Genomic DNA, 144,179 nt, shown 5'->3' with positions numbered 1-144,179 from the left:
AGGGAAAAAAAAAAAGATCTATAAGTGAAATATTAGCTCTTAAATTCATTCACAAACTACATTAGTTTTCAGCTACTCTATTTGCCCACCAAAGCCACCGATGCAGTGTTAGTGAACTGCAGTTACGATTAATGCAGACTCATTACTGCTGGAAAAGCAATGAGATGCTAAAATTTCCACACCACATGACTACTCATTTACCATTGAGGGGTCTGTGGGTGAAGAAAGCCCCTCATCAGCATCCTCCTTGATAACATCCTAGCAACAACAAAATATTATGGTTTGGGTAAAATGATCAAGGGCTAAACAAAAAATATGAAGTAAATAATGAATGAGAATGATCTCATAATATACATAACTTGACATAAACGTATTTGCTTTCTGTTAGTGATTAAAGAAAAGATTCAATGTATCAATATCCTAGAATTAAACCACTAACAAGTAAGGCTTTTACTGCCTGTTTTGTGGGGTTTTTTTAAGCTTTCTTTAGTTCTTAACTCCATTTGAACAGCCATCTGTCAGTAAAATAAATATTCTTAATAGAAATCGTATTATTCTATAGGAAGCCAGAAAAGTCTGTTTGTTCTTCCTTTCCAAAGGGTAAATAAAGTTGAACTACATATACAAAACCAAGCTGTAACTAATGCACGCTTCAGACAAAATGTATTTTGTTTTACTTGAATATTTAGAACATTGCTTTTAAGTTATTTATTTGGCCTTTACAACATGAAGAGACGTAATTTTATTTTCTCCAGATGTCATAGGACTTGTATTATTATAAAATTCCAATATAAATTTATCACTGGCATTTTCTTTTAACATTGTACTGTATCGATCTACTGCAGCACAGTTGGCACATTCACTGAAATGCTTTCCTGCCAACATTACAGGTTAAACTCCTCCAATCTTGATACCTGCATGTTAGAATTTGTTTTCAACTCTGAGTAGCTTCCAAAGTAAAAACAAAATACATTTTACATTACATATCAATAACACTTTTGCTTAAACTATTTGTAAAATACAGCTTTTACTTGTCTAATACTGCATCATCATTAACAATTTTCATTTACATTATTCACTATACTTATTGTCTAGGTTAGTATGTGAATTAACCTTCAAAATACTTACTAGGCCATTGCTCTGATCTCTGGACAAACTCGTTTTTAGTGGACGTGAGATGAGATGAGAACTGCCAGGGTAATACCTTGGCATGTAAATACATGGGGCAAAGAATGGCTATGGAAAAAAAAATAAACGTAACAAAAAGAAGGGACAAACAATTACACAAATCAAAATGTAATAACAAAAGAAAACTTATTTCAACAAAACATATTCCGCAGTTCAGTTTAATAAAGTGAAAAGAGCAATTATTAACAGTGTTCTTTACTTCTTGCATTTAGCAGAATTCAATCAAAAGCTCTGGAGCGAGTTCTTCAAAACCCCTCAGCAACTGACCCTCCCTCCCCCCACTGCTCACCCCAAAGCCAGCAGGTGCCTCAACACGGCTTGCAAGAGGACCAGAGTGAGGTGCTCACAGTAGTTACACACTAACAGCTGTTTGGAAAATGTGGTAACGTGTCACATTTCTAATGTTTTTCATTCATCTCCAAGCTGCTCAACTCATAAACAGATTTTCAGTAAAATGCAAAATGCTTCACAGTACCCAGAACAGTTGTTCAAAAATAAAAGTGATATTAATAAGTGATTGTTAATAAAGTCATTTCTAAGAGATACAGCGATCTCAAAATCACAAATTACTCCGTTTTGAACAAAGTACTCCATATGTTCCAGTTCTTCAAGTGCTAAAATCAGCTGCACAAACACATTTCCTGAAATCCACATGGTACCACTGGCACGTGACTGAAATGTGTGCACGTGTGTACGTTTGAGAAACACAAACCTTACAACTACTAACGTATTTAAGAAGGGCTTTTCCAATACTGTTAAATCTTGGTTTTGAACTAACTATGAACTTCAATTAGGTTTTGAAGCAAAGACCTTCGTTCCCTTGCAGATTCCCTTTTAAGGCAATGTAATTGCCTTAAAAAACCAACAGTCTTCAGACTTCACAAAAAAGAGAAGTGCAGAACTCTTTTCATTCAATTCTTAGTACTCTCCGAAAGCAAAGAAAAAGAGGAAAACCAACAAAAAGCAAACAATCCAAAACCACACTGGTGTTTTTATACATAACATTTAAAAATTATACTACCCTGCTATGTATCAAACAAAACTTACTACTTGGTTGATGTTTCTGCACATGACAAGACTTTAAGTAGTCCACTGCACCAAATTTAGTGTAGACTAGATGATGGTATAACTCGATGGCCAGTGTATGAGGGGAATAAAACTTGTGGAAGTATTCCACTTTGGATTTAGCAATAAGGACAAAAAGAAATCAAAACAAACCAAGAAAGTGTTCTGCATTTGGAAACAGCAGTAAATGGATGAAGAGATGGAAACTTGATTCACGTGTACATCAAACACGATGGCATATGCAGCAACTCCGAGTAACTACGAAGAAATACATCTGATTCTCTGCCCTTAGCTGCAACAGGCAGTCTTTGCACACACTTTCAGGCTATCACCATATGGTTCACATGCTCTTTCAACGTATGAAGATGCACGGCATGCACTGTTATCATTACTCAATGGGAGTCGTTTGTTCCTGCGGTTTTCAACTTGAGTTGGCCAAACAGGCAGGAGGACCAAAGCCTAGGCTTTGTCTCGTACCTACTGGTTAGTACAGGACAATTCAGAACATTCACTGCCTTGAGGCACAAGCTCTATGGTATCTCGTGGAAACAAAACTCCTCTCAAAAAGAGTTTATGTTATTTCTCGAATCATTAAATGCTTCCGTTTTCCACTAGCAACTTAAAGCACATGGAAAACCCACAAGCATGAGATGCTTAATTATGATACCACGTTCACATGCCTAGCTCTCGCTGCAGACTACCCTCTGAAACAAAGTGAGCACCTGTTTTTCAGTTGCGAGTCATCAAACTACAAAGCAATGAGAAAATTTGTCCAATAAGGCAATTATACCACAATTTGTTCACAATTTCTAATTATGCCTCATGCCCGCTTCAGCTACTCCACTGCTTTCCACCTGTGGAATTAATTCTCCAATATCAAGTTTAAACTCTGCAGTTTCAACTCTCGAAGTATAAAAAGACAGGTATAGTGAAAACGTGAGATCAATATAAATACATACTGGGCATTAACCAGCACAGAGCTGTTCTCCAAGTTCGCAGATAGCCTTTAAGTCATAAGCACAGCTCAGGAATCAAAGAATGTGCTGCTACACCGGTGTAAATAAAATCAAATCCTTACATGCCATAATTTCTAGTTCCCACTCAGTTAACTTAGACATGCCTACTGCTCTGATCTCCTCCATTAGAAACATGAGCTTAACAATGGTTTGTGACAGCAGCGACTTAGGGAAGCTGAACTTGACACCAAGTTGTCACCAGGGAACCAGACAGGGGGAAATTGTTAGCCTTCTATCACTGTCCAAAACTGAGAGCGAAAGTGCCAAGTTAAAGAGCTGCTGAATTGGACCATAGCACAGCAATGCACAGGGAGAATGGGGCCTTAAACCAAAAATGAAGAGATTACGTGACTGGAAGCTCAAGAGCATAACACAGGAACATCTGAAGAACAAAGCAGAAACATAGAGAACATAAGCGTAGTATTTTCTGAAGACAAGCAACGTGAGCTTTCCACAAGAGCTCAAAGGTTTGTTTTGCTTTGTCTTTTTTTCCTTAAGAACAAATGATCACCTATAAACAACAGGACAGATCAGAAAAAGGCAATGTATCCATCCAAGGAACTTAAGAACACTTTGCCATAACATTCAGACATCTCCAGAGCAGCATTTGACCCCACTGTGCTGTATCATCCAAAGACCTCCCTCAGATAATTTGTTGTTCAGGAGAGCCTAATCATCTGTCTTTTATTAAATACTGTTCTTCCAGAAGTGAAAAGTGATTGAAAATGCTTTCAGAAAACCTCTCTACTATCGTAGGGTTCTCAGTATTTATCTCAGTATGCAGTGCTTTATACCTTAGGAAAGCAGTATAAAAGTCCTTAGAGGAAGGCCAAAATAAAAGCACTTGAGTTTTAAAAAGGAAAAAAATCATGTCTGAAAGTCCAGGTATGCACTTAAAAATGAGCAAATGAAATACTTGTAAAGACAGCTCATGACTCACCAATAATTGCTTTTTTTTAATTGATTATTAGAACCACAAAAAACAGCGAAGTTTCAACTGCAAGTTTACCACATACTTAAAACCTTATCATGTGCAGGAACAGACAAAAAACAGGGCTTCCAATTAAACACTCACTTGAATTAAGTGAGTCAGTATCAGCAGGAAGATTAATAAGATAAGAATTTATCAGTGTTGGGCAAAGAGCACATCATTTCAAGTTATTTTAAACAGAACAGTATATATGCTCAATATAGTGTCAATATAAGAATAATTTTAGAACAGATAAAAGGCTCTGTGCTAAATATACTCTCTTCTGCCTTGGTTAATGAATATTAAGGAATAACTCAATTTTTTTCCCCCAGCTTATTAGATTGAGCCTTAACCTACTATCATACCTCACTACTTAAAACTGCATACAGGAGCAATCTATGACTTATATCCGCCTTCCGAATATTTTTTCTCCCTGATAACATTGCAGGAAAAAAAGGAAAAAAGGTTTAAAAAAAATACTGAATATATCTCACAAAAATACAAAGTTAGAATTTCCTTGTGGAGGGCACTCCAATTTTAAATAACTACAAACTAAATCCCTCTCTGTAGATCAATACTGTGAATGTCGTTGTAAAATGCATCTAAAAAGGCATTCTTTAAATGGCTGTCTCACCTAATAAGCCTATTTATACCTTCATAACTTGGAATAATGTTAAAAAAAACAGTTTATCTTGCATTGCTTGGATTCAATCCCGTTATATAGTAAAGCTCTGCAAATTATATGTGAGCCATGTCTAAGACTAAGACCTCCAAAGTTGCTGCATTTTTTTTTTATTTTATATTTTTAAGTTTCTGTAGTTTACCCAATTTACCAAGGGAAAAAAAAAAAACAGGACCTTCTCTAATGACTGTAAGCAAGTATGTGAAGAAGTGTGCAGAATTTACCATTTAAAAAGCAGTATGTGTATTTACATGTAAAGTGTGTGTGCAATACCCTACAACTATGCAGCACATCTGTGTGTTTGACCTTGTTTGACCTTTCTTCCCTTTGTCATACTCGAATGCAGTTTACCTCATTTCCCTACAAGACTATATGAGCAAACATTACTGTGAAATGTACTGACTTTTGGACAAAGCTCCATTTGTAAATATTATCTGCATGGGTCTTTTAAACATTTCACAGACGTCACACGCAATACTACCCAGGTTAAATGAGAAGAATGTGAATTGGTTCTTGATTATTTACCCGATTGTAGAACGGATGCTGAGGTCCTGTCATACCACTATAGTAACTGCTGTGAGGTTGGGGTGATAGAACTCCACTGTTGAAAGGTCCATTGAAAGAGGTTGTAGAAGAGCAGGCTGATGAAGGCTGACTGAACAGAGACGCTGCTCTGGCAGGTGCCTCATGTAAAGGCAATGTGGGATAAGGAAGTCCTCCTATATTCATTTGATCTCTTGCAGCACGAACATCTGAAGAACAAAGGTAAAAGGAGAATGAGATTGAGCCTGAGATACTCGAACAAGTTTTGGTTTGTTTGCCCACTGTGTCCAGTTCTGGGCCCTTCAGTGCCAAAGAGATGCAGACATACTGGAAAGAGCTCACCAGAGGGCTCAGACAGAAGATCCTCCTGTGAGGAGAGGCTGAGAGAGTTGGGGCTGCTGAGGCTGGAGAACAAGAGGCTCAGAAGTATGTTCAGAAACACCTGGATGGAGGGTGCAGAGAGGATGGAACCAGGCTCTTTTCAGTGGTGCTCAGTGACAGGACAAGAGGCAATGGGCACTTACTAAAACACAAGGGGTTCACAACCCACTAAGGATACTGTCAGACCAGAAACTCATAAGGATCCCATTTTAAATCTAAAGATCAGGTTTTCTGCAAAGTTTTAGCATCTTTACACAAGGACAAATATCAGGATGCCTTGGCCTTACTCCAGATCAAACAGCAACCTCTGTCATATTAGAGGTCACATCAGTCCACTTCAGCAGTTGTCAGAATATTTATTGTCAAGCACATACCTGAAACTGAGTTCACTTTTTGAGACTACAAGCTAGTAATAACAACAAACAACAGCTACCCTATTAGCAATTTAAATATCAACCTAACACAGACTAAAAAAAATGACTGGCATGTACCAACAGCACAGGTGTCTAGCAGGGGACGCATCAGATTGGAGACATTACATTCTGTTTCCCTGGCTTCACTTCTAAAGGACCTGATGCTACCTGAAATTGTTAAAAACTACTTGAAGTAAATTTGCATCTCTACAAATAAAATATCACTGCGATACATGTACTGTTTTCTCACAACTGCTAAAGCTATTTCTGAATCAACCATTAACAATATTTCGTCCATTCTGAAGAACTGCTTTAAGACTAGTATGATTTGTCCTGTATAGAAAGCTACAAAGTAGAACTGAACAACTTGCTACTGCAGTCAGGTCAGATGACGTGAAAGTTTGAACTGATGAACAACTCAGGATCCTGTGCAATATGCAAAGCAGCTCTACCTCAATTATCTTTTTTTATTTATTTGAAAACATGCTTACCTGCAATGATTTCCCGTAGTTTGGGATCTAAGTTGACAGTACATGGCAAAAATGTTCTTACATCACGTGCTACAAGAACAGGTGTTCGAGAAGATAAAAATACTTCAAAGTTCCGTATATCTCCATCAATTTCAAGCAGTGGTTCAACATCTTTAGTTGTAGGAATATTCTTTGAAATTCTGGAGAGAGAATAACGGATAAACAAACCATAATAATTAGAGTATGGTTATTCACTGAAATCAGATCAGGAATTTATAGCTCTAGCTTCAAATCCAAAGTAATGGCAAGTTAACATGTCAACATTAACCTGAAGTATTCATTCAAATTCTAATACAGAAATTAGAAATTACACAGTTAAAGTTCCAACTTTCAAACTAATATTTCTTCCAACAGGAACAGTCAGATTTCTTAGTCACTGATCAGAACCCAACCATGTGAGATTTCATGGTAAACAAGCATCTGCTCCCAACTAACTCACCTTCTAAAACAAGATGCCACAAGTACACCAACAGAGAAAAACAAATAAACAAAGATCAACAAAACAGTGAGACAAGGTCAATGCCGATGCACTGTGACTACTGGAAGCAATGGTGTCTTTTTGGGTTTTTTTTCTGTGTATGTGTTTTGTGGAAGGTTTTTCTGTATGCTCTCACATAAAGGAGTTTCATGGAGGAATGAGGAGTACTAAATGTTTGCCTTAATGTAAAAAAAAGAAAATACTTCAAACAAAATCTGGTTGGATCTGAAATATATTTTTAATATAGCTAACGAACTACATCTACAATTAGCTGAACTATCTTATTTCACAACTTGTTAGCTTTTAAAAACAAGGACTTTCTTTGGTCTTTATTTTAGGTCCCCTACTACTTCAGGTACAATGGATTGTTCCAGAAATAACAACGGCATATTTACACAGAATATTTAGGATTCACTATTAACAGACATAAAGGAACTCAGGATCAGTGCTAGACACCTGATGTAAGTGCAACTCTTTTACATCAAAGAAGCATTTCAACTGTGTGCAAATCTCTCACTTCGATCTGTTAGTGCTGTCTTGTGCTATACTAAAATTAAGACATTCCTGTTAATTTTACCAAATATTAGAGAAAATAGCTAAATGGATCATGTACCTAACAAATGGATGCTTCTATACTATGCTTTTATAAGCAGTGTCTACAAATAACTCCTTGTTCTTCACATCAAGAGTGAATGGTCAGAAGCCAGAAAAATTTAAGACTAAAGGCACTATCAAAAAACCTGTCCAGTCAGCAAAATCTGCTTATGTCAACTTTGCAAGTCTGGCTATTATGTTAGTTTTATATGAGGCAAGGTAGAAAACCCTATGTGTAAATGTACATGTTTTTAAATGAAATACCATAAATTTAATTAACATACATTTCAGTTATGCATATTTATTTTCAGTATTCCAGACAAGAGTTTAAAACAAGCAAAACAAAGATTAAGTCAGTACCGGTCAGGGACCAAGGAGTTAAAGAGTGGCCTATTTCAACACTTGAATCTACAAAATAAAATGCTGAAAGAGAATGTGACATAGATTTAAATCAAATACACAGCTGATGAATCACATGAAACAAATTAGCTGAATTTTAATGCCAGCTCTACTTAAGTATGAATGTGAACAGTGTTCTGAATATGACCAACAAAGCTTCTGTTCAGAAGCCAGTAGCCCACTGCTGGTGTACAGATTGAAGTCTCTATTCTGACCTCCTGAGCTCAATGCCTTAAACTACGCCTTTGAAAGAAATTTTATACAAATGATAATCTGCTGGCTAAGAGCCACAGGAATGGTATGTGTCTGTACTTCTTAGATTAAAAAAAATATATAAGGTTATATGTAAAGCACTTCAGGAGTTACTTTTTCCAGAATATAAGTACACAGATCTAACAATTAAGCCCTGTGAACACTCTATTCTCATTGCCAGGCTAGATACTACTGAGGGAGAAAAATTGCCCTATCAATCACAAACATCAAAAAAACTGTCAGCATTGCTGAGTGTTTCTGTGAAAAACTACCTCAATATATATATATATATATATATATATATATATATATAAAAGGGCCTAAAACAGAATATTACATTGACAAAAGCTTAAAAATTCATTCTACTATGCCTCCAATGGCCTTACCACCAGCAGCCATAATTAAGAGCTGCCTTGGATTAAGTTGTGTTTCAGTGATGTCCAATAATGATTTCCTCAAGAAAATAGTTAAAATACATACTGATAAATCATTTGAACGTTCCGCTCAAAAGACCCTGAATTTGCTACAAATCTTTTCATTTTTGTTCACTTTTACATTTCCACGACTGATTGGGAAATAACCACCGTGGTCCAGCAGCAATGAGTGTTGCCAGCGCAGGCTAAAGGCAGATGCTAGGCCATCAGGCTCTATGTGGCACAGCATGCTTGCCACCACCTTCTGCAGGAGAGGTCACCACCAGATGCTCCTTCACCACCAAGGCAGGTGGTGGTCAAAAGGAAGAGGCTTTGCACAGCTCCACCCATGCAGAAGGCTGTGTTGTCCCACACTCCCTGTTCGGTCGGGTCAGGGCCCTGAGGACACCAGCAGGCCCTACGTCCATCACCTCTGAGCTGCAGGCCAGCCCTCGCACAGCGCAGCAGAGCAACCTGGGGTTAGACCGCCATGAGAAGCATCACTGGTTGCTACTATTGCTTGACTCGAGAACTGCATTCAAGTGCAGGCCTTTGCCCTTGCTTCTTGCCAAAGCTCCATCTATGCACATTGCTGGCCTTGGTCTCAATCCACTGACTTCTTCCTGCCACAATCCGTGGCTAGAGAAACTCATGGGGATCAGAGGAATGTTTTCTGGCGTGGCCAAAGGCAACGCTCCTCCCATTTGAGTACCACAAGACTGCAGCCCCCGCCTGTGAGGACAAGGCCCTGCCCTGCAGGCACTCACTCCACCCAGCTGCTCCCCAGCAGGCAGACAGCCTTCTCTGCACAGCTCGGAGCTGGAAGGTCAGGTCATCCCCACTGCCCTTTCCAGGCCTCTTCCCCTGACCGCAAAAGCAAAGAATTTCAACAAGCTCATCTTCAAACACGTAAAACAACCTTCCTCAGCTGCAGCAAGTAACTAGGCAAGTAGGAGTCAATTAACTTACTCCATAAAAAGCAACTGACCTAATTAATTAGAATTATTAAGAAATAATTAGAGCAACAGAAGGCATAAGCAAGAAGGCATGTCATATTTTACTTATAATGTGCCTTTTAAGTTTTTCTTTTGATATAGTTTAAGTCAAAACTTAAAATAGTAACTTAAAATGATGAAATAATTTTCTCTTTCAAAATGATGCAAAACCATTCTTCCTGTAGGTCTTATGCTAAGGAGAAGAAAAACCTTGAAAATGTGGATCATTCTGAAATGCAAGAAAAAATTTATGCTTAGTAAGCTGGTCATTAGATATCTATTCTCTAATATCTAATAAACTAATACCACCGATTTAATATTTTGCAGTTGTGTATCCTGTTCTTCTTGCACCTGGTCAAAATAGCAATAGTGTCTGCAGGCACAAGGGTGTATTTCTTCCACATTAGACGTTCACATACAAAACAGTCCACAAAATTTATAGTACTATCAATCTATCAACAATAGCACTTGAAATACTCTTCAAGCTGCAACAGGTAGCTTGGACATTAAAAAGAACATTTGCTCATATACAAACTTGTATAAAGACAGAAATAAAAAGTCAACACGCACAATGATAAAACAGAGGAAATCAATGTTTACTTTAATAAAGACAAGAAAGGAAAGCTATGGCTTGACATCGCTACCTAGAAAGAAACTTATAACCCCCTCGCTGCATATTAAGCAGTACAGAGACTTCACTGAACAGATGCAATAGCTATTTAAAAACTCCTATTACCATAGGTATTCAGGAAAGCTTTCTTTGCAAAACTAACGATTCTAGCCAAGTAGTAATGCCAGATAAGTAATGCCAGATAAAGCACTTCTGAGTCTTCTGGTTTTGACCACTTCAGAAAGAAAAAGCATTTTCTTAGAAGATGGACAGTTACTAAACTTCTAATCTCCCATGCCCAGTATCATGATCTACCACTGAGTCATATTACAAAGGTCAGATTTTAATTTAACTTTTCAGAATACATCCCATGTCAACATCCTTTTTAATTAAAAAGTGTTAATAGAGTTTAAGATGCCTGGATTCATTTACAACTTCACAGTGCTATTTGAATTAGAGAAGGCAAAAAAGGATTTTTTTAAAGATATTACACAGATAGAAAAGCAGCAAAATGGAGTAGTGAAGGATTTAAGACTGCTCAAAAACTGCTGCTGCAAACAAAAAAAGTAATTGTGCCTTACTAATGAGACATCCAACAGGATCACTCACACAAGTAAAATACGAGAATACTGTATTAATCTGTTTTCAGTATTTTTGACCACCAAATGTCATTTACAAAGCTTCTGTAAGGCTTTGTGTAGGGATTCTTTCATTCAATACCTTTACCTGCAGGATTTTAGATTTCCAGCAAACATTGGCAGTTTCTGTAGGATTTGAAATCACAAAGATATGAACCACTGGTATTGTGTAGCCAAAATAGGCATTTCCAGACCATCACCTTATACCACAGTGGTTTTTCTATTTTTGAATAAATATCCCACCTTTGACAAAAGCATTCATTCAAGTACAAAAAGACATTACCTCCAATTTTATTTCCTAACTTTACTGACTCCCCCCAGAATACAAAGGCCTCAGGAATTGACTCGTGAGTAAAAATATTTCATTTCCAGAAATTTGTGTTTACTGTGTTGCTGAAATTAAGACTTCTGTGTTCTATCCAAAGTTAATATCAACTAGAGGAGTTTGGAGTGACTTGAATTACACAAGTGTTTGGTTTGTTTTTTTTTTTATTGGGATATCAGTAATGCACATTAACTATAACTTCTTATATGCTTATCTAGAACGTAATCCAGAAATGTGACTTACCAGTCTACATTAGCAAGGTAACTAAAAAGAAAGGCAAAAAAAAAAAAAAATACTCAGAACTTCCTTTCTGTAGTGTTCTGATCAGCTTTTGCAGTCCTTTTCTGCTCGCCCCAGTATTTTTTCAACAGAACTCTCCTCTTATTTGTCCTTTGGTAATTTCTGTCCTTCTCCTTTATGCCTTGTCTCATGTACTACACAGTTTGGGAAATCACAGAACCATAGAATGGTCTGGGTTGGCAGAGACCTCTGAGATTCTCTGGATCCAAATCCCCTGCTATAAGCAGGGACACCTTCCACTAGACCAGGTTGCTCAAAGCCCCATCCAGCCTGGCCTTCCACACCTTCAAGAGGCATCCACATCCTCTCCAGGCAAAGAATTTCTTCCTGTCATCTAGTTTAATCTACCCTCTTCCAGTTTAAAGCCATTTCCCCTCATCCTGTTTCTATATGCCCTTACAAGAAGTCTCTACCAGCCTTCCTGCAGGCCCCTTTCATATACTGGAAGACCCCTATAAGGCCTCACCAGAACCTTCTCTTCTCGAGGCTGAAAGCCCCAATATTCTCATCCTGTCCTTGCAGGCCAGGTTCTCCAGCCCTCTGATCATCTTTCTGGCCCTCCTCTGGACCCGCTCTGTAGTTCAACATCAACTGGCATTCTAGCCATTAATACTGGGACATAATTAGTGTAAGAAACCCAACTTTCTGTGTCCTTCATTGTAAATAAGAGACAATAAAAGGAAATTGAAAAAAAAAAAAAAAAAAAAAAAAAAAAAGGTGCACATTAAGTATTAAGAAGCAACGTCTCACTGTGAGGCCTACAAGAATATTGAATTGCCTTCTTAAAATAAGTGATTGAATTGAACGTGGCCTGGGCAAAAGATTTTTGCAGAGAGCATTCTGACCAGAAGGGATGAACGTGGCACTTTTAATTTCTGTAATCACTAAAAAGCCACACTGCTTAAATTAATACATCAATAGATTTCATACAAGTTGCAAATCCCTCAAAAGTTAATTTCACTCTTTTTATTGAAAGGTATTTAAACAGTGTCAAAACTGGAATTAACATAATAACCTTCCAGAAAAGTTACATTTCAAACAATCTTGCTCATTTTAAATTGCTAGAAATTTGCAGAAAAGTATATAACATGCTTTTTAACAAAATAATTTAATAGGTACTTGTCTAAAACACTGTAATGGAAAAGTAGACAGATAATGCTTATCTTCAGTCTTTATTTTACTCCTTTTCTTCTTACTTATGTATATTAACAAAAAAACCCTCAAATGATTTAGACAAAAGCTTTTAGCTCAACACATAATTGCAACAAAATTACAATAATTGTACCAATTAAAATAATCCTGAATGAACAGTTTGTCATCTTAATGTTCCAATGGTTTACAGAAGGATCTACTTAATTAGCTGAAATTGCTTTCCAATGTTAGTATCAAATGTCATTTGTTAAAAGTTGAACGATTTCGAAAATAATTTAACAAAGCAATTTTACAAAACACCAAGAACCAACATTTTCTTTTCAGCTGAATAAAGCAAGCAGATGTGTCATCAAATTGCTATAAAAATAAATGAGCCTTTATATGGGGAAAAAATAAATTTTACTACTAGTGCTACGGAATACTTTTTCTGACTTTTTTTTTATGAAATCAATTTTTTTAATAAAATAATTTCATATCATTTGTATCTTAGTGGTATTTTTAGTATGCTGTAAATACTGCTTCTAAATTGAAGCAGTAAACAATGAAGTACAAATATTCAACTGCAGGCATTTTTGTGACTTCCTAGTTTGGTTCACATGGGCTTATCACACAAAAGATCTGAACTTATCAGTAAAATATTGCATCAAACGAATCCACACCACTTAACTCCAAATCCACAATAATCAAATGCTGTTCCACTTATTACTACATTAATCTTTACCAGCTGAACCTAAAGAAAAAAAGGAAAACCAGAGGACGAGTTGCCTGATAGAGATTAAGTATTCCTCCAGTTAGTTAGAGAGAAATATTTCTATCGTTACTTCCCATAAGTAGTAACTTCTGGGACTTGAAGAAAACACAACAAGCAAAATCATACACCCATACTGAGACTGGAAAGACAGTATCTAGAACTGAACAAGTCAAGGAATACCAATACTTTCCATGATTTATGAATTAGTCAGAGCAGATGTCTTCTACAAATTACTCCTTAGAACACTGTAACAGTTACAAATGCATTAACAAAACCTAATAAAAGAACTATAGCTAGCTTATATCCTTCAGCTCTACCCACAAAAAGAATCTGGAATAAAAGAAAGCTACTATGTTATTCTTCAAAGCTTGATTATGTTCTGCTTTGACACGTGGATTTGCCATCCAACACAGCTAGGTACACATAGATACCTGGATGTTAAATTCAGCCAAAGTGATTTATGGATATTATGTTGTTGTGTTTAAAACAATGGCTACTTACAACTCTGAGGAAAGCACAACCATTTTCTCATCCTGGAAGATCTCTTTTTTTTTTTTTTTTTTTCTTAATCAAAGACTTAAGATTCTTGATTTTCATAGTTTTCTTTAGTTTCTAAGCAGCATGTTTTCAAGGAAATTAAGTAAAGGGTGGAGCTCCTAAGCTGAACAGATGGCTTGTGAGTGTTCCTTCCATCTTGAGCCAAGCTATCATGTTCTAATATTTTGAATGAATGTGTAAGAATAGGCATGTCACAGAAATCCAGGGACCAGCAACAATTTGCCAGTATCCTCACAAAGCTTTCTCAGTACCTCAGTTTGAGCAAAGCTTGGGGAAAAAAGAAGTGACAGTTAAGACTGTCCCTCATGACATCACACATGACAAGCAGAGCAACACCAAAGTAGCCAGGAGGAAATGCTTGAATAGAAGGCTGTGTGACTACTTAAGTTCTATGTCATTAAACAAAATGTAAAGTCAATTCTGGGGACAAGAACTCTCTTCTCTCAAGCATTAACAAAGTGAGTCATGGTCTCCTTCAGGACAATCTCCTTAGATACACCAGCTGTACTTCTCATTACGTGTTTCACCACGTAATGGCTAGAATTATATTCAGTTAGATAAGTAACCTAGATCCTAACTGCACAAGAGAGCAGAAAACACCATGTATCTATCAAATTATAGTTACAGGGTAAATACTCTATCCACAGTTGCATCCAGTCATGACCATGAACAAGTTCTTACAGAGCAGCATTAACTTCACACACAGAACATCATATAAAACAGTCATCGCCACCCTCTCTCTTCCACATGTTTTTTTTTTTTTAATTGAAGTAACCTTAGCTGCTGTGATTTGTGCTGAATCTGATCTTTTCCTCCTTTTGTAAACACATTCAAACCACATTTATTTGTGCACTTTTTTTTTTTTTTTTTTTAAAAAGAGCTTCAATTACTGACTCTCAATGATCCTGAATAAGCTTCAGGTGCAAGGAAGAACACAAGACTCAGTTTAGGCCTCTGCCTACAGGAACTTCAGGGGTAAAAATTCAGACACCTGAAGTTCTAGTGTTTACAAGGTTGCTTAGTCATTTTTCTGAATCCTTCTCTTGAACTCAAGAGGCTAACAAATGCCTGAAGTTCCACTTTCATCTCTGTAAATCTTAACACACGGAACAGACTTTAACCCGTAAAGGCAGTCCAGCTACTAGAGCCATAACAAGCGACACACTGGTAAAGCCACCATACCTAGAAGAGAACTGGTTAGCTCACAGCTGCAGCGTCTCTCATTGACACCTCCAGAGCTCACAGGGACAAAGGCCTACTAGCAAGATTGATTCAAAATCGCTCCAGGGACTTCTAAGAGCAGCTTCCAATAGACAAAGCATTACAGATGCAGCTCCTTCTATGGTAAGGATACAAACAAGAAAACACGTTCAGCAGGTTGATCTCATTTAGTGAATAAACTTAATGAAGAAAAGGAATGAGAACATATTGCCCTTGTACAACTGGCTTTAACATCAATATTTTTAACTGAGAAGGTGTTAATATCTAATCACTGTTTTACTGCCTTAAACGTTAGAAAGTATAAGAAAAAAAAATGAAGCAAGATGGTTAAGACTCAGATCCTCAAACTGAAATGCTTAACCAATATCTTTGGGGGAAAAACGATTCAAATGTCTCAGTCTTGAGGAAAACCTGAGAATCTGAAACAAAGGAGAAAGCATTCTTTCCAAAGGAAACCAAAATTCTTCACAGCATGAGAAAAAGGAAAAAGATGTGTGCTGATATTCATAGAAAAATTCTGAAGTGAAACTAGGGCTCTTCTCGTCCTCTAAGCTCTTGTCGACGTTGGTACATCCATTCTGAAATACACTGACTAGAATCTCAGTGTTCAGAATGTAGATGGCACCACAGATATGTTTAATACAATAATTTCTTTCATCTCTTTGATGATAAATCCTAAAGACAGAATTTCCTTTTCTGACTGCTGTAGAGCACTGAATGTATTTTTTCATCTGTCAGCAATGAATTTGTGAATGTTCTTTGTAGGTGCAGATCCACAGACCACAACTACATTAGTAGCCTCACAGATGAGATCATTTTCCCCAGTAGGTTAAGACAGACATATCCACAATGACTTGCATCTGCAATTTGCTCACTGTTACTTCTGCAACCCTCTGTGAAACAGTTGTCCCAATTAAATCTCCGTATTGCATCTTTTCCCTCAGTCAGAGAGGGAGTTTCTCATGGGACTCTTACTCCTCCTTTTCGCTTCCTTCTTCTGCTTTCCTCAAACAATCTTGCCTGCAATTACCCTAAGTTTTAATACATGTGAATGTTCTCAGGATCTTGCTTAAAACTTCTGAAACTTCAAGACATTACATCACATTCTTCACATGTTCATTGACTCTGTTGAAAATTCATACTCTTGAAAAATATCTTCTCTCTTCAAAAGCCACTCTGCTTTTCCCAATATATCCTTTATTTAGATCTGGCACTGATATTCATTCTAGTGTCACGGATATTTTATGTAGTCTTCACAACAGCACATTCCCATTGCTGGCTAGTTTACAAGTGTGAAAAGTATCAGTTGCAAATGTTCAGTTAAAACTTGCTTTAATCTGGCAACTTAATACTGTGGCAACTTCATTTACAGAACGCTCAAGGATTTTGCTCCCCTTCAGGGTTACAAACATTTGCTTTCTACAATTTCTACAAGCCATTTTGGCATTACACAGAACTGACATTAGGGAGATTCTACAGTAACACAGAAGAGAACTCAGCACAACATAAATAGAGACAAATACTAAGTGTATGCTACAATAATGAATGCAAAAAGAACATGATAAAATGAATGAAACCAGAGCTGGACAAAAGACACGGTTAATGATCAGAGATCAACGTGAACACCAAGGGGAAAGGAGGACACAATAGATGAGAAATCAGAATAGGGAGCTTAACCCTGCAAGGAGAAAGGCTGCATGAAAAACCTGTTGGCAAAAGAACACTTGGAAAGGCAACAGCCAAGCTCTAAAGAGTAAACACTGGTGCTACTAAGTATACCAACCAGAAGGCTGAACAAAGAGATCCACACCAGCAAAGAGAAATGCTGGCAAATAAGAGGACACAAGAGAGATGAAACGGCATGTTAAAGAAAGTACGAAGATTAAAGACATTTTTTCCAGAATCTGGAGACAAAGAGTGAACAATGCAGACTTAATATTTGTTTTCAAAATTTGACATAATTGAAAAGCATGGGCTTATTTCCATCTACTAAAGAAAGAACTATAACACAGAATGTCTACCTGTTACTAAGAGATAAGCAAGCAGCATCAGTTCACAAAGTCTGCCCACAGAGACATTGCAAAGTGATGCTCATTTTCATTTTTTTTTCTTTTTTAAGAAGATCCTAGGAAAACTATGCTTGTGCAATATCTGATGTTTTACCATCTCTGAGAAGTATGGGACAGTAAGGACACATTACTCCCAACAGAACGATACTAATTAGTAGTATCAGTCTACATCAGTCTACATAGTACCTACAGAAAACACACTAGCAAATTTATTCTCTAGCCATCATTCATGAAAAGAATGTATTAGTTTATCTGGAAGCGAAGAGCTATAGGTATATTTACTCAAAAATCAATTTGATATCTTCTCCCCCAGAAACACTGCAGTTCCGGGCTCCCGCACTGCTCTGAGTACTCAGCACTCGCAGGTATTAGCCTGCAATGTGCTGCCAGCAGCCAGCAGAGGCACAGCACTACCCAAGTGAAAGGTACAGGAGGTGAAGCTAAAGTGGTCACTAAGGAACTGATGAATAGTTCTAGAACAGCTTTCAGTTGTCTTAGTTCAGTGTTCTTTAACTGTAACAGACAGCACTGCGATGTGACAGCAGACGGCTCTCCCTTTACTACATTATCTGCAAACTGCATAGGCAGGCTACTTTATTCTTCCATTTCTTGACGCTCAACTACTTGATTCTTTTCATTTCAGCCATACCTTCTGCATTGCTTATTCTTTGAATCAACACTGAAAAACAAAGCACCTGGTGGAAAAGATCCCTGATGCTGTACCTGAGCGCAGAGCTCCATGAGCCAGGCACAGCACCGCGCGAGTGCCACCTGCCGGCACCAACTGCTGGCGGGGAACAGCTGGGAGCTGCCTGCCTCCAGAAACAGCCGTGCAACAGCTGTACAATGGGTTTGTCACCTCTCGTCATACCCTCCGTGCACACCTGAAGTACCTGTTGCAGCTCTGTGAACTTCAGTTGAGGGTACCTATAACAGACCTACCCGATGGGTCAATCACTGTAAAGGAGACCAAATGCTGGACAGGACTGTGCCATCCAAGCCCTCACATGGGGGGAAGCAATCACAAGTTGAAAACTCCACATATAAAAAGCAATCTCTGAAACTGCCATCTTCAAAGGAGGTGTCCAAGCAGCCATCTCTCCTCACGCACTTACAGCTCAGAAATGCATCAAAACCAAAGAAAATGAGCACTGCCACAGTAAAAAAGCATTTTGATGCAAACTATCCGATGCTAGGAAAATTATATTCTGGTTCCTGTTCTAAAGCACCAAAACATTTTCAAATAACTCTTTCCAGAATAAAAGCCAGGGAAGAAGTAACAAGCACTCAGTACAGGAGTAGAAGTTATATAAGTACAGAAATCTGGTATCTATTCATGGCACTCCAAATGGGAAAGCTGTTCCATCAACTAGAAAACCTAAGAAAACAGAGATTGAAGTTCTAAAAGAGGAGCTAAATTAAATACTCTATTTTGAATTGATACAGGAGTAGATATTCAAGCCACATTACTTCAAACAGTTGTAGCTGAAGAGCAGTAATACACTGCTAAATGCTGAAAGGATTATTTTGAATAAAACAGAAGTTTCAGAGCTTCAGGTAATCCAAGAGGAGAGTTCACAGACCTTTTCATGCTCAGCACACGGTGAACACAATTGCCCAAATCATCAGACAGATCTCAGCTTTGTCACTATATCACGAGAGCTGTAAATCTAGTTTCTTACACAGGTTCAACAGAAGAGTGCAAGAGGTGCATCAACTCTCTTCCTAAGCATGGAGTGAGGGTGCCATTATGGCAGGTTTTGTTTAATTAGGCAAGAGATGGCACAGGGTTCTTCACTGTTGCTTCACGTTACAGACCCTTTAAACACCATAAACTTATAAATCAGTTTATTAATGCCTATATTACGAAACTGCAAACTACTCAAGTGGCAATACTACTTCCAGATGCGCTTCGCATTGCAAGAGGCAAAATTGCATGGTAGGTTTCATGCATCTTCTCCACGCTGAACTAATAAACCCTGACACTGGCAACCATTCAAGTGTCTGTGCTAACAACTAATAATCCAGAACCAGAATAAGCCTTCTGCATTCAGTCGTGCCTGTTCTTTCCTTCCCCTCAAGTTGGTTTATTACAGATTTCATGTTACACTGGAATCACTAGTAAATGTTTTTTTTTGAGAACAATTCAGGTCTCTAATATTCCCTTCAGCTCCTCAGAAACATCAAACAGGTTGGTATTTCTTGAAGACAGCACTGGACTTTGCTCATTCCTAAGTGATTTAGTACTGCTGATGCTAATTAATCAAAGGGTACTAATGAGAACCTCAAACTAACTTCAGGTATATGTTTGTAGCTATTAATGCAAAGACTTCATATAGGCTTTCTAGGAAAATAACATACCTCCTAAGAGATTAATAATATCCCAACATCCTAATGGATGCCTCGCTACAAGAGAACTCAATATGAAGATTAAGATCTCTTAAGCAAGAGAGTTAAGCAAGCATGTGCAAGTCATCAACAGGGTGATGAAATAATCTGGAATTTGAATTAATGAAAAGGATGTGCTAACATATTTATTTCAGAGTAAGAATCTCCCATGTTTACTCTTTACCAGTACAAATGGGATTGCATGAAACAGACTAAATAATGTGCGACTAAAAAAGTTGTTCCGAAAATGTCAGCAAAAGCCCAACAACAATTACTTGACAATATCCTCTGCTGTTAAGCAATGAATTACAGAATATCTTAAGCTGGAAGAAAGAAGACAAAGGACCACCCAAAATCTAAATGTACATCCAAAAATCCTACATACAAGTGTGTTCTAAGAGCTCTGGCAGCTTTGGGCTGTGCCCACTGCCCTGCAGAGCCTGTTCCATGCCCACCATCCTCTGGTGAAGCACCTATTCCTAATGCCCAGCCTGACCTTCCCTTGATGCAGGTGACAAGGAATGAAAAAAAGCTGAAGAATCTGTATCCATAAAAAAAAGTTTTGCTTAGATACAGTGTCAAAATCTTTCAGAAATAGTAGCACAGACTGTATTTCTTTCTCAGGACACAATCATCCAACAGTTTGGCCCTAATATGGCTTAATTTAAATCTGTTTCATAACTTTAAAAAGAAAGACAGCTGAGGTTTTCCCTCAGTAGCATTAAAGAAAAATGTCTGATATGAGACATTATCTGTACTTCTGTGGATTTTTCTCATACCAACTGGTCTGGAATTGAAAATCTGTGTTAAAAATAAAGAGACTGCAGTATTTGTCATACTCAATCAGAAAATGACAATTCTACCATCCTACTGCCACCAGGTCGCTCCTCACTATCCACATTTCCTTTCACACAAGCAGCGCAGATCCAGACAGGCACGTTCACTGGAAACACCTCTTGCTCTCAGAAGCAATATGTAGATATCACTTACAGACAGCAACTTGCATCAGTGACCAAGAAAGAGCTCACATTCCACCTTCACACTCTAACTTCTGTAAAAAGAATACTACATCCTTGAGCACATCATTAACAGAGCACCAAAACTGCAGAGATCTTTTTGAGTAAAGGCAGTCTGTAGAAACCAGAATCTGCGCTGAAGTCTAACTAGACAAACTTAGCTTGACCACTGTAGAGATTAAAGTTAGATCAAGAAATAAACATACAGTTACCTGTAAAAGAATTCCAGTATACTACCCTTTGGTTTTAACACAAAGAATACGTGGTGCATTAAATGGTGATGAAAGTCATTTTACAAGTAGCTAGAAGTTAACAGAAGAGAGTTAGAACGTAGGAGTTCTCGATTACAACTGCGTCGCTGTCTGAAAGCCACAATACCCCAATAATCATTTGTAATGATTATTTGAATCATTCAAACTACATACCATCCACCTACCTCTCATAGATGGTTTTTAAAGTCAGTTGATCTGGAACACCTTCAGTCTCTTCAAGATGCAGTATGAGCCATGACGTTCTATATGGCCACTGCTCTGTGAGATTGATCCAACTAGCAAGCCTATCCCAATTGAAGGTGATTTGATTTGCTCTCAATAAACGACCTAATAAAACAGAAAAAAAGAAACACAGGTGTTTGTATGTTGGCTGGTTTTTCTTTTTTTTTTACCCCTTTCCAAAGATACCTTCCTCAACCTCTCCCTTCCCTCTAAAGTAACAGTTATGTATGTCCTTATGTCCCTCATCCTGATCTAAGTACTTTCCGGTATTATAACTTTTAGCTTGGAGCTGAAGTTGATGTTCTCATTCTGTTACAGGTAAACTTCAACAAAACTAAATACAGAAGTTCACAAAACTCATGCTAACGTGGTGAAAGATCTTTTGTGTACTGGGATACAAAACACAGTCAGAAGAAATAACCAGAACTGCCATCTTTATCAGTCAAAGACGTGAATTTCAAAGCTGTGAATAAAAAATGGCTTTCAGTTAATAAGACAAGGTATGAATTACAAATAAAGCTCATTTTAGAAGACAGAAAAAGGATGAGTGAACCAAGTTAGTAAGTTTTAGCAACTTTTCCTTACAGAACTGCATTCCTATTGGTGAGATGACATTTGATGTACAGCTTGAAGGCTCTGCTCTTGGAGTGCTTCATGACATCGTTAATAATCACAAGTTATTGCACAAAGTTTTCTTCCAGGGTATCTTCTGCTTGTTTTTACAGTATTTTATTACTACAAGTATCTAAGTTTGTGATTTTGTTGTACTTCCACATTTGTACTAAAATTTGCCAACGATAACAACAGTGTGAGGCGACGGTGCATTTACTTAGAATTTTAGCTCTGTTTTCACACATAAATCATCTCTAGATGTAAAGACCAACAGGAAAAATAAGAGAGACTCTTCTATTAATTAGATCAGTGCAAGATTTTTTTACTTCAGCATTAAATGCTACCCTAGAAAGACAGGTCACTGAACATAATACATTATTGTTAGTATTGCTGGTAGGATAGAAGAGTATCAGTCTTCCTAGCAGTCAAATTTCATTACAGAATCACAGAATTGTAGGGGTTGGAAGGGACCTCCAGAGATCATCGAGTTCAACCCCCTGCCAAAGCAGGTTCCCTACAGCAGGTCGCACAGGTAGGCATCCAGGCAGGTCTTGAACGTGTCCAGAGAAGGAGACTCCACCACCTCCCTGGGCAGCCTGTTCCAGTGCTCCGTCACCTCACTGTAAAGAAGTTCTTGCGCATGTTTGTGCGGAACTTCCTATGCTGCAGAGGCATGCTAAGCTTAGAAATCCTATTTTCATACTTAACTCAGAACTTGTAATAATCTGATTAATACTGGGACTGTTAAAACACAAGAACAGTGCCCTTTTCCTTCAAAACACACTACTATTCACTTAGTTATCTATCTGTACAGCACACTACCATTCATCATTTGGTGAGCTCCCTTAACACATATTTCCCATAATAACTGTGATGTCAAATAGTGTTAAAATATTTTTAATATTTAAGACAATACATCTGATAGATCCACGAATCCCTGAAGTTTTCCAGTTAGTCCTATACAGGTAATACTATTTATTCCACTTGTTTCTGCTGAATAAAGGTCATTCTCTACAGGGGTCCACTTCCTACTCAAACGTTCAGAACACAAAGACTGGAACAGGTAAAACAACAGAATCCTTCCAAAAAAAAAGCTGGCATTTGCCTTCATGCCACAGGAAAACAAGTGCAACACTTACCCGTCACTGAAACTATGTTCAGTAATCTTCTCATGGTCTGAGGACTGATATCACTGAACCAATCCTCTGTAACCAGAAGCTTGGTCAAATCAAAGGACATCTGGCGAGTAATGGTGCGCTGCATCTGGCGCCTTCGGTAAGTATCCTGATGGTGACACAGAAGAGCAGGAAGTACTGATAGGTAACAAAGTAATTTAGGTATTTGAAACTGAAATAATTTTACTTCAATATCAAGTTAAAAACTCTGTGAGTAAATACAACTGTGAGGCTGAAATACCATAAAAATATTTAGCTGAATTTAACTGACTTAGGTACATAACATCTGATGTAACACATGAATAGTATGCTGTATCTTTCAGCATTCATAGAAAGCTTCAACATTCCACCAGTTTCTGAATATAAAGCTTTGTGGAAAAGAACACTTCAGTGAACAAGCACAGCTTTTCTTCTTTGATTAAAAAAAAAAATCAGTCTAATGATTTAGGAATATAGTTCTCCTATATAGATCATACATTCTAATTTCCAAGGAATAGTTTGACAAGTCTTCAAAGTTGATGCCATTAAATACATGAAATAAAATGAGAAAAGAATAAGAAAGAAAAACCCTATCACCAGTATTGGACCATTTAGTATAACATCTCTCACCCGCCTATTGAGAGCTGTTTTGCTGCCAAGCTTGGTCATCTCCCCAAGGCTGTTCTGAGAAACTCTTCTGTCAATCTCTTCATGCAATCCTGCCAGGTAAAAAAAAAAAACAAACCAAAAACAAAACAACAAAAGGCATTTTCTTTTGTTATTCACTCGTATGCATGTGACTGCATTATAAAATAACATTAATAATCTACAAATTATTTAACTAGCTCATTCCAGGAAACAGATTTTACCACCGTTTTTGTAACCTCAGCATTATTCTCCTGCATAACTTTACCTGCATTATCTGTGTAAGGAACATCCCCATTGGTTGTCGAAGCTACCATCAGTTTTTTTGCATTACTAAGCCCTCGGCTATTCAGAAAAACAGGCAGATGGACTATATTGCGCATGTAATCGTGTCCATTTATGTTTGAGTCACGTAGAACACTGTTGAGATTCTGGTTAATAGCTTTTATAATTATGTGTGGGTCACTCGCAAAGATAGCAATAAATGGGCCTTTTGAAAACAAGACTCGCACCTGTAAGAAAGGAGACAGTAAGCCCAGTATTAAGTGTCAGTCATCTGAACATGTGATTCAACATTTTATACTCTGTCCTAGATAGAGAACCAGGGACAGACAAAGATGTCAGTTTCTTCGACATGACATATCTATGGACACACCATCCATAAGCATACTTGACACATTAGCAGAAGCACTTAAAACAGAAGTCATTAGCAATAAAATATTATGCAGCAATGTCACAGTCCCTGAAATATTTACCCTGTAAGTATTTATCATCTGAAGCACTTCAGAAAGAACCAAAAACTCTTCAAACAACGTAAGTTTGTTTCAAAAAGATCTCAGTTTTCTAATAATTAGCACCCGCTGATTTCAAAACATTTGCACTTACAAACATGTGCAGTGCCACTAAGATGCAGCTTTCAACTTCTGAAAGCTGCTCCTCTTAGTGTCACAGCTATGCTTCTGCACACAAACGTTTAAAAATAACTACAGCACAACAGAGACTCTGTATACAGGCTTTCACTCTAAAGAAAATGATAAAATAAAAAAATAAGTGGAAATAAGTGGATGAATCTGAATCATCTATGAGATGATTCATATCTATTCTATCATCTAAGAGAGAATCCAGAGCTCATCTCTGTATAATGATCCAACTCACAGTATCAAGCATTTGTAAAACTTTGTCCTGTTCACAAGCATCCAATCCATCAATAATTACAACAAGTCTGGTCTGATTCTGAGTGAAGCTGTCAATGGTTTTTGCCATTTTGGCCATCAGCTCCACTTCACATTTCAAAACCTAAGGAAAAAAAAAAAAAAAAAGGAAAAGCAGAGAAGGAAAAGACATTATTATAACACTTAAGTCTCAAAAAAATGCACCTGATTTCTTTGACAGATTGTTACTTATCCCAAAAATACTTCAGTAAGTTTACAAAAATGAATGCTTATAAAAACTGGAATTCCTCCCAGAAGTGCAAGAGTCCTAGAAATCTCTCTTCCAAAACATTCATTCTTCCAGTCACACTGAAATATACAGCAGCACAGCCTGCTCTGCTTTAAAGTAACAAATTACCCTTAGCCTTGGTTGCTCACCTTTAGAATGTTTAAGAAGTTATTCTTTCTAGTCTCACCATCACCAAAGTAAGTTGGGGGGGGTTGGGTTCACGTCTTTTAAAGGCTAATTCACACAAACACTTACCTTCATGAATCCCTCACTTTTCAGCTTGTGAAGCTTGGAGGCAGCATGGTGAAGACGTTTCCTTTGAGAATTCAAAACTGAATCCATCACTTGCCACCACGTGCGACAATTCAAGATAAAGGCCAAACCAACAACACACGTGACTGAGATAAGAATAGCATTCACTGTCATGTTGGTTGGCTCCACATTAAAAATCGCCAGCAGGGCAACCGCAGAAACAACACAAGACAATATGAACAGGAAAATCACAAAGGATGGGAGACAGCACGTTTTCTTCCATTTCTTTTTACCTAGAAAACAAGTATTTGCTGTTACAATGAACATAAGATGTCATTACAGGTAAATTCATAATATATTAACCTGCACACCTCTTACAATAATTTGCACCAAAGGTTAGTGCACTTTTACAATTCAGTTACAAAAGTAAAAAAAAAAAAAATCACCTAAATTTGCTAAAAATCTTGGAAATCATAAAGCAGAGAAGTTTTAACCTTCAGTTTGTTTCAAGAAATCCATACTGGATTGAAACAACCTTCATTAAGCAGCTTTCACACCAGTAGTATCAGCCCTTTTATGACATCCCTCAGTTAAGTTTATTTCTACAAGTTGAAGGCAAATGGTGAAGTAACTACCTGGTTTTGAACAGAAATCCAATCTTTAGGTAACCCAATAACATTTCCATCGGAGAAATGACTCAAACATGGAAGCCACAATTTGAGATTGAAGCTCTAGGCTCACCCTTTTCTGCATGCTAACACATACACAGAGTACATAAAGAGCAGATGATCACAAGAGCTCAGAGAAGGCTGACTTATCCAGGGTTGATAAGGAAGGGACAAGAGAACACAGCAGTTGTCAGATCAGCAGACCTAGCAATTTAAGGAACAGGCTTTTTGTTGTTTTAACCAAAACAGCACCTTCTGCCTTTGGGAACTGTATGAGCAGAGAAATTCAACACTTGTCCATGTCAAAGAACAGAATACAGTAATAGTCTAACAGAAAACGATGAAAGAAAAAAAATATATCAATATTTGAACTTCAGTGAAAAAAAGCTATTCTGAAAGAATTTCAGACCACATACAACACTCTAGACCAGGGTTTAAGCTGGAAAGGTCTTTCCCATTACTGACATAAGATGACAGGTTTGTGATGCAGTACAAAGCAACAGAAATGCACAATGACAGGACTGAAGGGCAAGAAGCAAAGAATAACGGCTCAGATAAAGATGTGTAGAAGTGAATATAAGTAGGGATGTAAGTCTCCTCTAAATAGAAAGAGACAGGAATGGATTACAGGGGGACTTACAAATCAACAAAGAAATGGCAACTGAATGTGTCTGCGAGTGTAGAGACATAACAGACGTTAAAGATAAGGAAAAGAAAACCATATGGAATGTCTGTGAACATCTAGAGACTTGGAGAGGTTTTGTAAGATCAAATACAGAATTAGAAAGAGCACAAGAAGGCAGCAGAGCCAAAGAACACAAGACTAAGGTAGGACAGGTGAAGGGGAATGGGCAATTACTGCAGCTTATCACAAGAACCAGCACTAAATCAAACCTTGCTTTCAGTGAAATTACAGCACCATAAAAGCTGAAGTTAAGGAGAGCTTCAATGAAGGAGACAAACTAGAGAATGTCTAATACAGAAATAAGGGAGAAAAAAAAATCCATGCAACAGTTTGATAAAGGACATACAGTGAATTTATGAAAGAATAATGAAGAGCAAGTTGTGTTTGGCACACAGGATGTGTCTTCCACCCTGAAGAATATAGAAGAAATATTTCATTTAAGGACAAGATTCCTGTGAGAGGAATCTGTGAGATTCCTCTGTGTGATAAATTCAAGCCTAAATGAGGAGAAACTGAACTCTAAGCAGCAATAAGTTTTCTATGAACTGAAAATTCCCCTTTACCTCTCAGCATCATACGCTGTTCTGCATATTTTTTTTTCAGCAATCTGCAGATGGGACAGAAAAAGTTTCTCCCACTTGGATCAAGTAAGAATACTTCATTTCATCTTACCATATTTGTTAATAAAATCAAGTTAAACAAAGAACACAGAGCATTTTTCTCCCCAAGACAACGAAGAGAATTTCTCCTTCCGCATGATTACAGCAGTTTCTAAAAAGAGCTTCTCCTATGAGGAACAGAACCCCTAATAACAGTGCACTGAAATGGTATAATCAGAAATGCCACTCAGGTAATAAAAACCTTGCGTATCTTCTGTCTTGAAAACTCGAAATAGCCTTGTTGCTAAGAAACCAAATTCTCTTTCACATGCATCAGAGAGGGTAGCAATCATCTCAGCCAATGATGTTTCTCCACCTACACTGGACAGTCTATTGTAGTCCGTGAACAAAAATCTGAAAGAAAAAAAAACATACATGTTATATACTTTGGAAAGCTTGAAATAGTTTTAGATCACCAAGGCAAAAACCTTCCTGCATATCAGTAGCTGAAAGATTTCTTTTATTTGGTTTTTCCTTCCAAGCGGGAAAACATTTAAAATACTTTTTTTTTTTTAAATCTCTAACATAAAATTACACACTTATTTGTCCCATTATCAACTTCTATTTTGGCCCACTTCCTACTCTAAAACTTATTAGATAAAAACGAAGACAGCAAAAATGGTAGCTCAGACAGCAGTAAAAACAAAAATATCTTCACAACCCCAGAGAATAATGTCAACAAGTACTTCTGAAGTCACATTCTGACATTTATCAAATATTCATGGCAGATCAAAAAACATACAGAAGAACATCACATAAAAGCACCACTGGGCTAAATTAACAGCTTCTAAATGACAGCAGTATACAAAACCACAAAACACAGTTTAACTTTTGTGGCTTACAATAAGCTACAAGCTTTGAGCAGCTTGATGCTCTACTTGCAAGAAAACGAAAAAGGTCTTAAAAAGATATCCTAGCAACAATAATCAGTGAAATAAGCATCAAGCATAACTCCCTGGTATAGCCCACTACTAACTTCTTACTTTCTCTGTCACAAATTAATTAAACAAACAAACAACAACACAACCACACATCACCACCAAAAAGCAGCACCTTCCACTGACATTGGCACAGAGTAGCAATAGTAATTTGACAGAGTAGTTTCTTGATCTTTACACCCTCAAGAATTTACTTGCATCAGCCTTCATGGCTGCTCTCCCAACAGGAATCATAACAGCTTTACACAGGACAAAATGCACACATTAATACACACAGTCTGGAAGCATCAGAGCGAATCTGAATTTTCATTCCAGACTAAGCAAGTGAAATAACCAACCTCACAGGTAAAGCTTTAGTGGTTTGCTCTGGTAACTCTGGTGGGTTGACAAACATGAGTTTCAGAAGCAACTCTAAGTATCCAATGTGCCTTGCCAGTCTTGTACTCAGTACCCAGGCCCAGTTCCAGCTCTCACCTTCTCTTCGACCACCGAAATAAATTACAGCTAGAAGAAGGAAAAAAGTCTGTTTTAGTGGAAATTCACAACTGGAAGGAATCATGAAGTTCACATACAGATAGAGAGTGAAGTTCAATGAATTTCAACAATTACGGCCAGAAATGAGAAAGGTAATAGCAACGTAGTGAAGGTAATATGCATGGTTTTTGTCTGTTTTCAAGAACATCTTCTCACAAAGTGCAACACAAGAAAAGGGTCAAAGGAGGTCTTACTTCCCACAAAATCAGGTTTTCCTCTAAAAGTTTATCTACAAAACAGAAACTAATGCTAAAAATAGATATTTAGCAAAAGCCATCAGAAAATACATAAAAACAGACTTACTAAAGAAAATGTAGAGCACTGCTAATAAGCTGAGTGACACTGCTATTCCAAGCTTTGCATCCACTGTGAAAGCAAGCAATAAACCCAAACCTCCACAGAGCAAAAGTGTGAGAAACACAATCAGCCAGGAGAACTGAAACAGAGGTTCAATCTGCTGCCCAGCAAAAGTCTTCATTTCATCTGAAAAACAAAGACCAGTAAACATGTTAAACCATTCTAGACCAAAAGGCACAGAAATCATTATACAGACCCTCATTTATTGAAGATATTTTTTCCTACACTAACTTCTCCCTAATATTGACCAAAACCAATGGAAACTTAACTCATAGTTATAATGGTTATATAGTTATAACTCCTCTTCAAAGAGGAGTGCAAGAAGTTTTCATCCACACAATGAAAAGATGAATAACAAGCAGGAAAGAAATGCTGAAAAGCGTTCTGAATACACAGGAGTTAATGAACACCACACTCAAAAATGAAAAATGCACACTGCTTTTTATTTATGGTGTGGTACACAGATCAGATACAGCACTAGATGAACCAATGGCTGCTGCAAAAGCTATCAACACCAATTTGATGATTTCCACAGGTGTATCTGAACCCACAAGAAAAGGCTACATCAAATTTTACCTTCTAGTTTCTTGAGCAGGAAAGATTTTCCACTTCCCCACTGAGCATATAAGCCCACACAAATAGGTGGCTGCATGGTTGGTTCACTCAGAATATCTGCTAAAGCACTGCTATACAGATCATAACCCAGCATGTCACCATCAGATTCCGTGGGAGACAAATGTCCTGTAAAATAAATACTGTGTTACAGAGCTTTGTTTTAAGAAATCCTATCAGTATGACAATTTTGATACATAAATTTATGACAGGTTTACCTATGTTTGTGTGCATAACCCTCTCATATAAATTATTAGTGTTATTAACACAGCAGTATTGGTGTTACACTCTTGTTGGAACGAACGCTGATCACCTATGTATTATACAATTATCAAAACTATTAGAGCTTACTACAAATTCTCCAACAAAATGACAGCAAATGAAAGAAAATTCCTATGTAACCAAGCCTTCAGTAAAAGTGATTAAGAGAAATGGTGTAGTATGCGATGCCACAGTGCAAAGATTAAAAATAGAAGGTGCGTTTGACCACTTTTAGGCCAATACTTCTACTCACTAGCTCCAAATATCTGTGTTAAAATACTCTTCTGGTGGCTGCAGTCAATGTTGTAAGGTGTTTCCCCGGCTTTGTTGGGTCTATAAAGCAATCTACCGTCTTTTGGATTTCGCAAGAGCAATTCAGCAAGTTTACGGCTTCTTCCACGAATAGCAATATGAAGTGGGGTGTCTCCTTTCTGCAAGTCAGGAAAAAAAGCCAGTAATACCTAACATGAATTCGTAAGATGAAAAGGCAACGTCACACAATCAGAGAATCATTTAGGTTGGAAAAGATCTTCAGGATTATTACTTTTGACCACCAACCTGACCTACTAAGTCCCATCACACAGAAAATACGTTCCACATCCCTCCAAACGCATTATGTACTTGCAGTACACCTTAAGGAACTCTTTACAGCATTAAACCTTACAGTCAGCTTTTTTCCCCCCTTGAAGAAGTATTCTAAAGTTAAAAACAAAACAAGTGCAAAGGTAAAGGCCTCATAACGCATTAAGGCATTATCTTCTTTCAACGGTCATGGAAACCACAGTCTCTACTTAGAAAACTAGTCTGCTAGCAAATTCAGAGACCTGTATGGAATAGGAGAATGATTTCAATGTCTGCACAGATCTCTCAAAAAAACTGTAAAGTTTCCTTATTACACCAAATCCAAAATACCTCTTCTGTGCCTGAGATATAAGACTAAGTTCTAAGAGGTGCCAACAGTATCAAATAAATACCCCAGTACTGAAGAGGTTTACCAAAGTAGATAACACGAGAGGTCAGTAACAAATCATTGTTATCCATCTTTGGCATTGCTTAGTTTAGTGGCTGATAATCAAAATTAAAAAATGACTGGCTGGCAATTAACATAACCAGATCTATACTCTTTTTTGAGCATATTAAGGATCAGTATTTCTCTGTGAAATTCTTATTCCTGACACAGAATCTCCATCCACGTGACTGCAATAAAACCTATTTCTGTTTTAGCCTGAGCAGTTCACATTAGAATTTGGTTGCAAAACAAAAACGATTAAATATACTGAGTAAATGAACACATAAATATTCTTTACCTTGTCTACAGCAGAGACCTTAGCTCCTTTGTCCAGAAGAAGCTCCACTATTTCAATATTTCTCATTTTGGTTGCCTTGATAAGTGGCGTTTCTCCATCCTGAAAGTAAAAGCAAAGCCCAATTTAAAAACGAAACAAACACACACTAAACCTTCCTTGTATACTCAATAACAAACAAAAAGCAGCAACAGTGCAACAAATCAAATCCTACAATGTGATAATTTTCCAAATGTTATTTTGCAGGTAACAACCCTTCAGCATGCCTGTGCTCAATAAAGAATCACAGACACTACTAGAGATTGATTGAACAGCAGCAAAAAACCACATGTGCAGAATGCATTTCTGCTAAGCATCAAATAGAGAAAGAGTGGACAGAGATACAATGAAAGATATTTGAGAGGAGAGGCAAATCACTTCTGTATGTAACATTTCCCTATTTTTTTTTTAATAATATTTTTTTCATTCACTGGATGATGAACTCAACCAAGCTTAGTAATACCAGAAGGCTCTTCTCAGACTTCCCAGTACCAGCTTGCTGCTGGTAGTGTCAGCTGTGCTGAGGTAAAGTATGGGCAGATACTCATAGTTCCAGTTAGCAAGTGATCAAGTGGACATTAACATCACTGAAAAGAAATTGTGTATTTCAGAAAGAAGGAAAAAATAAGTTATTTATTTTAAACAGCACCCAAGATACTCATACTTCATAATACCAAAAATCATAAGTTTTTGTGATCTTAACATCATGTGGGAATTGAGAGAAGATGTTAAACAAAGCAAACCGTGCTCTCAAAACTCTCATGCTTACCTTTGTATACGTTTCAGTATCAGGGTTGCACTGCAAGATGTCCCTCACCATTGTAGCATTTCCTTTCTCAACTGCCCAATATAAAGCAGTTTTATTATCCTAAAAAAAAAAAAAAAAAAAGCAGCACTTTAATACTATAGGATTAATTTCAAAACCAACATAAAATGCAATCACTATACTGAAAACAGCACATAAATCAGCAAATTTTAGTATAGTTCAGGGCAAATGGAAATGCTACCAGCTCTAATTGGTACCAGCAGTACCTGGTGGGGAAATCTGGCTAAAGAATACAAAATCTATTTTAAAAACCAGAAGAGAATATCTTGAGAGCTCTAGCAACCTGAGAGAGCCAATCTGCCGTGAAACATCTTCCAAAACACATCTCCAAAAACTATACATGGGTTTTCAGTTGTAACTCAAATACATAGGTTTTCTAACAAAATAAAACAACTTTTTTTTTTCTTCCTCTGTTATGTAGTATTTATGTTTCTCTGTTTTTTGTTTGCTTAGGGGTTCTCGTTTTAATGGAGCCTTTAAAAAGGAAAAGTTCAGAAAGATCTTCTTTATGGCATAGCCAATAAAACCACTGTACTGGTGGACTGGTTGGTTGTTACAACAAAAGAACAATATTCACATTGGAAAGCTATAAACAGACTTGAAGGTCAACACAAAGCATCAGTATGCAGATCAGCCACGCAACACACTAAAGCAGGAGGAAAGGCTGACAGCTGCAAATCTCCTTACATTATGTTTTCTTTCCCCTCTCCCCAGTAATACATACTAACCCAGGAAACCTCTGACTGCACCTTTTTGTAGCCTGTAGTGGCAACTGCCCTGCAACTAGTTTCTTTTTGAGGCATATTTGCGTAGAGGCATTTTCAAGAAAGGTCTCTAAACACAAACTTGCTTCTAAGCAGCCATTACAGCTCCAACCGTACTTTCATTTGCAGCTCTTCCTCTCTCACTTCTGGGCTTCACAGCAAACTGACTTTAAAGCCTTTCTCACCAGTTTAACAAACCTGCTCACTGAGATTTCTTTCCTCTCAGGTCACCTCTTCCTCAGCCATGAGCTTCCAACAGGACACCAGAGTGAGGAAGCTGATTCCTTGCTAACATCAGCTGCAAAGCCAGACTCTGGTCTACTGGATGCTCACAGCTAAGCCTTTCACCTGAGCTCCTCTTCATTTCCCAAGCACTAGTTCACAAAACCCTAAAGTCACTTTCTATCTGCTCAGGGTCTCCCCTGAGCTCCCAGTATCCGTGGAGATGGAGCACAAAGAACACGTGAGCTAGGAGGCCAGGCAGAGCTCAGCAATGCTTCCAGAACACCACAGAAGAAAGCAAGTTGAACATAGAATAAAAGTGCTGAGCTCAGCTAAGAGAGCTTTTGGAAGAGTACAAACAGAACCCTACACAAAGGACAAAAACGGAAAGGAAGGGCAAGCAGAAAATAGAGAATCCACTGCCAATAACTGCTTGTTGCAGCAAGGAAGTTTGCTAAAGAGGGAACCAATCAAATACAGGGACATATACCCCTGTTGGCAGTATAAAAAGTACCAAATAATAGAATATTAAGTGTATTAAAATACTTCACACTATTTTAGATCTGTTTAAGCCTTTATTTCATCATCAGTGCTGGTGGAGTAAGTTCTGTTTACACCCTTTGCATTTCAACCATTATGAACAGCAGCTAAAAGTTTCTGCTTAGCATACCATTACAGTTACATACACTCAGTCTTTAAGACTGCACTGCAACACGACATTTTGAACATTTGATGGGAAGCTGAGCTCCCTATAGAGCAGAATTTGAAAAGCTTTTTAAAGCCCTGTTTTTAGACACACAGTGTAATTGTTTGATATCCACATTCACAACCTATTTAAGGAGGAAGTGACATGTACACTGTTGTACTTACCTGACCTCTGATGTCTATATCAGCATACTTATGGAGCAGGGCCCTGACAATTTCAACATGACCTCCTCTAACAGCCCCAATCAGCACCGTGTCTCCGCTCTGGAAAAATTGTGAAGGAATAGTGAAGGTGAATTAACTCTGTTCAGCAAAAAAAGAAAGCCAACATGAAAAATAATGGCAGCCTCCAAAGAGACATTGTGCTTGTGCACTCTTTAAAAGAAAGATGAAAAAAAAAACAAATTAAAAACCTGAACAGCCAAAACAAAACTTTCAATCTCTGATTGAAAATAACAGATATACAGCTGTACATATATTTTGTTTTTTGCAAAGAGATTAAGTATAACAGACTCATGGGCAAAACAAACATCCAAGGAATGCATATCCATCTTAAACAACTAAAGCCTGAACTACTAATGGGGAGGAAGAAGATCAGCTGTTCTCTATGTTCATAAGACAACTAAAACTCACGATAATCACAGAATCATAGAATGGTTTGGGTTGGAAAGGACCTTTAAAATCGTCCAGTTCCAACCCCCTGCTATAGGTGGGGACACCTCCCACCAGACCAGGGTGCTCACAGCCCCATCCAGCCTGGCCTCGAATGCTTCTAGGGGAGGGGACATCCACAATCTCACTGGGCAACCTGTTCCAGTGTCTCAGCACCCTCACAGTAAAGAATTGATTCCTAATATCTAGTCTAAATCTCCCTTCTTCCACTTTAAAACCACTTCCCCTTGTCCCATCACTACCTGCCCTTACACAGAGTTGCTCCCCATAAGTAATAACCTCTTTAAAGTCAGTCTGGAATGTTGGCTGCCTTCTTTGGACATTCAAAAACGACAAAGGATTTTCAAGATTTCTCTGGAGTGAGTGAGTGAGTGTGTATGCACAGACTTGACTGCTACCCAGTTTACACTCTGTCATAAGAGAGAAAAGAAGCCCAAAGGCTGGTTTCAGCTCTAATTAATTGAAAGGTTATTTTGCTGTGGTAAATTGAGTTACAAAAGTGTAAAACAGTTACAGTTTTGCTTAAGGCTTCCCATTTTAACACACTTAAGAATCCATCATCATTTCAGAAAATGAAATCCTGAAATGACTTCTTTAATAATTATTTTATCACAGAACAAGAAAAATAAATGAAAGTACAGCTAAATCACAGACGTGGAAATCAGTTATAAACCCGAGCAGTAGCAGGTCCTCTATCAACTGCAGTCATTATGCATCTGGCTAGCAAACAAGAGATTTTCCTTTTTCAAAACCTACTCTACAGTTTGAAACTAGAACTACTTGTTGTCTGATGTATTTTGGAATGCATCTGCACTGTAAGTTGTCATTTATTCTTCCCAAAAGCACAGAAGAATACACAGCTGCAGCATTTTGTTAAAGAAAAGGTGGAAAGGGAGATTCTAAATATATTTTCTTAAACGTTTAAAGTTTTGCCTTGGTATGTAGTCTGGATCAAAGTCTTTGTCCAGTGCAGCACTGCAGCTCAGCACAAAATCATCTACTATATGCATAAAGCTGAGACATGAAATATGGGAAAATGCATCCAAAACTCCTTTTAAAATTACACAACAAATACAAGGATGTTTTTCTCATCTCTCTGCAGCCCTCAAGGAATTCACTTTTGGACTGAAACACAATTTAGGATAATAACACCTTAAAACCATGTCACCACCCTGAAATAAAATCATAATCTTGACAGAGGCACCTAAATTTAGGTATCTAAGCCTCTATTATGCCCTTGGCTGCAGTGCTGCCTCTGCCACTTCAGAAAACAATGAAGTCAAGGCAGCACTGCTAACAGTCCAAAGCACATCTATGTAAGCATCTGAAAAAAGGCCTGAGTGGCCAGTGTAATTCTCACTCTAGCTGCTCAGAGGTACACAGTGCATCTACACATCACATCTACGTGTCTTAGTGGAATTCTTCCTCTTGTATATGGAATTTTCCTAATAAAATGTTTTTTAAATGTTAAAGATGAGGGGTGGCATTGAAAGAAGTATATTATTATTTCCAGTATCCGTTTACTATTTTAATAGCATGATCATGAATATTAATATACGAAAAACCACCCCAAAGCGGCACACTAGCACTAAAATTTTGGAGTTGTTTCATTTTAAAAAGTGATTTTACTTCCTCTCTCTTACAGCAGCCACTTCAAATAGCTGCAGCACTGCAATACACGGAAAGACCTCTGGGTGGCAGAAGCATTAAACAACGTACCCACACATTTGCACTCCATACACTGGTATTTAAACGGTAAGAAAGTTTACTCACTCTGTCAGGAATATTCACGTAAGTTCCAGCATCGAGAAGATCCTGCACGATCTCCGTATGCCCTTCCTTTGATGCAATCATCAAAGCTGTATTTCCATCTTTATCAGTTAAGTTCACGTTTGGGTTCCTTTTCAGGATTTCTTTCACTGAGTCGGTGTAGCCACCCTTAACTGCCACAATAAGTGCAGTCATTGAATTCTGTCAACAAACAAATAAAGAGATTTTGTTTCACAGTCAATATAGACCTCATCGCTGCATCAGCTTAAATAACAGAAGAATACCCGATGATGCATCTTTTTTAGGGATCCAAATGTTTCCTTAGCTTTACATCCTGATGTTCATATACCATGCTTATGCTTTGCACTAAAAAATAAAAAGCTAAAATGGAAAGAGGAAGAAGAAAAGAGATACTAACACTACAACAAGAAAACGTTTTAAATGTAAATGGAAAAGTTCACTTTAATTGAACTCCTGAATGTCACAGGCACTGTGCAATCATCTTCCTGCCACATGAGAATTTAGTATTATCACAATCACCAAGGTTGACACAGACCTCCAGGATCATGCAGTCCAACTGTTCACCCACCACCAATATTTCCCACTAAACCATGTCCCCCAGTACAACATCTAAACGTTCCCTGAACATCTCCTGGGACGGTGACTCCACCACCCCCCTGGGCAGCACATTTCAGTGCCTGACCACTCTCTTCTGGTGAAAAAGTTTTTCCTAGCATCCAACCTGAATCTCCCCTAGTGCAACCTGAGGCCATTCCCTCTCACCCCATTGCTACTTACACAGTAGAAGAGACCAGTCTCCACCTCTTCACAACCTCCCTTTAGGTAGCTGTAGAGAGCTGTAAGGTCTCCCCTGAGCCTCCTCTCCTCCAGACTGAACAATCCCAGCTCCCTCAGCCGCTCCTCATAAGCCCTGTGCTCCAGACCCCTCACCAGTTTCATTGCCCTTCTCTGGACACGTTCCAGGGCCTCAATGTCTTTCTTGCAGTGAGGGTCCCAAAACTGAACACAGCACTCGAGGTGCGGCCTCACCAGTGCTGAGTACGGGGATGATCACCTCCTGCTCCTGCAGGCAATGCTACTTCTGACACAAGCCAGGATGTCACTGGTCTTCTCGGCCATCTGGGCACACTGCTGCCTCATGTTCAGCTGAATGCTGACCAACTGCCCCAGGTCCATTTCCACCTCAGTATTCCAGGCACTCTACTCTTAGCTTTGTAGTGTTGCCTGGGGTTGTTGTAGCCAAAGTGCAGGACCCAGCACTTGGTCCTGGTTGAAATCCATCTCATTTTATCTACTATCAAGGTGTCAACACTATTCAGAAAGAGTTGGGTTTTCTTGTTTGTGCTTTTTATACGAACTTCAGAAATAATCATACAAATAACAAAAGCTGTCCTACATAATTTTCCATTCAGTTTTATTTAGTTTGAACCAGTATTTTCAATTACTTGTTATTTAAATTGCTAAATAATGAAATCTGCTTTAATTAGAAATAAAACAACACACAACTGAAACTTAAAAAAAGAAACCAGCCAACCCTAACTTCAGAAAAGTTGTAACTGTCACTAGCATTTTCAAAAGGCATGCTGAGTTAAATCTATTTGTATTTGCAAATATCTGAACATATGTTAATAGCACAGATGTACATGCCTCCACCTTTCACTGGAAAACAAGCAGTTACTTACAGCTCCTTCTTGATCAACATCAGCTCCCATTTGCAGCAAGTATTTCACACAATCCAAATGGCCTTTCCTAGCTGCCCACACCAATGGGGTGGTTCCGTACTGCAGAAGTATTGCAAAACATTTTGTCATATTTAGTATCTTCTACATTTTAGTACTCATCCTATGCTTAAGTCGTTTGCTATTACAAAGACAAAACTTCATTATAAAAAATTGATACATGAATCTGAAAAGCCACTAACACTTTTTTTCCTAAAGATTCTAGCAATAAAAGCTATTAGTCTATGCAACTAGTGGCTTAAAGAACAGAAATACCTTCCACTGAAACAAGTGTTCACAGCCATCCTAGGGAAAAACTTCCAGCATTTATAATGACTTACTCAATTACACTAATTCTAAGCTTATAAGCAAAATATAATGTCAAACATTAAACTACTTGACACATTTATTTATAGATAGATAGACATTTCAACTACTGCAATCATTTTCAGATATTACAGGCAAAGAACACAATTCATTTTTACAAGAAATGTACCAATCCTTAATGAAATGAAATCTCACAAAAACATAACTTACTTTGTCAGAGCAGTTCACTTTAGCTCCGTGCTGCAGTAAGAGATGGACTATATCCGAGTGGCCCCGTCCTGCTGCCCAAATAATTGGATAAACACTGTATTGCTTGGAAGAAAAAGAATACAGGATGAACCACAAGGATGAATACTGCTTTTAATTTTTCAAACACATTATTGATGTACTGATCACAGTACTCCAGGAGGTGATGAACTCGCAGGAGAAGGAATACACAGAATAAATCTAATAACATATAATGTTTCCTAGCACATTGTGTAGATGATGGCTAAAAAGAGGCTGCTGTTTTGAAACAATTTTCTAACTCCTTAAACAAGGCTTAAAAATTCACATTCACGTTTGTAATGGAAGAGGAAAATCAAATCAGTTATGCTTTATTCCCTAAGTAATCAACACTGCAGATCAACTGTGCCATGCAGAAGCTCCATACTCAAAGAAGAATCAGAATGGGACACAGTCAGAAAGGGAAGTGGCTGATGGTTTTCCCTTTAGCAGTCATTACTGCATCAGCCACCAACTTGCTTATGTTGTCATTCAAATGTCAAGAAACCACCTGTCAAGATGCATGTGATATATATATTTCTTTAATAAGAATGCTTATAAGTTGAAATAAATTTCAAAATCCTAACTACGTAATTCTGCCTCACAATTATGGCACATCATTCTACAATCTAGTTCAATTGGTAACTTATGGAACAATTAAAACAAATTGTTTCTAACCTAACAGATCAGTTACTCCATTAATGTACACAGATGCAGAAAAATGACAATGGTTAGGCAAGCAAGATTACATACACTATTGATTTCCTCTATTATCTCCTCTCCTGCTGATCTGAACCTTACTAAGAGGTACTCAATTACTTTAATTAAAAAAACAGTGGCTGCCATACAAAATCAAAACAATTACTTCCATTAATAAAGTACAATGATTAATGTTATACTGTAGAAGATGCTAATCAAGGGAAGATTAGGATTCCAGATGTCAAACATCTTGCTGGGGAACAGAAAATAGATGGTTCTTAAGGCAAACACTTACCATGCCAGTGATGTTTGGATTTGCTCCCTTCTCGAGCAGCAGCTTTGCTACTTCAGTACGGCCTTTATATGAAGCCCACATCAGAGCAGTCCATCCTCCCTGGCAAGCACAATTCAAGCAGACACCATCACTGAAAAATACTCTCTAGAAAGCTAATTGTAGACTGTTACTTAACTTGCCATTCTTCAAGTCTGAAATGTAACAAGGACTGACTCCACAACCTTATAATCCTACTTATGTTACAAATGCATGTGTGCTAACACTGATTTCCCACTGTGTGCAAAGCCTGGCAGAGTACTGCACCTCAAACATTCCTGATTTTCTGTGAACACATCACTCAAACTTCAATTGCATACAAACCAACGATTGGACAGATCAAAAAGAACAAATTACTTTAAAACAAAAGGCCAGAATTCAAATCAGTCAACTTGAAGGACTTATTTTTGATTTGTCTAACAGACACCTACATGTTCTACTCAAAGTAACTGCGTAATGACTCCCTCCTTCCTGACAGATGCCACGTGTCCTTGTAAGGGAGCAGTTAAGAGCAATTAGCTTTAAACCTTACAGATGCGGTCATTTCAGTTTGTAAACACGGAAACAAAGAGGTTTCATCATCTTAGGCATGTGTTAGGTCAGGTAACCAAAGCTAACTTTAAAGCAATGCCTCTGTTAATTGCAAGCACAATTTTTGTTACTCTCTAGTAGATATTTTCCGAGGTCAAGGTCCCTCTCAGACTGACACAGGCCTAGAAACACAGTGCTTGCCAAGCAGGCGTGACCACCATTGCAATATTAGGAAAAAGCACGACATGGCAGCATGCCTCACTCTTCAGAGTGAAATCGCAATTAAGGGAAGCACTTCAAGTCTCTTAGTGGTTTCCCAATTTAAGCAGAACAAAACTGGTTTTCTGAGGGGTATCCAGCTTTCACTTCTGCCAAGAGAGACATTTGTAGCCCTGCAAACTAGCAACCAAGCACTCTAACCTTCATCAAACATGCAAGCTATTTCTCCAATTCTTCAGGTGGACTGGACTTCACTTTTCCACATTAAAAATTCAGCAAAATAAATGAAATCAAGTGCCAGCATACTGAGGACAAGGACTGCTGGATGGGCCATCACAGCTGCACTGATCAAAAGCAGATACAAAGAGGCAGCTTCTGAAAAGGAATCACAGAATGGCCTGGGTTGAAAAGGACCACAATCATCATCCAGTTCCAACCCCCTGCTATGTGCAGGGTTGCCAGCCACCAGACCAGGCTGCCCAGAGCCACATCCAGCCTGGCCTTGAATGCCTCCAGGGATGGGGCATCCACAACCTCCTTGGGCAACCTGTTCCAGTGCATCACCACCCTCTGTGTGAAAAACTTCCTCCTAATATCTAATCTAAAGGAGTAACATTTTACAAAAATATTAACCAAGGAATGGTAAGAGAGACACACAAGAAAACCACTGTGATAACAGCATTTAAATATTTTCCATTATAGCAGCATTGATACAGTACATAGAAGAAGAATAAGAGATCAATGCTTTTAATAAATTGAACATTTCTAACTTCCTAAATTGTTTCTGTCACTAAAATACAAAAATCTTTCAGTCTCACAACAGGACAACACATACCAAATCCCTATGCTCCAAATTGACACCGTAACTGAGAAGTTCTGCTATGATGGCTTCATGTCCTTCTTTAGCTGCCGAAATCAGAGCTGTCCAGTTATCCTAAAAAGGGAAAAATAACAAGCAATATTCAGTATTACAATACTGGCTTAATACTACAAGATTGTAACAACCACTGCATTGTTTTTCAAGTGTAAATTTGCATGACAGAAAACGCACAACTTCTTTATAGTTATCTTTTAAAATAACACATAAAAACTGTAAGTACCCTGACAGTTATACAACTGGCATTACAGACTGCAAATCATCTCCGCCCCTCTCCTATCAGCCTCCACTCCTCAGTTCACTACAGATTAATTTCTTAACACTTTCACAGGAGAAGCAAAACCTAAGAAGTGAATAATGCAAAGTCACTTAGAACTGCTGGCCAGGAGCAGACAGTGACTAGCAGCACAGAAAATGGGGTGGCCCGTTTCCACATACAATGAATGCCAGCACCCAAGGAGCTAACGTACTGGGAGTCTCGACCAGTGCCCTGCCTCTTTTGTCTGTGATTTTGCTTCAGGGGGATCCAACTTCATTCTGCTGCTACTTCAGGTGGCTGCAGGCCCTCTTTTCTACTTGTCTCTGTTCTGGCTTTCATGTGCAATAATCCTTTAACCTAAATTCTCCCTCAGTATTTACTGAGAAACACAAAAACCAAACAAAAAACAAGCCTAACAGACCACATCACTAATGCCACAAGAAAAATCACTTGGATATCAACTCTTTTGATGCAGTATTGCTCTATTTCACCTGTCCTCTCATTTCAATGACAGCCAACACTACATTACATACAGCCAACATTGTAATTCCTTTTTACAGTACCATTTCCCTACAAAAATAAATAAATAAATAAATAAAAAATCAGCAGCAGCATTCAGCATTCTTCTCTGTCTGTGGTTAGGTACTGCAACACACAGTGCTAATACTTACTGCATCCTCCAAGTTGCAATTAGCTCCTTTCTTGAGAAGCTCCTGGACAATTTCTAAATTGCCTTGCTCAGCAGCCAACATGAGTGGAGTCTGGCCATTCTGCAATTAAAACGACACGTAAAAAGCGATGCATTGAGAAGTGACACAAATTATGCATATATACTAAAAAATAAAAGGCCCCAAACTACGGAAGACTATAAAGTTCAGGTCCCAGTTTCCAGCTGCCAATGAGAAGCAGTGGAAAGGCTTACTTCTCCAGAGCTCACCCTCAGGCAAGTCACTGCCACCAGGGAAGTCCTGGCACTGACAAGCCTTGCCAGCAGTCTTTGTAGACACGCACCCCTGGGGCTGGCAGGCATTCTGTTCTGTAGTTCTGTTCTTACCCAACTCCTGGGAGAGGGAAGAGAAGGTCTTGGCAAGTCCAAAACTAGAAACAGAATTGTGCTCAATGCTGTTGAATTCCAAAGAAGAGCTAACATTTGAACAAAACTCCTGATATTGATGCATATAAACAGTGTGTAGTTTCCCCAGTGCAAACCTTCCTCATGGGTTTGAAACTGATGCAAACCATACCCATGTCCAGAAATTACCTTCTCCAATGCAAAGATATCAGAAGAAACATTTCTAAGCAACAAGTGGTTAAGCAGTGGAATGCTGACTTGAGGGGACGCAGGACTTCCATCCTTACAAATTCCAGATTTCTCTCTGCTAAGTCCCTGAGCACCTTGATCTAACCATGAAATGAGCTCAACCATGAGGTACACATAACTGCCTCTGTGAACTCAGAAACAATTCCCAGCTGCAGATACCATCTCCATCCACAAAGTAAGCATAGATCTGCATTTTCCAGCTCAGAAGAACACTGAGAAAACAATTACAACTAAGGATGCTGAAGAGCTCACAGACACTGAACTGTATGCTCAGTCTGTACAAAGGTAAGTAAACAGCTGAAAATAAAGCTGACATTTTTGTATTTACTAGCGTGGTCTCACTGATTCTACTCATTACTTAATAAAAAAAGCTGCAGTATGAAACAACCTTTTCAAGAGCCACCTTACCTCATTTCTCTCATCTACGTCCCTGCATTTCTCCAGCAGTGCTTTCAGAGCAGGAACATTTCCTTCTTCTGCATAGGTCAGCAGACTCTGATTCATCAGACTTGCCATCTTCACACAGTATTTAGAATGCTTCTGTGACAAAGCTTATCTGTATTAAAAAAATAATAAGAAAGCATAAGTAAAGGCGATGAGTTAATTCTGACATTATAAAACAGAAATTGTACATGTCAATACATCAGTAGTCGTGTACAAAGCTCCATTAGTCTCCTAAATAAAATACTTTAGAGATCAAACACTGCATTACAATGAAAAGGCAACTGCATAATTTCTCTAGGTTTCAGCAACAGAAGTTTCTTTATTTTTTAGGTTCTGGCCAAATGGGAACTATGAATGCAATGCACGGCAGTCTTTCACACACATAAATGTTTCTGCATACATAACACTGTGGGAATACCTGTACAGCTACAGATACATGCAACATATACACTAGTTGTGTACAGTGCAACCCTTATGGAGATAAGCACAACAACGAGACCACTCAGCATTACCAAACAGTGATAATAACCTCAATTACAGTCACACAGGACTTTGAAGAGCACCATTTATCAAGCAAGTTTTCAGCAACTGGATCCAGACATGCATGTTGTCATCTTCCTACGCAAACACGACACGGCTTCTGTCGACTGACACGCAAGATGGGAGAGCGCTCTTGGTTAAGAGACAGCACTAAGGAACAGAAGACTTGCTGTGAAGCTACATAAACTGCAGGTACAGCAGAACAAAGGGAGAAGAGAGGACAAGCAGGAATGTAAATCACACCCTTAAACCCAGGCTTCAATCTCAAGATCAAATTCCAAAGCAGATTTAGGCACCTGAGCTCTCCGTGCTCCAGACTTCCACGCGACAAGCAAAATACGTGAACCAAACAGCGTGACTCAGACACTATTTAAGACCCAAACCTCAAATCTGTTCCAAAGAAGCCCAGACTTGGCACACAACACCCAGTTTCCATAGGCACTGCACAAACACACGGCCCCTCCCACAAGAAAAGTCAGAAACCAAAAGGCATGGTGTGCTCAGCACGTAGCTCAGTACCACGGAGCAGGGGAGGGTAAGCAGCAGCACAGCCTTGTGAGCATGCAATTGGTTTGGTTGTTCTGCTGTTTGAGTTGTGGGTTTTTGTTTTTGGTAGGAGGAAAAGCTAATTGAGAGGCTGCAAACTTAACAAAAGAAAAAAAAACACCAAAGCACACCAAAAGTGGAAGACTGAAAGGAAGCAGAGTGATTACAGGGATTCAGTACCCGCACTTGAGTACTTACTGTCATTTTAGCTACAGAAATGCCACACAAGCAGCCTCCCTCCCAACCCATCCGGACTTCCGAGCCCTGTGCCAATGGCACAGAGCTTCTCAGGTAATCAAGATGCCACTCGATGTTCACATTCACATTCCCTCTATCCTTTGTACACATCCTGACAGAAGCCCACACAACCCAACTCGCCGCTCACTCTCACTCCACTACCCCTGAGCAGCACCCCAGCTCCTTCCTGCAGCCTCAGCTCTCACCCTACTTTCCACATACAGTAAACTGAGGATATGTTTAAAATCACATGCTAAACACAATTGCCATGTCTTACAGAGAAATTACACAATGCATTTGCAAGCAAAGTTCAGCCAGTAAATTCTCAGCTGGCATGAAAAGGAAAAAAAAGAACTCAGCAGTCCTTGCGCTTCAAAGTGGAGCTCTTTGCTTCATGTTCCTCACTGCTCAAATTTGAAAGGCAAAGGCAGCCCTGCTGCCTTACAGATAAGTTTCTGCTCCAGCAATGCTGCTGGAACTCCCAGTTATCATGATGCACAGCTGCTGCCTCACCTCTGGCATGAGCCCTCAGGTGCAACCGAAACCTTTGGCTCACAGCACAACACGCTAAAACACACACCTGGAGCTGCTTCTGCAAACCCTACGTTAACATTCCTTGTTTGTACATGAGAAAAGCCATTGGGGTGAGCCATCTCTATGGGTGACACTACCAGTCTTCGTTATGCCTCACTGTCACAAAGCATGCCCTTCTTAGAACAGGTAACGGTCCACTTTATAAATCAAGAACAATGAAATCCAACATAAACACCCTGGATTTCATACCCCATGCGTTTATATGGCACTTCTCAGGCAAGGCTTCTGGAGCTCCTAAGGACCAAAGCCACCACAGGCTCTAGGAAAGGACTGTGGAGAAGAACAGCAACATCCATTCTAAAAACATAACTGATTTTTATTTTTATTTTTTACTTGCTTCAATAAACGTGCCTGAAATCAGGCTGAAGTTTGTGTGTGGTATTTTAACTCACAGCAGCAACTCAGTGCAAGCGGAGCCCAATAAGCAAGGCCCACTTTACTATGTAATAAGATTAATTATTGTTACGGAAATTATGCAGACTGTAGGGGTGCTCAGCAGTAAGACGGGGTTTCTTCCAATGCTTTAGATTTCTTTTAAATTACCATAAATGCTTTAGATCAAGACTGTGGCCATGGCTAGAAAAATAAGGTCATTTGCTGTGTTGAAGCACAACACTTCTCCAACAGCAAGGTTCCTGAAGCATGTGGTCATACAGCAAGAAAAGCACACTGCCAACACAAACGTCAACAGCACTTCCTTTTCCAAAAGAGAGAATGAGAACTTAATCCCTGCCAATCCTCAAAGCACCCAATACATAGACAGTCATAAACGTGCTTCATTTAAAGCATTTGTTTTGCTTTCAGACACAGAGCGAGTATTTTCACAATCCCGAGCTTCTATCATTTAAATCTAAGAACCTATGTGGAAACTGATACACACTGATTTCCCCCACTAATGCCAGCCACTTCTCAGCCAACAAACTTACTTATTCCCAATCCAACCTTCTGAGCTTGGAATGCTCACAATGCCCAGGGATGGCACAGCCCAGTGCTTTTGGACACAGAGAACAAACCAAGAGAGGACAAGATGTATTCAGAGCACAGAGGGTCAGGTGAAGGTAACGTTTGCACAAGGGTTAAGCCGTTTGGGTTTGGATTAACCACCTCTCCCCTCCTGCACTGAAGCACACGTTATCACTGCTTTGGAAAGACTGCAAAAATTTGCTGATTTATAGAAACATCGTTACTCTCAACTGCATTATCAGTCCTTCACGACACCTTATTACTTAACATACATATTTAATAAACATCAGAATAGCTGACAAGCCAGATGTAAAATGACATGAAGCGATTGAAATCTTTAAGTACTCCTTCTATTGGGACTGCCAAGATTTCACTTAAATAACATTTCTGAAACAGCTGAAACGAGGTTCTAAAATACCAACTTCTGGCAGCCAGAGGAAGAATGAAACCTGAAGAAAGCTTCTGTAAACAACCTGCACCCCCATCACTTCTCCAGCTCTAGAGAGTAGGAAATATGGGGAAGCTGCAAACAAGCAAACCATCCCAACTTACCCAACCAACGCTCCAGGTGCCAAATACCGTAGGGATGAGACGTTACTAAAGACAGTACAGACTGGAGGTTAAATCCCAACGCTGGCAATGGGCTTTACACCTCAGCAGAGAAACTGCTCTGCCTCTAAGGCAGAACGAGAACGTGCTCGGTGCACAGTGAGGTGTTCCAGAAAACAAACAAACACACACACAAAAAAACTTATCCTGTACAACAGAACGCGCTCGGCCCTCCAAACCACCGCTTCAGGGTTGCCATGCCCGACACGCTGGCCCCGGCAGGGCCCGGCCGGGAGCAGCGCGGCCGCTCAGGGAGGCGGCGGCGGCGGCACGGATCGGCCCGCAGCGGGGCTGCCGCCTGTCAGCGGCGGAGGCCGCAGCTCGGAGTCGGCAGGCGCGCCGTGTTTTGACCAGACGTACGTTTCTCAATCACAGAGTTACTTTAAATAGCCGCTATTGCAGAACAAAGAATAAACATCCATTCCGTACGCAACACGAGCGTTTTCCCAAGCACCCGGAGCTGACGACAAAGCCTTCCTTTCGCGTTCCATCTCCTCGCTCCCGGGAGGAGTCTAACGGCCACCCCCGAGCCCCGCACGCCTCCCGCTCCCGGCCCCGCAGCGCCGGCCCCACCGTGCCCCGCGCCTTTGTTCAGCAGCCGGAGCCCTTCCGGCCTCTCCCGCCTCCCCCCAGCTCTGCCCCGCTCCGTCCCCGCCCCGCTCACCCCGAAGCCGGCGGGGCGCGGCCTTGCGGGGGCTCCCCGACCCAGCGGGCCGTCACAGGGCACCAGGGCTCCGAGCTCCACTCACCTCCCCTCGGCCTCGGCGGCCATCTTGCCTCTCTCTGACCGCCTCCCTCTGCCTGGCGGTCACGTGAGGGGAGACGGCACCGCCCGCCGCCCTCAGACGAGCCATGCCCTCCTCCGCGCCCCCAGGCAGCAGGGCTGGTCGTGCCGTGCCGTGCCGCGCCCTGCCCGGGGACGGGGAGGCGCCGCTAGCGGGCGCCGCTCACGCTGAACGGCCCCCCAGGGGCCGCGCGTTAATAAGCGTTAATAACCGGTTCTAAACGGATCGTCACGAAGCTCGGAAAAGCTTGCCCGGGAGCCCTGGCGGGCCTGAGTCACCCACCGCACGGCGCCCTGCCGCGGGGAGCGGCCCGGGATGGGCACTGCACCTCCGCGCTCAGCGCCGCAGCCTTCCCTTACAGCCGCTGTGCCCAGCCCGCCGCTGGGCCTCGGGGCTGCGGCTTCCCGCACTGCTTGCAGCGGGTCTCATCACCGCGCTACTGACGGCGCTTCAGTCCGTGCTTTCTGCGTACAACCTGTGTGGTGGCTGTCAAAAGCCGTCCCCAGGACTATCCAAATCCACAGACGTGTTTGGTTACAGGATTCGTTTAGTTCCGTACCGCAGTAATAACAGCTCTCTCGACAGGCACGGACGCGAGCTTAAACTTGGGGTGGCAAAAAAACAGAATCACAGAGCAGTTGGGTTGGAAGGAACCTCACAGCCCACCTGCCCGGCCCCTGCCATGGGCTGACTGCCCCCCTCCACCTCGGGCTGCCCAGGGCCCACACGACGCAGCCTTGAGCAGCTCCAGCGATGGGGCACCCACAGCTCCAGCGAGGTCTCCCCAGAGCCCTCTGCATGCTGAATAAATCCAGCTGCCTCTGCTTTCTTCATAGTACAGGTGCTCCACAGTGTGATCGTTTTTGTGGCCCTCCTCTGAGCCTCTCTAAAAGCTCTGTGTCGTCCTTGTGCTGGGGTCCCAGACCCGGATGCAGTCAGGTTTCTGAGGTTGCCGGTTCCCAAGGGTGGAAGTGTCAACTTCAATCTTCACCACACTGAGATCTTCCATTCCTCTGTAGAAACATAATTGCTAGCCTCCTGCAGAAACATGCAGAGTGCCTCCCATATGTCCTAAATACCTTTAACCATAAAGTGACTGCAAGTTCCTCCTGTGACCTCTTAAAGAAGTTCAATTATATTAAGAACTTCTTCATACCCAGATAGAACGAGTACCTTACATGCACAAAAATTGTTAATACAAGAAACAATGAGCAAGCTCTGAAGATCAGAAGCTGTATCCGCTTAGGTCTGCACCAAAAGATACGCTTAGCTGAAAAACAGGGAGCAGTGAAAGGCCTAAAGCACATTCTCCTTTATACAGCAGATGTGAAAAGATCCCAAATCCCTGCAGTTACTGCTGAGCTAGAAAGCATTCACTGCACTGCTTAAATTCATGCCCAAGGAGTGGTCCTGATGTTTCAAGAAACTGAGCATCATGATATCTATGGACTTTCAAACAAAATACTGTTTTTCAGAGTATATTAATCTCACTTTATATCATCATAATCTAAATCCTTATTCTTTTACCATAGCTTTTCCACACATAAGGTATTAGCTATATTCTCACCCCATGACTACAAACAGAAACAGCAGCTCCTGCGTACAAGGGCCCTGTGTGTCCTGGTGATGGGGAGGCAGGGAAGGCACCGCTGTCTGCACTTCACCTTCTCCCCCCTTCACTCAGCTCACCCAACTCCTGACATGCTCGTGCCTGCTGATCTCAGCTGAGGAACTGCAGAACTCTGTCTCATGCTCTTCCACTCACACCCTACCCTTACATGAGCAACATTTTCCCATTGGTGAATTCACACAGATGATGTAATATGGTTCTATTGAGAGGTTCAAGCTGCAATCTAGAAAAATCTTAATTTTACATGGAGTGCTCTGTTTCCCATTTGAATTTTTGTCTTTATGTTCTAAAACTCATCATATCACTAACAGTAAGAGTAGCCTCTGGGGCTTGGGATTTATGCCATTTGAACACCTCATTAAACAAACACCAAAACAAAACCCCAACAAAACCTATGGAGAAAGAGAAACATGAGAACTCACGACAGATGACTTGAAGGATTCATAATCCCCCCTCTGACAGACTGCTGCATTCTGCAGTAACATCATTCATACCATCAAAACCTACTTGAAAAAAAAAAGTAATTAAGTTCCTTTGCACACCTAGAAGGTATTGGTTTAAATACCTGACACTATCCCAAACATCAGTTCAATTAACAGCCCAGAAACAAATAAGACTCGGTGAAATAATTTGTACAAGGTTATAGATTTTGACTGTGCTTTAATCATTAATAATCCTATTATTGTACTACTAATAATTACTATAATGCTTGAACTGTTTTATTTCCTTCTTCTAACTTCTTCAACTTAAATTGATCAAAAAACATATTTTTGTCTTCTGACCAAAGCATTACGATGGGAAAAGGCTGTTATGAGGTGGACTCTGTGGGCAGACATGCAGAGACTTGGGGCACAGAAATAAGGTTTGCCATGAAGGCCAGCATGTTTCAAACAAAGGGAAATCTGCCATGGAATTATCCCCCAATGAATTAAGTTATTAATTATCAAGCAAATAATTTAGGAATCCCATCAGGAACCTTCTGGGAAAACTGCTTTAAGTACAAGTCATAAGAGCCTTTTGTATATCTCACACTTGATTCATATTTAGAAGTGTTTCTTATGTCAGCAGAATAACAATACAAATGCAGAGATTCCCTTTACTGCTGGTTACTGAGTTTGGAAAGATAATGAATAACCCACATGGAGACAATTATTTTGCTGCTAGACACAGCCATCCCAGAAAGAACTGCAAACCCCACTGGGGGTACACGTCTCCACTTCTAATTTAAGTTAGGGTAAAGATATCTTCCCCTAAAACTGCATTACACACTAAAACATCCTGCTTTGTTATCAGGAAGCTACTTGGGCCAGTTCAAGGTTAACTGTTGGCATAGGATAATATCTGTGTCTCCAGGATGCTCTGAATCAGGACATTTTCTTCAGTATCTTAAGGCATGGAGTCACAGTTTTCCATTGTAAGAATAATTGGGTGTACCAGTAAATCTCAGCAGTTGTATTTTGTCTTCATCAGCTCAAATGTTTCTCACTAAATGCAGTCATAAACCTTTAGTTCATGGTGATGATTTTCATACTTGTGACCCACTCCATTGTGAAGCATAGCTGAGAAGGCAATTTCCATGGCAGTACCTCAGTTCTGGTTGGAATGACAAGTCACGGGAGCTTCTCCAGCTGTATCTGTAGTCTTGTGCTGAAGTGGCGAGTGCTTTTTATCTCCCACAATACAGCTTCCTAAAGGGAAAGTCTGAACACAGCATTTAAATATCATTAATACAGTGGGGTCTTTCCAGAGAGCAGCACACGTGCTCTAAGTGCTGCTCTAAGGTGGGACCACCTGCAGAAACAGATCCTTGTAAAGACCCGTTCAGCAAATTACACTGGCATTTCAAAGTCTGTTCTGAAGCATTAATACCTGATGAAGAGAAGAGAGGGAGTGAGTCTGTATTAGACAGGAAGTCATGGGAGCAGCACTTGTAGCATCCAGTGTACCTTCTTTTCCATAAATCTATGTTAATCTGCATGGTAAAGAGACTTTAGGTCGAGGAATATGTTTTAAGATATCATCACCCACCAACAGCAACTACCATAGCGGAGCCCTCTTAGTGAAGTTTCAAACAGCAAAAGAAGCACACACACATAGGATGCATTTAATCCTGCTTCTTTGCAGTCAGCAATCAAATAAACAGCTTGTTCAAAGCACTGGTTGTGATCTGGTAGTTATGAAGCTCCCAGCTGGAAAAAACTGCAGTCGCCGCACAGTGTAGCAGGAAGCGTTGAGATGGAGATTTGCATGCTGTGTAAGGACGTTTCCCAATTAACACGCAGCCGGACTTGGGAAACTATTTCATGTACATATTTGTATGTAAGCCCCATGGGATGAAAGCAGTTTTTAAACAGAATACCCCAAGTAACAATGCAAGCGCGTGTAATGTTTGGTAATCTGTAAAGGAGAAGCTGCTTTAAAACACAGCGTGATACCATTCCTGGCACTAATTAAAAACAGACAGACACCAAAGAACTTGGAAAAACAAGTTCACATTTTTTTGTAACTACAGTTTAATCAGATTTAAAGACACAAATTAGAAAAAAAACATTTATAGGCAAGTTAAAAACACCTTTAAAACATAACAGCATGCCGCTTCTGCAGCACGGCTGAGACAAATTAGAAATATGTAATTATTAAAATATCACAATCACAGTGTAACTAACAGTGGTATTTTAAGTTTACCATACACCAACACTTAGTTTATGGATCTGTTGAAAAATAACACTTTTTAAAAAATATATATTTTGGAATAATAAAAATGAAATTCACCGACAATGCATTATATTCTGAATCAGGAAAGGCAAATTTAGGGATACTGTAACTATCCACACTTTTAGGGGTGTCTTCTCACCTTAATACACGGGTATCTGGAGTCATAACTACTGCATTGAGGTAAAACTACTCCCTTGAACGTGTGACCAAGGCAGGAGAGAAAGCGGTTCTGTATTTTATATTCTTAAACGGAATAACTTATTACCACATCTTTGAACAATGCTATATTCACTAGGCCTGCACCATTTTTCATCCCATACATTTCAAATGCTCTCTTCTAACTGCTCTAGAACACATCTGAGGTCTGGGATGTCAGAATGACCATCCGGCAGTGCTGTGTCCCTTCTGACACCTGTCACGGTATGACACATCAGAAGATGCTGCAGAGAAACAGTCAATACCACCGGGCAAAAAAGGTACACAGGAAAAATGTAAAGGTAAATATAGAAAAAAAGGCAAAATACACGTAAGCAAATCCTCCTTTTACTTATTGTCACAACATTTGGCTGCATCTTTAATGTGCAGTGTTGCACTATTTGGACTGCAGGTCTCCAGGGGCCACATTTCACTGCTTTTTGTCTCAGATCACATCTCTGCAGGAAGGGGGAACTGCTGAGGAAAGAAGGGAGCTGCTGAGTCTGACTGAAGCCCCGACCACAGCTGGCTGCTCCTGCTGTGTTGTGGGGACTCTTAAATGTCAGTGCAGCGTGGGCTGTTTGCCTTGGAACAAAAGGGACTGTTTGAGGCCTATTTAGCCAAGAGGTTCATTAGGAGTAAGGTGCTCAGTCACTATCAGTAGAAAAAGGCCCTCCAGAAGTGGCCCTGCAATTTCCAACTCTGATTTCAGTCCTTTATCAGCAGCCCAATGGTCTACAGCAGAACACCCAAAGTGAAAGCAGCCCTTAACTTTCCACTTGAACTGCAAGCAGTGAATTCTGTTCTCACTTCTAGAAGTAGAAGCTCAGCACTGTGGGAGCAGATCAAGCAGGTGCACCCAAGCCAAGCTCACGTAACTAGCAGTACGGCCTCAGCTACATCTGTTTATGCACACTCCTGGCAACTACAGCTTGCCAGCTCACGAGGTTTATATGGATAGGCACAGGGATCCAGGCAATCTACAAACATCTAAAACCAAAACCAGGCCAAAAGTCATTGGACACACACACAGCTGACTCACAGAACAGGATGAAGTGGCAAAGCTTGCTTTTGAATATTTGTATAGCTGTGAAGGGAGCAAAGTCCTGTTTTAGATGTTATTTAATGGGGTCGAAAATTGTTACAGTTGATAGCTAGATTTTATTAAAAGTATACAAAAAGCTATTCTCAAAACGTTTTTAAGAAATTAAAAAAATAATCATCACTTAATTTCAACCACGCCAAGCAGCTGTTTCAACACGTGCAGCTACAACATGGCAGGGTGGCTTTGCAGATGCCAGGATCTGGTGGTGGTTGTGAAGCATCTGGGTTAAGACTGCAACACCCATGGCAGCTCAGGCAGACCCAGCACAGAGCAGCCACAGCTGCGGCTGCCATAAGCTCCCCTGCCAGTTCTGCTCCAATGGGACATGCTTAGCACTGCACAGCCCCCTGTGCTGGCACTTGTTCCATCCTGACTGTGAGCAGGATGGGGGCTGGCACTGCAAATGGGCTGCTCGGGGTCCACCCAGCCCGGCCCTGAGAACCTCCAGGAATGGGGCACCCACAGCTCTCTGGGCAGCTGTGCCAGTGAAACCGACACAGTGAAAGAACTAAGAGCAAAGGGAATGAAAGCCTAAAATGATCATAACCCATCCTTTCTCCATCTTTCAAGGCCAACTTAGAAAGCTGAACAAGTGAAAGTTTACACGTAAGCAACTGTAACACATTTGTATGTGAACGTGAGTATCCATCTGACCTTGTATTTAAAGCAATTGACAATAATTTGTTTCCTGAGAAAAATGCAGACTGCTAAAATTACTTTTGATATGAATTTGACAGGAAGCCAAGTTCTCAGAGGGCTGTTTGCAAAACCAGATCTCAGCCACATCACAAGTTTTACCACTAACTAAATCAGCGCTATTAAAAAGGGGCACAGCTACCAAGTGTGTGCCAGACAAACACAGTGCTTCTGTTTGTACTACTTATTCCTGTAGGGGGAAGGGAGGAAGTTAAAAAAAACGGTACCATTTCTTAATATATAACATACTCTACTGGTAAAACTCATATCACAAGTCAGTGGAGAGTACGGAATACACTTAAAATCTCTTTGCAAAGTTGTCTTTGCTGCCTTGTTATTAAGAGCACATTAAAATGAGGACCAGTATTTTTACATGATAATATGTTTTTTACATGAAAGCATGTTTTCAAATGTCACTTGTCTACATGTCACCTTAAGGAATAGCCACAGAAAAATAAGTTTCCTGAAGGGCACTGATGTAGATGTGTAGCTAACAAAGCTTCCCTAATGGAACAGTAGTAGGCACCACTGAAACTATTCTTTAAATATATATAATACATCTCTTTCATTAATACAGAAGCATTAAAGAAAAGTTATGCAAGCAAATAGTTACTGTCAGGATGACTGCATTCAGTAAATAATATTAATTCATTAAGTGTCTGGATGAACTGTTCACAATAGGCAGATATCAGCAAAGCACCATAATATCATGAACGATATGTTATCTTTCCAAAGAGTGCTGATCTGGAACACAGAAAAGACTTTTATCTTTTGGATATACATTAAGTGAAAGAGTACTTAAAACCATGTTTCTTTCATGTCTGAAGTGTTTCTAAGCAATTTGCTTTCTACTATTTTTCTCAGAAAGAGTCATATGTAGTAAATCACCTCCATCTTTTCAAAGTCATTATGAAACCGTGTGGGTAAAACCTGAAAATTATCTAAAGCATCTGGGTTGGCTGCTCTTATCTTTACGACTGAATGAATAAAAAGGATCCAGTGCAACATTTCCATTTGCCGTAGCAAGGCAAAAAACTAGCAAAGTGGAGGGAAAATAATGACAAAAACTCGAGTGCTGCCACTTAAAAGAAAAAAAAAAAAAAGCAACAAAAAAACCCCCATGGCCCATTCTTGTGACAGTCCTCAAGAGAATTCATGTACATGAAGAGCACATTGGTTATGAGTACTTCTATATTTGACAGTGATATTTAAAAACTAAACTCTAGGACACTGCACGTCAAAAGAATCATAGAATCATAGAATCACCAAGGTTGGAAAAGACCTAAAAGATCACCCAGTCCAACCGTTCACCTATTCCCAGTAGCTCCCACTAAACCATGTCCCTCAACACAACATCCAGCCTTTCCTTGAACACCCCCAGGCTCGGTGACTCCACCACCTCCCTGGGCAGTCCATTCCAGTGCCTGACCACCCTTTCTGAAAAGTAATACTTCCTCATGTCCAGCCTGAATCTCCCCTGCCGTAGCTTGAAACCATTCCCTCTGGTCCTATCACTAATGACACGAGAGAAGAGGCCGACCCCCAGCTCACTACAACCTCCCTTCAGGAAGTTATAGAGAGCAATGAGGTCTCCCCTGAGCCTCCTCTTCTCCAGGCTGAACATTCATAGAAATTCATAGAAATTCTAGGCAGAACAAAATTGTCATTTTCTTATGCTGCTATTATTTACAGAGTTCAATTCGTGAAGAAATAAACGAATTGTGTTGCACACAGACCCCTGTCACGTCCAATTCTGAAACCCATCTTCGCTGTGCGTGACCAGCTAACACATGAGTGTATTCTCTTAGCTGTTCTAACTTACATAAACCTCTGAACAAAACTGTATCTGTGCATTTGCTCATGTCGAAGTACCAGACTTCACAGCCTAATTCAGCTTATTTTCTGGGGGTTGCTTACAACTGTTTTCATCTTTCTTAATCAAGAACTCAGACGCTTTCACTGCATGCAGTGGCACTCATGCCAGAAGAAGGAAACAGGAGTACCAGAATATTAATGGAAAGTGGCACATCAGGAGCACTGGCATCCAAGCCATCTCCTTTGAGGAGATACGTGGCCTGCACCAACTAGAAGGAGAATTTAAACTCAACAGCAGCAAATACTAAAAGAACCAACCCAAAATCTACTCACCTACAAGACTGCAGTTCCATTTGTTATTTAATGTAAATATCCTTCCAAGAACAGAAAGTGGACAACATTTTTCCTGATTCTATCTCCAGTGAGGATAAATAAGCATAAAGAAATTAGTGTGCCCTTATTTACAAACAATGGAAGAAAAAATGCTGTTTCAAAAACACATCTGATGACAGTGGCTGTCCCATGCAAAGGGGAAGCCTGCTTGTATGACCAACATAAGGATTCAGAAACCTGATTTTTTTTCTTTTTAAGATAATACAGCCGTCACTGAAACAACGAACATCCCTGCCTATCTAAGACTCATTTCACATTTGGTTCCACCTTTCCAAGTGTTAATTAGTTAATTAGTTACTTAAATAGTTAGTTATTTAGTGCTAACCTACAAGAAGTATGCTAAGTGCTAACAACAAAAAGTATGTTTTCCTCCTGAAGTTTCAAGCAAGGAGCCAAAGGCCAGACACAGAATTACGACAGTGAGGTCACAGAGACTTGACTGAGGATTTGGTTTTTGGAGAGCAAACGGGACAAATACTGTGATATTTCTGCACAGCAATGCCCCCAGAGCTGAGAACGACCACTGCAGTTTCCCTGGAATGCAACACTGACCCTGGAGTGGGAATACTGACCTCACTGGTGCCAGATGTTTGATCAAAAATATCAGGATCAAAACAGCATGACATATTTGTTTTCACTCGTTCATAGGTTACCCAACGAGCCGTGTGATTTTTCCCCAGCAGTACTTTGTTTTATCTTTAAAGCCCATAGGTGTGGGTAAGCAGTTGTGCTTACTAAAAGAAAAAGAAAAAAGATCACACAGAATACAAACAATTACAATGTAGCCCTTTAAAACAGCACTCCAGCAGTGACCATCATCTCAACACCTGGTCTGGCGCAGACAGAACCAATGCATGGTTCCCCTGACTTTCTGCCATGATTCAGTCAGTTACACATCCTCACGCATTTCTTGCTTTCATTATTTTACCTACAAGTGCCATGTGAAACCTGCATCTAACATTCTAATTTAAAGAAAAATCTTTTCCCCTGGTTCATACACTTCTTTGCATTAAGGGAAATCAGTGATCAAGCATACAGATCTTGTTCATCATGGTGATTTCATATTTGATTGTGAACTAGATCTCAAGTTAATTACTGCTAGCATCATCAACTACTGTATGCCTTAAAACTCAAAATTACTTTTTTTTAAGTACTAAAACCTCTTTTTTGATAAAAACAATTATATTCTAGGACAAATATTTCTGGTACTTAAGGGTGAAAACAAATTTCCATTGAAGTTCTGGTGCTTGCACATTGTCCTCAGCATCCTTTGGCTGCCTTTCCTTCCCCAACTGCAAAGCCCACTCAGTGGTGTTTTTTGTTGTTTTTATGTACTCAAAATTAAAGGAAACCTAACCTAGAGCTGTGAAGCCCTGGAAAAGGAGAAGCTTGAGATGACTTTTTTTTTTAATCTGTTCAGAAGGGCTATGCTTCATTAGATTCTGTCACAGAAACCTAACTATGATTTGGCATCAGTAATGTTTACAGTTCCATAATGTACTGTAATTGTTTGAGATACTTTAAGAAAACCCTCCAAATACTGAGATGCTTATTGCAATTCCCTTTAGAGAAGAGGTTCAAAAACCTTCCAATGACTCTGCATTTCATATTTTATCTTCTTTATAGCATATAGTAGTAAATATTTGAAATACTTTCCACAAAATCAGACTTGAAAATACCGCTTAGAAACAATGTTTCAGTAAATAGAGGGTTTAAGGCAAGTCATTCATTTGGAAAAATCAATTTCCATTTGTTAATCCTAGATTGACACGATTTCATTTCACCCCATCAGTGCCTTGGGATACACAACGTACATTCAGCAGAGGGCACACATATGACCCTATGGACATACGTTGCAAGTCCTGAGTGCCCATTGAAAGAATGGTAATATCTTCATATAAGGCGTGACCCACCGGGACATGGCATGGGAGGGGTTAATCTGTTTTGTTTCCAGTCTTGCTATTGTATGTGATTTTCCTAGGTAATGCATTCTTGTCATACTAAACATCTTTGCAAACAAATACAAACCCCTTTAAAAGGTGCTAAAAATGGGTTTCTGAAAACATACAAAATATATTGATCATAATACTCCTCAATCACTGCTTTAGTGCTTCATATCTGCAGGTTATTTCTTCTTTCTGACTGAAACTATTATTTGTTGTGGAATAACTGTTCTTTTGCAAAAGATTTTCTTCTTCTAGTTTTTTGGACCACGCCGGCTGGACGCTTTCATGCTTTTTATTTCCTTTTTGAGTTCTTTTCAATGGAAATACCAACAACACCAGGATGCTGGCGATATGAAGACAGAAATAGCAGGAGCTGAAAAACAAATAAAACCAATCATTGAAGAAAATGATGAGCAGTCTTTCAGGATGCTTAAGAATACATTGTTGAGACCCACTCAAATACAGTGCTTCGTGCCTAAGATATTTGTTTAAAATAAAGAAAAAATAGGGGAAAATGGAAATAAAGTCTTCCCCACAGAATCTAGTGCTGTAACAGAAAATAAACTCATTTCCTTTTAGTTAAAGAAAAGGAAACAGGGAGAAGGTGCTTACCTGTAAAAGGTGAAAGAGGGTTTCACAGACAGCAGTACAAATGGCACAACTGTGTAACTTATTGCTACTTGCGTTGTCATCCATGTTATAATATCATAACATAGTTTAACAGCAGAAGATTCAACAAAATAGTGTCTGATATTGTTTCTGATCTAAAAAAAACACCCATATAATAGTAACTTAGATCAGTAATAAATTAATTAGTGCTACTTTACTGCATAGAATTTGTTGTACTTGACAAAAAACACAAGAAGAATAGAAATGTCTGGACAAACATCTTTGAACCATTCAAAGTACCCATTCACTTCTGAAGAAGTCACTGAAATTCCATGCCTTTTAGGGCAGCATGTTTAATCCAGCACAGGGATTCTAAGTATTTTAGCCACATTTAAGCAAAACAACGCACAGGCACCCATCTCCCCTAAATCCAGTGCGTCTTAAGACTACTTGTCTGAGGGTGGCAGGCATTCTATTCTATGAAGCCATTCTGTAACCACTCAGTTTTGGAACAAATGAAAACCAGAATGCTCCTGCTGAAAAGATCCTCTGTAGTAAACCACTTTCATACGTTCACTACAAAGGTGTATTTCAGGACTAGGAGGGTGCAAAAAAACCAACAGAAGACTCCAAATATTAGTTCTAATGACACACTTCAGAACTTTTAATAAAACAATATCAAATGGGACTGATATAAAAAAATTCATTAATTCCTATGCTGGATTCATTATTTCTTATGCTGAATTTGCTTGCAAAATCCTGCTGAGAAAACACAACCGCTCCCCATGAGCTGTCCCTGAACTCTGCTCATGTGATCTCACTTTTCTTTGTCAAAACTACTTATGAGTTAAGATGTTTGGTTGATACTTACAGCTCGTGCTGCCAGCGTCATTAGCACTCCTGTTAAAAATGTTAAGTAATATCCTGGGTAAACCCCATGCCAAATGGCAGAAAGGATGAACGTCTGGATTGTTGGACTGAAGGTGGCTCGCTCGTAGCACACTCTAGCAAATGAAAGACAAATCAAGATAAACAACATGAGACAGATTGTTAACAAACCTTCCCAGTTGTCATTTATACCTTCATACTTTCAGCAGGCTCATCTCTAATGTATTCTTTGCAGTACAATTGCAGATTACTGTTATTTAAAAATAATGCCACTACATTAAGACTTACAGAAAATGCCTAAAGCTGCTCACAGCTGCAGATTTAAACCTTCAGTGCTATCTATGCTCAATGCCATCCTTTATGGTGCTTATTTATAGCAAAGTTGCACAGCAGCATCCAAAGACAGTATCAATAAGGGGTCTTAAGTCATCTAAAAATGTGTTTGAAAAGCTGGACCAGAAGCCAGAAACTATTAAACTCTTGCAATGAGTCTGATATATATTCTTCATAAAACGAAAGCCACTTATGGGCAAAGGGGAAAAGTAACAACTCCTTCAATTCTGAGTAACAGAGATACTGCAGTTGCACACACGTGTGTAGGGCAGTTTTGAGCATGATGATGAATGACTCGAGGAACCTGAGGATATCAAATAAGGAGAATGCTGAGCTCTGCTCTTTAAAAACAGAAACTTTTGAATTACTAAGCAAGGACCTACGGTGAGGAGTTCTAGAAGGGAAAAAGGAATCCAAGAGGAGCAGTAATTGCTAAAAGACAGCATTAAATGACACAGTGACAAACCATCATGATGTGGAACAATGATAGGAAGCATGGTAAGGTCCTGATATGGCTTCATCTAGAGTTCTTTAATGATCTGAAAACCAAAAAGCAATAGAAAATAGAAAACCAAAAAGAAATACGGAAACAGATGCATACTAAAGTGAACTAAGAGTAAACAGCACAAAGCAGGCATGAACAGAAATCAAAGACTAGCAAACAAAAATGAGTTTTAATTAAAAAAGGCCATTGATACCAACATGTAGAAAGGTTTTATAAATACGTAGCAAGTGACAGAAAGAAGAGAATGTAGATCTGTTACTGAAAGGGGAAGACAAGGCTATGATACACAGATTCAAAACATTTACTACTTATGTCATTACTTTACTACTACTTTCATATATATGAAAGATTTTTGAGACCAAATAATACAGTCAGTGTTAAAGAGTGAAAGGAAAAGAGATGGAATCTGGACAGTGAAATATCAAAAGTGTATTTTGCTACTATAGCTTATTTCAGTCAAACAGATGCAGCAAATTTTACCCTATGAGTTCTTTAGTGTGGCGTACCAGGACAGTCTCCTCTTGCCAAAGCACTTTGCTAACAAGCATTAGGATAAGAACATGGACCTAAGAAGGGTGCAGGTGTTTGTGTGCATAATAGACCAGACTGAGGACATTTGCCCAAAGTAAGGAAGAAAGCAACACTGGCCAGATTAAACAGTAACCAGGAACGTTCCAAAAGACTTTTGAAACAAAGAAGGTGTCAGCCTAAAAAGAAGTACAAAGCAGCATGACATCTCTGGGGGACAGCTGAGGAGACACCTTGGAATCCAAACTTGGTTTCGCACTGCTGTAAGTCATCACCAGCATCACGACTTCTGCCAAGGCCAAGACAGAGCTGGAATGCATCATAAAGGCTGCAGCCAGCCAGGGGACTGTTAGTGCAGTATGCTGTCCATGGGGTGCAACATCTTACCCTATCAGCTGCATGCATGTGAAGATGCTGCGTGCTTCTCTAACTGCCACGTGAGTCAGCAGGTTCACACCAAGCTGAGACCCCTCCTCTCCCAGAAACATTGTGTACAGGCAGGGAGCCACACTTGGAAAACAGAGGTGTTTTTTGTAACCCACGTGTCCTTCAGAGTGTGGGTGGGCTGCCTGTAAGTGTGGTCATGCACATGTATTTTTTAAACTCCTTGAGATTAGTCACAGAATAAATTTGTTCATTAAACCATAACACTATGCACTGGCAAAACATTACCTGCTGTAGTAATGATTTGAATCTTGAATGTGTATTTCATTGCCTGCTGGTTAATTAGGTCTTGTTAGTTTATATCAGTAAACGGCTTCAATCTCTGTTTTGGTTTAGTTAAACTGCTTTAACTAAGTAGATTTTCCCCTGCAAAGAATTCAGGAGCTTAAGAAAAACTAACTACATAAACAAACCAAATTTTAGCCCTACCAGCACAGGTCAGGAAAAATCATCAGGCCTCATTTTAAGAGTTAAATGTAAGCTTGAAAATTCCTCCATGGTTTTGTCAACAATCCCATTGAAACACTTCATTTAACATTTCTAAAAGCAAACCAAGGAAATAGGGGTCCAGGCTGCGAAAATCTGTTCAAATATGGCTTGTTATATTTAGTAATGATTTCCTCTAGTTGTGGGAAGACGTGTCAGCTATTCAGCAAGGCTCTGCCTCGGCCTGGTTCTATGCTTTCATTACTAGCTTGGGTGGCAGGCTAACAAGTTTATTTTTCACTCTGTCTTCCCTTCTCTTTTTTGTTTTTTGAGTGGGAAGGTGAAATGGAGGAGGCGTGCATTGTTTTCTCAGCAGATAAAGGACTAGAATCCAAAGAGATCTTGGCAGATTTGAATGATGTTCTAAAATCACCAACATGAAGTCCAAAGTCTTAGAATATCTAAGAAAAGTGGAAGATAGAAAACAGTAACTGTCCATGTAATATTACTGAATACAGCTGATCATAAATATGAATCAACAGTGACTATCAGCTGAGCATAAGCAAACAGTAGATCGGTGCTGCAAAAGAAAAGATAGAGGTAATACTGATGAACTAGTAGCAGTGCTATCTAAAGAAAAGAAATGTAATTAATCCATTCAAATCATTCATTCTGCCTATAAAAAAGCCAGGGAAAGGCCTTGAAGGTTACAGAAGAAGTACTACATTCACTGTTCTTACAGAGAGGAAACCTGGAAAGAAGCTAGAATAGAGAAACAAAAAGCCCAGAGGTTTTGCAAACAGAATTACGTGTTTCCTTTGGAAAAATAAAAATGAAAATGAATAGGCTGAGCAATTTCCCAGGGAGGAAAACTATAATGAGATATATATACACATATGTATTATATAATATATATGTATGTATGTTGCTACTGTGTAAATATCACAGATTCACAGAATCACAGAATGGCCAGGGTTGGAAGGGACCTCAAGGATCATGGATCTCCACCCTCCCCACCACATGCAGGGCCACCAACCTCCACATTTAACACCAGACAAGGCTGCCCAGGGCCCCATTCATCAAAAATCTACTTTAACATGCGTCCTTCTAACCATAATATCTTTGAACTGCTTTATTTTGTGATCCACAATGCTTCTGAAACATCCCTAAGATGTGCAGATCAGTTAACTGCTTAACAGTTCTACAAAGTTTTTACACACAATCAGGATTTGGAATTCACAGTTATGATGGTTCCTCTTCCAAAGATACAAAAAGAACCAACACAGAAACAATGTTTATGTCCAACATTTCTGTATCTCTTAGGAGATAAATACCTAAGTTTTTTACCTTCTTTTAAATGGTAAACAAGTGACATATTCAAAGTGTTTATATGTTTAAATATATGAGTTTCAAAGTGTTTAAATATGTGAGTTTAAATATTATGTTTAAATATGTGAGTTTTTCTATTAAAACAGATGTAGCACTACAACTGACAAAGTAATTGTAATAGGTAATTGTAACACATACTCTGCACCACTGTTTATGGTCCTTGTATGCAGACATTAAAACAATCTTTTACTGAAAATGAATGCTTAAGAAAATATTCCACTTTCCTCTTTTCCCTGTGGAAGGAATCAGTACGTATTCAGATTACCCTCAAAGATTCTTCTCCAACCGTTCTAAATAAATTCATGCATTAATTCTTCTTGGCGGTTGACACATGCTGATGCCAATTGACTCAGCCAGAATAATCCAATGATATCTCTATTTTTGTTTTTGTTTGTTTTAATTTTTATTATTAGGTCAGGAAAATATTTAGAGAAGAAATTATGGAAGGCAGAGCACATACTACAATGAAATCTGATGGAAGTGACATGCTGTTGCCAGTCATCCTACAACAGGAGAGAAAGTCCTCTGAGTGATCCCAAGATGGGGGGATCTAAATTATATCAGACTTATAGAAATAGAAATAGAAAAAGACTGCCTATACAGCCATCAGGCAAAGCTTAACAAAACCTGTGTGCTACTCTCAAGAATGCTTTTTTGTTTTTGTTTCTGTTTACCACAAAGAAGTGGTGGAAGCACAATGATTTAGATCACTAAACACTCTGTTTCCCAGACAAGAAAAAATGCACCTAGGGGATATTCAATTGTAAATGTTTTATTGATAGCACACTGTGGGGTTTGATATTTGCCATGCACCCATAACAGAAGGAGCGCAGAAAGTTCTTGCACAGACTGGATGAAAGTTCTGCATCACTGCGTGGCTAAAAAATTCCCAGCCTACACAGGCTGGCAGCCAAAGCTAAATGCTTTGCCTACTGTTTTCAGCAACACAAACAGCTTTGAATGGCAAGAGGAAATAAAGTAAAAAAAACTCCTCCATATTAATACTTTCAGGTTTCCTATGACCAGCGAAGAAGTCAAGTAGTTTCTATCATTAGCAGACATTTTACACTAAGTGATCTGAATTCAGAGGCTTTAATACAGGCATTATAGGAAGAATGTTCCGTGCAACTGCTAAACAACTGTGCTGTTTTGTAAGCTTTAGCTTTAAATGCTAAATTTTCTTCAAAAACATCTTACTTAAAGGAACTTCAGCACAGAAGAGCTTGCCCTAAAGAAATAAATACCTTTTAAGCCAAAGAGCTGTTTGGATATTCCAGTTATCAAGAAACATCTTGAAGCTTGTGGAAGACTGAAAAAGAAAACCAAAACAATTATGTCAGTAATTGTAAAACGTTACAAAACATTCCTGAATTCCAGCATACAAACTGCACAAAAAACCTATTTTGAAATGAGCTGAATAAAGAATTTACTCAGCAGTTTGTAACCACACAATATTTTAGAAGTCAGCTGACAAGTAAAAGATATTCTAAGATCCTTCCCTAAGAGTACAAATGTGTCATTTCTGATTTAAAGCATACACACCATCTTGATAAACAAAATGTACAGAAAAAAGTTAATGTAATTACAATTAAATACCTACGTGGCCATATATTTTATTTGGAACAACAATGAACAAACCTCTATCTGCTGGATTCTCAGATTTGATATTAGATCCCAACGCGTAACTCCATTTTTGTCGTAGCCTCTAAAACCAAATCCTGCTGCATTATTAATTGCATCTGCTGCAATGAGACAAGAAGAAACAAACTGTAAACTGCCTGTATTGTGCATTACACAACAGGTAGGTAGTTCAAAATATGTTACATTTTAAGGTCTATGCATATTATTTTTAAATGTAGATGATCACTGTATCAGATGCTTGAACAACCAAAGAATCCATGCTTACATAGGCACTTTCAATTAAAAACCTTCTACGAAAGCAAAAGTATGAATAGTATCATTATCTATCTCACAGTACAGATATCCCTCTCTCTTACACAGCCCCTTGCCTCAGCTTTGTGCGCTCACCATGGAGCACCTGGCAATACAAATGGCCCTGGGAAAAGAAGGCCCATTCCTCTCACAATTTACCCTTAAGGAATTGAACGCATCATAGTCAAAAGGCTCTCCAGTAGCAGTGCAGTGCAGGTCCTCCAGTGGCAGGACATTAACCCTGTGTGTGAACTCAGATCTCATCTGAAGCACTCTATTCAGATTGTCACCTCTTAACCTACAACTGGCGAGGAATTAGGAATTTGCTCAACTTTTATTACGATGTTGAAGGAATCTGTATTACACATTTACTTATGTATCATTACTATGTATTTTCCTTTCTTCTCAACAGCTTTTTGAAGGTTCCAATCTAAAGCACTCAGAAAATAAAAGATCAACCCAAACGCTCTGTTCCTTTCCTGAAGCTGATTCTCCAAACATTCACAAGTCTGGAACAGGGATTTGTGACTCTTGATTTAATACAGCGTAATTTACACTTTTTCCCTCATCAGTAACAACTTTAATAACTATCTTTTAAAGCAATAAAATTTGCTGCTATACATCTGATATCATAGAATCACAGAATTCTAGGGGTTGGAAGGGACCTCTGGAGATCATCTACTCCAACCCCCTTCTAAAGCAGGTTCCCTGCAGTAGGTGGCACAGGAAAGCATCCAGGCAGGTTTTGAACAGCTCCAAAGAAAGAGACTTTACAGCCTCTCTGGGCAGCCAGTTCCAGTGCTCTGTCACCCTCGTGTTAAAGAAGTTCTTTCTTGTGTTCATATGGAATTTCCTAAGTTACAGTATGTGCCCACTGCCCCTTGTTCTGTCAGTGGGCACAACCAAAAAGATCCTGGCCCCATCCATTGACTCCCGCCCTTCAGATATTCACAGGCATTGAAAAGCTCCCCCCTAAGCCTTTGCTTCCCCAGGTCTCTCAGCCTGTCCTCACAAGGGGAACGCTCCAGGCCCCTCATCTTTGTGGCCCACTGCTGGGCCCTCTCCAGCAGTTCCCTTCTTTCTTGAACTGAGGAGCCCAGAACTGGATGCAGTGCTCCAGGTGAGGCCTTACGAGGGCAGAGTAGAGGGGAAGGATCACCTCCCTCAACCTGCTGGCCACGCTCTTTTTAATGCACCCCAGGATGCCATTGGCCTTTTTGACCACAAAAGCACACTGCTGGCTCATGGCCAGCCTTCCGCCCACCAGGACACAAATGTACTTCTCTGCACATCTCCTTTCCAGCAGGTCAGCCCCTAACCTGTACAGATACACGCAGTCATATCACTGATGTCAACTTCAAGTATTAGACAATGATTTTAAGCTCTCAGAAACAGATAAACCACAATCCCTTGCTAGCTAGAGCAGAAAGACTACAGTTACCCATTTTATTAACCAGCATTTAGCATTTATTCTAAATAATTCATTTTACGAACAGATTTCTTCTAAGTGCAAAGAATAGCAATACACAGCTCAAAAGCATAACATCCAGCCTTGCACATTCTGCTCACACTATTAGAAGTCTAGATGAGATAAAATCAAAGGAGAAAGTTGAAAAAAATGAGTTAGCAAGCTGGATGTACAGAATTGATGTCATTTATTTTTTTCACTGCTCTACCAAAAACAAACTAACTCTTCACTGCTAGCAAACATAAGTAGAAATCCATGTGAAGAATGATGGGGGGAAGAGTAGAAAATTATTCATTTTTCAGCTGATTCCTGCTTTTGACAGATGCTGATACTGGTGTTTAAGAGCACAATATTCAAAAATATTTCGTTCTGCAACAAGCTCCAAAATTGCTACATCCAGACACGCTGAAAGCACATCATTCAGTGACCAGAAAGCAGTAAATGAGTCATGCCCCTCTGCCACACTAAGGTTTTCTTTATTGCATTGTTTCCCACAGATGCTTTCTCAAAAAAACTACACAACAAATAATGTAAAACTGAAGGAGGAAATCAATGAAATCTGTTTTGTGAGACACATCCAGCATGCCAAGTTGCATACACACAGCATTTTGGTTAGTGTGTGTTGGGTTTGCTTTTTCTTTGTTCTGTTTTTTAAAGAACGCGATGCAAAAAGCAAAACACTGCTCAAACCGTATCATCTATTCAGCATCTTAGATGAGGGACCACGGGTGTTCTGCCACTTGTCAAACAGAATTTTTAGTGAACAAAGACTAAAAATGAAGCATCATCAACCCAATTCTGGAAATACCACTGTATCTGCTGCTAACAACACAATTATACATCTGAATTTCAATTTATTCATTTTCTCTTCATGCTTAATAATAACATCAAGCAAATTACTGATAACTAATACAGAAAGTTTTAAAGCCACTTCTCAGATATGTCTAGAACTCCAAGGATTGCAAATCAGACTAGTTTTAGTACACATTTCAAAAAGCAAAGAAGACATTGTTCATTAAAACAATATCACTCTTCAAAAACCCTCACGTTTCCCATAGATTTGTTCAGTATTCCGTGATCTCATTTGCCACACTGTCACAACACTGTGCTTAGTGCTGTGGTTGATAGGCTTTGTTTCACAAGAAAGAGACATCATTCAGCATCTTTGACAATGCCTCGTAATATTTACATCTAACAATGTTTTCATGAGGCCTCAAGAGGGCACTGTCTCTTTTTAAAACACAGTTGGTGCAGCGTCTCAAATGAAACTCAATACAGAGTAGTTTTTTTCCACACTTACCTAAAGTCCATGCAAAATAATACTTGGGTCTGGCAGCCATAAGAGACAAGTATAGGTAGAAAACTCTTACGGGCCACGATGCTGTAGCTCTGAAGTTCTCATCAATGTTGTATTCCACAGGCAATGTTTTTGTAATAGTCATGTGAAAGAGTAAGGACAGTCCACAGATTAAGAGCTTCTGTGCCACAGCTATCTGCAAAGTTTAAGAGAAGAGACTTTGTAAGCTTCAGGTTTTGTTAGTCTTCTGAAAACAAAGGTAAGTTGGAGTTAGTCTTTCCTAAACAGGTGTAAATATATGTGTCAGATTTTCAGTAATATTTACTACCAAGTACTTAAAATATTTGGTAGCATTTTAGAGGTGTTCAAGAAATATCCTTATCTCGATTACAGTGTGAGTACCATTGCTTTTGGCAATGCAGCAAATCGAATTCAACCACACTGAGCCCCTGAGAATCCCTTTCAATAACAGGAAGTTCTTTTGCAACCCCAGTTTTTATCTCATTGTCAAATTACCCAAACAAGTAAGTTGCCAAAACATCGTAACACAGAGCATGTAACTTTGCACTGGACACGTGCAATTACTGCAGGGATTCCAGAAAGAATGATTAAATTTTAGTTCATTTTTGAAACCTTTGGCATAACACAGATGTTTAGTTGCTGCCCAACTCAATACATCAATTATCTGTGTTCAATTATCGTAATACCTAAGTTCTAAAACAGTAAAATGCTGAAATAATTTATGCATTTACAGCCAAAACACCTCAGTTCTATAACGCCTTGTTTGCCCACCTAGAATGATCAAGTGATAAGGAGTCAAATCACATGCTCACAGACATGTAAAAAGTGCATTCTTCAGCATGAATCTGGACTCAGATTTCCTCAAAATTCAGTGTAGCCATAACCACCACTCTATAGAGGGTGCTACTTTTAGGACACCAGGATTGCTAAGGTTCTGTTGTAAAATGCACAGAGCAATAATGCCTGACATGCACTGCTTTGAGTCAGGAGTCTCACCCATGTTCCGAGGGTGCTTACCAGTGTGGGCAAGCTCCTAAAGGAGCACCTGAACCAAGCACTTCAAAGAGAAGACTGCAAACTGTCTGTAAATGATCCAACTCTCAAGTTTTCATCGTAAACAAACTCAGTATTTAAATGTAAACATTACAATTTTAATATATAGTTCTATGGCACTAAACTCGGCAGGAAAATAATCAATATAGCTATTTTTCTTTGAAGCACTGAATAAAAAGATACTCACAATCCTTTTGCTGCCCATCCTGCTTCCAGTACTTAAAGTCCTACTTCAATCAGCATAGCTACAAGTACCTAGCTCCAAAACAACTGTTCTGTTCCACAGTGCAGCAGTAAGTGCCCAAATGAACACAAGGATTTCTGCAAGGTGCACAGTACCAAGGTCTCACAGACATGACGTGACACACAGTAAGCACTGTTCTCCCTTTTGTCCATTGCCACTGCTTGTCCATCTTTACACACTCTGTATCATCAACCCAAAATGCACTGGTACCTCTCTGCAGGTTTTCAATTAAATCATGGAGGTGAAAGCCCTTCTTTGAAGGAACAGCAGCAGGTTCTCAATGAAATTCATCTTAAGAAAGAACAGTGAACTCATGTAGACATACCTTTGAAAAATAAACCCTGAGGTTGTCAATCTGTAGTTGCAGAACTTGTATGTACCATAGCAGGATGGTGTTTTTATTTACTTAAATGATGTATTTCTACTATTTTATATCCATTTATAATTTTTTAGCAGCAACATTAAAGTACAGGAAAAAGGATAATAACATCCAGAAGCAGCATGGCATGTTACTTAATGGCTTTTTTTGTTTGTGCTTTTGTTTTTTAACCAGTACTACTTCACATATGTAATTACAAATCCCAGAACCCCCAACCAAGCCTGCTGACACCACTCCCAGGCATAGGGAGGCACACTGAAGTCCTCAGCAAACAACACTGGACGTAATCTTCTACAAGGACTGGGAGCTGCAGGTCCAGGCCTGCTTTAAGCAGCCCTTCAGAAGGACAGTCCAAATACAGGCTGCACTGCAACAAAGCAGTCCTGCCTTTTCTCCTCACCTTGGCTACACGTTTTTGCTCTTTTCCTTCTGGGGGGGGTCAGATTTGGGAAGCAAATGAAGAGAAATACCAGTCGTTGGGGTATTTGCCTTGTTTTGTTTTTATTTACTTATTTTTGACAAACCAGCTTTGGATGGGATCAACCTCTCGAATCAGATCACTGTGCCATGAAACGCTCACCAGCACTCTGTGACAGCTACACAACTCAGAAGCCACTGCCACAAGTTGATACTTGGGTTGGACTCAACAGATCATTACATTCTAGCCTGAGGCTTGGCTTGCTTAGAGCACTCAAATTTTGAATGATCTTACACGCAAACAGGAATCCACACCTGACACCACAGTCAGTGCAATTGCCATTTGGTTATTCTTTGCCAAAGCATAAACAGGGTTCCACACTCACAGGAGGATTGGTCAGTCTCTACAGGATGAAGAAACTAACTCTAAGAAGTCTGAAATTTTGTTTCATTCGCCCTCCGAACTTTTCAGTGCATCAAGTCAAAAAGTAAAACTCACTTATTGTGGAATAACTCAGAAACTACAGTCCAAAGTAATTGTTCTGCTCATGAACTGCAAGAACAGAAGCTGCAGGATGGGTCCCTTTTACCTCATGTGAAGTAGAATACACAATTTATTTTTCATCAAGAAGGAAGAAGAGCCTGGCTCATTTGGCTCTGATGAACAAAAATTAGGCATAACTGTATGAAAAATATGAAATATGGATAATATTGTGAAGGGAAAAAAACTTATTTAGGCTAGGAGAGTGCCAAGGCAAAAACAAATGTGCATTAATTGGCTGGGAATGCAAGTAGGTTGAAAGCTGGATTCCTGACTAGTGAAAGGAGTTCAGGAACAGCTTTCTAATTGAAGCAATAAACGCTGAGTGCACGTAGATGTATCGCTGCATGGAGAAGTACTGTGCGTATGAGTACAAACAAGAAGTATAAAAGGTGCTTTAGGCCTTATCTGAATATTTTTTTCTTCTTGGCTGATAAAAAATAAGGATTTCAGTCTAATACTGAACTACGTTAAAGTGCATCATTTTGTGAAGGATAGCACCTCAGTTAAAAATTACATGTAATTAACCCAGAACTTTCTTAATTTATAGGAAGAGTCTATAGAATATGCAAGAAAGCAGGTATCTGCTGACAGGCATCTCGTATGTTAAGGGTAGCCATAATAAAAAGAAACTTACAAAGACAGATATTAATTTCTGAGAGTTGACACCACTTTGAGCACCAACAATTGATAGCTTGCAAAAAGGCACAATAGGAGGGACATAAGAAATGAGTTTTAATACGCCGATTCGATTCATTTAACATGCAATGAACACAGCAAAAATACTAAACCAAGTTGGTATCATGCAATCAACACACAGGAGAGGGGAGGAGGCCAGCACGAACTACTTCTGTTATATAAATTATATTTAACAAGAAGCTTATTGTAAACTCAACTGAAGGATTTTTTTTCACTTAGTACATTAACATTTGCCAATCCCCATTACACTTCATTTTTCTGAGTTACCTAACAATTTACACTGACATTAAAGGTAACGTGAGAATCTAGGCACAAATTTAAGACATTAACATGAAGTTAATGGGATTTAAACGTTCTTCTTCTAGAACAAAACAATGAATTGTTTGATTGATGCAGCAAATGCAGTGAACAAATTATATCATCCACATTTCTCCAAAAGCACAGAATACTCTCTGGTGCTATAAAACACAGCCAGATTTCTCTAATGCCAGTTGGGAGATGAAGTATCAACAGCAGAGTCAACTTCTCTTTTATTTTTTATGTCAAAATCTAACGCAGCATAAATTGCAAAAAACATCAAGCAATTTGAGAGCAATACACTTTAGCAAAAACTGCTTACCTCAAAGAAGAATCTGTTATAGTTTTACATTTGTTTGTATTGACTTTATTTGGGTCACTAGAAAGATTATGCGGTAAAAAGCTATGAAGCCCAACTAGGCAAACAGCAGATGCATGTTCAGAAGTCCTGATACCAGCAGATTGGGTTAGGTCTATTTATCTTACTTCATAATATTTTTCTTCAGAAATAGGAGCTTAGTACATAAGATAAAAGATTGTTTAAAAACCAAGAGTTTGCAACCTAGCCCATACGACACACAAGTGCAGGCTATGGACAGACTATGAAGTGCCAGTCTATGCAAGCAATCTCATTTGTCCTTCTCCCTTCTTGACGACTTCCTCAACAGCACACTTGCATCAGCTTGCCAACATGCAGAGCAGGTTAAAATATTATCATTCTCCAGCCACTTGTTTATATTTCTGTGGTGCAACTTACAACAACCACATAAGATTGGTAGAACAGAATGTGCAAAATGTCCTCACCCACATTCAAAGAATGTGGCTGGAGATGACAACTGATTGAGAAGCACTTAAGTGTTCTATTCGCTAGGGGACGGAATCCTCCAGCTATCAGGATGTGATGAGCAGCTGTGGGAATGCCTTCATCTGCTCTAGCAACTGCTAGCAAAGACAAGCAGGAAACAAGTAATTGTTCCTGGAGTCAGTGAAAGCCATTAATGCAAAGTGCTCCAGTTGACTCCGTAATAATTCTGTTTTTAATATGTAATACTAATTATCTTAGACACAAATGTAAAAGATAGACACACTCCTATTTAAGAACATATGAAGAGAGTGGTAATATTCAGTACCCTCAACATTAACTCTTTGGATTAAATAAGAAAAGGAACAAGCTCTGGGAGCTTTTAATTCAGACCATGCAATCTCTTCAGTAAGGTAGGATCAAATGGATTTTCTTCTGCACATATGTATTCTCTTTTCCAATAGAAGAACAGAGAGAAAAGCAATACACTGTATGGATGGCTAGCCATGCAGCTATCACTAGTATACTAGTATACTATGTTTTACTACATCTTCAGATGAAGGCAAAAAATAATATTGAGCTTCAGCACCTCTCTACACAAATAAAAGCAGGAAAAATTGTTTCCATGAGTGTTTTTCAACTTAATGCATGTGAATGTTTGCTGCTTGCTCCACGCAGAGCAGAAAACATTAGAAAACAATGGAATTTGAGAACTTTCATAAAACTTTGCTGAAATTGTTAAGTCTCATCCACTTTCAAAAGACAAGACATACAGTTTGCCTTTACTGCACACAGCGTACACTTTGAAGAAAACATGCATTAACTGCTTCATCTAAAGATGGCTTTTTACCATATAAGCTTGTTAGGAAGCACCAATTTCATTTGCTTTTGTCCACAAGATCCAGACTGGAAACCATGGAGAAAACCTAGCTTAAAAAGAAAGTATTTAACTTTCTGAACAGAGAACTGTACTGTTGATGAATGAACTCCAGATACAGCTCAGCAGTTATGCCTGTAAACAAACAGTGCAAACCAAGCTTTTCATGCAATGATTACATCAGCATCAGCACTGCAAGAGTCAGAGTCATACATCTTACATTTGGAGAAGGATCCGTTTGTTCATATTTTGTATCTTCCTTCCCATTTGCTTCAGACTGTTGCAGTTGGTATGATCTGCCTTCAATGAAAGTAATATAGTCTTTGTAAGAGCATAACGGGCCTGCCAGGATACCCATGAAATTACAGTTGTAACTTAAATATTCCAGTAGACTTGGCATGCGTCTGTAATTCAAAGACAAGCAGCTTGTGAGATGGAATGTGTAGTTCCACAGAATTTCCACAGCAGGAGAAGTCATACTGCATGTCATTGCTTACTATAATTGCAGTAAAAACCAAATGCAGAAAAGCAGTTTGTGCATATTTTGTAATCACAACTTAAAATACTCTAAACATAGCATCGCTTTCCAATCCATACTGAGCATTTTCAGAATGATGTCTTTAACTCTTGTGACTTTGTCCTCGACCTGACGCTGAACCTGGGGAAGAAGGTGGAAGGGTGTTTCCCTGAAGTGCTTGTTCAATTGTTTATGTTTTCCTTTTTCCTCAATAACCGAGTCAGTAAACAAAGGTTTGTGTTAGCTGGCAACAACCTAAATTGAGGAAAATTCCTCAAGTCAAGACTGTTTAGGCCAGGACAACATAATATTAGCAAGTCTCCTGAATAGAGAAAGGAAAACAGGTAAGTTAAATGCTGAAAAACAGAAACAAGTATTCCTTTGCCAACTACTTTATATGTGTACTAAATGTTAACTAGTCTCCTGTCTGGATGTAATTTCCATATGACGCATAGAACTTAGCTTTTACACTGTAGAAAAATATTCCATAGTGATATTTTGCAGAATAGATGCCTGTAATTAAGTTACAAACATAAAATGCATGGATCTGTTTTAGCCGAGTTTGTAAACGCTCAATCCTGAACAGGAGCTGTTGCATTTCTGCACAGCATTAATAAAGCACACAAACCATCAGCTTCTTCCTGCCACCAAAACCAGACTCTCAGATCACTGAAAGCCTACCTTACAGCCAAACACCTCTGTGATGGTGTCAAATCTTCATTTTTTCGAAACATACCTAGAAAAGAGCACAGAGAAAAGGAAAAATAAAGAAAAGCTTAAACAACACTTATTAATTAGTACTGGCTTTACTCAGTAGAGCAACCCTCATGCTGCAGTATAATCTTTTTCTTTATGTCCTCAAGTAACTTCAGAAGTATTATATCACATAATATTTTAGTTGGAATTGGATCGATCATTTCTTACTGTTGACAAAATTACAAACTTACATATCCTCAGCTATATCCAACAGTGTCCAAACCTGAAACCACATGGATTTCATGATTGCATTAAGAAGGCTTGTAATAAGTGGTGAAAAACACAGTTCCCTTACATTTCTTCAGGTTTCAAAGTCTGCAGGTTTCAGAACCCTTTACTCCCTGTCTGGGAAGTTAAAATCCAATCCCCATTAACACAGCAGTAACCCAGGGTCATACACCTCCGATATGTAATATGAACACAGCTTAAGACAGATTTATGCTGCTCAAAGCCCAATGCAGACCTTTAAAAGGTACCTCCGTGCTGTAAGTAAGGACTATAAACAAGGTCCAGTGAATCAGGCACAACAGGCAAGAGTCCCTGCCCAGAACCCGGAGCCCTGCCAGCAGCCAGGGGCAGGCCAAGGCTACATTCAGCAGCAAGGCTGGATTTATGTTCTTGCAGTACCCAGCACTTTGCTGGCCTACTCCTGAAAAGCAATTTGCAGAATTCGTATTACTGTAGAAGTGAGTAGAACCTTCAACACTTGAAATAATCACAAAAGACACAAGTCCAAGGGTGGGGGCACAGAAGAAGCTGAGCTCCTTCCTTCAGACAGGCCTGGTTTAGAGCAGCCAGCAGCGCCTGCCGAAATGGCTGCTTCAGCTCCTCCTGCAGGTCTGCCTCTAGCTCAGACAGCAGCATGTGCATCCATCTCTGCTGTTCACATTGGCAAGCTTCCTTAGTGACTGCAAGCATTCACTTATTTTATAAAACATAACTTCCTAAGGGAAATTAAGCTTATGGAATCCCTCTTCAATTACCTTCCTTCCTAGCAGTTCCTAAACCCAAAAGCCAATCTCCATCCCAGTTTAATGAAAGTGTAGAGGTAACACAGATATTACAACACACTGTGTAAAAATAAGTGATTATACGGATTATATAGAAGGAAAGATCCTCCTTCACTCACAGAAAGATTGCCTTCAAAGCCTGCCCCTTGATGCCATCAAATCCATGGAAACAAGCCCTTACATTTGATCTAAGCATAAGGAAAGTTTCAAATGGAGTCTGTTTTCTAGTTAGATATCTAAATCAGTCAAGTTTGAGACACACACAAAGAAAAAAAAAGGGGAGGGGGGAGAGGAGGAAGTGATATCAAACCTCACTCAATTCTATGACTCTTGGAAATACTTCTTATCTGAAGGGAAGACAGCCTGTTGTCTTCATTTGATTCTAGGAACTATGACATACAGATACTTAGGTCTTAAAAACTGCATTTGTCTTTCAAGCTGAGATGGATACAGCAAATGGGTATCTCCTACAACCTGAAGAATACCTTCTTCATTCCTCATCTTCACAGCCGAAAGTCAACCTCCTTCATTCAGACCCAAGGAAAGAAACTGAAGGACAAAGCACGGCCCATGACTTCAGGCATTTTCTCTTCCCCACCATTACACTGTCCTATCTTCTCAGTACTACAGCCCAAGTTTTAGCTACAGTTAAAAGTGTTTTAAAAATAGTGGGAGAAGCTTTTTGAAAAGTACTTTAACCTTTAAGGCCACAACATAACAGGTCTCAGGTCCTAAATCCTGGTAGATAGCTTTTTCCTTGAGTCAGGAGGAAGCAGTGACCAAGTGTGTCCAAATTAACTTGAACAAGGAGGGACTAAAGATGTGTGATTAACCTAATAAAAGATTTAATGCCACTGATGTGTTCCAAAATAAGGGAAAAAACTCAAATAGAAGAATCTAATCAGTGAAATACGACCTGTACTTTTGGAGAGCTAGAGGTTAAGGAGTTGGCATATTTAAAATAGGTTCAAGTATATCCATATACACATGTGTGGAATTGCTTTCCCCCTACATAATGTGGCAGGCAATACGCCTGTCTCAAGCATGCAGTGTACAAGGAAGCCTCCATGATTTTTTCACTCCAACCACCAGCCTCTCAGAGGTCGGTGCCTTTCCCCTAATGCTTTTTCACATCTTCTCAGTGCCTGTGTCACACTCTTGCAAGCTTTCAGAAAGGCACTGCAGACTTCTTTTAATTGATAGAAAATACACATGGAAAAGGGGAAAAGATGCTTTTAAAACCTCTTCAGGGTGAGGACTTTGAAGAATCATCAAGTCCAACCTTATCTGAACTAAGATAAACACGTTCAATGCTTTTGAGGCAGTGTACTTGCCCATGGGGACAGAGGCCCCAGATCATAGCTGTTCCCTACCTGCTACACACTGGAGATAAAGACACCTCATTTCATCAGTATGCCACTGTAGGGAATTTATGAATTTTTCTAACTTTCCTCTAGGGATGATGAGAAATGTTTTCTCCTGTTCTAAAGCAGCATACTTCTGCAATGGTTGCATCTTCTAGTTGCTACCAAATCACACAGTGGGGATTAGAGAAAATGGGTTTTATCGAACATTTGTGAGAGAAGTGAAATTACCTGGCCTTTCAGCAGCTACAACTCAGTTTTCTCATCTGTAAAGAAATAAGCCTGCGTTCCTTCTGTGCACAAGAATAATCCCTGCTAACAAAAATTATCTCCATTGATCTAGATCATGAGGAAGTTGCATCTGTTCATTCCTCTTCAGGAGATCAAACCATAAAGGTAAATCACCATCTTTGGGTATATACCAATATCCTTCCCCACAGGTTTTATTAAAGGCTGTTATGGTACTATCAGGCTTTCTCACTACAACAGCACAATATTTACCATTATATCTTGGTATTAACCCAGCTTAGTAGTTAATCTGCTTGAGTCTACCCACTTTTACATTTGCATGAAAAACTGGCTATTAAGAAACTCATTTATAATGCTTAAATAAATATGATATTAACTAAGAATACTTAAGCATGAAGATCGTATCACAAGCCCTGTTGAAACCACAGCAAGATTTGAGGTTCAGAAGTGGATCACCTGAGTTTAAATGCACTCTGTTAATGCAATATGTGAAGGCCTGAAGAAGACACAGACTTTCCATAACAGTTTTAGTTGTTACCAGCACGCTGGCAGCAAATAGACACGGGTATCAGCTAAGTAAAATTGCAGAGATATTACAAAAAAAAGCAAAAAAACCCAGAAATTTTGACATAATCAAACATGGGCCCCAAACAACACAAGTCTTAGGAGCTGAGAAATACAATGTAATTCCATAAAACTTTAATGGCATGTAGAGTAATTAAAGTGATTCGGTAGCAGCTACAATAGCTACGCTGTCACTAACACGAGAGGGAGCACTTTAAGAAAGGATGTACAAAATATAGACCAAGAGGCAACTGACAGAGAGAAGTTCTAAGACTCCTGAAGAAAGCATTGCAGTTAAAATTAACCAATCAAAACAACAACAACAAATAAAGAAACACCATACCACCACAGCATTCCTGCTGAATATGGGAGGTGTTTGCCTTTGAGAAAAGGAGAAGGCAAAGCATCAAGTTAACTGAAAATCAAGATGGAATGTTTGCATCAATCTAAGCATGAAGCATTCCTCAATACTTTTGCAGCATTACGTTATCTGAGCACAGCTAATAAAGCCAGCACTGCTATCAGAATAGCAGGCACTGCAATTTGGATGGGATTGCTCATGAGATGTGAATGAACATGAAATTTGCCTTTTTTTCTTTCAAATTACTTTGCTTAATAACCACCCCAAGTGTGTGGTGCACTGCTTTGACAGTAAGAAGGTGATAGCAAAAGATAATTAAGACCACTGCAACTAACACAGTAACATGTAAGTTTCTCCAGTATTACTTTTCTTCTTCCTTATCTCTTTTTCCTGTGTGTTTCATCCACTCATTAAGATATCATCTCCTGAGGGACCACATGGAACAAAGAATATACTTCCACAATTTTGGGAAGAAAATAAACTTTAATAGCCAATTTGCAAAACTACAACACTATACAGTAGTACAGCAGCAATATGAGGAGAAACAGCATCTAACAATCCTCCTGTTGTCCTCATATGCAGCTGCTGGAGCAAAATAAATGTGGGAGACCCAAAACACTGCTGTAAGACTAGCACATAACTATATCTCTTGATGCATGATTGAAAAAGAAAAGGCAGAGCTTAAAAAAATTCAAACAAAATAAAACAGAAATACCTTATCAGCTGCCTATTCAGTGTACTCTTTTTAGCTCTCACAGTAAATGCAGTGCTGTAACAGATCAGTATCAATGTCTGCTCTATTGCTTTTAAAAATGGAGGGCGCCAGATCCATCAGGACATAATAATTACAGAAAAGCAAGCTGTGTTCCTGAAACAGTGCACTTAAGCATCAGCAACTACAGAGTTGAAAACCAAGGCATGAGTGATAGCAGAAGGGTGTCTAAAGGAACAGCAAAGTTTGTTTTCTGGTGGTCAGAAAGCACGTGAGAGATAAGCCTCCAGGAGCCAAGAAGCTGACAGAAGAGCATTATGCTTCTGGTTTCTTACCTGTGTCCAGCCAGTTTTCTGGACAAATGCAACACAGCAATATGGAGGAAATTTGGAAGAATTACATCTGCCTTACTATACGACTATTACATATAAGAAGTGACTGTTTATGGCTTTTGTTTTTTTAATCTTCAATTTAGTTTGAGTTAGAGAAATGAGGTTGGAAGAAGCCATGAACATGTTTGCCCATTTAAATAGCAAATATCCAGCCTAATATTCCCAGATTTTGGTGACCAAATCTCTTGGTGCTTTAAAAATAAGTATGTTGTGAGCTCCAGAACTTCCTTGGGTTATGAATGTGAACAATTGAAGAGACTCTTTGTTTAAGACTCATTAAGCACTGGCGTTAAAAACAAGCTGTCAAAGCACATAGAGGTCAGTGAGATTAGATGTTGATACGGGTCCTTCCTTCCTGTAAAGATCTCCCAGCTCCTGCAGAATTGTAGTAAAATGGGTGATACTCATCTGCAGGTATGTGGGTTGTGAGCAAAAGAGGGGGAGCTCCATGTGTGTGATGGCATCCTCCAGCCCAAGCTGGTCTGTCATTGTTAGGCTGGGACTGAGTCCTGCTGCACCCTAGCTCCTCTGAGGAGGAGTTTGGAAAGCAAGGGGGTCCACTCAGAACCTCATGACTCAACAAAAAGGGCTTCTGGATGATTTCCTTTGATCCTGTCCTCTATGCAGAGAAAGTGTACCTTGCCATCAAAGCTTGTTAAACAGCTATCTTACTTATCATTAAACTTTGTTAAACCAACTTCTATCAAAAAAATATATTGTTGCCATCTCAAAATGGAAGAGTTAAGCAGTGATTGTATCTTTCTCCTTTGATCAACTTTTTGCACCTTGTAATTGCAAAAACTTCTCTATTTAACAGCATCTTCTAGCTGGAAAATTCTCATGCAAGTAGAATTCTTCATTTTTAGCTTTCTTAAACTAACTGCAGCCAATCAGCCTATTTCTGGAATAGCTGCAGTGCACCTTTCCTTCTCCAAAACATGCCAGTTTTAAATTCCATGAAGAGGTACTTTATTCAGAAAAGTTCCTTTTTCTATCCCTTTAACTCTGTCAGCAGCCTAACATTACACAAATAAATCTAAATCTTGCCACAAAGAATGAATATGGACAAAAGCAGTCTCTGAACTTTTCTCTCTCTGAACAAAAACTTCTCTGCCTTTAAAATATGTGTGATAGTCAGCAAGAAATACAAATATAACATACTATTTAATTTTGTTAGCGTTCATTTAAGTAGCAGGAACATGTAAGAAGACAAGAATTACCAAGGGCTTATCTTTAAAACACAAAAGGCACAGACTAAATTTATGTAGGTGTAAATTTCTGACCCATGCAACCTTCTGAAAAGCTAGCATTACAGATCAAACCCAAATTGTTCCTACAAAACTTGCATACAATTTTCCTCTTGTAAAAGTCCACAATAAATGCACAGAGTTGTAACTTCCAGAACTATTTATTTACAGAAGTGCTGGTGTTCAACTTGGGATCAAGGATATTCACTAAGAGCAGACAGAGTCTTTATTATGCACTGTGAGTGAGTGCCCTTACACCCAATTCTTTCCAGGATCTTCAGATGTAATACTGAAACCAGCTGAGCACAGTGAGCAGGCTGCCAGGAAAAGATCAAGTGCAGGAGACTTGCCTTTACCACAAAACCAACCTAACCACAGCTACAGCCCTGACATGTACTAAGATCTTCCAATGCAGCAACGTGTCTGATTTTTTATTTTCATTACTTTTCCTTAGATATACTGGTAGAAATCAAGGAGAGGGCAAAAAAACCCAGAAAGTAATTGGTGATGAATTCAGCCAAGCTGAGGTGTCTAAAGGCTCAGAGTGCCATTAATTAATCTGTACAGTGATTTTCAACATTACCTCCTCGTTAAGCCATACGTCTCTTAAAATATTTTCCAGTGGAAGCAAGGATCTTTGTATAGTGAACAAAAGCCCATTGGCAGCAGGCTTCTTTTCATTGTTTTCTCTTGACAGATCCCTTGCAGGCTGTGCATGCTTAAAAATCATTGATTTAATACAACCTCAGTCTCCCTTGTACATGTTTTTTAATCATCTCCTGAGATAAGACTCAAAGATGCTCCTGAATTTACACTGGTCTCATCATGCTGCCACTGTGCTCTTAGCTGTGATCATCCAACTCATGAACTCTGATAACTGCAAATGCAACCAGAGAGAGAGCTTTCCACTGTACTCTCACAAGCTGACAGAGATTCTAAAGGATCTCTGATGTGGAGTCAGTAGGGAAAAAAATTTCATGATAGATACACAGAATTCAACTTATCTCAAACAAATTCAGACTTCAAATAATCTGGACTTTCTAGTAAAATACAGGTGGTATGTGTTAATTTAAGGACACCTCAGAACAGAAAGGACATTGAAGGGCTTGGAGAATATGCTCTGCAAGGAGAGACTGAAGGAACTGGGGCTGATAAGCTGGGGAAAAGGAGGCTGAGGGGAAACCTTATTGATCTCTCCCAGTATCTGAAAGGTGCTTACAGCAAGAGTGGGGCTGGTCTCTTCTCACTGGTGACAGGACGAGGGGAAATGGCCATAAGTTGTGCCAGGGTAAGTTTAGATTGGATATCAGGAAAAACTTCTTTACAGAAAGGGTTGTTAAGCACTGGAATAGGCTCCCCAGGGAGGTGGTTGAGTCACATCCCTGGATGTGTTTAAAAACCGTTTGGATGTGGTGCTCAGGGACATGACTTAGCGGAGGGTCGTGAGAGTTAGGGTAGTACGGTTAGGTCATGGTTGGACTTGATGATCTTTAAGGTCTTTTCCAACCTGAGCAATTCTATGATTCTATGATTCTAAGTAGGTAAAAAAATCTTGTGCAGTTCATAGTTAAAGAACAAAGCTGACTAAATGAAACATTTGTTTCAAGACCATCAGAAACACTCCCATGCTTGCCCTATAGCTCAACTCCACTACTTGTGCAGGTATCTGGAAATCTGGAATAGCTCATTCCTTTAGCAAAATAATAGGAGGAAGCATTCACTTTTGATAATAGAATTATTACTGATTCAGAATAAGCTGTTTCCTCTAACCTGGGCACTCTGTACTCTGATTATAGCTTGCAAAACTAATACTTGCAAATATGTTTTCTCTGAAGTTTGACATCAGCTTTTTCACCATTTTAGATATCAGCTAAACCTATCTAGCATTGCTCATTCATTTTCATTCATTCAAGAATTCATACAAGAAGTGCTTTCCAGGCTTTTCATATCTGTGAACGTTACAGCCTGCAGGCTTCTCTAGGCTTACCAGAATTCAAACAATTAACAGCAGCACTAAAGCCTGTACACACATAGAATTTATGTTGTTTAAAGCAACAGGTGCTCAGCAACTGAGATCACAGTGTACTGCTACCACCAATCTCTCAACAACAGTGACCTCTGAGTTTTGAAATTATTTGGCTAATGCTCAGAATCTACAGCCCAGCACAAGAATGTCAACTGGATTTAGAAAAAAAAAAGGAAAAAAAAAGGAAAATTTAAGACAGCTTAAAGAAATCTTACCATCATGAATCTCAAATGCCAAACTAGTGATCTTCTGTGTAATTATCATCATTGGACTGTTACAAGAAAGGAAGAAAGAACAGTTTAGAAAAAAAATCAGATTTTCTTTGACATGTAAACATCAAGGAAAATGTTATACAAATAGCCAGGTTAATTACTCTCTAGTGGAAGACTTCCAATACAAGGTATGTTTTCGGAGCTCAAAACATGACACCATTTTCAAGCCATGAAAATAATTTACTCCTTAGATACTGTATTTGATAAACCATGCCTTTCATTGCTGCAGTAGGTCCCACAAACACAGCCAGTGCTCCACATTTACTTTCTAATAGCACTGTTTATTTTCTTTTCTCTTAGTGGGAAGAGTGAGGGAAAAAGGGCAGTATGAACAACTATATGCATTATGAATTACAGGAGCAGTAAACAAAGGACAATAAGAATACCAAAGTTGAGCAGCAGCATTACTTATGTAGATACTCAGAGCATTTTTCACTATTTCTACTAACAGCTGGACCTATGCTTAATTTTTCCATCTACAATTATTATGTGCTTCAAGTAAACATAAGTGTTAAAACTAAAACCTAGCACAATTATGCTGACTCCAATGGAATTCAGTTCGTATTGAATTTCCTACATTTTATTGGATCATAAACTGTCCAAGAGATTCTTGACTGGGTATGTAACTCAGCTTTAACTGCTCTGGAAAGCAGAAAAGTTCACTAAGAAATGGTACCATCTCCACTGTACCTAAGTTTCCAACTGATGTAAACCTCAGCACTTCTAACCCCTAACAGGGGTAGGGAAGACTAAAGCATAAAATGAGCATAACCAGAATTCAGAAACCAGTTCTTAAATATATTTTATTTGCTTAGTAGTACGTGAGCTGGAAACACAATAACAAAAACAGAGAAAAATGATCACCCTGCAGCCATCAAGTCCTCCTCTACTGACAAGCCTCATCCCAGATGGTTCAGCCTGCCAAATGATATTTTTTACATTTCAGGTTATTTCAAAGCACAATGTATTTTCAGTTCTCAAATGCAATCAGGGAAAAACTAACCCCCTGTATTGCCAGCGTCCCCAAAAATCCTGTTATCAAGGCTTGAGTGACAGGGGAGGATCAACAAGGAAAAAAATAAATGAGAACAGACATTGTGGAATATTCTCTCTAGTCTCTTTTCAGCATCTGAGCTGAAGAGTCGCCTGGTGCTGTCACAGATCTCCAGCTGATTCTGAACAAAACAGGTTTTCCTTCTGTAAATGGATATGTGAATGGATGGAGCCCAGGAGAAGCTCAGACAGACCTTACAGTAATTCTGGCTGACACATGTCATTGTTATCATAGCAGCTATTGATATTTTTTCTTTCTGAAATGGATCTTCCAGTACCTTCAGAGATGTGACTGAGGAGCAACAGTCTGGAGACTAAAAGAGGAAGAGCCCTTTCTGGAACAGTGTGGCAGAATATCAGTTTTCATTTCCCTTGTAGCTACTGGCAGAAGGGCAAGGAAGCTGTGGAAGGCTTGTAGGCAGCTGGGGTCCGTTAGTACTGAAGCCAGAATCACAATGGCACCTCCAACACGAGGTCAAATTTCATTGGCAGATTGTCTGGGCTTGGACACTTCAGATGGGCAAGATGGGTTACGAGAAATATCTAAATTCATTCAAAGCTCTTTCAAGGCTGACCTCTGTATGAAGCTGTGCCAGCTTCTTTGGTACCAAGAAAGAACTGCTGGTGCTGGGATTCACCAGCTGGTTAGGGCATCTTTGTTAATTTTGAGTTCAACCTCTTTCTCTGCAAATAGGGAAAACTGAGGGAAAATAGTCTCTTTCAGTTCAAATTGCAGCATGCAGTTCTCCTGTTTTGGAAACAAGTGCTGTCTCAGGTCTCAAGGGAGCAGATGCAGTTTATGCCGGAGATTTAACACAATATGCATACACCAAGCTTGCAGGCATGAAAGGGTCGTTTGAACAGAGCAGCTCTATCCAGAGCACAGACTTCATGAAGCTCTGGACACGTTTAGACCTGGCAGAAATCGGAGCTAACATCAAAGACAGCTGCTATCAGAGCAATACAGTCACATTTGAAGAACGGTGTGCTCAGGCTACTATTAATAGTTTTAGGTCAGTAACAGGCAAATACAATTACATTGCTTCCCAAGTGAGCTCAGAGCTTTGGTTGATGCAAGGCTGTACCGTTTGGTCCTTAAGTGATCTGTAAAGGACAGCATTTGGATCATGATTCCACTCTTAATGGTGAAATTCAGTTCAGCATCTGTAAATCTAGCTTTGTGCATCTGTATGCATATATCTTTGTTACAATCTCTCATTATAGTCAGCAGAAATCTAGACAAGACAGTCAGGGGCAAGTGATCCAGTTCACATCAAGGTAGACACTCATGGAGGATCAGCTGAAGTTCCCTCCAGGCTCTGCTGTCTGCACTGGTTAGATCTGCTCTGATGAGAACAGGAAGGATGAACTTAACTGTAAAAGCTACAGGCTTCAGCCTACAAGGTAGTTTTTGGGGCTCTTACCAATGAAGACTGAGAAGTGACAAGGCAAACACAACTCTGCTACACAGTACAGTAATACTGAACTACAAACACCAATGCCATTCCCACTATTCCTGAGAAGTATTTAATGCTTCTGGTGTTGCTGTTTTTAAACAGACTTGCACACACACCTCTTTTTTTTTTCCCCCAAAATGCTCCTTTAGATCAAAGGCCTACCAGGAGCAAACAGTCATAGGAAATGATGTGCTTCGTTTCTGTCTGTAGTACTGACAAGAATCACCAATATTTTTCATTTTTGCCTCACCTTTTTTATTATATTTTGCTCACATATGGCTCCAACCAAATATAGATTAAGCTCCTCATATAAAAAGAGAACATAAACAGGCATAGCTTTCTAGTTCTAAGGGTGCCTCTCTCCTTGGCCTTTCCTTTCTGGAACACATAGAATAAAACCCACAAGAGAGAAAAGCTAAAAGCTAAATCCCTTAAAACATTCAGATTTAACTCATAGCATGGCATCAGGTTACAGACATATACAAGTATGTAAGGCACAATTCAGCTTTCATCACATTGCCGTGGGTGGGAAAGGAAAAAATAAACAACAAAGATGCAGCATCACACAGGAAGATAAGATGGAGAGATTTTTTTTTGTCCTTACCCAGAAAAGTCAGCAGAATACTGTCCATAATCAAAGATATAGACTCTAGTAATTTGGCACACAGTGAGGTATCCCAAAGCAAAAACAAAGCAATACCTGACAGGGGTAAAAAACAAAAAGCATTTTAATTAAAAATGTTTCTCCACCGAGTCAGCAATTTTAATTAGACTTTAATTCTCAGTAATTTCAAGTGAGTATTTCACAATTTGCACGTGTCAGTACCCCTCCATTCTGACTTCTTCTGTAAGTTTTATTCTACAGAACCATGAAGATTTTTTTCCAAGCATACAGTACTAAATTACAACTGCTATCACCATTATCTTATTTACTGACATGAACGAGACTTGGCATTTGTAATGCAAATGCTGCTGTGAAGAACAGAAGTTCTGTAAAATGAATCTATTATTTTTAGTTCAAAGTGAATTTTTGACTGTACCAGTATGCGAATTTGGCAAATTAAGCAAATTATACATTGAACAACGTCTCCATTGATTGTTCTCCTATACGTTGTACCACAGACACTGGAAAAGAATATTAATTTTCAAATATACCCATTAAAACACATCTGATTGAAAAGGGAACCGTATGAGTTTACGCCTCCTGTTAAAGCTGATCCTTGCAAGTATAAAAAATACACACAAAGGCAACTTTTGTAAGTATTAAAAATTTAATTTCACATATCATTTTAAGGTCAGGGTCTTTTTCCTCCTATTAGTAAGAGGTAAAATGCTGACTATTTCCACACAGATCACGAAGCATTCACGATAATGAAATCAAGCACACCAGTCTGATCCCTACAGCAGACTATGCTGTACAATCAAAATCCAGTTAAACTGCAAATTTTCTTGTATCACATGGAAAATGAGAGCTCGGACTGTATGAAGGTGACACAGTGAGGGGCACTCCAGGAGGAGTCTGGGACACGCTTTTCCTTTCTTTCTCAAACTAATATTTTAGCACAAGTGTTTACATAATGAAGTCTGAAGTCTTAGAAACTATTCTTCAAGCTGAAAGTGATGCCTGTTTTTGCCATAAAAAACACTTGCAGGTTCACCTTTAAGAATTGCGCTCGATTTAAACTACACCATATTTTCAGATGTCCAGCTTTCAGGACAGAGAACCATTTCCGACCTCACATGCCGTGCATCAGAAGCGGTGTAAATCCACGTTTGCTTGCTTGTTTAAAGCTTTAGGTTGCCTGCTGTAGCAATAAATAGCATTTTTCTGTTTTCATCCATTTTAATAATCCAGAAACAATACCATATTGAGTGGCTGAATGGCACAAAAATGTGCATAATAGAAATGCAACAAAATTAAGCAACAATTGATTCCTTATACTACTGAACTATTTCAGCAAGGAAAAAAGTTGACACAGTTAAGAAGTGGACCACAGATATCAGGAGCATTATACACTGCACAACAAGTCAAGTAACTTCTTCTTGAGATACTGTAAGAAAAGCTGCTTCCTCTTCCTGATAGAAATTGCACAGGTTTCACATGAGTGATGGATGACTGGTCTGCCCACTCAGATGTAACTCCCAGCCATTTCATTAGCTAAAATTCAACATGATTTTCAGTGTTACCAGCCTTTGTTGTTGTTGTTGTTGTTGTTGTTTTTTTTTTTAAGGTTTACTGACTAAATAATCCCCAACAAAAATAACAGAATGTTTTGGGTTGGAACCCACCCAAAGATACTACACAAAATAAATAAATATAAATAAAACAAGAACAATTTAAATATTGTTGTTTTCTCTAAGAAAATCTCATTTTCTCCTCAATGGCAACATGACATATTTACTAACAGCAGTCTATTCACTGTATATTGCCTAAAACAAACAGAATTTCACACATGACACCAACTGCAGCTTTCCCACCTCACAATGCCCACCACAGCAGCAGGGCTCACCACATAGGACAAGGAACCATGCCATACATGGTCCTATGATTCTGTGAGACATCAATGGGTTGGGCACATCCCATCAGACAAACAAAAACAGTCACCAGTATCTACCTCCGAATGTTTTACCTTGTAACACTTCTACACTACGTTCTTAACAAAACACGAAAACTTTCTTTTGCAGAAAAGCTGCAGTTGAAAAATTACTAAATCTTCATAATTCCACATCTCTAACCCCAGGTGTTTCACAAAATATGCCCAGAAGTGGGCTGACAATATCTGTAGCGAAAACAAATAGTTTAAACCAAGTTGCAGTCAGAGAATCATAGAAGGCTTGAGTTGGAGGAGACTCACAGCCCACCCGCCCAACCCCTGCCATGGGCTGGCTGCCCCCCACCACCTCAGGCTGCCCAGGGCCCACCCAACCTGGCTTTGAGCAGCCGCAGGGATGGGGCACCCACAGCTCTCTGGGCAGCTGTGCCAGGGCCTCACCCCCTCTGAGTGAGGGTGCTGAGGCAGACTGAGGCAATGATGCTACTCGTTTATGGAATACTAAAACATACAAGACAGTGTTATGGTTACTTGCGGTTGGCTATGGTATTGCTTAAATGCCTTGCAACTTCAATTACAAACTAACCTTCTGCAATAAAATGAACTGTCTTGGCAAACAACTAAAGAGCAGTGGGTATTGTATACTTGAATTTCAGCAACGCTTTGGACATTGCCCCCCATTAAGATTCTCACAGAGAAGCTGTTGACGTATGTGCTGGAAGAGCAGACAGTGAGGTGGATGGAAAACTGGCTGAATGGTTGCACCCAGAGTTGTGGTCAGTGATGCAAAGTCTGGCTGGAGGCCAGCAGTGAAGGAAATGGAACCATACTGACCCAAGGGTCTTTATTGGGTCCAGTCCTGTTCGACAACTTCATAACTAACCCGGGTGATGTGGCAGTACCCTCAGCATGTCTGCTGATGGCACAAAACAGGAGAAATAAGTGATAGGTCAGGGAGTCGTGCTGCCATCCAGAGAGACCTGGTCAGGCTTCTTAGATTTGTTTCTTTTTTTGTTTCAGCACTGCAAGTTTGCACATGCTCTACAAGTAAGCGTAAAGGTCTTCAGTAATAGCTTAAAGGTCAATACACACGCAAAGATACAAAATTTGATGCTTCATTAAGTGAAACCTACTGTTTCAAAATCATATTTGCCTTATGAGCAAGTGAGAGATACAATCTGACATTGCCAAGGCAAAGCTTGTTGTTGATGTTCAAGAAGGATTATCACAAGCTGCCATGTGGCAGGCCATTGAGTCCACGTGAGTAACAAAACAACACTATATACTTTTCAAAGACATAGCAACAGCCAAGTGCCACCTGAAGTGATTTGAAAGAAAACTAGGGTGGTTTCTGGACTGAAATATAGATGTTTTTACTGCTAGCAATGATAATAAAATAAATGACATGAAACGTATGGCAAGGCTTGGAAAACAAGTGACCAAAGTAAATATAATCGATTCCCTAAAAGGTTATTACACAGATAAAAATTAAAATCAGCATCAGTTCACTGTAGAACCACAGCAGTATGACAGATCAGGCAGTGCTTCCAAAAGCACTAGATAGATGTCCCCTAAAAACAGCCAACAAAACAAAAGCAAAGAGAAACACTCTAAAATCCACAGAACTGTTGCTTTCGCTTTAGTTATGCATTTTGAAAACACCTCCAGTCTTATAATGTATAATTTGCTGTTATTTTATAATGGGATTTTAGCTAAATATTAACTTCAGAGTATTTCTAAAATATTTTATCTTTATCTTATCACTGAAGAACTAAATATTTGCAGGTACTAAATCTAGAAGATTCTTGCTTCCTAAAAATAACAGAATCTGGTCATTATTATAATAGAACAAACTAAACAGAATTATGAACATTTAATTTTTTTAAAGGAAAAAAAAAGGAAAAAAATCCATAATAATAAGTGAATTACCTGGTGTCCCTAAATTGGGAAAGGGGACAGCAATGACAATCCCCTTTCTCCTGCCTCCCAGAAAGAAGGAAACAGAAGTTACCATTATATACAGCTTTAAATGGAAGTCCAAATTTATGCCCAGGATTTACAAGAAGTCTGTTAGGTTACACAAACATAACCACGTTGTTATAACCATTCACAGTTGGTCTGCATAGGAAAATAAAACTCATAAGCTGCGATCAAAGCCCAGGTGTTATGTTCTCTGAGCACCCATGAAGGCTTAGAACTATGAGGGACATCTGCCTATAGTGAACCTGGTTAACAAATACAGGTGTAAATCTTCCAGCAGTCCACAAATTCTGCTCTCATTCCAGAGCCTTCTGGCTACAAGCGCCTGGGCTTCTCTCCTCTTTTTCTCTGGATCTTCATCTGATTCATTTTCAAGTTTTTCTAAATATAACAGACAAGGTAAGGTTGATAAGATGGATAAAACAAAGTGATACAACTCAAAAGAAAAGCAAATGAGGTATCAGGGATATTTTAGCCCCACTGAATGAAAACACCTGAAATCCAGCCATGTCAGCCAGGGTTGTCAGGCAGCTCAGTCACTATTAATTATAGAAAGGAGCATCAAAGCCATGTGTTGAGGAACAGTATGCACATGTGATCATCTCACAGCAACAAAACCCAAACCTATTGCAGCTTTTATTTTAAGAAGAAACAAGTATTTACAAGTATTTAATCGTTTTGACAACGCATCAGACAACACCCTGCAGTGGATGGGACAGACATCCTTCCTATCATCTCTAAAGGTGAAAATGCCAATCCTTACAAAAACGACAGCAGGAGCACAAATGGCTCCTTGCCTTGAGGAGAAACACAAACATCTATCAGACCCAGCACCTGCTATGCCTACCGATTCCCTAAACAAAACCAAACCTAGCTTTATTTAGCTGCTGACCAAAGTGTCACCCAGCTGACTACCTGAAATAGATGTTAGCCAGTGTTAGCCACCACTGCCAACATGGCAGGACTTCTTCAAAAAAAACCTCCCCATAGACCTGAAAAACAAGTAAAGCTTTGTAGAACTCAACCATGTGAAGTTGTACCTGACTACCACAGCATTAACTACAGGCTGTATGCGAATGCAGTGTTACCCAGGGCTGCATTTTCTCCTCTGGTACAAAAGCTGGTGGTTTTCAAAAAGCCGCGTTAATCTTCCACCTATCCCTGCTGTTAGGTGAAAAATGGTCTGACTGCAGAATTACAGAAGTCACTCCCTTTGCTCAAGAGCTGCCACAAGCAAGTTGCAATATGGTTAGTATTACAAGTTACAATATGTTCAGTAAGACAAACTGACCTGTAATTCATGTTGTATGGTATATAATTAATCAGCACAAAGGCATTCATTTAGAATTTGTTTAGAACTAATTCACAGGATCTTTGTCAAAAAGACCTTCCTTCATCTATCAACAGATGCAAACGAGCCAGGCATGTCTGGAAGACATTGCAATAATGAAGTAGCAGAAAGCAGAACAGATTGTCTGAAACATTTAACTTCAGCTTTAAAGCTAAAAACCCAACAAAAGCAACAACAAAAAAACACCAACAGCCCCTGTCACACTAGAAAACAGGTTATAAACAAACAAGACTAAACATACCACTAGGAAGCAGGGCTTTTCTTGTATCAAGCTGCCATTTTATGTTTTAATTCACTACTATTTTGAACTCTGAAAGGACTAAAAAAATTAGTAAAATAATCAAAGTTGTTTTGTTGTTTTTTCACATAGGTTCTAACATTTCATATTAAATATAATTTATTCTATATATTATCATGTGTTTTACTACACATAGAAAACAGCAAACAAGCTCTCTGTCCAAGTGGTACTCTGCAGAAGATGCTGATCAAGAGGATTTCTATTCTAATTTTGCTAAAAATTAAATGCAGAGTTCTCTCTTATTAGCAAATACATTGTTCTACAACATTTCTTGTCTTATCTACTGCTGTCGTTGTTAACATTAATAAATTTTTTTTTTAATGTGCATATATGCACAAGTCTACCTATAGGTGAGTGTATGTGTCTATATATAGATATAAGAAGCCAAAAACCATCCTACATGTCCGTATTTATGCATATATATATATGCACATACATACAGGCTTCTTTTACATCAAAAGGAATTTCCTTTGGTTTCCAAACGACTCCATGAAATTCAATATATACAGTTTGCATTGCTAAATTAAATAGACTTCCAAAGCATCGTTTCTGCCAATGCAGAATACCTCCTAAAGCTCAGCCCTTTACAGTCCCTCCTCTTGATCATCCCCCCAAGCACAGCAGAGCCAACAAAATAATACTTCTCACCATCACTGCTTGTCTAGTTCAGTGCAAGGTGATCTAATTTTGTTTTTACAGGCAAACCCTTTTAATCCAGTCTTAAATTCATTCCACATGATAACCTCACTATTCTGCCCACCACATCATCACCAACAAAGAAAGAGCTAAAGGTCTCATCCAAGCAGCAGGGCTGTTCAGCTCTAAGTCTCCGTCCAGGTCAGTGTTCCTCCCCAGAAGTGGCTGAAGGGAGGTGCTCACACAAGCACACAGAGTCTACTTCCCAAAGTTCTGAGGCTCAAACCATCAGCACCTTAAAGGCCTGGAATCAAATACTACCGAATACACATATTTAATGTATCTGTATTACTATTTACACATATTTAATAGCCTTCTTTGTTTTTTTCTTCTCAAGACATCCCCCTGTCTTTATCACCCTCACTCTCTTCACCAATTCCAAGTTTTCAGCATAACTACATAAAAATTAGCACACAAAACAAAAAGAAGATGCTAAAGCTTCAGCAGCTTTGTGTTGTGCCTCCACAGCAAGATCCCTGTGACCCTCAAAGACTTTGGTTTGCTGGCTAAAAAACAGCAGTAACATCCACAGATTAATTCCAGAGCTCTGTACACGCCGATCAGTCACAGTCCCAGACTAACAACACACATCAGCTGATTGTATTTGCATAACCAGGGGCAGGAGTTGCATTTTTGTTTGATTTTACACTTCTGAGGGACTCATCTTCTAAATAAAATATTTGGTCGAGTACCTAACATACCTATCTCTATTTGCACAAAATCCAGCAAAAATAGGAGCAATGACCTTGGCAAAGCCACCCTTTGGGAGCTGCTGTAACTCTTCTGTTATTTTAGGCTCTTCCCATGCAGTGGAAGGACAACAGCATAGTACGTTACGTTGCTAGAAGAAAGTTAAGTAAACCAATCAGCACAAGGCACTTTTTCACTATAAAGGTTTAACTTTCAGTCAAGCTCCACTCCTTCCAATACAGGATGAGAAAACATAGACTTTAAACGTGTAGCTACAGTTTCAAAAGGCAGATATGACCCCAGTGTCATATGCCCACATTCCAGCCCTCTGCTGAAAGCTGCTGCCGGGGTTGGCTGGTTCCATTTGCTTCCACCAATGTGAAAACCACTAAGAAATAAATTCTCACCACTAGGGTCATAACAGAATAGTTATTAAATGTAGCTATATTAACTGCATTAATTCCAGCAAATATAATTAGTTTTCATTGCTCACACAGCAAAAGCCCACTTCATGCACTCACAACATAAAACATGTTTGTGAAACTTGAAAGGGAAAAACATCAAGCGAAAAGGTCCAAAGTGACAAAGCTAAACCTCTAATTCTGTAACCATCCACTCCAAGCCAATTCAAATACCGATTAGATTTAGCTTTGACTGTGTAACATTGCACAGGGTAAGCTAGCCTGCCCCAACATGCTGTTGTTACATCCACAAAAGATTCCTTATTTACACAATTCCTGATCAAACCGTACACCACTGGTGAACATCCGCTTTGAACACTGATCACAAAACCAGCCAGAGCCTTCAGAAAGTCACAGTCCTATCCACATACCAAGAAACTACTCTCTAGAATGTAATATCAATCCTTGTGACTCATGCACTAGTCAGTCTTCTCAGTACTTCAAAACGTGCTGGAAAAAAAACCTACAAAAAAATGAACAAAACTGCCTATGAGCCCAAGGCCACAGAAGGAAGAGCTCTTATCACCATGCTTCATTGATGAGCAACCAGGCCAACCCATCCTTCTTCATCTTCACTTGAAGGTTTGGGGTCTGATGGCCACACACGAGCTGACAACTCAACTCTTTGAAAGGGTAGATAACAGCAGGACAAGGGGAAACGGTTTTAAGTTGAGGGAGGGAAGATTTAGGTTGAATGTCAGGGGAAGTTCTTTACTATGAGAGTAGTGAAGTGCTGGAACAGGCTGCCCAGAGAGGTTGTGGATGCCCCATCCCTAGAGATGCTCAAGGCCAGATTGGATAGGGCCCTGGGCAGCCTGGTCTGGTATTAAATGTGGAGGTTGGTGACCCTACATGTTGCCGGGGGGTTGGGGATTCATGATGCTTGAGGTTCCTTCCAACCCTGGTCATTCTGTGATTCTGTGACACATGGGTGCAGCAACACTCCTACACAAGGCATGGCATAAGGGCTGGGCAGTCTCCAAAGCCATTTGCTTGGCCTTGCTGCCACAAAGGCGAGTTGGCTGGCTTGGCTGTGCTGCAAGGAGCACAGAGCTGACAGGCCCAGTGCAGGCCGTGCATCAGGCCCTCCTCTGTGGGCTGATCAGTGCCTGTACGGGATTTGTCCAGCCGGAGAGAAAGGTATCCAGGCCCACTGGCTTCCTGAGCAAGGACAGGCACAGAAAGCTATGGAAAACAAGGCTTTGTTAGCTCTGCTGAACCCAGAAGCATTTGGAATTTCTGGGATAGCTAGTTTTGTTTACTGCAGATTTGCTGTAGATGTCCCAGCTTGCCTCGAGTATTTTGATGTTTTGCTAGATAGTGGCAATTTAGTGGCTTGGTAAATCTCAAACCAAGCTAAATTAAACAATCACTCCATTTATAGCTACAGGCCATATTTCAAATGTGCCACTGATGACAAATACAGCCATAGACATCCTTGTCAAAAATGCATACTGAAATTTTGGTATTATTCACACGCTCTCAAATGTTATTTTCTCTGACTTTCTGACCTCTCCTCCTGCTCTCTCCAGATCTGGAATGCTCCAGGCTCTTGCACAAAGGAAAAGCATCACCCACAAGTGAAGTGTGTGGCGAGCACCTTCGCTGCTTCACCGGGATGGAGGAGACATGTTGTTCACTTCACTCTTCTGCACGTCTCCAAGGGAACATGGAACTTGGAAGGATGGGAATAGTAATAAACCTGTTTTATCAGACTCAGAGCTGAGAGATGGAGTCAGACCTATCCAAAATCCCCTATTAAACTGAGATGATCCAGGAGAGGTCATTCAAGTTCTCTCTCATCTGAAAAACCACAGTGTGTACTGTCATGTCATACCAACCCGTATTTCTGCAATTGCTTGAAGTATAACAGTAAACAATGCAGATAAGAGCACCAAGTTTGACCTTTACATTTTATAAAAAGCTGCTAACAGTTTGTTGCAGTTAAAAACAAGCATGAAGCAGAAAGCCTAACAACTAACATAACACAAGACATGTAAAGGCAAAGCTCCCTGACCTTGGAATCTCCCTTACAAGACACAGGTGAAGGAAGGAGATCCTTCACATATCTTCTCACAAAGATGAGCAGTCATAGCTCACAAATAAAACAGCTGCTCAATTCCAAACACTCCTAATTCTGGTGCTGGGAATTTCCATCTGTTCACCCATTTTTCTACACAGTATTTGCTTACCTATCTGATATTCCAGTATCACAGCATGCCAGTGATTTAATCCTTCCCCCCTCTCCCATGTGATACACAAGTAACATTCTCAAACATCAGGGATGTGTCTAGTGCCTTTATTTCTGCACATCAGCAGAAACCTATGGGTGGAAAACAGTCTCCTTTTAGGAAAGGGGCAGTCACATAAGTTCTGCAGAATATTTTTAAAGGAATACAGATGCTTTTCATAACACAGACAAAAATTGGTAAGAATACTATTTTAAAATGCAGTTCTACTATCCATAATGCCTTAACACCTGTAAACCAGAACTGCCAAAGCCAAAACATTTTGTAAGGCTACATAATTTTGTTTCAGCACATCATTAAGTTTGATGCAAGAACTTGGAGCAAATGCAACAGAACAAGTTCTCTGCTGGCAAAACCCACGAGGTCAATCATTAAACCCATTACCGCTGTAATCTCAGTACTTGGCATATATCACCTTGGATAGAGATAAGAGCGAGCTGTGGTTTTCATTCACCCACTCACCACTCCCCTCCAGCTTCCCACCCCTTTCAGACCCCATCCACACCCCCAAGTGCCTCAGCTGCCGTCCTTCCTGGCCGCAGAGCAGGGCAGATTCCCAGCTGTCTCATTCCCCCGGGCTGTGCTGCTGCCCCCACCTCCCTGCCTCCGGATACGAGCACCTGAGACAGAGGGCAACACAACACCACTGGGAGCGAGGGGAAGCTTTGCTCAGCCGTGAGGTGATGCCAGCTGGGATCTGTTCTCAGACAGCCAGGAGACATTCTGCACTCACATTAAGGATGGCAGCAGCTGTGAAGCACAGGGGATGCGATTTGCTGAGAAGGTGGTTGTACAGCCAGAAGCAGCGCACGGGGCAGCTTGCAGCTTAATAAACAACCTACATCCTGCAAGGTGGAATTCGCAAAAGGAAAGGCCGCAGAAGTCACATTTTGTTACAGCAACTGAATATTTGAGCAATTCGAGTACCACAGGGAAGCCAGCAGTTCATGACAATAAACCAACGTATCCAGAACACAGCTGAATTTTCTTTCCAACTGCGTATCAAAACAAAATGCCTTTTGTAGAAGTGCTCACCAGAGGGGATGGCGGCACTGTTTCTCACCTGAAGTCTCATTTCTTCAGGAAGGAAGGACACAGCCTTTGGTGTCACCCAGCTGCCCTTGTACCTGCAAAACCCACAGCTGATCTGACCCACACCACATCCACAGCTCTCCTCCTCTCTAGCGAGCAGTTTGCGTCATCTTGTGATCATGCACACACCTCAAATAATGCAGCATTAGGAATCAGTTGCTCTGAAAAACTCTCATTTACCAAAAATAAGGCCTAATAGAAATACCTGCATTGCTCTGGTGCTTTAACGCACCCTCAGCTCATCCCTTTGGATGATCTGCTTCACTTCAGTCTGCTTTTCTCACACCTCAGACCCCCAGGGCTAAGTTAAATCACCACAATCACACAACGGTTTCATCTTTTACAGCCTTTAATTAATGCATGGCAACATATATAAAGCATTCACACGATGCATCAGCTTTGCCACTGTCACAGTGCTTGTCACGTGCTCCAGCACAATCATATTTAGAGATCAAAGTCATCTATCTGTCTCCTACTCCCAGCCTGGAGAAAACCTGTCGCTAACTCCATTTTCTTTGCAAATGGTGAAGCCTAACACAGGTTACTCCTGAGAACAAGAGCGGCAATTTCCATTTTCATGCAGATTTCTTTTCTCCCACATGAAACATTATCAGCCATTTCCAAGACTGCATCCAAGCTATGCACGGAAACAGGAGACGCAATGGAAATGGCATGGCACGAAACCAAGCCTCAGCAGTAGTGAGACTTACATGTAAAGATTACTTGTGACATACAGTAGTCCTACTGTACACTAATAAGGACATATTTCAGAATCAGTGTCTGTAGACTGTGGCATGCAAGTATAGAAGGAACCCATTATGAAAAAGCCCTGCATTTATTGCATTGATTTTGGAACATTTTTCTCTCTTCCAGCTCCCAACGGGAAACTGAAAAGATTAATTACTCAGTGATGGTCAAAGTCATGGCACAATCACTCATGGAATCACCCAGATGTCAACCCCTGACAAACAAAAATTCTTCAAAGCGACATTTATAATCTCCAAGTTAGAAAGTAACTGTATTTTCATAACATATCTCTTATTATGTATACTGCATATATTTGCTGTTACATAAAATGCATATTTAGTTTCACTTGGTTACTGCCATGACCCTGTCTCCATACCGCTTGAACTTTGCCATATTTTCAGCCTAAACTCACTGCTAAACTGCTGTTCTCTGCTTTGTCATCTCCCAATTCTTCAGTAAAGGTGAGCTTCTAACGTGCTTCCAAATTTCCCTCCCTGCATGTCTGGAGATACCAAATTATCTCACAATTCAGTAAAATAGTAAATAAAAACCAGTTACTGCTTATTCCAGCCAATAGAGTCATATGACCTGTCCCTAGGAACATGCTGAACTAGCAGAAGCCAATAGCAGAAAATGTAACAGCAATATATGCTAGTGGAAGAGGCTCCGTTCCCATATAAATGCAGTGTTAGTGTCAATGCAAGGAGGATAAGGAACATCAGGTTGTTCACCAATTATCCTTTGAGATATGAAATCAAAAGCACAAATCCTTCACCCATGTGTCCCCTATATTAGTGCCATTTGCCTATTGCTCCTAATGAAGATATTCCATTACATTCCTGAATTATCCTATTTCCTAAAACCTCTTAACAATTTCTTGCCCTCAGCACTCACTAAGTGAGCTAACAATTTCTTTCCTACTCACTAACTAGCTGGGAAAATTCTCCCTACTATGAGTTTGCTCTGTTTTGGACAAGGAGTGATACGTCCAAACACAAAGAGCCGTTCTTCAGTAGAGATCAGTTATTTTTCTCAACACAAACATGGCATCCAAGCAAATGAACTTCTCACTCCCAAATCCTTTGCAATGCTGGTTTATCAGTGACAACATCTGCTGCTGCTAGCAAGACCGCCAGCAGGCTGCAGGTACCTACAAGGGAGGTATCTCACTATCTTTTGCCACCTTCAAGCTTCCTTTTTTGCAGTTGTTAAATTTTCATTTTAAAAATCCCTTCATTTACAGGTAACAAAAGAGCCACAAAACTCTAAAAATAAATTAATGCATTTTTAATCTGCAGGAACCAGACTGAGAAGAAAGTTTGATTTTTATTTTTCAAGACCGGTGCCAGTCTGAATTATGAAAGGGAAAACGTTGCTGTATTTCGACTATTAAAAGACATATTATCACTTAAAGGTTGCTGAACTTAGAGCCACAGACAAAAAGTAGTATGCATAAAATCATTTATACCTATTTATTCAAGCAGGAAATATACACTGTATCTGCATAGAAGCAATTTAGATAGTTCATAGCTCACTCAGCAGAAAGGCAGAACTAACAAGGGACGGAATGCAACTTGAGCAGCCTGGAAAGCCCATCACAGCCTTACTGTAAGACTGAACAGGTGACTTAAACCAAGATCCACAAATATAAGTGTTCCTATTTGTGAAGTTCTTTTTTGGCATTCAAATTCCCAGTGTATAAATCCACAGAAGCTTGGGATTTGGGAGCTAAATTTACAGAGCTATTTCAGTCCCTCTGACTGCCCCATCCATAAAACATGAATAGAAACACTTACCTAGCTCACAAGAGCATTCTGTGAGCAACAGCGTCAAAGATTACAATTTGCTGAACTGTTTTTGTATCATGTGAATGCTCAAACACTAAACTTAGCCACTCTACAAAACTAATTCTATCAGAAAACACGCATCATGGAGCCATGTACAAATTGCGTTCACGCTAATTGAAATCACTCGTTTTCAAATGGAATGAAATTCAGATCTCTTCCAAGCATGTTAGGCTCCACACTGTAACCCTTCAGCCTAAAAATAGACTGATTGTCAGCCAGAAATTCCGTATGCATCCAGAATCTCCTACACTGTGCTTGCCACGAATGTCAAGACTTTGAAAAATCGCATATGTTATAACAGTAAAGACAAACTAATCTGCAACACAAGCACACAGTGTGCTACCTCTGATTATTCATTGTTGCAAAGCCTCGCAGCGTCACTGCTGTTCAGCTTCCTTCTGTGATTTCATTGGAAAGCAAATCTGAGCAAAGGTTTCGGCTCAATGTGCGTGCCATGCTTTACACGCCTTAAAAACCAGCTCAACGCATCTGGGCTTTGTGACATTCATTAGTGACTCAGATTGAGGGAAAGTGGACCACGTCTTGTCAGAGAAGAGAATTTCGTACTGGTTTGACCTCTAAGATCCACAGAAGTCATTGCTTCTTTCTCCCATAAGCTGTTTCAACCAGCCAAACTCTATTCAAGTGAAATGGAAAGCAGTGTTTATGCTTCTACGTTTACCTCAGTTATTCATCAGTTCTAATGTTGTTTTCAAGAGGGAAATAACTTACAGTCTGCACTTTATATCCTCTCATTGCTTTACCAGGCATCCATATCCCTCCACTGAAGGATAAAATTTAATTATTATTCGCCAGGATTTTTATTTATTATACTTATTTCCTAGTACACTTGGAGTCTTCCTTCCACAGTGGTTTATAATGCTCCTGCTACTCGTAGTCTCTCTTCACTCATCTTTATTTGCTAGAACAGTTGAGAAAGTGCTCTGTAAAGACAGTGCAAGCTGAAAATATATTATACGTAGGTCTTTTTGTCATTTAGAAGAGAAAACTTAAATGGCATTAGCTGGGAAAAATGTCAAGATAGAATGCTTTTCAAACTTCTCCTAGCTGTTAGGGGACAAGTACTGTTTGCTGTGATGCTGTTTCACATACTGAATCATACCAAAGCAAAAATGAACTAGAAAGCAGCAAGAGGAAGAAAAATGTTGGTGGCAGTCTTGCAAGAAGAGCACAGAATTAGCAACAAGCCAACAGACTGCAGCACTCACATTTTGCTTAGGTGAGTTCAGCTGAACACCAGAACTCATACTTGCTCTGGAGATACGAAGACAGACGAGGAGTGAAAAAGGAAAAAACAAAACAAAACCAACTGCCAGACTTTGTCATGAGAAAAAGCACTCTACTTCAAGCTGCCTAAGATATAGCATCAGCTGTAAACTACAAGAAGGAGCTTGTCTTGTCACAATTTATAATGAATTAATTAATAGCAAAAGCATCTGCAGTTGTAAGCTTGTAAGTTGGTTTATAGAAGCATTCCCAGTCTATCTGAAGGCTCTGCCATGCTTGTTGAGTCAGACATCTCTACTCTAAACAAAAGCACATAAGCTGGCCTCCAGCTAGCAAATTAACACCAGCAACTGGCAAAAACCAGCAGTGCTCCCTTCAGTTATTTCTACCTTTCCAGCAAAGGCCCTGTGAGGGTACCATGAACATATTGGCACACCCAAGCTCACTATGGCCATGAGATACAGATGTGCTACGCCTCTGTAATGGCTTTTCTGCTGCAAATTACTTCAGTAATGAAGCAATGAAGCCCATGAGTGTATGGTGCAGAAAAAAGAAAAAAGCGAGAACACATCTGCCTTACGAGATGTGTGACTTGCAAGAAAAGAATAAAGGACAAAGATTTTATTCATGAGGAATAGTTATTCATCATGGCCCAAATTATCCTGGGCTCCTGCAAAGACTGCAAGACCACATTTAGTGAACAAGCTTCAGAGCAGCAGAGCCACTAAGAAGCCCACAGCTTCTCACTTTGTTAGCCTAAGGTACACTTTATGAAATGACAGTGACATGCATTAACTGCAATTAATTTTAATTCAAGGTGGGCAACAATACACTGGGCAGCTTTTGGTTCTCAAGGTCCACCTTCACCTTTCACAGATCTGCTAACTTGCTGATTATCAGCATGAAGGGGAGCAGCACAAGAGGGAGATGGTTATCCAGCACCAACAGGAACTGGAGCAGCCTGCTCCAACCCCATAGCTGAGCCTGCTGCAAGCAGGAAGCTGGATCAGAGACAATCAGCTTCCTTCCACCTGCATTAGGTAAGCATTCAGAGGCTCAAGTTAATTGCTAATTTTCTAAGACAAAACATGGTAAAGAAAACCAGTATTTTTTTTCCTAATCAAGTTTGCCATCTATTAATTAAGCAGCTGCATTCTGAGCATAAAATAGTTGGGCCTCATAGCCTTTTTGTTCCAAAACAAGTTAATTTTCCTCCAATTAAAATTATTCCTAACGCTTTAGGAGAAGAGATCACCAAAGCACGCAGGATGAGGCAGGCCTTACAGAAAAAAGTCATGCTGTAGGAATCAGTACAGCAACACAACTGAGATGTTGTCATATTGGATAAATGCACCAACACTTATCTTTTTGCACATACTTTTGTCTGTCCAGTACCTACACTATCAGCATATAGTAAATTACAAAACATTACTGTATTTATAGAAAAGTGTAAAAGCTCTGAGTTGAATATTTAAATACATGTTTCAAACAAGAGAATCTATTGCACTGTAAGCATTGCAGTTAAAGCTCGGGTTTCTCTCAATGCTATTTACTCCTGAAGACATACTTGCAACCTATGGATGCCCATATCAATGAGAGCAGATGCATCATCTCCATTTTCAGTATAGGTAGCAGAGATTGTGGAAAATTTCACATCTTTATTAAAAATACTGAAAATCCGTAAGGATGCTTTGAGAGAAATGCCTAGAGAAACTGTACGAGAGCAAATGATATATAGAGTCAAAAAGATCAATTCCCTCACTTTACAAACAGATGCTCCACCACTCACCATGATTTGCTGTAGAGAAACATCATTAAAAAAATATCTCCACATGTGCATGCCCCAAACCACTTAGTCTAAGAAGGACAGGAGTTAAACAAAGAACCCAGAGTTGGCCACAGCTTTAAATGATGTGTCTGGATCCCTTCCCCACAGGAAGCTTTCCAGAAGTTTGAAGCTAAACAAAAAACAACCCCTCCCCAAGCACTGCTAGAACAAAAACCAGAACCCGAAGTTTTACAGAGAAAAAAAAAATCTCAGAGCAACTGGGGCAGGCAGAACAAAGAGCTCATCTCTCCCTCTGTTCATTGTGTCCTTGGCAGAGCAGCCCGTGCTCCCAGCCAGCTCCACTGCTGTGAATGATGGCAGCCTCTGCTCCCTTACCCCGGTCTGTGGGAAGCTCTCTGCTTCCATCTGAGCCCTGGCTGCCCATTGCTGGCTCTATAGAAGCCCCCCAGCTGCCCCTTGCCCCACTGCAGCAGCATCTCATTGCCCCTATGCCCAAGGAAGCTCTCAAAAGGATAAAAGGATTCCCCCTCCTTACAAAAGATTCACCTGTTGTTGCCATAAAAGGAAGTACTAACCTGCAAAAAATGCGTCATAATGTTTGTTCACTGTAATTTATTTTGCTATTTTAGACAATTTTTGTTTTACATGAGGGATAAACCCAATGGTTCATTTAATTCAGTAATTCTTATCAGCACCAAGTAAACCAGAAGCTGTTTGGAGAACCACAAGGTAGAAAATAGCTGATCACAACACAAATATTGTGATCAAAGTGAAAGAAGATAAGGTCCATTAGGAAACCTTTTAAAAGGCAAAAATGGGCATATTAAGAAATAATGGCAGGAACAAAGCAACAAAATGTTCAGATTAGAATCAGTAAGTGCCATTACAGGAATCAGCCTTTCAGAGAAGACATTTTCTGACTCAACAAACGTGCTGCAAAAGCATCAAGTCTTGATTCTGAAAAACATTCAACTACAAAAAGTGTTTGGTTTTAATAATTGTGGGAAATGTATCTATGCTATATCTGAAACCAGGTAGCTAGAACTTCCTCTCCCTTATAAAAGTTCAGCCTGTGATCACGAAGATCTTCCAGCTGGAAGCCATTTTAGATTTCGATGCTTAGTGGTCCGCTATGTACTAAGATGAAGGTAAACCCTTACACCTTTTAGAAGTGAAATTTTAACAATTCAATTTTATATTATTTGTGAAAGAAAAACTGCCAAGCTGACTCTCCTATCCTGCTCATACACATCTCTATATGTAGCTCAAACTAGATATATAATTTATATTAAAGTGCTTACTACTTGAAAGTAATAAAAATAGCTGTTTTTAGAAGCAAGTCCCCCTACTGGACTGGGCAGAACTACTTCCATTTTCCCAGAAGCAATAAGAAGATCAAATCCAACTTCCCATTTCATATCCCCTTCCAGTCTCCTCCCCACTGCCCTACAATAGAAAAGCAATTTCTCGATAAACAACTTTAGGCAGCTTCTGATCTTATGCCCCTTTTAATTAACTCTCTTTTCAAGATAAACTCAAATATACTCCGATTCTTATCTGAGTTTTCTGTGCCTTTTGTTTGTTTTGTTTTTGAACTCTGAATACTCAACAGTTCTGCAGTACCTTTGTGAGATAAAGCGTTCAATCCCTGACACAGAGCTGTGTAGGATGGCAGCTCCCCTGTCCATGTTGGAACAGTGTAACGTCTTCTGTTGCTGTTCTCTGCTTCATACCTCATGCTTCCTGTAGATTATTTTATGAGGTTTCTCTTAGCTGTCTTCCATGACATACATGTCTCACTTCTAATTCCAAGGTAACTGTTTTATGAAGACTTGAGCAATCAACTACAATGCCTGCCTTTCCCATGTTGAACTAAGCCTGTCATTTTTCTCCATTTCCTGACTTCTAGTAGTTTGAAAGATCATCAAACTCTTCTTTTGTCTCAACAAAACACTTATCTGCAATTATCTGCCGCATCAGGCAGAGAGCACTGCCACCAGATCGAGAGGAGCGATCCCTCTCTGTGTGATTCTCTTCTACTCAGCACCAGCAAGCATTAAGTCCAGCAAAGGGCCACCACGACCATGAAGGGACTGCAGCAGCCGTCCTTGTGGGGAGGCTGAGGGAGCTGGGACTGGTCAGCCTGGAGAAGGAAAGGCTCAGAGGTGTTGCAGTTCGAGGGGATCCATCAACATTTACTAATACCAGAGGGGATGGTGCAGAGAGAACAGAGCCAGGCTCTGCCAGTGGTGCCAGGACAAGAGGCACAGGGCACAAACTGGCACACAAGAGGTTGCCACTGAGCACTAGAAGCACTTCTGTGCTATGTGACACAGGGTACCCAAAATCTGTGGGGTCACTTCCTTGGAGATCTCCAATAGCCCTGACGTGGTACTGGGCACTGCTCGGGGTGTCCCTGCTGGAACAGGGCTGGGTTGAATGGATCCCTGCCAACTTCAACCAGTCTATAATTCTGATTTTCAGTGTGTGATCTCAGATTATTGGTACCTTTAATTATGAATTGTAGAGTTGCTAAACTTTTATGCAGGTTCTTTATTTCTACTAGCTGCCTTTAGTAGAAATACTCAATCCACAGCAGTGCTATGCCTCTAACAGGCAAACACTTGATGCTTTCCACAAGGAATTGTTTTGATCAATTGCTCCTTCTACCCACAAGCAGAAAACCATCAAAAGAATAAAAATCAAATAACCAGTAAGCCACAAAGGCACTGCTGCCAATTGCAGAAAAAGAAATAAAGAATCAAAAGTAAGGTTCAAAGACCATGCTGACCACCTCTTTCTGTGACAGCAGCAGGGCCTGAGAGAACAGCATGGAGCTGCCAGGGATGGGCAGCTGGGGGTTAGGGACAGGCTGTGCACCAGAGGGCGGTGGGCATGGAACATGTGAGGCCTTCCCAACTGGGAAGTTCCATATTTCTTGGGAACTGGAAAAGAGGCAGAGGATGCTGATTTGATCTTTAGAAGTAGGGAAGGGACCTCAGAAAATCACAGACCCATAAACTCAATGTCAAATACTCGTGAGGGATTTTTTTCCTCATTCTGTATCTCTAAATACCCAGAACGTAATACACATTACACGGTTTAAACCTTGTCCAGAATGTCAAAACAGAACGTCCAGAACATCAAAATAGCCTATTTAATGACCTTGGTCAGACAGCTGTGACTAAAAAGACATGCTGCACCACTGCAAATACCCAAAGCTGATGACTGCCATGAACAAGCCATCCCAAGCAGCCCAGCCAGTGTGAGATACTACTGTGTACCCATAGGTAGATTGCATAAAAAAATGTTTTGGTGATATGACATCAAATCAGAAGGATGTATAAGATACGCATTTGAGTCAGGACAGAATCAAAACAACTGGTATCATTTATTAAGCATTTCTTTAACTGTAAGTAAACTGGTTAAACGTGCAGGTACCCAATAAGTAATACAAACTGCAAATACTTTCTCAGTTGGATCAGGAAAAAATTACCTTGAAAGAAAATGAAGGCAGGCTTAAAAGCATCAGATGGTGTGGAATTAAGTCGTGTGCAAAGTGCAATTTTGGCTGTAAATAATCAACCATACAAATCTGTAATGGAAACCAACTATTAAGGAGCATTACAGCAGAAAAGGATCTGTAGAAAGTCACAGCGCCACAAAACAGACAGAAAAGCCTTTTATCCTGCTTAGCATTTTAAATGCCTCAACCTGTTTTTGCAAAGCACATCACCAAATGGCACAGAACAAGAAGTCCAAAAGCAACTACACAAGAGTGGAAAGAGGTCTGGAAAACACCATCTCATGAAAGATTTAAATAGTTCAGTCCTTACTGGAACGAAAGGAGACAACATGAACAAAGGACTGCTGCAGAAAAGCAAAGGAATAAATCCCCCAATGGTGATAAAAGAGTTTAAGCTATGGAAAATTTAGGTTAGATTTATGCTAATTTCTAGGACAACATGACCAAACTATCAGTGAGCACCTATATGAATTGACTAACAAAACCTGTGGAAACTGTTTTTTGCCTCATCCAGAACCAGAAGTCTCAAGACCCTTCCAGCCTCCTCTTCCATGATTCTATTATCAGATTTGGTTTCCTGAAGAAAATAAACATTGGTAGAAATGAGAGTAAAGGAATCTGTCTAAAACAGATCCCGTGTGTACAGGAAAAGATGCCTCCGTTTGAAGTGTTTATAATGTCAAGTCTGTTAGGAGCTGAGATGCAATGAAGAAAAAAAACAGCTAGGAAGGCAGTGCAGATGTTTATGATCTGAGAAGACAAACCCAAGAACAGAATGAGAGACACACCTACGGTAGCTGTTTTTGTGTCGTAACATTGAGTACTACTCAGATCTCTTCTAAACAATTTCTAGCCCTGCCAAACAAGGTTGTGTGTGTGCTACGGAGTTTTCACATTTTGTACAGCCATGTATTTCTTTCTGAACACACACTCCACACAATAAATGCCTGATTAAGAAGTTCAGCTGTGCTTTTAGGGTGGGCAGTCATACTTCTTATCTACTGACCAACGCAAGCCAGTATTCTTGAGGCAGAATAAGGCTTCAGCATCAGAAATTTCAGAAACATTTGGCAAGAGGGAGATAAACCAACACCTTTTTTCCTCTTTTTCCTCTTTCCTCCTCCTTTTTAGAGATTGTTCAAATATTTGGCATACTGTATTTCTTTGCAGCAAGCCAGGCAGTATGAGATGCAAAAATAAAATAAAAACCATATAGAAAACTAAGCTGAGTTGTAGCTCTCACATACTCTTCCCCCCCCCCCCCCCCATTATGTACCCCACATGTTTTTCTTCTGGAAAAGCCATATGGAACATTTCCTATTAAAAAGCAGGTTTACTCCAGGAGCAGATGTAAAGAAATTGAGGCATTAAATAATGAAATTTTATGTTACATCAAAACCTTTGCTCCTCCTTCTCCTTAAGCAAAGATCTTGGACTCTGCAGCAGAATTGCACCCACACATTGATTCTCAGAAGATATGCCCTCCTCAGCACAACAAACAAAAAAAAGCAGCAGCAGGCAGAGAAGCATGAAGGATGATGAAAGCTTCTTCCTCCTGAATGGCACTTCCAGTAGTGTTAATCCACTGACGTAAGTCTTACTGTTTTCTCCTTTTCAGAAACTAGGAAGACAACAGTGTAGGAAAAACAGAATTTTGTTTCCAGTATTCCTAGTGCAGAGTCCTCACGACCTTCCTCAGCTGCCATGGGGAATAACAATCAAAACCAAAGTAACTCATAGCAAAGAATGCTCCTAATTTAAGAAAACAAACTAAGTTGGAAGTATTCAATGTATTCAGCTATGCAAAATCCTTCAATGTCCAATTAAAATTTTATTAGTGACAAGCCATTAAGAATCAATCACTCTGTATAAGCCTAAGCTCATTTAAAAGGAAGTTTACAATTTGCTTTATTTAAATGGTGGCCTCCACACTACTACTACTACTACTACTACTACTACTACTACTACTACTACTACTACTACTACACTACTAGTTGGACTTTCTCCACTTTTTATTTTAGACAGCTTTGTGTCCCATATGTATTTCTGCAGTGCATAAGAACAGGACTTCTGGGTCATCACAGAAGTCCATAAATGCTCCTGCTATCTAGAAATGATTCATTTGGATCCAGAGCTGTGATTATGTACTCCATGGAAACTAGATTTCATAATACTTACCTACTTCAAGTAGCAGGGGGATCTGAAGTTTCATAAATTATATATCTTTCATTACTGGAGCCAAATTATCTCCAAATAGCCGATGACATTTAAAGGTTAAAGCTCCTAGTCTCCTTTTAGAAATTAAGTCACCTTCCCCATGGTTTCACAGGAAAGCACGATGCAAAGGAAAAAAACACCAAACCATTTCTAGGAAAAGTAACTACCAAATTAAAATGCAAGCTAACAAAGTCAGAAGACCTCTCAACTCTCCTCTGTTTCACATTTTCTTTCTTCTCAGCTTTTGCTCAGCTAGTGTGTCAGATCATCATAAAGGGAGAGAAAACATACAAGGGTTCTTATGTATACTTAACAAATACACACTAGCAAGTAGAATCATTTCAGAATTCTCTTTCAAAAGAATCCTAAAGGAAATGAGAGATTTTGGCACATGGTCTGACACCATTATCTACTTGGGAGAGTAATAAATCCTTTGGGACAGGAGCATTAGGAGTTGGACTCAATGAACCTTACAGATGAACCTTACAGACCCCTTCCAGTTCAGGATATTTTGTGATATTCCGTGGAAACTTTTGGAAGTAGATTGCTCTCTTATTAATACAGTTCCACATTCATCAACACAAAAGCCATGAAAAGACATGCAACAACTTGTTCCCTGGTTGAGGCCAGAAAAGACTTCCTCTGCTCAAACTTAGCTTACAGGTTGACCTGCAGAAAATATTTATAGCAGACATGAATACCAGAAAGCTCTGGAACGGTAAATACGTGACAGGAAGATAAATAACATTGTTCAAATTGAAGAAAAATGAACATGCCACCCGTAAACTGAAGAACATGGAAAGGCAGGGCAGTTTGCAGACAAGAGGTCAAGGCACTACAGTGTTCTACATCAAGATAGGACAGGAGGCTATTGGGTGGAAGGAAAACAGCAAGGAGTTCCATGAATTCAGAGAGATACAACGATTCAGTAAAAGTTGAAGATCCATCCAATAAAAGGGAGAAGGTGTGTACAGGAGAATAGTGAAGTTCAGTTTGCAGGACAAAGCCAGCCAACAACAGGTGGGTGAAGGATCTGAAAGTGTCACAGATTTAGGTCTGTAAGTGCTCTCTTCCCTTAAGATCCAATTTTCAAAGCATACACTGGAAATTATCTTGAAGAAATCTGAATTTATGCCCAAGTTGACTGAACCAATTGACCAATTTCTAATGCACAAGCACAGCATTAGCTTTCAGTCTATTGTATATTTCTATTTCTGAGAAAGAGAATGAGAAATGGGTTGAATGATGGAAGAGCAACTAACCCTACTAATATTAAAATGAGCACATGATCACAGGAAATCTGCAAATGTCTTAAAGTGCCACTCGTATTAAAAAATGAAAAAGGAAAACCAGTCACGCAATGATATTAATCAATGTGGCCAGACATAAACAGACAGAAAAAGAGCTGCAGCTAAACAGGTTAATACAAACACAAGCTAGGATTGTTTCAAGGCTGATGGTCTTAGATACATTAATAAACTTAAGAGAAAAACATCCAGGGGTTTGTTAGCTAAAAAAAAATTCCTTACCTGTTGAAGTTGCCCTAAGACAGTAATGTGCCCTTGCTGCTACTAGTAATGGCTAATGGTATCCCTAGCTGCATCAGGTTAGGTATCACCAGCATTCAAGGGAGGCGATCTTTCCCCTCTACTCAGCAGTGATGAGGCCACATCTGGAGTGCTGGGTCTGATTCTGGCTTCCCAGAAGAGGAACTCTGACATATTGGAGAGAGTCCAGTGAAGGGCAGTGATGATGATGAAGGGACTGAAGCAGTTCACCTGGGACAGCTCAGCCCAGAAAAGAGAAGGCTCAGGGGGATCCCATCAGTATCTATACATATCTTAAGGTAAGGTGCAAAGAAGACGAAGCCAGGCTCTCAACGGTGGTGCCCAGCACCAGGACAAGAGGCAGTGAGTACAAACTGGAACACAAAAGGTTACCTCTAAGCACCAGAATGCACTTTTATACCATGATGGACATGGAACTCTGGAACAGGTTGCCAAGAAGGTCTGTAGTCTCCTTGGATATTTCCAAAAGCCACCCCGACATGGTGCTGGGAACACTGCTCTGGGTATCATATAATCATAGAATGGCCTGGGTTGAAAAGGACCACAATGATCATCCAGTTTCAATCCTCCTTTGGACCCACTCCAAGAGCTCCACGTCCTTCCTGTACTGGGGGCCCCAGACCTGGAAACAGTACTGCAGATGGGGCCTCACAAGAGCTGAGTAGAGGGGTACAATCACCTCCCTCTCCCTGCTGGCCACCCTTTTGTTAATGCAGCACAGAACACAGTTGGCCTTCAGGGCTGCAAGCACACACTGCTGGCTCATGTCCAGTTTCTCATCCACCAGAACCCCCAAGTCCTCTGCAGGGCTGCTCTCAAGGAGCTCTTCCCCTCCAAGTTTGCTCTTCAAGTTTGTATAAATACCTGGGATTGCCCCGATCCAAGTGCAGCACCTTGCACTCAGCCTTGTTGAACCTCATTAGGTTTTCATGGGCCCACTTCTCCAGTCTGTCCAGGTCCCTCTGGATGGCTTCCCTTTCCTCCGATGTATCGATTGCACCACTCATCTTGGTGTCATCCACAAACTTGCTAAGGGTGCACTTGATGCCATCATCTAAAGATGTTGAAGAGCACCAGTCCCAAGACCAACCCCTGGAGGACACCACTTGTGACTGGCCTCCACCCTGACAGAACATTGATCACAACCCTTTGGCTGTGACCAGCCAACCAATTCTTAGCCCACCAAACAGTCAATCTTTCCAATCCATACCTCTCCAATTTAGAGACAATGTATGTGTCAGTCCTTGAACTCCAAGCCCCAGATTTTGCTATTAGAAAATAAGATGCTGGCAAAGCAAAGTCAACCTGTTGCTACAGGGCAAGGCTCACTATTAAATCTTTAATGAGAGTTGTCTGTCTTATGGTGACATTATCATCCATTTTCTGCCTCTGCCTGCTCTGTGCTCTTGGCATCTCAAACATCCAGCAACTGTTGTCCATCTGACAGGAATTCCAAGCTGGAACCCTTTGGGCTTCTAAGAGATGAAGCACTTTGGATTTCTCTGGGAAAACTAAACAATGCTTCCCCTTGCAAGAATTTCCTCGTGACAGCGAATCCTTAACTGACCGTATTGATAGTTCAACGATGGTCTGCGGAAGTCAACCAATGTCAAAGCCTGAGTACTCAAAGATAAGAGACGAACAGGTCAGAATAACAATAAATACACAAAGTCCAGAATTGAAGTACTTATTATTCTGTTTGGGTCGTTTGGTCTTCTCTTACTGCACTCTATTTCTACTCAATTGCCAAATCAACCATGAGCTGCAAGAATAATCCATTAATTGTTACCTACTACAATTTTTTATCATCTTTGCACACATGGACACTAACACTGCAAGAATTTTCCTTTCTTGCAATGAAAGGAAAGTAACCTACATAGGTTGATCAGGCATCTGCTCGGTGACTTCATCAAATACCATTTTAAACATATGTCATCATTGTTGATGTCCTGTGACTTAGAAACTGAAGTAATGCAATCAAGAATCAACCAGACAGACTGCCAGTATTCCTGTGTGTTTGTGCACAGCAAATGAAAAAGAACAATTAAAACAAACTATTTGCTGTTGGCTCACATTTTCACTCTGAGGATGAGAAACAGAAAGAAAAATCAAATGTGATTATAAAACACTGGAGAAATATGCTATGGATAATCAGATAGAGGCCAGAAGAATACACTTCCTCTCTTAATAAATGAGGGAGAACTGGATCCAGACATGGAGAAGGCTGAGGTACGCAAGTTCTCTGCCTCAGGATTCACTGGCATTCAGGCTTCCCATGCCTCTCACATTCCTGAACCTCTGGGTGGGGTATTGGAAGAGCAGAATCTCTCTACTGTAAGCAAATGGCCTAATCAGACTGAATAAGCACAACTTTTGGGGGCTGGACAACATGCAACAGCTGCCAAGTCATTCTCTGTCATGTTTGAGAAGGTATCTGTAGAGACTGGGAGAAGAACTGGCTGAGAACAGCCCTATAGAGAAAGACTTGGGCATCCTGGTGGACAAAAAACTTGACATGATCCAGCAATGCATATTAACTGTTAAAATACATAGGTTTTACCACTTACAGTAGGAAGATGATCACCTACCAAAAGAACTGGATGAGAACAGCATCCCAATCTGTGTGTGTTCTGAATGGTTTTGTAGTTCTTTTCTTAAACCTCAAAAGGATGATAATTTTTATGAGCACAAATCATTTCATAGTCTTGAGGTATTGCACATCCACATTGCAAAGTAACCTTAGTAAGGTGTTTGAAAAATACACCACATAATTACACGCTGTGTTAGCAGAGCTTTGCTGTTCAAACTAAACTCAATCTGTTTCTAAGTGTCTTAGGCTCCTTTATTTAGATCTTTCTACTGTTTAGAGAGATCATCTCACATACACTAATTGCTCAAACAAAAGTGTGGAAAAGTGCCAGAGAAACTAACCAGCTGCAAAAGCCACACAGTCCATATCTAAGCAACATCAGAATAAAGCTTTATTTCAACCCACTTTTCAGAAGCCACCTGTAAACCATGGTTTGCTTTCAAACCCTTTTAAAAGAGTTAGAAACCCTTAGGTATTTCAGTACGCAAATATCTTACCTGGATGTGGATTAAAAACTTGTTTTATGCAAATATCTGATAAAAATCTGTTTTTCTGCTCTCCAGTAACCAGGAACAACAAGGAAGCCTCTGGTTTCTGACTGGAGGTCTGACAAGGAGCTCAGTAGCAAGGTTTTTCCATTCTTCTGCAAAGCTCCCACAATTTCATCCATATCACACTACATTCATGTAGACAAATTCACATTTTTGTTCCGATATAAACTGGCAATAAGTTGCTGTAGAGACAATTCTTCAGAAACCACAAACATATTGATTGTGAATTTCCAAGGCAAACTTTCTAGATAAACTACTGCAGTCATGAACTAAAGAAAAACAACTACCTCAAGACAATTTTACATGAATATCCTATGCGTAAAGAATATACTACATATATATATAATATAATACTATCAATAACATTTACTGATCAAATTTCCAGAGCAGCATGAACACACAGAAAGAACTAGGATCCTTCTTTTTCTTTTTTTACCGTTGGACACACTGCGAGCACTGCTGGTCAGTGAGAAAAAGCCATCAACAAAGAAGTTCATTTTCTTGATGCATCAAAATACATTTACTCTACAAGATACACAGAAGTCAGCTCAAACTCATAACTTCAACAAAGTCAAGTGCAGAGTGCTGCACGTGAATTGGGGCAATCCCAGGTATTTATACAAACCTGGGGAAGAGCTCCTTGAGAGCTGCCCTGCGGAGAAGGACTTGGGGGTCTGGGTAGATGAGAAACTGGACATGAGCCAGCAGTGTGTGCTGGCAGCCCTGAAGGCCAACTGTGTTCTGGGCTGCATTAACAAAGGGGTGGCCAGCAGGGAGAGGGAGGTGATTGTACCCCTCTACTCAGCTCTTGTGAGGCCCCATCTGCAGCACTGCATCTAGGCCTGAGGCCCCAAGTACAGGAAGGATGTGGAGCTCTTGGAGTGCGTCCAGAAGAGGGCCAGTAAGATGATCAGAGGGCTGGAGCACCTCTGCTATGAGGAAAGGTAACTGGGCTTGTTTAGCTTGGAGAAGAGAAGGCTCCAGGGAGACCTCATTGTGGCCTTCCAGTACTTGAAAGTGTAACAAATAGGAGGGGGAACGGCTGTTTACGAGGGTGGATAGTGACAGGACAAGGGGGAATGGTTTTAAATTAAGACAGGGGAGGTTTAGGTTAGATGTTAGGAGGAAGTTTTTCCACACAGAGGGTGGTGATGCAGTGGAACAGGTTGCCCAAGGAGGCTGTGGATGCCCCATCCCTGGAGGCATTCAAGGCCAGGCTGGATGTGGCTCTGGGCAGCCTGGTCTGGTGGTTGGTAACCCTGCACATAGCAGGAGGTTGAAACTGGATGATCATTGTGGTCCTTTTCAACCCAGGCCATTCTGTGATTATAAGAAATACAGGAGAATCTTACTAGTACTCGATACTCACACCATCTCATTCACACCTCACATTTCATAGACTGCAAGTTGCCTTCAAGCTAAAAGCTCTTCACACAAGCAATAATTAAAAAAAAAAACCAAAAACAAAAACATAAATGAGGACTCAATATCAAAGCCAGAAGACAGTAATTCGACATAACATACATGAAGTGTGGCATCAGATATGGATACCATGGTGGAAGGAAGGAAGAAGGGAACTCCTGATAAACTGATAAGTCCTAGACTTACTACAGACTTTCCAAAATAGTGGACTTAAACATGACAGGCACTCCCAGAAAGGACAGAATGCCAAGAAAAAGACAGTCAGCTACATGGCTGTTGTTTAAAATTACGCATTACGTGTATGCATCATGCATTTCCATGTGAGACAATCTATTAATAAATTACATTATTCACTCTAAGTAATCATGCACTGAAATACCCAGTCTCCTTTCACAAGCCTACTGACTTCACAGTTCCTGTTGTGCCTGTGATTAGTAATGACTGCAAACTGCTTAGCACTTGTCTATATTAAGTATTTCACATTTCATCTCCAGCACTGAAGATGAACACTGTGCTATATTGTTCAAGGTACACGCATCTTTTTACAAGACACTGATATAGAGAAAAACTGCTTTAGTACCACAGCCAAAATTTGACAGGAAGCAGGACGTGGAGAGCTCCATTTCACTTTCTCACAGGTGAGAGTTAAGATAGGAATCAGACAGTCATTTACAACTTATGTATTTTACAACTTGTCTTTGGAAGTTGCATTTTATTGATTAAACAGCAATTTGAAATCCACTGTCAGAACTGTAAGCATCCTACATAAGAACTATGCCAATCTATTTGCAAGGAAACACAACTTTGCACATTACCCCATTAAGATCTCAAGGCAATTCAACCACACTGAAGCCAGAATGAGTAAATCCCTTACATACCCTTTCATGGCATAGAAGAAATTTCTTGTTGAATACTGAAAACACATTTGTCTTCTAATACAACTGAAAATGATTTGAAAATTGAAACAAACTTGAAATATCAAATATTCCCTCTGATATTTTTAAGTTATCCAGCCTGGATTCTACTTGTTTCTATATTTTGTCGGTGAAGTCATTGTTTTGAGTTTCTCCCCCATCCTCTTTTTATTATTTATTTTTATTCCCCTCAAAAAGGAAGACGAGAGAACAGATTACTACTTGTGCCCTAACATGGTCTCCTTGTACCAAAATAATTGTCTCAGTTACTTGCTTCATTTCAATCGAAAGGGCCCCACCATGCTTCAGCTGACAATACTAAATCTGTGCAACTTCAAGGAAAGTTGACCATGCTCGGCACCCATGGGGTGAAGGGAAATTAAGGAATAAAAATAAAGCTTGTGTAGTTAGTCTAGATCAGATAAAGAAATTATTCTGCATGAAGTCATCTCAAATAAATGTTAAGCTATAACAGACATTGAAGCAAGACACCAAAAGGAAATGGCTGGCATGCTTATGACAACAATCCAGGATCATGTGCATATTAAGGAAGGTTTCAGTTTCATGGAACAGCTTGCTCTAGTTGTTCCTGTTTTGAGCATGGGGGCTAGACTAGAAAATGCTTCCAGCCTCAGCTATGCTATGATTTTAGTCTCATCTGACCTCCAATAAAGACATTTAACCTTTTTAATGACACTGGATTTTAAAACGAAGATGTTTGTATTTTGTAAATACCAGTCCTTTTTATTCACGTCCAGCTTCCCTTAAAGGAAATTTGTTATTTGAATAATACGCATCTGTATCAAAATGGGCCAACTTCCTCCACTTCCTCAATCATCTTTTTGCTCCAAATCAGGCACTTCATACACCACCACTTCCAATTCTGCATTCAAAATGGACTTGCATAATTTACAGTCAACAATGCCATTGAGGACAATGAAATGGTTGTTTGCTGAGCTTGTCATCATTACTCAAGTGCAATTTGCCCCAAAGAAAAGACAATTCAAAGAATGAAATATTTAAAAAGCAAGCTGAAATGAAATAAATGACTGTAACATGAAGAATACTTGCACATAATCCCTCTCTATCATACCCACAACTGGTTCAATTCAGTTGATGTCATACAACCAGAATTTTTAATCAACTCCTATTAGCTGCAGTCTTTGCCAGAAGCTGAAGATGAGCACAGCTTTCACTGAACTTTTCTAGGTACAATTTATTCTGCCACTTCATTTTGTAGGGAGCCCAATTTATTTGACATCAATAGTTTGTTGAGGTAATAAACCATGCAGCAGTGATACCATGACTCAGAGCTCATTTGCTAGCAGTCAATTTGCTTGGCAGCATGACAGGCAGAGTAATGTGCCTTGAAGAAGTATTTATATAAATGCAACAACTTTCAAGGATTATCAAACAAATACGCTGCCCAGAAAACATGACTTCACTCTTGCTATCAATTTTCTTTTGCTTGATTAATTGATTGAGCTCACCCTCACTTTGGGTATGAAGTTTAAAAAAATATATCTATGCAAGCCAGAAAGCAATAACTATTCAGTCCCAGCAGATTCCTAATGCACCTTGCCACTTTGCATTACTACTTCCTTCCAAGATTGTCCTCTCTGCTTATAGAAATCAAGTACATTGAGTGAAAAAAATGTGTTCATCAATTCAGTTTAAGGAAACAAGAGGACTCCTTCATTTAAACCTCAACGCTCAATCCAAAGCTACTTCTCAAAATCAAAGTCCAGAATTTTTTTTGCCCAAGTTTTTGTCAAGTGGGATGATGGAGGTTTTATATATCAGCAATATCACCATCATGCCTGTTCTGAGAACTCCTTTACTTGAAGGACATCAGCAACCAAAGTCAGAAATAAATAAGAAGGTGGGAAAACGTAAAATGTGCTAATTTAGACATTTCTCCCTGGAAGGACAAAGTACACAACTAGAATTTGTTGCAGTTGCTTTGGAACTTCAGAACATCTCTTTAGTATTGGTGAAATTGAAGGCCTGAATGCAATACAACTACAGACTTGAGAAATAGTGCATTTTTGTTCTGTTGTTCAGCAACAAATGCCACACCAAGGTTTGCAAAGCTTCGGACTATGATTTTTTGTCTTTCCTTCTTCCTCCCTATGTACACATATCAGGGAAGAATAAATAAATGTGTTTCATTGTTTAAAAATAATTCAAAATTTACAAACATTTTAAAAGGTAACAAAATTCCAGTTCCAATCTTCACTCCATTTCTAATTACGAAAATATCATCAGTAAAGGCCTTTCCATTCAAACATTTCAGCTTTAAGAAGGATGTTAAATCAAGCTGTTACTCCTTTATTGTTGTAAGTCACTCATTAAGTCTTATCAAAACACCGCCAGGAGAGTTACAGGAAATTATTGGAGTGGATGAACTTGCAGGAGCTATTTAAAACAAATGCTTTCAAAAGAGCTTCACAAGGATTCCTAGGAAATTCCATCACAGCTATTTGCTTCGACAAGTGTGCACTTTTCGAGCCACTGAAGGCAGCCATCTATTTACATGGCTATTTTTGGAATGGCCAGATCTTCAGCACACAGGGAATTGCTGCCTGTTGTTTTCATTCGCACTCCTCAGAATACAGAATTCTGATCTGCAGGTAGGCAGCAGAATAGAGGAGACACAAGAAATTACAAGGATAAATAAAATCAACCAAAACCACTACAGAAACAAACAGAACTTAGGAGTACTAGTAGCCACAATTTTCAAGCTCCACAAAAGTAAACAGGGATAGTAGGGTTTTTGTTGTTGTTGTTGTTGTTGTTACTTTCTTAGGCTTTTGCTGTTGTTTGATTCTGTTTTGTTTGCTTTTAAATTTGTGATACGTTAGCTTTTAGGTTTTAGTTATTTTGATGAGTAATTTGAGGTAGAAAAGAACATGCAGGAGGCAGCTAGTACACTTCAAAGAGCAATAGGATATGCCCCATCCTCATCCTTAGCCCACACATTAACCAAGGTAGAGCCAGAAGGATACAGGAATACTGTGCAAAGCTCTTGAGCATGGCTAACACATTCACACAGGACATGCAATATAACCATATAAAGATGCATTCAGCACTTAAGGACAAAGATTTCTCAAAGGTGTTAGAACTGACAAAAATGTGATACCTATTTCAAATAATAACTTTCAGCTACCTGCAACAGTTCCATTTTAACCATTTTACCTTTCGAGCATGTACAGAGTTAAGCTACACTGCTGCAGAAGTAAACACTAGTTTTTTTTCTGCAAACAAATTAATCTGGCATTGTACAAGCAGTCTCAAAGACTCCATACAATTAGGAAGGCAATCAAGCAGCGAGACCGTATATTTTGCTATTCAGAAACACATGCCTCACCTCTCAGTTAGCATGCTTCTGCATACAAGCATTTTAGTACTTCTGACTGCAAACAAGAGATCCCAGCTAAAGGAAAACAGGAATCTTGCATTCAGTGCCATTAACTCATTTTCTGTAATATTTTCTAAAAACCACCCTACATTTTTATCTCCTCTCTGGGCAGCAGTGCCAGGGCCTCACTGCCCTCTGAGGGAAAAATGCCATTCTCACACCTAGCCTAAATCCCCCCTCTCTTAGTTTAAAGCCTATCACTATCAGACCACGTAAAAAGTCACACACCGCCCTCCCCCTCCTGCTTGTAAGCTCCCTTCAAGTACTGCAAGTCCATTCCTTAAGATTTGCATTACCCATGGCATTGCTCATGCTGAGACAGTTGCATATAATGGCCACTGATCTTCTCTTACAGAGCATAATCCCTTCTCTTTGGGAAAAGACATATCACTTCTGAACAGAAAAACTGATTATTATTTGCTCTTAACTATTAATATATGCTCCCAAATACAGTCATTCACTGGGCTTGGTAGTTATTCCTAACAGGCAAAAATGAAATTGCTATGTGTGTTGTAGGAGTTGATACTTTTTAGGATATATTTGATTCTCTTCGATGAAAAAATGACTTTTAAATTGCTCTTAAATAAAATATGCATTTTGTAATTATGGAATATTAACAGGTTGGTTTTTTTGTTTGTTTGTTTGCTTAGGTATTTTGTTTGTTTTGCCTTTACCATACATCTAATAAGGCACCTTGGTATTTAAGGCCACAGAAGCTGGAGATGGGATCTCCTCTCATCTTCAGTTTATCCTTGGCTGGATGATGAGAACACACTTCTGATTTTTCAGCTCTCAACTAGTTTATATATTTCAAATAAATTTACCTTACTTGCACTGACTGTGGGAACAGATACATAGGACTTTTTTGTGTATGCAGAACAATTTGCGACTGCTAATCTCATGGAAAGAGATCTCTTAGAAAGAGTCCAGCGGGGGCCACAAAGATGGTGAAGGGCCTGGAGCATCTCTCCTATGAAGAAAGGCTGAGTGAACTGGGTCTGTTCAGCCTTGAGAAAAGGAGACTGAGAGGGGACCTGATCCAGGTCTATAAATATCTAAGGTGTGGGGGGCAGAATGGCGAGGCCGGACTCTTTTCAGTGGTGAGTGGAGACAGGACAAGGGGAAACGGCTGGAAACTGCAGCATAGGAAGTTCTGCACAAATGTGCGCAAGAACTTCTTTACAGTGAGGTGACGGAGCACTGGAACAGGCTGCCCAGGGAGGTGGTGGAGTCTCCTTCTCTGGAGATGTTCAAGACCTGCCTGGATGCCTACCTGTGCTACCTGGTGTAGGGAACCTGCTTTGGCAGGGGGGTTGGACTCGATGATCTCTGGAGGTCCCTTCCAACCCCTACAATTCTGTGATTCTGTAATACTTCAAATTCAGAGTCAGGTATTCTCCACACTACGGCCGCTGCCCTGTGGGAGCTACCCATGTAGCAGACATCTCTATTCAAATCCCACGAATAAATTACAAATTTGTAACTGAGAAGTGATGCCTGACAGCTTACTTACAGTTCTCTGGACGTCCTTGTGTCTTCTAAGAAATGTAATTAGACTGGCAGGCTTCCAACCCTAGCTTTGCTAAAAATTATCGCTAGAATGTGATAGCATTTCTTTACAGTTATTAGATATTGTTATTTCAGTCTGTAGATTTGATGACTAATTTTAGAGGCTGCATCAGATCCTCTTTTGGAGATAAAAAATTTCTTCTTTATCCACATCACATATGTTCTTCATAGACTCTACAGCACTTGTGATCAAATCAAAAGGAGACAGGAACAAAGAGCCCTACATTTGTCTTGATTAAGGGCCTTTGGAAGAGACGAAAGCTCAAAAAGAAATAAAAACAGCTCAAAATCCACTTTCAAAAAAATCACTTAAGCTTATGAATTCTCTTATTTCTGAAGATACAAGAAAGACACTTACAATAAATCTTCCCCCTCGCTCACAGGATGAGTGTGAGAGCAATTTACTCGATCCATTTTGTATTTCACTGAAACCATCACTTTTAAAAATAGGTAACAGTTTTGACAGCAATTTAAGTTGCAGGGTAACCTTAAGTCCAATGTGTCTATCAGCTAATCATGACATGCAGCAGAATTTGTCAGTCAGGTGTTTAATGAAATGCCTCAATTAACATGATGAGCAAATTAATTTAGAGGAACATTTTGTTGAAGTAGATTAAAAAAATAAAACTCTTTATGTGAGAAACCTTTGAAAAGGCCCTCCTTGCTTTTCTCCATCATAGCTTCCACATTAAGAAGCTGAATTTCTGCAAGTCCTTAACATTAAGCTTACTTGCTTGCCTTCCTCTGGTGATTATGGACTGTATTGGCAATCCCTTCACCAGTGTTTAGAAATTGAATCTTTAGCAAAATATTAGGAGTTCAAAATGCTAGCAGCAACTACTTGATCAATTTCTACATGGTATTTGGCAGACACTTCACCTACGAATTCAGATGAAATCTAGGATGAAACCTAGGAAGAGAAGCCACCACAGCCTCATTAACTGATCAAAGGAGAAAGATATTAAATCTTTAAAAAAAAATCATCCAAAGAGAAAGTATTACACCTAATTGTGATAGGAAACAAAGGTATTTCATAAAAGATGCAAGAAATGCTCCATGTAATAATCAGTAAGGTGCCTAAAACCTACAGACTTGACAAAATTATGAGAATCTATCAAAAAATCAACTCTATGAGCTCTCCAAGCTCATTAAATACTTACCTTTAATAGTTATCCCAGCTTTCTTAGTCCTTCAAGAGCTTTCTTTTTACAACTTCAAAATTCCAGAAAATAGCTAAGTGATTTCCCCCCCCCCCCAAATCCAGAAATAACCTCATAAGTTACTGTAGTTCAATTCTGGACTTCTGGAACAATAAAACAATCATCCTATAACCTAAAGTGTAAGGCAGAACATATTAGATACCAATAGCACACCTATTGCTTGGTAACACTAGACACCAATAGCATGCCTTTGCGTAGCTTAACGTTAGTGGATTTATGAGGTTCAAAAGAGCTGGTTTTAAATGAGCAGATTTACTTTCTACACTGTCACAGCTGGAACTTGAGCCTTATCAGCGAGGTCACTGGGAAAACTACCGACTTCAGTGAAGCAACTGCAAGCCCTGTCATTGACTTTCCTTTCCACACAGGCAGAGGGACATTATTTACCAACCATAAAATGAACAATTATGTCAAAAGAGAATGTTGCCTGAAAGCCTTAAAAAGCTTGTCAGTAAGTCACCTGTGCACAATTTGCTTACATAGCTACTAGCCAACAGTAGCCAACTGCTCCAAGGAAAAACTCTCTGGTATTTGGAGATCTGTCTTGTAAGGAAAGCAGCAGTTTAAAAAACAAAAAGCTCACAGAAGGATAAGGAGGATTTCTAAGAAAAAAAAAAATATTAGCACCACATCAGTTATCAAATACAAATATACTGCAGTTGAGAACTTGTTAAACATCTTTCATTTTTACTACCGAGCCAGAAAAGCACCACAAATATATAACCTCAAATTCTTTTCAGGAAACTCTGTTCACCACTCCATTTTTTACTTAAACACCATCATTGAAATAAGACTTACGTATTAAAGAAAGTTGCTTTTAGTTAATTCACATCTCAGATAACCGGTCTTCCAGTAATTAACTTTTCCCTGAAAGTTGTAAAATACAAAGATAAGATTTGCTTTCTTCTTGGCATGTCCAATTTTTTCTTTTCGCATGGAGTTTTTCTTCCACATCTCTCCCTCTCACATTATTGAAGTGAGGCTTTCATCTTTAACACAACATGCATTGCCAAGACTAACATTTAAAAGCAATAGCTGCAGAGAGTTCAGATACCTTAGGAAGATTGCAAAGGTAGAAACTTGGCAGAACAGCAGGACTTCAAGGAACCAAAGGAAGTACATGAGGAAAATGAGAGAGGTCTGGAAGACTGTCAGCACCAGACCTGAAAGTTCATTCTACAGAACATAGAAGTTCATCAAAACTTGCTCCTTGGTAAGGATGTCAGTATGCCCAGTATATAGCAGCTGAGCTGGTAAGTAGTCTAAATTTGTCAAAACACATTTTAGAGAGGCTGGAGAGAATGAGGTACTGTTACAAAGAATGACATCCCAATTAATAAACTCATCTGCAGGATGACAGGCAGGAGAAGAGCAAAATCAACTTCAGTGAATGAATTTGGATGCAAGTTGGATATAGCCCTGGCACAGGTTGCCCAGAGGCTGTAGGGTCTCCTTCTTGGAGATTTCCAACAGCTGCCAGGATGTGGTGCTGGGCACCCTGCTCGAGCAAGGGCGGTGCTACATGGATCCAGAGGTTCCTGCCCACCTGAGCCACGCTGTGATTATCACAGAAGAATAGTTTGCACAATATGCAAGTGTTTTTTCAATCCAAAATCACTTGAATCCATATTTCCATCCTATATAAGTACTTGGTGTTCTGTGGTATCTGAGTTTAACCAGCATATGAACAGTTCTGTAAGAACTGAAAGAGATGATCTTATACAGTCTTTTTTGTCACCTCTTAGGAACAGCTCTTGGAGCTTCCCAGACAGCATCCAAGCATTACCCTCGTGTTGACTGGTGGAGGCCAAAACTGCCCCAAACAAGTACTGTCTGCAGTCCAACACTCATGCTTGCTTCCTGGCCCTGCTCTTATTTATTCAGCAGTATGAACCTCAATATGGTTTTTGAATACAGGAAGCTACAGCATTATTTTTCTGCTGCTGCCAGAAAATAGCTAGCAGCAGAACTACCGTGCTTCCAGGCTGCCAGATGCTTAGATTTTCTATTCATACTGCTGTATCAGCAGAAATGACCTAAAAGGAGCAACTATGAATTGACTTACAAAACTACTAGACACCAGACTAACTCTATTCAGGTTGAGTTTCAACAACTATCTTTAAAGACATTCTAATGCTCTCACCAGCCTTATACTACAAGTGCATTTTCTAAACTTACTGTTCATTGCAGCCTTCATGCCATACTCCATAGCTATGCAGCACAAGCTTTCATTTGAACCAAAGTCCTTAAATAGCATTAAAATACAGCTAGTAAAATAAACTCGTGGAATAGTTACTTGAAATAAAAACACTGCTTTACTAATAAGGCTTGTTTTTCTAGTCAACTTTGAAGAATGAGTGTTTGTTACATTTGGTTTTTTTTTCCTTCATTGAAAGAGCAGCTTTCTAGCTTCATCCAATGGCATCTTAATTCATACCATGATACAGCAACATAAGCCCAGCAGTCAAATCTGAGTTTTACCCTCCCAGGTGAGGAGCAACCGTGCTAAGAGAACACACACAGTTGCACATAGCACAGCAGTCATTTCAGCAGAGGCCTCAGACTTGCACCAGCTAAAATGAGCCAGAAGAACCCAGAGCTTGTCAGTTCCCACACTCCAACACAGGAACATGAAATGCGTGCATTCCCACCTGCCTCACTGCCAGTGAAGTAAATAACCACGAGATTTCTTTTCATGAGAAGTCTGCAGAATTTGTTATGATGAAGACCCAGATATACCTATGCAGTGCCTCCTCTTTGCATTTCCAAAGAGAAATCAAGATGAACCTGTTGTTTCAAAACAACTTCTTACCAAAGCAACCTCCCAGTTAGGGAGCAAACTGCCCATCCAACCAACCAAAGTTCTCACCTCCGTAGCTGTTTGATTAGGTCAGCCATTGCAGGCAATCCTGAAAACAAGAGCCTAACACGGTTCACAACCAGAGACAGAATAAAATTCTGTTCAGTAACAGTGTAACGGAGCAGAGCGTTATAACAAACAGCATCATGAAGGTCACCCTGGCTTCCTGTGTAAAGCAGTTCTCCTTCTTGATTCTTTTACCAGCATCTTTCCTGACAGCTTCATTCACATCAGGAACCTGTTCAAGCACAGATTTGCTGTTCTGAGCGTTTATGCAGGAATTAACAGTGCGGGAACCTAACTTGGTCCTGATCTCTGGCCTAGTGGAATATTAAAACATATGCATACAGTAATAACAGACATGTGTTTCCTGGTTTCAAGAATAATTTAAAAAAGGAAAACAAGCTATGTTCTGCATGGCTTCAGATACTGCTAATCTAATCGTGTGCTCAAGCAAACCTCAAATCATGCCCTACATATTTAATTTTATGATGGTATTTTTGTCTAAGACAGCAGTTGCTCTGTGCTTTTTCTACAAAAGAAAGAGCATGGCAAACAGTACCTTAATATATATCTCACAGACTGACATATCTCCTCAGACAGACGTCTTCCTTCTACTAGCAACAGATGTTATCAAAATACATTTGTATCATTATCTTATTTTTTTGTGAAAGCTAACATTATTTAATAATGGCAAAAAAAAAAAAACACCCAAAAACAGAATGCTGAGAATATTGTTATCCCCAGTCTCAGTGGGGATATTGCCAATTATAACAAGCTTCAGACATTCAAAAAGGAGGCAAAAATACCCAATAAACCATTTTCTCTGCTGGAAAAAAACCCTCACAGTTAGCAGAAATCAAATACTGAAAGATCTGGGCATTCCACTACAACTAAAAGCAGCACAAATGCACAGCTACAAGGAAGCACAACAGTAGCATTCTTTAATTTTTCTACTATTATGCTTTAGAATAAAAACCTTACTTGTGCATGTTTTCCACTCCTATAATGATCATGAGATAGTAGGAAATTCCACTTTGTATAACAAAATGTAAGGCATACCTAGGAGGAAAAAAAAAAAAAAAAAAATCACTCAAGGCATTTTCATTAATGACAATCAACTACATTATTTATTTACTTAATGTTAATTTGACGAGGCTTCTCTAGTTCTAACTCCATCACTTCTTACCAAAAACTTAGAATGCATTCTATTTAGGTTTGCAGCAGCCCTCTCTCCTCCCAATAGCTTCCCCCTTTAGCACAGCACAGACAGTAATAATGAGCAGACTACAGAGTTAACTAGAATTCTCCAGCTAGTAAACAAGAATATAAAGTGTTGATAAGCTTAATTATCAGGCCTTACAATACTTTCATCCAGCATTATTTCATGAGTAAATAACATGAATGTTTTGTGGCTTAGTTCCCATATATCTGCCCCTTCACTTATCTGCAACAACAGATCTCAGATAAGGCCAACCATATTTCAGTAAGCACAATATCAGTATGAGGGAAGATTTTCTTTTCCCAGGCAGTAAGTACAGCAGATGTGCCCAGCCAGCCTCCTTGCCCCACATGGTCAATAGCTAACTAGGGATGGGGAACAGCATTTCGTCCTTAATCAAACTTGATTCACACCTTCAGCTTGGTGCTCAGTAACATTTACATGTACTCAAGAGATACATTGATCTAGTTTGGGATTTTCCCCCATGAAAAGCAGCCTCAAAGTCGCTCCCGTTCTGTTCTCCTGATCTGCTTCTTTTTTTTTTCCCAGTTTGTCAGCAACTGCCTAATTTCACTCCTCATTCATTCATTATGTGATACCTTAAAAGCTACTGAGCAAGGGACCTGCGAGAAGACTAAACATGATGATCTCATAGAAACAAATTCACTTGGATACTGATTGACCTTGAAAAATAACTTCCAATGGAAGATCCAATCCGTACTTGCTGCCATGCTTCACTAATAGCTGCCCTTGTTTAAGTTATGGCTACCTAAAATTCAAATGCCCATTTATCACATACAACTGCCCATTAAAAACATATTCACTTTTTCTTTTCCAATCAACCACATATAAGCAACACCACATAACAAAGACATGAAAACATCATGTCAGGAAGGTTGCTTTTTAGACAGATGGAGGGATACATTGCAATAAAGCCTGAAGAAGCTCAGATTGACATGGATAGTGTGTCAAGATTACAGTCCCTGAAATTGTATTTCTTTCAGTACAAATCTCATTAACAGCAGCAATTTTTTAATTTTTTTTTTTAATACGAGATCAATCATATGAGATGCATCTAAATATTGTACAGAACAGTGAGTTTTAGTTATAAACAAGAGGTATTTGAGGCCTTCCGTGCTGTTGGTTTGGTTACACTTGTCATTACAACTACACTTAATGATTTCTGCTTCCAAAGCAATGCAGACACAAAATGTGCTTCTAAAGCTTACACAGCTCTCACCAAAACCACACACGTCTGCTGTATCATTCTCCTTGTTTGCAGCTAGGACCTCAAGTCTTTGACAGCAGATTGCTCAAAGCAAAATACCAGGGCCAAAAGTTGAATAAATGCATAGGAGTTAGTTACATATATAAGTAAATTGCATGTGTAAATCCAAAGAGTAAAAGCTTGATGTTTCCTAAATTTAGAAATAATACTTATCAAATAATGTTGGACAGCCTCCATAAGGTGCCAAAGTAGAGACCAAATCTGTGGCTCAGAATCCAAGATTTATTTATACACGCTGTGCACAGACACACAGTGTGCACGTGCTGTATGCATCTTCCCATCTGCACCCACACTCCAGCTTGAGGAAGGGATTAATTCCTTACAATCAGTGTAAATCTAAGCCCCCTATATACTCAAAATTGAAAAAGCAGTTTGCTTGCAGTGCACTGAACTGAACTGGCTCTTAATTCAGCTTGGGAAGATGAGAGCCATTTCAATTTTTGAAGAAGAAAAAAGAAAAAACACTCAACTAAATGTATTCCCTTTATTAGCCCTACTATTCTGTCTTCGTATGCTCTGCGAAGATCAAGATGTGAAAGCAGCAATCAGAGAAAATTTAAGTTTTTAAACAAAACTCCTCCTATAAAACAAAAAGAAATATACATGAATGTATCCCAAACCCTCAAACCAAGAACAACTCCTTTTCAGAGGCTTGATACTACTTGGGAACATCATCAACTCTGCAGTGTACTCTTCCTGTAACAAGTCAGATGATATTCAATACTCAGAAGAGGACCTGGAGAGTTAGTGCATGCAGATAATGTTGAGGAGAAATGCTCTCACCACATCTGCACAGTGTCCCAAGAGAAGACCTTCCAAGCACATTTAAGCTGCACCTGCTCCATCCTCCCAAAACTACAACAGAGCGTTAGCTACCAGCTCACAAATGGAAGCTCTTTCAAAACTTCTGCACTTCAGAAAACTTAAGGCACTCGCTGTACATTTGCAGCAACTAAAAAACACAGGTAATGTTCTTCACACGAAAGCATTGCTTTCTGCAAACAAGGCATGAAAAATTAATGAATCCTTTAGAAGTGAAATTAAGTGCAACTTACCATCCAAAACAAAAAAGTGCAAGATAAAGGCCCAAGAGGGTTGCAACAACATGTCTTATAAATGGGCTAGTTTTGCTTGAATGAAGGTATGTTCGAAACCAAATAGCCGCAAGCAAGGCAAACAGTTGGCACACTACGAAGTTGACCTGCATAAAAAAGAAAAAGAACAATTCTCACACTTGTGTATTAAAACTAGCTGACAAACTATAAACAGTTTGCAACTGGCAGAACTTTGGGCTCTCCCACAGCTCTTCGCACAGCACATCACCTTCAGAGCTCCACCAAGCACAAAGCAGGGCTCCCACCAGCAACCACATAGAAAGGATTCTTCAAAGCTATAGAGGCAATCTGGGCACATATCAAACAAGTTCTGTACACCAAACCACTCTTCTCTCACAGGCACATTTACACTTCTCAGTAACGTGAAGATGTGGGTTTGGTTGTTTTTTTTTTTTAAACTTAATTACTGGAGTGGAACTTGGGACAACCTGCAACCACAACTTACAGAACTCATCTTCTCAACCATCCGTAGGTTTCCCATTTGCAAGGAATAACTCCCCTTCTACTGTACTACTCCAAACCCTTCTGCACCAGCGAGTTACACAAGCATTAAGTGCTAACAGGGAAAGCAGCTGTGGGCACAGTGCTGCTCTTCTTAACAGAGCAGGTTCCCTAAACTCAACTGTCACTTATGCTTGGCCATCCATTTGCTTACTCCCACATTTACATTACGCTTTTAGCAGTAACTGAAAAATCCTAAATGAATGAGGGGACATTCTTCCAGGGCATAACTTGACCTGTTTTTTTCTCCATTATACACACTGATGCAAATGAAAAAGAAGATTTATAAGTCAGGATGAGTTTCTGGGTTCTGTGGAAAAGTTCCATACAAAACAGTTGGATTTAATGAGCCACTGAAAAAAACAAACTGATCAAATATACAGAGGGGAAGAAAAATAAAAAAGCCCAAGTAATTAACTATGTTCTGATGGAAATGGCATTATGTGCACTGTATCTGTTTGCGACCCCGAGAACTCACACCCCAGGCAGACTGGGATGGAGAGTGAGAAAAGAAGTTACCTCTGAAAGCAAGGTGGCAAGGACTGGGAGAGAAAAGGCAACGAGGTCTGGCTTCTATGGTTGCCATGGCAAGGGGAGAAATGCTCGGCATCTCCAACCCGTACCACTGTTTCTACAGGAGCAGACAAGCTAAACAGCAGACCCTGAGCTTTACAACTCAGGATAAACTTGTAGGTTTAGGGACACAGAATAATCCCAACTGACACAAAGATGTACAGAAATCTAAGGATGTCAGGTTACAGTCTTTGAAATTCACAAACAAATGACCTAAGCAACGCAAGCCTGTTCTGAAATCCTTGCTCACAAGTGACTCCACAGTTAGCAGGGAGTGCTTTTAAACTGCTCTTCCCAAAAATGCACAGATGGACGCGCACTGGGATGCACAAAAGACACCACCACAACATTCACACAGCACCTCGGGGCCATCTCCTAACCCTACCCATCCACCCCTAATATCTGCCTCACAAGGCACAGAAATATGGCTTAGAAAGCACCAATGGTTTTTACAGCCTTGTATTATACCAGGTGCCCCCAAAGCTTTAAATACATATTTACAAAAGCAAAATACACACAGGTTAAGAGTTGAAAACCGTGCATCTCCCATTTAGCCTTTACATATACCTCCTCCTGGTAATGCTCCTCTGTTCTCCCCAGCTGGATTTCTGCTTCATTCAGCACATGGACAGTTGCCCAGTTTTTGCCTGTATCCTCCAAGCCATTAAATACTTACCATCTGCATCTACACCAAATACAAAACCTTACATTTCCCCACAGGCATGTTTATGCAGATCTGACCACAGCATGGGAAGAATATACAAGATAATGAAAGTCCAAAGTGTAAACTAAATGCCCACTAATCTCAGCTGCCTAATTTCCAATAGATAGTGCCTGGCTTTTCAGTCAGTACTTTCAACAGAACTTCAATTGGAGCTGTGCTTTGAAAATACAGCTTCAGCTGCTCTTATGAATATTCAGCATTCCTATAAATAAGGCCCAAAGCAGCTCAGAACACAAGCAAAACCTAAAGTCATCACGATGACATTTTCATTACGTTATTTCTCTAGATCACTAGAACTCTGTGGCAGATACAGATGTGAAAAACAGCAAAGCAGGAGGACCCATATTCTGAATGAGGAAAGGAGATCACATGAAGAAAAGTTGTGACCATTGCTGGGCTGTATCACAGTCAGATAATCCTCACCTGATGCTCCTCCTGATGTTTAAACATATACTACTGCAGGCTAACCATTCACTTCATAGACACTTAGAATATCTGATTGCTTACGTTTTAAAAAGAAACAAAACACGGCATTTCTACAACAAACTCGATGCTCACCTGTTTGCAATTACCAGTTATTGCTTCAGCCCAAAGCACAGATTCCTGCCACTCCAGCTATCCAAAGTACCAACTCATTTCACATGGAAATAAGATTAACCCCCTGCTGGTCCTATAGGAAGTAAAGAGAGACTCTAGGCATCCAAAGCCCATCCTGCTCACTTCCAATTCCAGCATCTATACCACGCTGCAGGGCAGACAGGCGGGCTGCTGAAAGCTGCCTCCCAAGCATCCTCACTTAAAGATGATGCATGATACAGCAGTGTCCACACAAATCAGATACATACATATTGTAATTTAACCTGAACTGAACCAGAAGATACGTTCCAAAGGAAATGGGACATCTGGCCTGTGGACTAGACCTCAGCAGCAGAATTTCCTAAAATCATCACAGCATCAGTGATGGGTCTTCATTAGCAACAACATCCTACAGATACACTCCTATTGCACCACAGGACTTGATGCAAACAAAGCAAAATTCAACATTCAGCCTTTTCTCAATCACCATCTTCACTTGGCCTCAGCTAGCAAAAGCTCTGCCCTGAGCTGCACGACCATCTCAGACATACAGCTTGCCTTGAAATACAGCATGAAAGTGAACCCTCTTGCCAGAAGGCAAATGAAACAGTCACTCAGAGGGCAGGGCTGGATATCATCACTGTGCAAGCTTACCCAGAAAACACGTGCACAGCCAAGCAGCTATTCAGCTGGCAAATATCACATACGGTAACCTCAACATCTGGGAGTGATAGACTTGGGTACCTCCTGAAAGCTTACATCAAACCCTTACAACGTTCTGAGTACAGGCAAAATACAACTTTTAAACACCTCATGAGTTGGTTAGACTGGAACAGAACGCCCACAAGGAACAAAGACAACACCATGAAGGCAGCATGATTCATTTCATAAACCCAACTCTAGTTGTCTCCCTTCAGTCATAAAAGCCACTCTTACAAGCAGCTCAGGTTTTATGAAGGAATAAAAAGTTGGATCCATTAGAAGCTAAAGTCTTAGGGGTAAAAAAAAAAAAATATATATACCTGATCCAATGTGTGGAACAGGAAGTTTCACCCCAAGGTGTTGTAATTCAGTGTATCTATGAAAGAAAAATAGAGTTTTTGACCTCCTCATGTTACAGACCATATAAGCTGAGCTTATAGGGACTGTAATGCCTATACTCCCCATATAACTTTCCATTACTGCTGCTGTGTGCACATGGAAGAACTAAAAAAACCGACTTACAATGATGGCACAAATGATCAGCAATGATCATCCAGTATCTACTGACTTAGATGCCTATCAAATCCCTCTTAGAAATATTATTAATATAGAAATTATATTATTATATATAAAATAGAAATATTAAGGTATTTCAAAACTTGCTACACGTATCCTTGCAATTTTCAAGTTCAATCTGCTGTTTTGGTGCAAGAGCAGTGGTACAGCACAGCTTCCCTGCGCCTTTTGAGCCAAACGTGACAGTGCCACATGAGTACAAACCAGTTTCCATGCTTGGGCTATTTGAACTCAGCTGTTCTAGTAAACTCATTGAGCTGTAAAACGCATTAATCTACATGTCAAATTTCCCACTTGCATGCACTGTGCAAATGTCAATAGAAAGTCTGTAACAAAACTTCTTTAAAAAACATTGATTCTAGATTTTTAGATGTCTAAATACAATTTGTGACCTGCATTTGTAAAAACACTCTGTTTCTCAAGGAAAGCATTTGAGGAATCTATTCCTTATATAAGGAAAAGAAGAACAAGGTTACCGACTGCTCAGGATTTTCAGTTTCAGAGTTTTAGCAACAACAATTTGAACTGCTACAAACGGCCCATCTTTGACATAGGCAGCATCTAAAAAGTATTAATGGTTTATTAGAAGTTCACATTAGAATGAAATATAGGAGACCATTTCTCTCAAACTCGTTTTTAATACACTGCTGTGCAGTTTTTATGCACCGATTAAGATTTTAACGACAGTAACACCTAGAAGTCCCGTATCATTGCCCATTCCATACTGCTCTTCATGCCACTTAAGTCACAGCCATTTCCCTTTCCCCAAAGCCATCGGCTGAAGACTTGAAAACATCTACAGATGTTCCCCAAAAGCTCCTTTCAACACAGGAGAGCTGATGCTTCCCTACGGCACCCAAAGAGCAGTACACACAGCTCTCCTGTCCAATTTCTAACCTCCATCCAGCAGAAAAAGAACAATCACGATGCTCCTGTAATTGCCTATTGCCAAACCACTAAGAAACCAAAAGTGACAACTATTATTATATGAAAGCAACAATCAATTTCTCCATCAAAAAAATAATCCCATGGCAAGAAGGAAAATCAAAGCGTCCAGTAATTTACTTCAATTCTTTGGGAAAGGTCTGAAAGAATCCCAGAGGTCATCGATATCGGATGAAGCTGAAGGATACTTGAGCGTTCCATTCAGAGAACATCACAAACTGACAGGGCGTTCCTCTTTCAATTCAAAGGCCATAAACCTTATGGTGATGCTTTCAAGTCCATTTTTGGTTCAAAGAATACCAATCACCTTCCGTGACAAAGATTCAATTCATCAGCACTCCTGCCATCTCAACCTCATCCCATGAGGAATACGAGGAAAAGTACGTGAAGCAGCAGCAATTATTTTAGGCGGTACCAGCGTGGGAGATGTTAACTTTGTGTTCTTCGTAACAAAGACTGTGCTGCTCTGTTTGTAGACTACCCAGTGTCAGCCATTTTCAGACCACACTTCAAGCACAATTCCTCTAAGAGCAGCCACTTGCTCTAAGACTGTGCTCTACCCACTGTTAGCCAACTTCTATAATACTGGTGAAAGCTTGCCACCATTATACTTCATCTGTTTATGAACTTTAGGAAGCAGCTTTAAGCACTTAGATTCTGAATGCTGTCTTCCCAAGCTGACTGAAGCCCAAAACAAAGACAGACATGACTAATGTTAACACTATCTCTATTTCCTGTACCAGCTTTCAATTTTTAACTTGTATTTCTTAATCATGTTGGAGAACAACATATGCATTTTACACTGAAAACAACCAGTGCTCATTCAAGGGTGGAAAGAAGGCAACTGAACAATATTCTTCCTGCTCAGCTCATAAGGGTGTAGCATTATCTGATAATAGGCACTGAGCTTTGAACATCTACGTGTACACAGCAGTAGCCAAAATCTAAGAAGCAAGTTTGCTCCAAAGGTGGAAAGTGTGCTAAAGCCTAGGTATTTTTGATGGTGGTCTCATTTCCCTCTCCCTCCCTCCCCATATCCTCCCTATATGAACGGCAACCTAAGATGCTGCTTCTGCTGAGCAAAACTTGGTTTGGCCAGTTAAAGATTGCAGAACTCAGTCTAAAAAGGCGCAAGTGTTTACAGCATCAAAACAACAGTCCAGGATTCTGTTGACAAACTGTGGTTCCAAACAAAGACCCATTCAGCTACTGAGCTATCCAAAATGTGGCTTTTTATCACACATGCATGCACAACATTATTAACCTTGATCTCTGCTCTGCCTCTGGAGTACAAGCAACACACAAGATAGTCAGATGTGCATTTGAATGGCAAACGTTTATTTACAAAGGCTGTTTCAAAAGTAATACTTTATTATGTTGGCCCACAACATCAGAAGTAGACATCAGTGGTACAGCAGTAGAGGTTGAACCTTCCCATCAACATTCCATTACTCATCACTGTGACAGATGGCAGCAGAGAGGCACTCTGACACAATGGTGTCTGACATGGAAGTGTCTATAAAGCAAAGGTGTGTCACTGAATGCCTCCATACAGAAAAAAATGGCACCCATTGGCATTTGTGAATGCTTATGGAGATCAAACAGTGGATGTGAGCACACTGAGGGGTAGGTGGTGCATTTCAGCAGTGGTGACAGCAATGTGAAAGACAAGCTCCATTCTGGATGGCCATGCAGATTTTATGAACACAACATGCAGGTTCTTGTTCGTCATTGGCAAAAATGCAGAGCTAACGGTGGTGGCTATGATGAAAAATAATGCTTTGTAGCTGAGAATTTCTTCTGCCAAGCAGTGTTAGTGCTCTCTTCAGGTTCCATGGAAATAAATACAAGGTATTAGTTTCAGAGCAACCTATGTAATACTTTGAGTAATAATTGTCTAGAGCATACACTGAGTTTTGTTGTAACTCACTTTTCTAGCTCTTTGAAAAAAAAACCAACATATTTGGGAGTATTCTTCCCAATTATAACCATAAACATGTACTCTCAACCTCTGCTCTACTATTATACTCTGGTATACGAGAAATGGAAACTGAAATCCCACTTCAACAGTAACCCTTGTTTATAAAGCTTGCAGAAATCCAGGAACAGCAGCAGTCCCTTAACTCAGCAAGTAAAACAAACATTCTCCACCCATCACTAAAACATTAAGGTCAGCTCCTTTGCAGAAGGAAAAAGAGAAAAAGGACAGGATCTCACTGGTTTCTCCATCATTTCTATTAGCAGGAAGTCAGAGGCCTGGAGCATCACTCCCATGAAGAAAGGTTGAGAGAGTTGGACTTGTTCAGCCTGAGAAGAGAAGGCTTTGTGGAGACCCCAGTGCAGCCTTCCAGCACTTGAAGGGAGCCTCTTATAAACAGGAAGGGGACTGGCATTTTACACACGAAGACAGTGACAGGATGAAGGGAGAAGTTTTAAACTAAAAGAGAGGAGAGTTAGATTAGAAGTTTGGCGGAAATTCTTTAATCAGAGGGCAGTGAGGCCCTGGCACAGCTGCCCAGGGAGCTGTGGGTTCCTTGTTAAATGATAGACAGGAGGAAGTAAAAAATCAAGAGTATCACCCCAGCAGAAGGCAGGTCAGAAAGAATAGCAATTACCTTAGAGGAAGCACTACCAGTACAGAAGATACCAACTACAGTTACACAACCTAACAGGCTGCAAAACACAAGCACCTTCTTCAGCTCAGGCCACTTGAATGAGACATAAATAGAAACACCCAAACCCCACGTACTGCAGTAACACTGCACTGTTACAGCCAGCCCGAAGCAGCATCTTCCGCTTTGGATATCTTATTCCAGGGCAGAAGGCAGAGGTATAGCTCCTTTGCAAAGATGGCTTGGCTGTTGAAAATATCATTACAATGATCATTTAAAAGAAGTAGATAAATAGAAATAGCCCAGCTGCTCTATTCGCAACAGGGAATGCAAAATACAAAAAACAATGCCTGATGTTGATGTGTACTTCTTCACCTTGGAAAGTAGCATCAAGTGAAATATTCATAGTGAAGAACTGCACCAGCACACCCCTTAAAAGTGGCACTGGAAAGATGCATGCATTAGGCAAACAGGATTCCACCTGGCTGCGTGAAATCTTCCTATCTTCCAAAAGAAAATGAAACCCCACAGCCTGAACTCCCTTCGGAAAACAAGAAAAAAGCAGGGGAACCTTTACTCATGAGAAGTGCACAAGTCAAAATAAGCAGCTTGATAAAGACATAGAATCCTAAGTGTTGGAAAAGGCCAAAGATCATCTAGTCCAACTGTGAACTCACAGCCACCATGCTTACTAAATCTCATCCCTAACCGTTCCTAAACATGTCATAATTAAGGCTGCAGCACAGATCTTCATCAGGCCAAAAAAGATAAACAGGTGTTAAAAAAAAACAAGTATTGAGGCTGGTGAATTACACATGAGCATTTTCCACAACTCTTTGAAAGCAGCACTGTGCCCACCACAGCCCTCCGAGGAAGAAGAGCTGTATAGCTGCAGTACAGCTGATTTACAACAGCAGCTCTTCAAAAACAAAGCAGCACAGTAGCAGCTATTCATTCTGCAAAACAAGTTACTCTTGTCATCCTCAGCGTGCCTTAATGCTTTTTCTTTATTAACCTGTTCTCTGGGCACTTAAGCATTTCTTCTCAGCATCCCAGGACATGGTGCTTTTGCAGCACTTCCTGAACGGCACCCTGGATGCAGGAGTGACTCGTGCACCAGTCAGTAAGCGCTCTTTCTTACAGCAGCTAAATGAATTGCCTAAGGATGAGGAAAAAAATCGGGCAAAGCAAAGCAGTAACTCCAGACTGCTCAGGTAAAGCATGTTCATTTCAGCTGCTCGCTGGAGAAACCCTGGGCTGTAATTATCTTTCAGGTTTCCCATTACTTCACAAAAACCTGGAGAAATCCCTACTATGAAAGCGATCGAGGCTGTATCAAAGGGAAAATCCACCATCTCCTCCACATGAATTAAAAAATTTAAGTAGCTGTATCCTTCATGTCTCTGCAACAGTGTTCATAAACCTGAAATAAACAGAGACATACTCGTTTTTTGCACTAAGTCTTCCCTGCACTTTAGAGACAATTCATCTTTCCCAGCACTGCAATCGGCGTCTGCTGCCTTCTTTCCATTTCTGTCAGCTCCCACTCCTTCCTTCAAGGCAGTCACTGTCTCCTGCCAATTTTTTTTCTTTTCCTCTTCTCCCAGCAATTTCATCCTTCTCTACACATCTCACACAGTGCAACTCCAACCAGCATCACCCAGAGCACAGTGTGCAGGTGTTGCCTCAAACACTGGATTCCAGGAAAAGTGCAACTGCAAAGAGACCAGAGCTATTTGATGGCATATTCCTGAACTTTCCTTTAAAAGAGTGGAAGAGAAGAAAGCAGAGTGCCTACCACTCTTGCACTAGGAAATGTGAAATATCTGAAACATCCATTTAAAGGGAATGGCACACAGAATGCAGAGCACAGCACCTCTTGCTGCTTCTGATCACTCATCATTGCCTCCATCCATTGCCAGTGGAAATCACACCACCACCCACCCTTCATTTTTCTGACTGCTAGCAGCAGATATGGGAAGCACAGGGCAAAGGAGGGGCACAAACCCCTTGTCCTACCACTCCCTTACTTCAACGTTTGCATTTCACACACCCATCAGTACCACTTTTACTCACTTCTATTACTCATACATTTCCTGGGTTACATCAGCAAAAGTCACTAACAGAATAAAGCTTGGATGCTCTTTACCACTTTCCATTTTTTAATCATAGACTCAGTAAGGTTGGAAAAGACCACTAAGATCATCTAGCTCAACCCCAACCCATCCCCACCGTGCCCACTGACCACGTCCCTCAGTGCCACATCTCCATGGTTCATGAACACCTCCATGGACGGTGACTCCACCACCTCCTTGGGCAGCCTGTGCCAATGACTGACCACTATTTTGGAGAAGAAATGTTTCCTAAGATCCAACTAGAACCTCCCTTGAATACATATAGTTAAATAATTCTAAGACAAGACTAGGCATCTATGTTCTGGACATTTACACAAACATTTTAATTTCTCCTCTATATTTAAACAAAAAGGCTTTCATTAGATTCAAGCATTTCAGTCCTCAGGAGGCTGTGTCAGGTTGCCTGGGCAGAAAACAAGGCAGACTACAGCACTGCTAATGCCCCAAACTTCCCAGCATACCATAGAGCTATGAGATGTGTCCAAATGCTTCCTGCAGGCAACCGGCTGCTAAGCAAAATAACTTCCATGCCTGGTCTTCTACCCAAACTCCAGCAGGAGCTCATCTCCAAAGCATCCAAAGTCAGAATCACAGAATCACAGAATCACAGAATCACAGAATCACAGAATCACAGAATCACAGAATCACAGAATCACAGAATCACAGAATCACAGAATCACAGAATCACAGAATCACAGAATCACAGAATCACAGAATCACAGAATCAATCACCAGGGTTGGAAGGGACCTCAAAGATCACGAATCTCTAACTCCCCTGCCACATGCAGGGCCACCAACCTCCCCATTTAATACCAGCCCAGGCTGCCCAGGGCCCCATCCAACCTGGCCTTGAACACCTCCAGGGATGGGGCATCCACAACCTCTCTGGGCAGCCTGTTCCAGCACCTCACTACTCTCATAGTGAAAAACTTCCCCCTGACATCCAACCTAAATCTTCCCTCCCTCAACTTAAAACCATTTTCCCTTGTCCTGCTCTTATCTACCCTTTCAAGAATTGATTCCCCTTCTGTTTGTAGGCTCCCTTTAGGTACTGAAATGCTGCAAAACATCACAGTTGCATTTTTCCAGTCATATGCATTTAAGAAATGCACAATTCATAGGAACACCCAAGGGAAAAATAATCCTGCCTACCCTAAGGCATCCAGGAGAAATATGAGGCTCAACATATGTCAGTGTTCACTGCTTTTTGCAAAGCTGGCTGCATTCAAGGCGTGCTGAAGTAGCTCAGGTACTTTGCACCAGGACACGTGTGCTGCAAGCAATGCAGAGGTGTAGCAGCCTTGTTCACACAATCGCTAAGGTATGAAGTTTATAAGGTTCATTGAGCTCTTTATGGCTATTCTTTAAAAAGGTCAATTTCGATTCTGGGACTCCTGAAGAAAATGCTATCTGGTCTACATAAATGAGCACATTACTCAAATAAAAGCTAAAATTACTGTCAGGGGAACAGAAAAAAAACAACAAGAGATGAGTAGAAATAAGTAGTGAGGAAATTTGGTGACGTCTGTTAAAAAACACTGCAGCTCTGCTGATCTTATCTGGAAGGTGATGGCTGCAGCTAGCAGATCCAGTTCTCCAGCCCGTGCCCCACAATCTCCACATCGATCTCTCAGACAAGTGCCAACAGCTGATGCTCACATACCGGCATCACCCAGCTCCCATCCCTGCTGCCCAGCGACTCCCCTGTAACTGCTGTCTGTTTCTATGGCAAATCAACTGCGGGAATATTTCAACTAATTTTTGCCGATTTTCTGATTCAAATTTTGCTCCCTCTGGTGGAAGCAGTGAAAGAGCAAAGACTCTGAGCCAAGCTTTGCTCTCCTAGGACCACCCTCAGCTCACAACTGACTTAAATCTCTCAGATATAAAGATAGGTGAGCTGGCACACCAAGAGACAAGGGATTGTCATCAGCAAGACCAAGCTAGAAATGGACTGCAGCCCAGCACGCTGCCTGCCAAGGCTTCCCCTTGCAGGAAGCAAGCATCAGGGACGCCAGCATGACAGGAGCATAGATGGGAAAACTAGAAGCCTAGGTGAGAGACAAGGCTGTAACACAACACTGAGAGCTGCAACCTCGATGCATTATGCAACAAAACCTTCAGCAGCCAAGCCTTCCTGGTAATTATTGTTGCACTTCTCCAGCTGCAAGGGGAGGGAATGACATAACTTCTCCTATTCCCTCTCTTGTCAAACAAGACGGAGGGAGAATCGTGGGCAATTACATGCATTCACTCTTCATTAACTTTAGGGACCCAAGACACAGAGCTGTCAACAGGATGCTTCCCCTGCTGAGCAGGAAACCTGGCTGCTCCAAGAAGTGAGAAGATAGAGGTTTTCACCCCACAGAGTGCATTTCTTTTTTCTATAACTATATACTAAAAAAGATCTGCATGTTTGACTTCCCAAATCTACAGAGACAGACTCAGGTTGCTGATCACACCAGCCATCTACCCCAGCATCTTAAGACTGAAAGCAACAAAGGGATTGAATGAAGGCAGAAGCAGCAGCCCACCACAAAACACATTTGGTTTTCAAAGCAAGCATTTCACTTCACTTCGTACAAGAGCAGGAAAGAGCCAAAGGACGAGTTAACACAGCGGCCAATCATCACATAACACCTTGTGCAGGGTAGTTACAGAAGAGGAACAGCAAGCTTCCTTCCCAGTAGCCAACTGGTGGTTCACTACCAAGAGGAAAGCTCATGAAGAGCAAATCGTTAAAGAAGCAGAGCTCTCCTCGTGCAACACAGAGAAGGAGGTTCAGGTTGGATATCAGGAAAAGGTTCCTCACCAGGGATGGTCAAGCACTGAACAGGCTCCCCAGAGCAGCGTGCACAGCCCCAGTGCTCTCAGACATACATTCTGATTTTTGGATAGCCCTGTGTGGTGCCAGGAGATGGACACACTGATCCTTCCCATTTGGGATATTCTATGGTCTCACAAGCATATGCAGTGGCTCTGGCAGAGCTGCCATCCTCCATATTCCAGGCTGGTACCAGCACTAGGTCATCTCCAGAGGCCCCTGCCAACCCCTATGATTCTGTAACACACTGTTTCAAACAGATCTGTGCTTCTCATTCTACCAGAAGCAGTCCATCTGCTTTCTTGCACTCAAACCACACATAAATTTTCATCCAGTTATCCAAAAAAATCAGGTCAAAATTAGAGATATCAGCTTCACCTGTAATTGAAATTTCTACTTACATTCTGTGCCACCAGGCAAGTTTCTTTCATCTGTTTGCCCACCCAGCCAGCAGAGCAGCACAGCCACACTGCCTGGACTCAGCCTCCCAGTTACACACCTTCGCCTCCAGTAAGATCGTAGAGCAGGATCATTACAGAGAGTAATTGCTTAATTGTAAACCACAATAGTTTAGATACAAATATTAGCGTCTACTTGTGGTAAAAACCAAAATAGAGAAGTAGATAAATAAAGCCTAATCTTGTTTATCCACTGGTTCTAACCACTGGCACAGCATATCATTCTCAGTGCCTGCTTCATGGCAGGACCCATCACAGCAGGACTTGAGTTGGATGGCAGAAACAATGCACTGATCAGGAGCTCTTCATTCATTCCTTTTCCCCAAGCACAGCTCTGTTTCCATACCCAGTGCACATATAGTGTCACCGAGTGCCACACACAACCTCTGGGTGCATTTCCTTTCTCTGCCCTCACGCTCTCCACCACCTTTGCCTCCCTGACACAGAACACATTCCCCGTTCTCTCTGTGTTACACACTTACTATTGAGACAGGCTCTCCAACTGACAGCCTACAAAGCCCTAACCCACAGCGTTGCTTTTTGTTGCTCTTTTTTGAATCAGTTAAAGGCACATTCTTAGCGCAACATAATTTTGTAACTCTTCATACCCCATTTGTAGTCAAAGTTCTCCCTACCCAGCAGGGCTGATACTGCAGCCCACTGATACAGAAAAAAACACATATATACATTTTTTAATGCTTATCATGAAAGTAATATTCTAAACCCTATGTTTAGCCACCCACCATTGTAATAACCCCCAAGAACTTATAGAGCTCAAGCAGAGCTATTTGCAAAAACACCCTTACAGGAGCATCTGTTGCAACATACTCAAAACAGGTAAGATCTCCAGGCTTTGATAAGAAGTAACCTCATTAACACCAGAATGCCATATCAAAAGCTCTTAAATTAAAACTAAAACACTAAGTTTAAGACTTCAGTTACAAGTAGCTGATAAGCTGATAAGAGGACAGCGGTAACACGCCATAAAAAGGTGATCACCTCTTACTCCACCCGCTATTTCCCAGTGAAGCCATGGCAGCAGCACACAGCACGGAGCCACAGAGCCATACCCACAGGAGGCAGTGCCAGCAGCGCTCAGCATCCACCCATCACAGCCAGCTCCACTGAAACCTGCCCACTTCCAGCAGCTTTTTGGAAGGAATTTCCATGCACCTGTGGTTACCTCACCTACGTCTCAGACACATGGAAGAAAGAGAAACAGAGAAGAGCAGGTAGCTCAGAAGTCGATGGACGCGCTCCTTCCTCTGGGTTTCATTTCAAATCACTTTCCTACCCCCGAGGTGTGCCCCGCGAAGCCCAGGCACCAGCATCCCTTCACGGGAGGACAGACTGCTTCTCTCGTCCCGTTCCATTCATTCACGCACTAACAGAAGCATTTTCTTCCTTTAAGCACTCCCGCTGCCATAAGATCCACAGAACTCACTCGGAAGTTACCGACACACCTACAGGCACACAAACATCCCGCGGACGGAGGAGGCCGACCCCGCTCCCCCGACGGCCACTCGCCAAGCTGTCCCGTCCCGTTCGGCACCGCCCGGCCACCGACACCGCGCACACAGCTCGGGGCCGCGCCGCCGCACATCCCTGCTGCGGGACCCCAAGCTCGGCCGCAGGCGGCGGAGCGGCCCCGGGGGCGATGCCCGCGATTCGGCCGCGGCCTCAGCGCGCACCCGGCGGGGCGAGGACGGGGGCGGGCCGCACCTGCTCTCAGCGCGAGGCGAGCGGTCCCGCGGCGCCGGGGGAACGAGGCGGCCCCGCGCTTCGCGTGCCCCCGGCGGGGCGGGCGGCGTCGCGGCAGCCTCACCTGGTCGACGGGCAGGCGCACGGCGTTGCTGAGGGGCTGCAACAGCGTGGAGCCCGTGGTGCTAGTGGCCATGGCGTCTCACCCGCGCCGGGAGAGCGGGCGGCGGAGCCGGAGGAATCGCTCCTTGCCGGGCGCCCGAGGCGGTGGCGGTGGCGGCGGCGGCAACAACGGCGGCGCGAAGAGCCCCAGCCCCGCACGGCGCCGTGACAACAAGGGGCCGGCGCGACCCTGCCGCCGACTGACGGCGCCAGCGGCCAATGGGAGCGCGGCGCGAGCGCGGAGTGACGGGAGGGCTCGCCCAATCCCCGCCCCTCGCCGGGCCGGCGCGGGGTGCGGGAGGGGGAAGATGGAGCTCGGAGGGGCGGCGCCGGTGCGGGGCGGCGCGGGGACGGGCCGGCCTCGTCCGGGCCGCCCGTCGCCGAGGTGGGTCCGTGGCCGCGCTCAGGTAGCGCGCCCGGCCTGGAGCCTCGCCCCGCGGCCGCGAGGGGAAAAGGATGCGGGAGGGGCGTGGAGAGGGCGCTCATAAATAGACGGGAACACCTGAGAGGAAACGGCATCTTCCTCCCGGGGGCCGGCGGCAGCCGCGGGGCTGCGGGCGGGGCAGCGGCCCTCCAGAATGCGGCTCTGCCGAGCGAGGGCCGGGGTCGGCCCGCGTCACGGGCCACGCGCGGCCGAAGCTGGGAAGGCCCTCCGGGCGCGCCGTGCCCAGCCCTGCTGCAGCGCGGACACACGGCGTCGTGCGCCGCGTCTGGGGGCTTCTGGGTATCCGAGGAGAAGAGCCCGCGTCTCCGGCTGCCTGTGCTCCGTCGCCACACCGCACAGGAGTGCTCCCGGTGCCCACACAGCCTCCTGCGCTCCGGTTTGTGCCCAGCGCCTCTTGTCCTGGTTCTGGGCGCCACGGACGGAGTCTGGCTCTGCTCCCTTGCCCTCCCTTCAGGTGTCTCTGGAGGTGGAGATGCCCCTGAGCCTCCTGTTCTGCAGGCTGGGCGGTCCCAGCTCTCTCAGCCTTTTCTGGTGGGAGAGGTGCTCCATCCCCATCATAAAGAGTTCTCGACAACTCGGCAAAAAAAACAACAAAACACCTCTTCCAACTTCTGACTTCAGGGAGGTCCATCTACCATGGCTGCAAGCCACAATTTTTCCTTTATTGAGGGTCTGTTTCTTACATACACAAACCTGAAGCAGTACAGCCATAAGTTGTAAGCCTTTCCAGTAGGCTCAGGCTTGCAGTGGTTTCCCCAAAGAAAGCAAGAAGTGACTTGGTGCCAACAGCAACAAACCGATGTGTGGCACAGCTCTTCTTTCTGCCCAGTGAGCCCTGCAACACGAAACGAAGCAAAGTCTTCAATGACTTATGTGAGGACTGCAGCAAGCTGCCGGTTAGCTCATGCATCAGGATTAGTACTGAGTGGTTCTGCTTTAGTAACCTGCCCTGCTGCTTTCATGTTAGACTCCTCCATTGTGTCAGTGTTCTTCTTATGAACTAAGTTTTTGCATTAATTTTTCTAAAAGACAGAGGAGCCTCCAATGGAACATAGTGTCTGAATCTGTAACTGCTCAGGAATTCTGGATCTCTTGGCAGAAAGCTGCAGGTTATTCCCTGAAGTTTATTAAACATTTAAAATATATGGATTGGGTATCTTGCCTATAATCCTGCTAAATGTACGTATTTTGCCTGCATATCACATTAATCACTGTGCTTCCCGCAAGCACAAAACTTTCACCTTGGTTTTAAGTACACAAAAAATGAAAATGAAATGTTTGTCTTCCTAGCTG

General features: G+C 40.3%; 2 protein-coding genes across 8 annotated transcripts in view; both read right to left on the bottom strand.

The window, feature by feature from the left end:
* Positions 1 to 47,968, bottom strand: part of KIDINS220 (kinase D interacting substrate 220) — a 59,267-nt gene extending 11,299 nt beyond the window's left edge. The window contains exons 1-28 of one of the 7 annotated variants that reach the window (XM_048935251.1): positions 47,810 to 47,968; positions 43,536 to 43,683; positions 42,478 to 42,576; positions 41,506 to 41,604; positions 39,885 to 39,983; positions 38,837 to 38,938; positions 38,264 to 38,362; positions 36,564 to 36,761; positions 34,284 to 34,382; positions 32,371 to 32,469; positions 31,566 to 31,664; positions 30,512 to 30,689; positions 29,962 to 30,126; positions 29,332 to 29,511; positions 28,833 to 28,998; positions 27,759 to 27,910; positions 25,548 to 25,837; positions 25,008 to 25,148; positions 24,121 to 24,364; positions 23,838 to 23,926; positions 23,193 to 23,337; positions 21,384 to 21,546; positions 6,750 to 6,928; positions 5,447 to 5,673; position 5,195; positions 4,605 to 4,672; positions 1,129 to 1,236; positions 202 to 258 (exon numbers count right to left, since the gene is read on the bottom strand). In XM_048935251.1, the coding sequence (XP_048791208.1) occupies positions 202 to 258; positions 1,129 to 1,236; positions 4,605 to 4,672; position 5,195; positions 5,447 to 5,673; positions 6,750 to 6,928; positions 21,384 to 21,546; positions 23,193 to 23,337; positions 23,838 to 23,926; positions 24,121 to 24,364; positions 25,008 to 25,148; positions 25,548 to 25,837; positions 27,759 to 27,910; positions 28,833 to 28,998; positions 29,332 to 29,511; positions 29,962 to 30,126; positions 30,512 to 30,689; positions 31,566 to 31,664; positions 32,371 to 32,469; positions 34,284 to 34,382; positions 36,564 to 36,761; positions 38,264 to 38,362; positions 38,837 to 38,938; positions 39,885 to 39,983; positions 41,506 to 41,604; positions 42,478 to 42,576; positions 43,536 to 43,643 (3,654 nt within the window). In that variant the 5' untranslated portion in view covers positions 43,644 to 43,683; positions 47,810 to 47,968. Of the gene's footprint in view, positions 1 to 201; positions 259 to 1,128; positions 1,237 to 4,604; positions 4,673 to 5,194; positions 5,196 to 5,446; positions 5,674 to 6,749; positions 6,929 to 21,383; positions 21,547 to 23,192; positions 23,338 to 23,837; positions 23,927 to 24,120; positions 24,365 to 25,007; positions 25,149 to 25,547; positions 25,838 to 27,758; positions 27,911 to 28,832; positions 28,999 to 29,331; positions 29,512 to 29,961; positions 30,127 to 30,511; positions 30,690 to 31,565; positions 31,665 to 32,370; positions 32,470 to 34,283; positions 34,383 to 36,563; positions 36,762 to 38,263; positions 38,363 to 38,836; positions 38,939 to 39,884; positions 39,984 to 41,505; positions 41,605 to 42,477; positions 42,577 to 43,535; positions 43,684 to 47,003; positions 47,025 to 47,724 lie in introns of those variants that run through there. The other 6 variants (XM_048935244.1, XM_048935247.1, XM_048935245.1 and 3 more) reach the window with 6 other exon arrangements.
* Positions 47,969 to 51,987: 4,019 nt separating this feature from the next.
* On the bottom strand, positions 51,988 to 142,620 carry MBOAT2 (membrane bound O-acyltransferase domain containing 2). Its single transcript, XM_048935813.1, has 13 exons — positions 142,404 to 142,620; positions 127,893 to 128,038; positions 125,312 to 125,389; positions 86,074 to 86,169; positions 82,903 to 82,958; positions 74,688 to 74,742; positions 73,710 to 73,893; positions 68,163 to 68,355; positions 65,101 to 65,204; positions 64,707 to 64,771; positions 59,821 to 59,953; positions 58,953 to 59,104; positions 51,988 to 58,713 (listed from the first exon to the last, which is right to left on the bottom strand). The coding sequence occupies exons 1-13, from the start codon at positions 142,473 to 142,475 to the stop codon at positions 58,491 to 58,493; spliced, it is 1,557 nt and encodes a 518-aa protein (XP_048791770.1). The 5' UTR covers positions 142,476 to 142,620; the 3' UTR covers positions 51,988 to 58,490.
* Between the last annotated feature and the right edge of the window lie 1,559 nt (positions 142,621 to 144,179).

This window comes from Lagopus muta, chromosome 2 (assembly GCF_023343835.1).
Source record: "Lagopus muta isolate bLagMut1 chromosome 2, bLagMut1 primary, whole genome shotgun sequence".
Classification (NCBI taxonomy): domain Eukaryota; kingdom Metazoa; phylum Chordata; class Aves; order Galliformes; family Phasianidae; genus Lagopus; species Lagopus muta.
The sequence above is the reverse complement of the archived record's forward strand: the minus strand, read 5'-3'. Positions and strand labels throughout refer to the sequence as shown.

What these genes read in the sequence shown, in the direction of transcription:
- MBOAT2 (XM_048935813.1), bottom strand. Translation starts at nt 142,475, where the DNA reads ATGGCCACTAGCACCACGGGCTCCACGCTGTTGCAGCCCCTCAGCAAC. An exon ending in GGCATTTGAGATTCATGATG is followed by an intron (nt 74,743 to 82,902) that starts GTAAGATTTCTT and finishes GCTCTTTTCTAG; the next exon opens with GTATGTTTCGAAAAAATGAA. An exon ending in AAACGGATCCTTCTCCAAAT is followed by an intron (nt 68,356 to 73,709) that starts GTAAGATGTATG and finishes TAAACTTTGCAG; the next exon opens with ATAGCTGTGGCACAGAAGCT.